The 139,399-nt window shown below is 49.0% G+C and overlaps 5 protein-coding genes and 1 pseudogene across 17 annotated transcripts in view; 3 read left to right on the top strand and 3 right to left on the bottom strand.

The window, feature by feature from the left end:
* Positions 1-2,074: 2,074 nt before the first annotated feature.
* On the bottom strand, positions 2,075-29,508 carry RBFA (ribosome binding factor A). Of its 4 annotated transcripts, XR_010407503.1 has the most exons (8): positions 29,300-29,507; positions 26,429-26,471; positions 25,800-25,976; positions 24,941-25,053; positions 22,283-22,367; positions 17,958-18,031; positions 13,513-16,808; positions 2,075-12,885 (listed from the first exon to the last, which is right to left on the bottom strand). XR_010407503.1 is itself a non-coding variant. In XM_045886502.3 (7 exons), the coding sequence occupies exons 1-7, from the start codon at positions 29,458-29,460 to the stop codon at positions 16,445-16,447; spliced, it is 1,017 nt and encodes a 338-aa protein (XP_045742458.1). In that variant the 5' UTR covers positions 29,461-29,507; the 3' UTR covers positions 2,075-16,444. The 4 variants fall into 4 exon arrangements, 3 of the variants coding, with proteins under 3 accessions (XP_045742458.1, XP_064434867.1, XP_064434868.1); XM_045886502.3 differs by having other exon boundaries at positions 2,075-16,808; XM_064578797.1 differs by lacking the exon at positions 29,300-29,507 and adding an exon at positions 27,715-28,690 and having other exon boundaries at positions 2,075-16,808.
* Positions 29,509-30,534: 1,026 nt separating this feature from the next.
* LOC123852479 (probable 2-ketogluconate reductase) lies at positions 30,535-58,083 on the bottom strand. Of its 3 annotated transcripts, XM_045886506.3 has the most exons (10): positions 57,998-58,071; positions 45,314-45,443; positions 45,147-45,177; positions 44,816-44,892; positions 42,952-43,048; positions 38,976-39,360; positions 38,021-38,192; positions 36,395-36,573; positions 34,139-34,235; positions 30,535-30,865 (listed from the first exon to the last, which is right to left on the bottom strand). In XM_045886506.3, exons 6-10 carry the CDS (start codon positions 39,355-39,357, stop codon positions 30,709-30,711), a joined length of 987 nt encoding a protein of 328 aa, XP_045742462.1. In that variant the 5' UTR covers positions 39,358-39,360; positions 42,952-43,048; positions 44,816-44,892; positions 45,147-45,177; positions 45,314-45,443; positions 57,998-58,071; the 3' UTR covers positions 30,535-30,708. The 3 variants fall into 3 exon arrangements, with proteins under 3 accessions (XP_045742462.1, XP_064434898.1, XP_045742463.1); XM_064578828.1 differs by lacking the exon at positions 45,147-45,177; XM_045886507.3 differs by lacking the exons at positions 44,816-44,892; positions 45,147-45,177; positions 45,314-45,443 and having other exon boundaries at positions 57,998-58,083.
* LOC123852478 (importin subunit alpha-1-like) lies at positions 53,070-55,387 on the top strand (annotated as a pseudogene).
* Position 58,084: 1 nt separating the features above from the next.
* TXNL4A (thioredoxin like 4A) lies at positions 58,085-71,519 on the top strand. 5 transcript variants are annotated; one of them, XM_045886509.3, is made up of 4 exons: positions 58,085-58,178; positions 58,726-58,911; positions 68,115-68,218; positions 71,108-71,519. In XM_045886509.3, the coding sequence occupies exons 2-4, from the start codon at positions 58,759-58,761 to the stop codon at positions 71,277-71,279; spliced, it is 429 nt and encodes a 142-aa protein (XP_045742465.1). In that variant the 5' UTR covers positions 58,085-58,178; positions 58,726-58,758; the 3' UTR covers positions 71,280-71,519. The 5 variants fall into 5 exon arrangements, with proteins under 5 accessions (XP_045742465.1, XP_045742464.1, XP_045742466.1 ...); XM_045886508.3 differs by having other exon boundaries at positions 58,093-58,178; positions 58,699-58,911; XM_045886510.3 differs by having other exon boundaries at positions 58,101-58,178; positions 58,696-58,911.
* A 5,952-nt stretch (positions 71,520-77,471) lies between these two features.
* Positions 77,472-83,531, bottom strand: HSBP1L1 (heat shock factor binding protein 1 like 1). The gene is made up of 4 exons (XM_045886299.3): positions 82,808-83,531; positions 81,743-81,809; positions 80,385-80,479; positions 77,472-78,991 (listed from the first exon to the last, which is right to left on the bottom strand). The coding sequence occupies exons 1-4, from the start codon at positions 82,856-82,858 to the stop codon at positions 78,986-78,988; spliced, it is 219 nt and encodes a 72-aa protein (XP_045742255.1). The 5' UTR covers positions 82,859-83,531; the 3' UTR covers positions 77,472-78,985.
* Positions 83,532-87,504: 3,973 nt separating this feature from the next.
* SLC66A2 (solute carrier family 66 member 2) overlaps positions 87,505-139,399 on the top strand; it is a 55,390-nt gene continuing 3,495 nt past the window's right edge. The window contains exons 1-6 of one of the 4 annotated variants that reach the window (XM_054510253.2): positions 87,505-87,609; positions 88,072-88,422; positions 95,762-95,895; positions 104,365-104,418; positions 131,608-131,824; positions 131,925-131,995. In XM_054510253.2, coding sequence (XP_054366228.1) covers positions 88,220-88,422; positions 95,762-95,895; positions 104,365-104,418; positions 131,608-131,824; positions 131,925-131,985 — 669 coding nt within the window. In that variant the 5' untranslated portion in view covers positions 87,505-87,609; positions 88,072-88,219 and the 3' untranslated portion in view covers positions 131,986-131,995. The remainder of the gene's footprint in view (positions 87,610-88,071; positions 88,423-95,761; positions 95,896-104,364; positions 104,419-131,607; positions 131,825-131,924; positions 131,996-139,399) is intronic. The other 3 variants (XM_045886515.2, XM_054510251.2, XM_064578765.1) reach the window with 3 other exon arrangements.

A 139,399-nucleotide genomic window follows, 5' to 3' on the forward strand; every position in this document is an offset into this window, starting at 1 on the left:
GGGGGCCGAGGGGGCCGGGGGGCCCGGGGGGCCGGGGGGCCGGGGGGCCCGGGGGGCCGGGGGGGCCGAGGGGCCGGGGGGGCCGGGGGGCCGGGGGGCCGGGGGCGCCGGGGGGCCGGGGGGCCGGGGGGGCCCGGGGGGCCGGGGGGGCCGGGGGCCCGGGGGGGCCGAGGGGCCCGGGGGGCCGGGGGGCCGGGGGGCCGAGGGGCCCGGGGGGCCGGGGGGGCCGAGGGGCCGAGGGGGCCGGGGGTCCGGGGGGCCCGGGGGGGCCGGGGGGGCCGGGGGCGCCGGGGGGCCGGGGGGCCCGGGGGGCCGGGGGGGCCCGGGGGGCCCGGGGGGGCCGGGGGGCCGGGGGCCGGGGGCCCGGGGGGGCCGAGGGGCCCGGGGGGCCGGGGGGCCGGGGGGCCGAGGGGCCCGGGGGGCCGGGGGGGCCGAGGGGCCGAGGGGGCCGGGGGTCCGGGGGGCCCGGGGGGGCCGGGGGGGCCGGGGGCGCCGGGGGGCCGGGGGGCCGAGGGGCCCGGGGGGCCGGGGGGGCCCGGGGGGCCCGGGGGGGCCGGGGGCCGGGGGCCCGGGGGGGCCGGGGGGGCCGGGGGGGCCGAGGGGGCCGAGGGGCCCGGGGGGCCGGGGGGCCGGGGGGCCGGGGGGCCGAGGGGCCCGGGGGGCCCGGGGGGCCGGGGGGCCGGGGGGGCCGGGGGGCCCGGGGGGCCGGGGGGGCCGGGGGGGCCGGGGGGGCCGGGGGCGCCGCGGGGCCGCGGGGCCCGGGGGGACGGGGGGCCCGGGGGGCCGGGGGGGCCGAGGGGGCCGGGGGGCCCGGGGGGCCGGGGGGCCGGGGGGCCCGGGGGGCCGGGGGGGCCGGGGGGCCGGGGGGCCGGGGGCCCGGGGGGCCGGGGGGCCGGGGGGCCGGGGGGCCGGGGCCCCGCGAGCACCGTCCGCCGGCTCTGAGCCAGCGCAGACCTCAGTCGGGACGCCTGCGGTCGGGAAGGAGTCTTCCCAGACCCCGGGCAGTGAGGCAGCGGGAGGGGGCCCTCAGCCCGAATTTCCTTCCTGCGCGGGGCGCGCAGGCGGGTCTGGCGCCGAGGCTCTCGGTAGGAAAACGGCACTAAATGCTCTTCCGCGGGTTGCGGAGCGGAATGTGGAAGTGCGGCTGATAGGAAAGCACGAATTTCTTGCTTCAAGAAAGCAAAGCAAGCGAGCGGATCGTTTTCTCCTGCCTTTCGGAACCGTCAGCAAAGGGGGTGCGGGCCGGAACCCCGGCTGGAAAGCCCGCGGGTGCGAAGCCCCTTGTCTGGGTCTCTGCCTGGGCCGGTATCAACGTCATGCGGGGAACGCGCCACACCACGGGCCAGGGCGGGCTCTTCGGACCTGGAGATGCTAAATCCAGACCACCCACTGTAGCCTCCCCGTCCTGGCTGCCTGACTCCTGAATCCTCTGCAGTGGTCCGGGTCTCCAGCCGAAACCGTGGCTTGTGTTGAGGGGTACCGGCTGCGGATCTTTGCTCTGGGCCGAAGCTGGGTGAGACTGACACCCGGTGGGTGGGGAAATCAGCCCTCACGGACTCGAGTTTCTCCTGAAGCCAGGGCACGTCCACTGCCTGGGGCTGGGGCTGGGGCTGGGACGAGTCCCGCATCCTTCCCTTTAGGCCGCGTCTGAAGGGAAGGGAAGGGTGGTGAGCCCACCCGCAATCAATGTGAAGGCAGGAGAGAGACTGGGGTTCTTACACATTCGCGAGGAAAATGGAAATGAAACCAGATTACAAGACCCTCAGCGCTTTATGGTTGTCCTTAATTAAAGTATTAATTAAAAAAGTATTAATTCCTTGTTTTCCCGTAATAATCAGCAGTAAAACCCTTCTAGGGAAAGACCTTGCGAGGAGGGAGTTTTTGGTTGTCAGCATGAGTCGGGGAGGTTTAGCTGAGCCGGGAGGCCTCTAGGACCACAGCTGAGAAACAGACGGACTCCATCCAGGACGGTCCACGAGAAACGGGCAGGTGCGGTCTTACAGGGTGGGTGCAGGTAACAGGTGGTGAACAGCGGGGAAGGAGTTCGTTGATGCAAAATGAACACACTTTAAGATTTTAAAGAGACAGAAAAAGTTTTATTGGAGCCCAAGTGAGGCCAGCGGCCGGGGACGTACAATCTTCCCAGAGAAGGGAGTGCTGTGGGGAAGGAACTTTTGGCGCTTTTTACATAAAGAGTTCTAAATCATCATGAGGAAGGACATTCCAGAAAGTTACAGACTTACGTTTTCAGTATGTGCAGGGCTGCATGGCTTTAATCTTATGGGAACCAGGGAGGTTTTTTCCTTTTATGTCTGGAATGGACTTTTTGGGTCATTTTTTTTAGTGATGCACATGTACAATGTGTGCTTGGAGCAGAAATACAGCCCATGACACACTGACCGTCACATACTGGAAAGCACCTCAGAGAAAACTTGAGGGCAACAACCTCTTTTGGTAATGAGAAATTTGCTAGAAAGCAGCCTGCTCCTCTGTGGGCCACACGCACACGGGATGCGCGGTTCCCCAGTTCCGGCTACTGCCCAGGCTCCTCCCCTTGTTGGGAGCCCTTTCCCCCTCGCAGGGGGGGCCAGCCCAGTGACCAAGCTCACTCTCCCCTGGCTGTAGGAGGCAGGTGTGTGAGCCATAGCTTCTCCTCGTGAGGGGCCCCTCTGCCCACAGATCAGGGGGCGCAGCAGAGAAGCGAGGACTGCAGGCTGACTCTGCCTCAGTGTCCTCAATTATAAATTTGACAAAGGCACCTGCCTCCCAGGACTAAGTAAATCCCAAGTGCTTCGAGTAATGCCTTAAGCCCCCAGGGAATGTTAGACTTTGTTGTTACTGTTCCTCCCGCCCTACTTTGCTCTCCCAGACGATAGGTGGGTTGTCTGACAGACTCATTACCACTGAGGTATTAACGGCTATGATGAGTTAGCCAACCCGCTTCCTGCCACGTTTGGATTTCAGTTGGGGAATTCTCAGTCCTTGTCAGGATGCTTTTAGACAGATCCTTAAAAGGATTAAGTGAATTTGGTTTAAGACACTCCTCATCTCGGGGCGTCTGGGTGGCTCAGTCGTTAAGCGTCTGCCTTCGGCCCAGGTCATGATCCCGGGGTCCTGGTATCGAGCCCCGCATTGGGCTCCCTGCTCCACGGGAAGCCTGCTTCTCCCTCTCCCACTCCCCCTATTTGCGTTCCCTCTCTCGCTGTGTCTCTCTGTCAAATAAATAAAATCTTTAAAAAAAAAAAAAAAAAAAAAACCACTCCTCATCTCACCCATTAGGAGGAAAGGGGCAGGAGAGTGAAGGAAGTTCATTCTTGGCTCAGACACGCAGTTTCCCACACTGTCTCCCATTTGCCAGGCATGTCTCCAAGCCAGTGTCCAGAGGCAGGAAAGGGGGCCCTCTCCTCTTGCACCCTCACTTCCCATTGGCCAAGTGCCCATCCCTAAACCCAGCGCTGGCAAGAATGGAGCTGCCTTGACGCCTTGGCTTTGAGGAGGGACACATGCTGCCCCAATTGGATTCTGGTTAGCAAGGAAGAAGGTAGGGGACCCCCCCCCCTCCACTTGCTGTAATGCCTCAGCCCCAAGGAATGCATCAGCAACATCAGAGCTACAGTCCTGGCGGACCATCCCAGACCTGCCAGTAGCAGCTCAGAACCTCAGCAGCTTCATCCGTAACATGGGGTTGTTGTGAGGAATACATGAGGTTGTCCGTGGAACGTACAATCTGCATTGTCAAGCCTCAGTCAGTGGTGAATGTCAACTATTATGATTATTACTTCCTTTTTTCCCCAAAGGTCTTCCTCTAGTTGAACTTAGTGTAAATATTTAAGTGCTTAACGTAAATATTAATGTTTTTGGTATAGTGTGCTGTCTCAGACCCTAAGGATTTCAGATAAGGAATTGCAGACCTGTGTATATTTTTCAGAAATGCTATAAATATAAATAAGATGAAATTTTATTTCTTTAATCTTTGTATGAGAGCTATTTATACATTTTTCCCCCATTTTTCTTAAGACTCTTTATTGTGGTAAGACACAACAGAGGGGTGTCTGGGTGGCTCAGTCGTTAAGCGTCTGCCTTTGGCTCAGGTCATAATCCCAGGGTCCTGGGATCGAGCCCCACATCGGGCTCCCTGCTCAGCACGAAGCCTGCTTCTCCCTCTCGCACTCCCCCTGCTTGTGTTCCCTCTCTTGCTGTCTCTGTCAAATAAAATCTTAAAAAAAAAATACACATAACAGAAACTTTACCATCTTAACCATTTTAGCATCCAGTTCAGTGGTATTAAAACACATTGCTATGTGGCTGTCACCATCATCTGTCCCCGTAATTACTTCCATCTTGTAAAACTAAACCTCTATGCCCACTGAACACTAACTGCATTCCCCACTCCCCCCAGGTCCTCGCACGACCATTACTGTCTGTCTCTATGATGGTGACTTCTCTAAGCACCTCATGTAAGTGGAATCCTACAGGATTTGTGTTTTTGTGACTGGCTTATTTCACTTAACATGTCCATATCCTTGCCATACTTGGATTTTTTGTAGTTTTTCAAAAAATTTTTTCAATCTTTATCACGAATATTTAGCAGAAAATATTCCAAATGACCTGAGATCATTTCATCTAAGTACAAGTTTCACATTGTGTATGTCTGTGTGTTTAAACTCTTCCCCCAAGGTGGGGCTCAAACTCACGACCCTGAGATTAAGAGTCACATGCTCTTCCAACTAAGCCAGCCAGGCTTTTTTCTAAATAGTAGCCTCTTTGCTTTTTTCTAAATAGTAGCCACCCTAATGGGCGTGAGGTGGTATCTCACTGTGGCTTTGATTTGCATTTCCCTGATAAGTGATAAGCATCCTTTCATGTGATTATTGGCCCTCTGTATATCAACTTTGGAGAGATTTCTATTCAAGTCCTTTGCCTGTTTTTAAATTGGGTTGTTCATTTGTTGTTGTTGTTGACTTGTAGGCATTCTTTGTATATTTTCAATATTGATTAGTTATTAGATATATGATTTGCAGATATTTTTGCCCATTCTGTGGGTTGCTTTTTTACTGTATGGATAGTATTTTTGTGCAACATTTATAATTTTTCATGAAATCTTTTTGTGTGTGTGCCTTTTGTGTCAGATCTGAGAAATCATTGCCAAATCCAACATCCTAAATCTTTGACCTATATTTTCTCTTAAGAATTTTATAGTGGTTAAGTCTTACATTTAGGGCTTTGATCCATTTTCAGTTACATTCTGTATATGGTGTGAGGTAAGGGTCCAATGTCAGTACATGGCATGAGGTAAGGGCCCAATGTCATTCTTCTGTGTGTGGACATCCCATTTCCCCTGCACCATCTGTTGAGAAGATTCCTTTCCCTGTTGAATGATCTTGGCACCCTTGTCAAGAGTCATTTAACCACATATGCAAGGGTTTATTTCTGGGCTCCTGATTCCATTCTGTTAGCCGATCAGTCTGCTTCTCAGCCAGAACCACAGTGTTTGATTACTGTAGTTTTCTGGTTAGTTCTGAAATCGAGAAGTGTAACTCCTCCAGCGTTTTCTTTCTTTTTCAAAATTGTTTTGGCTTATTCAGGGTTGAGATTCCATATGAGTTTTACGAAGGACTTTCCTATTTCTGTAAAAACATCATTGGGATTTTGATAGGCATTGCATTGAATCTGTACATCATTTTGGGTAATACTGACATTTTAACAATATTAAGTCTTCCCATCGATGAGCACAGGATGTGTTTCCATTTATTAATTTCTTTGAACAGTGTTTTGTAGTTTTCATTGTACAAATCTTCACCTCCTTGATTAATTCCTCAGTATCTTATTCTTTTTAATGCTACTGTAAGTGAAGTTATTGTGTAACTTCCTTTTCAGATCATTGTGTAGAGAAATGCAACTGATTTTGTCTTGACTTTGAATCCTGCTACTTTGCAGAATTCATTAATCAGATCTAACAGTTTTTTGTGGGGTCTTTAGGATTTTCTACATAGAAGATCAAATCATCTGCAAACAGATATAATATTACTTGTTCATTTCCAATTTGAAGGCCTTTTCTTTTTCCTGCTTAATTGCTCTGGCTAGAACTTCCCATACTATGTTAAATAGAAGTGGTAAAAGCAGCCATCCTTGACTTGTTCCTGATCTTCCAGGAAGAGCTTTCTTTCACCATTGTCTGCTGTGTTTTTTCACATACTGCTTTTGTTAAGGTAGTTTCCTTCTATTCCTATTTTGTTGAGTGTTTTTTTTTTTTCATGAAAGGGTGTTGAATTTTGTCAAATGCTTTTCCTGCATCAAGGTGATTTTTTTTCCCATTTTGATGTGGTATATCACATTTATCAATTTTTGTGTTGAATCATCCTTGCATTCCAAAAAAAAAAAAAAAATGCCTCTTGGTCATGGTGTATAATTGCTTTAATATGCTGAATTTTTTGCTAGTATTTTATTGAAGATTTCTAGATCAATGATCATAAGGGATCTTGGTCTGTAATTTTGGTGACATAGTCTTGGCAGGTTTAGTCTCGCTAGGAATTTGTCCATTTCATCTAGGTTATCCAATTGTTGGTGTACAAATGCTCACAGTACTCTTATAATCCATTTTATTTCTGTAGAATTGATAATTTCTCCATTTTCATTTCTGATTTCAGTAATTTCAATGTTCATCTAAAGTTTTGCTGATTTTGTTCATCATTTTGAAGAACTAACATTTTAGTTTATTGATATTCTCTACTGATTTCCTGTTCTCGACTTCCTCTGTCACAGTTCTAATCTTTATTTCCTTCCTTCTGCTAGTTTTGGGTTAGGGTTAGTTCTTCTGCATTTCCTTAAAGTTAGGTTGTTGCTTTGAGATCTTCTTGGTTTTTTAATGTAAGCATTTGTAACTATAAATGTCCCTTTAGCACTGCTTTTGCTGCATCCTGTAAGTTTTGATGTGCTGTTTTCATTTTCATTCATCTCTAAGTATTTTCTAATCTCCCTGTGATTTCTTTTTTGACCTATTGGTTATTTAAGAGTGTGTTGATTTAACTTCCACAAACTTGTGAATTTTCCAATTTTGTTACTGATTTCAAATTTCATACCACTGTGGTCCAAGATTGTAGAACAGCTGTTTTTAAATTGAGACTTAATTTGTGGCATAACATATGATCTATCCTGGAAAACGTCCCACGTGCACTTGAGAGCACTGTGTGTGCTCTTGCTGGGTAGAGTGTCCTGATGTGTTAGATTTAAAGTCCTCTCTTTCCCTACTTCTGTCTGGGTTTTGTATCCATTATTAGGAGAAGGAAATTCAAGTCTCCAAGTATTATTTTAAAACTCTTTCTCCCTTCAGTTGTGTCAAATTTTGCTTCATATATTTCAATGGCCTGTCATTAGACAAGTAAATGTTTGTAACTATGTATCTTGTTTTATGGAAATTTTTATTAATATACAGTGCCCTCCCCTATCTCTTGTAATTTTTTAAAATTTAAACTCATTTTTGTCTGGTATTATTGTAGCCACTCCTGCTATCATTGGTTATTATTTGCAGCGAACATCTTTTTACATCCTCTCACCTTTCAATCTACTTATGTCTTTGGATCTAGAGTCTCTTGAAGACAGCATGTAGTTGGAAGATGGTTTTTATCCATTCTGCCAATCTCTGTCATTTCCCTGGAGAGTTTAATCCATTTATATTTAAGGTAATTACAGATAAGGGAGGACTTCTGTCACTTTGCTATTTGTTATGTGCCTTACAGCTTCTTTTTGTCACTCATTTCCTGCATTACCCTTTTGTGGGTTTTTTGTTTTTTGGTACTGAAACATTTAAACTTTCTCATTTCCTTTTGTGTATATTCTATAGCTATTTTCTTTGTGGTTACCGTGGGGATTACATTTAACATCCTGAAACTGTAACACTCTAATCTGAACTTATACCAGCTTAATTTCAATAACACACAAAAACTCTGCTCAACATCTCTGTCCCCAGCCCTTTTAGTTGTTGATGCCACAAAACATAAATTAACATTTCTGTTAAATGCGCTCTCTTAAATTATGTAGAAAACAAAATGTGGAGTTATAAATTGTTGTTACTAGTTTTTATAATTGGCCATTTATTTTTCTTTACTGAGATCTTCATTTCTCCACACAGCTTCAAGTTACTGTCTACTGTCCTTCATTTCACCCTGCAGGACTCCTTCAAATATTTCTTGAAGGGCAGGTCTAGTGGTGAAGCACTCCCTCAGCTTTTATTTACTAATGTCTTAATTTCTCCCTCACTTCTGAAGGACATTTTGCTGAATATAGAATTCTTGGTTGAACGTTTTTCTTTTAGCACTTTGCATATATCAACCCACTGCCTCCTGACCTCCCGTTTCTGATGGAAATCTATTAACCTTACTTGGGATAGCCTTGTATGTAATTACCTCTCTCTTGCTGCTTCAAGATTATTTGGCTTTTGTGTTTCTTAGTGTGGGTCTCTGAGTTCATCTTAACTTGGAGTTCATTGAGCTTCCTGGATGTTTCCTCAAACTTGGGAAACTTTCAGCCATTATTTCTTCAAATACTTGTCTACCTCTTTCTCTCTCTTCTCCTTCTGGGACCCCCACAATGCATAGGTTTCTCTGCTTGGTGGAATCCCACAGGTCCCTTAGGTGCCATTAACTTTTATTCTTTTTTTTTCCTTTCTGTTCCTCAAACTCAACTTCCTTTGTCTGATGTTACAATCCACTGTTTCTTTCTTGTGCTTAAAACCTGCCTCTGAATTCCTCTAGTGAGTATTTCATTTCCATTATTGTACTTTCCAGCTTCAGAATTTCTTCAGTTTCTTTTTGCTTTCTCTTTTTGGATGGTTCCATTTTGTTCTCACATTGTTTTGTTGATTTCCTCCACATCTTTTGTCAGCTGAGGGTCAAGACAGTTGCTTTGAAGTCTTTACCTAGTAGATCTGCCATCAGGTCTTTTTCAGGGACAGTTTTTTGTTTTTTTTTTTTAACGGGCACACTTTCCTGTAAGAGGAGGGATGTTGTGACCCAGGGATCAGGGTAGACTCCAGACCCAACTTGTTACCACAGATCTTGGGGAGACGGGGGTGTCTAGACATTGCTGTGCATCAGAACATTTTCAACATTTCATTACAGAAAAGGGTTAGAAGGCTCCAGGGTGTTTCTACCCAAAAAAGTACAGCTTTTTAACAGTATAGGACATGATCTTCAAATCCTGCCTCTTCCCTAATCTTGATGGCTCTGAGACCTCTTGAAATGGAGCCAAAACTACAGGACAAATGTCAGTGGCAATGGCCAGATGGCCCTGTTATGAATGTTGTGCCTTAAGACCTCACAGCCTGGGACACCTGGGATGGAGTCCCACATCAGGCTCCTGCTCCGCGTGGAGTCTGCTTCTCCCTCTCCCTCTCCCTCCCGCTCCCCCGCCCCCGCTCCTTTCTTTCTCTCAAATATATTTTTTTTGAAGCACTCCTAGCCTAATGGCTTGTGAATCGGCACTCACACATACACGCACTTGCACACACGCAAACAGAACCACACACACAGGCATTCACACATGGGCACACTCACACATGCACACACACACTTTAGTCGACTGCTCTAAGGCTGTATGTGACACACTTCCAGGATCTGCTGGTTTCTATCAACAGAATTCAGGCAAGAACCTGCCCCAGATCTCCTGTCATTTCTCAGTGACATTTCTAATGATTCTTCCTCTGCTTTTCTCCTGGTAACTAAAATACATGCAATTATTCTTGGCTTTGTGACCCAAGATTAACAAACTCTAATAAAACCTGCTTTGAAGACCCAGTAGCTGAGCATGGGAGGATGAGGGCAACTGACTCCTCACAAACCTTCTTAATCCTGTAATGATGTGTGATGCAGGAACGCAGCCCATGTACCAATTTGCACGTCTCAGGCCTAACCAGGAACCAACATCAGGAATTCAAAACAGAACCCACAAGGAAGGTCCAGCCCACACAACATGGATACCACCATCCTGTCAGTCACTCTGGTGTGCTGGCTCGTTTCTACAGAGCCTGCATCAAGCACCAGTGTGCGAACTGCCTGCATACAGAATGGTGGCACAGAAGGGAATTTTATGTTTGGGGCTGAGTCAAGAGGGTTTACTGGGCATCCGAGAGTTTCTTGTACACATGTTCTTCCCAGAACAGCATACTTTAAAAGGTGGTGCCTAATCTCATGGTTCATGTTGAGAGGTGCTATCATTAGTGAATTTGAAAATACACAGAAAATGGTGTTACAGGGACATGCATTCTAGAATACTTGGAAGTGTTATCCAGATCTAAACTAAATATTGCAGGCAACAATGTTTTGTTCTGCCTTCAGTTGCTGAAAACCTACTTTAAAAAACAGATGGACGCCTGGGTGGCTCAGTCAGTGAACGTCTGCCTTTGGCCCAGTCCTGCATCAGGCTCCCTGCTCAGTGGGGAGTCTGCTCCTCCCTCTGCCTCTGCCCCTTCCTCACTCGTTATTTTTCTCTCAGATAGATAAATGAAAACTTTTTAAAAAATTGGATGGAAACTGGACTGCTCCCCTCTGTAGCAGATACTCTGGGTTTGATCTCAGTGGCATCTGTGCAATGACTGGGTGTCACCTCAGCTTATTGGGTGTGACGCGGGCCATGTCCATCTTCCAGTGCAGATTGCTCCGAGCTAGAGAGGAAGTAGGTTTCCTAACACCGTCTGGCACCCATGTGCACCACAGACAGGAGCAGAGTGAGACACTGGAGGCTGTGAGCCACACATCTGCCATGTGGTCATCCTAGCAGGTGCCTGGGCGGCAGAACTTGGGCTTTTCCAGGGAAAGAAGCTGCATGGAGGCTGCTGCTTTTAAGTTTCATGGGACAGGTCCAGGGGAAGCGGGTGCACCCATGCCCGAGGGGAGCAGTGGTGTCTCCATTTGTCCTCTGTGCCTCGCAGACAGAAAATCACTCCTGACATCTTGATTTTGGGCAGCAAACAGGCCTATTTGTACGGTTCCTGTTCTAAGAGGGGAAAAGCAAGATCCCAGCACTTGTCTCACCCAGATTCAAAGTTCCAGAAACCAAGGCTCAGTGGCAGGAAGGCCATCAAGGCTCCTGCACAAACCACACAGAACTGGCAGGGGGCGGGGGACTGGAAAGGGAGGCTGCCCTGAGATGCAGAAAAGCTGGAACTGTGCAAGTCTGCTAGTCCTGGCCAGTCCGGGGCTGACCAGGACTGCTGCAGAGGAGGGGCTCCTCCCAGTGGAAGTGGCAAAGACCCAGCTCTCCTTCATCACGAACACTACTCAGAGGGTGAGTGTGTGAGTGTTGGTTTCAGCCTGGCAAGACACAGAAAACACCCAGCAAGCACCTGAAAGACAAGTTGTATCTGAGCATGTGGAGGCCTAAGGAACACGATGAGAACTGCTGGGAACTGGGAAAGGAAACAGACAGGTTTTCTGTGCAACACTTTATGGGCCTCTTCCTCTCCTCCAGGCTGCCTCTGTGGGAGGCCTGCGTGCTGTCTCCTCCTGGGGGCCTTGCCCAGGTGAGCCTGTGGCCACTGCCAAACCATCCCCACGCAGGAGGTTACCGAGGTCTGCGCCTGACCATCATTTTAAGCTTCACGTCTTGGCATGAAAACAACTTGTCAGTATTCAGCTTCCCCTTCAGGTTTTGTTCAAGGCTAGAGCTCTACGGTATTCAAATTAACACTAAAAAGCCACACAGGTGTGTGCTCACGTTCTCCAAGATAAAGGTGAGGCTGGAACACTCTGCTTCTGCTCTCACAACAGGATTTATTGTAGGATCCGGAGGAATGTTTGCAGCTGTAAGGCTCTGTGTTTACTGCTGGCACTTTGGGTTCTGACAGGCACATCTGACTTCCAATAGGGCGGACTCTGGTCTCCTATGATCTTGGCATGTCACAAGGACATGAAAACCCAGCCACTTCTGTGGGGCCACCCTGCAGAGGGCCACCTCAAACGGGTGCATGTGCACATCCCGCTCTGCACATCCTCATGAGGTAAGCTGTACACATCTCCACCAAACACGGAATGAACCGCTTCCCCCTGATCCCTTTGCTCATTCGGAAACCAAAATCCTCAGCAGCAATGAGAACGAATACGAAGCATGTACCAGGCTCTGGTAGGTGCTCACGCGAGTCAGGACACCCTCACTGGGACCCTGACAGCCGAAGGGCACTGAGAACGGAGGTCACTGGCAGCAGATCTGAGTACTGAACCCAGAGCTGCAGTCTCAGAAGCCAGATGGCTGGAGAGGGCTCCTCTGGAGCATGAGGTCGTCACGTCCACCTCCGTGGTCAGGATCTGAAGCTGCAACACGCCTGTGTTCTCCCCAAATACACGAAACCTGCATCTTGCCTTCTTTCTCTGTTTTACCTCAAAGCCCTGATTTTCTGCTACAATCCCAGTGACAAGTGGCTCTTTTGCAGTCATTTCTGGCCCTATGTTCTGTTTTGCCTCGGCTTTTCTCAGGCCCAGAGTGAAAAGGGGCCTCAGGCTGTGTCTTCGTTTGCTGCTCATGTTCCCCTGAGCCAGCAAGATCACTTGCCCCTGACCTCGGAGCAGACCCCAACAGTCCATTAGTCAGTCAATCAACACTTGCTACACTCTGGCCTGGGAAACCCTGTGTGAGAGGCAGGCAAGAGGCTGAGCAGTCCATGCAGTGAGATCTCAGCTAAGGGAATGTAGGGGGCCGCAACCAAGACTTGGGGGTTCACAGAAGGCTCCCCAAAGGAGGTGGCCCCAGGTGAGGCAGAAAGGGGAAGAGAATGTGCCAAGAAGAAGTCACAGCAACAGGTAAGGCACCAAGTAAGGCCGTAGCACCAGCATCACCATCAGGGTCCCGAGAGACGCTGCCTGGGAGGCTGCTGCAGATCGGGGGCTGGACTCACATCTGAAAGGGGAAAGGGGTGAGCGTGAAAGGTGAATGATTAACAAGGACCCTTTGACTCGAAGAGAAGGAACATCCCAAGGCAAACCTGCGGAGGCAAACCCACGGAGGCAAAGCTGACTCTGACCTGGGGGGGCCCAGGCTGGGAGTTCAGGGTTGGTAACGCTTTGGATCTGCCCTGTACTTGGCATCTGCGGCCAGTTCCAGCCGCGGATCGCTGCTACTGTGGAGAACCCTTGCTGCTTCAGGGACCCTGACTCTGCCTCCCCCATGAACCCTTCCCAGGGCGACCTTTTCTACTACCAAAGTCCTCTTTAACCACAGTTCCACAAACTGAACATCAGGCGCACCCCTGCACCACCTCCCACCCTCGGCAGCCACACCTGCCCCAGGCTCCGCTTAGGACACATGCTGCAACCACCAGACTTGCCACTGGAGCTGCCATGCTGTAGTTCAAGAATTAATATTTAAACTCCAATTACGGGAATTTACACGGATCCCTCTTAAACTTCATTTGGCTGGTTTGGGTTCTTTATCTCAACCTACTGAAAGTGAGTTCTATTTTGTCATATAACATATTGTTCCCAGGGCTACACTTCACGTAATTCCTCAATTAAGAAATGAACAAACCTTGGGACACGGGATTTCAGAACCAGGTCTCCACACCTCGACAGGCTGGTGCAGAATATAAGTAGGGCCTGGGGTGGCACAGGCTTTTCCCAATCCTTTGGGATTATATGGAGTAATTAGATCCTTTATTTCACTCTAGAGCTTATATGCATCATAGATTTAACTGTGGAGTTTTGAATATGCTTTATGACAAATACTTTTATAAAATTGCATGTATCACGAACTGCTGAACAGAGAAGATGCCATAAAAAAGCGGGAGATATTTTGAACTTTCCTGATAGGACCTAGAAGGCCAAGATGTCAGACGGAGACTTGAGAGAGGAAGTCCTTCTGAAGAACATGGAGTTTTCAAAGACTGAAACAAAGCTGTCTTCTGTGGCACTCCTCCCATGGAAGCCTGTAAAGTTTTCTTTCCTATTAGGTATTTCAGTTGCTTAATGTTTATTTTCAGTTCCACTCTCTGGCTACTCAGTCCGTTCTAGGATTTCCACTCAGTCATCAGCAGGTGGAAGGGCCAAAGCCCCCGTGTAGATTGCCAGCTTATTAAGAGAAAATAACCTGGACCAGCCAGAGGAAGGGGTGGGGAGGGCGCAGAGCCGCCAGGCCCACTCCCCAAAGCTCCACACACACACCAACCCAGAAACTCTCTGACTGCACGTCAAGTAACTGAAATTCCAAGTCCTTTTAACAAAATCAGAGGTGAGAGGCGCCTGGGGGGCTCGGTCGTTAGGCATCTGCCTTCGGCTCAGGTCATGATCCTGGGATCCTGGGATTGAGCCCCACGTCGGGCTCCCTCCTCAGCGGGGAGCCTGCTTCTCCCTCTGCCTCTGCTCTTGCTCTCGCGCTCTCTCTTGCTCTCCCTCTCTCAAATAAGTAAAATCTTAAAAAAAAAAGTGTGCACAGTGCTGCATGCCAGTGGCGAACACGGACACTGTTCATGTCTCTTTTCACCCCGTAAGCCTGGTCCACACCCCACACGGCACCTGGCAGGAAACGCAGAGGTGATCACGTGGTCGTGCTCCCTGTCCCTCGAGAACACAACTGGTACTGCAGCGTGAGGGCCTGTCCGTGGAGGATGCCAGCGGGATCGACCGCACCACAGGCTTCTCCTGACGGGAAGCTCTGTTCCTCCCGTCTCCACTATAGCCCTCGCCCCCCAACCCCTTGCTTACACTGTACTTACAGGAGACAAGCGGAGAGTATGGAGCACAGCTTCCCAGGTCTGGAAACACACCTTGTTCCAGCCATTTGTTGACTTTCAACAAACAGAGCCCCAAGCACAAGCGGGAAGAGAAGAAGAGCCAGCACCCCGGCCTCCCCCCCAGTCCCCAGTCCTGTGACGCAGTGATGGGCACAGTTTGTGCGACACAGTTCACGGCCTCACAATCCAGGAGCCTTGTCCCTGCTGCTCTGCATTTGGGGTCTGGGCACCTCCTGAGGTGTGGAAGGGCCAAAGCCCCCGTGTAGATTGCCAGCTTATTAAGAGAAAATAACCTGGACCAGCCAGAGGAAGGGGTGGGGAGGGCGCAGAGCCGCCAGGCCCACTCCCCAAAGCTCCACACACACACCAACCCAGAAACTCTCTGACAGCCCCACATTGGGCTCCCTGCTAAGGGAACAGGAAGCAGGCTGCTTGGCGCTACAGGGTCCCGTATTAGTCATGTTTCTTATGTTCTGTGTTTACGATGTTTTAACATCTTGGGGGCCTTGTTGGCCTGGGAGAGGCTACCCCTCCCAGGGCTAACTCCTAAAGACAGCAAATAGTTGCCCTGTGAGCTCACCTTTTATGAGCAAACCCAGAACCCACACTCCAACTGCCTCCTTTACCTGGTTCTTACACACCAGCGAGCACTTCCTCTGCTCCCTGTCCCCCAGAGCCTACTGAAATTGCACTACCCAGCCCATTCATTCCTGCAGAAGCCACACCTTCTCTGCCTCCTGACCGAGCCTGGTGCCTCCCTGAGTGGCCCTGTGCAGCGAGGCATGTCTCTGCCTCCCGGGAACACTGAAGAGCAAATGCTCCTTTCCGGGCAGCCGTCTCAAGGTCTGTCACCTACCACACCTGATTAGAACCAACCACACGTATTCTCAGACAGGTACAGCCTTCCTCTGGACATTTCTTCTCTGGTCAGAAGAGGCGCTTCGTCAGCAAGTGCACTCCCAAGTGAAATGCTCCATACCCACGGCTACCTGTGCCTTCCGGGACAGATGGGATCACGCAAATGCCACGCAGACACCAACGCACCCAGCGCTTCTGACCTGTGATGTGTCCCTTCAACGGGGGCCACTTTGCTGGCAAAGGCAGCACTTCACGGTGCCACCTGCCTGCACACAAAGTGCACGGGGGCGTGCCCGCACGGCTAGGTGACAGCAATGCTTCCTTCCTGAGACTGTTTATAAAAGCACAAGTCATGCGCCCCCAAAAAGCCAAGCCACCAACTTCCTCGCTCCATCTCACGCGTGTCTGATCATGTAAGCTCTGTGGTACCATTTTCATCATCAGGACAGTGACAGTGCTTGGGAAAGGGAGGTACCCCACACCCAGAAGCATGTTTCTCTAGGTCAGACTTGATTAAGGGTTTATTTTATTTCTGACAGGCGCCATAGCTTCTTGCCCTGGGGAAAACTGGACTTGGGGCCATTGTTTAGTAGACCATAAGGATGGCGCTTCAGGCGTGAGCTGAAACCCGCGCAAACAAGACGAAGACGCTCTGCCTTCCTAACCAGGAGCCTGTGCGGCACAGGGCTGTCCACGTCCGAGAAGGGTGTGCAAGTGCCCGAGTCAGGAGGACCGACTGCTGCCATCAAGCAAAAGGCTTTCACATGCTTCCCACGACCACCTCCGTTCTCAGCCCAAGTTCCACGTCCACCAGTGTCCTTGGGCTGCACCGCACGCCTGGAGCCCAGGACCCACCCCCTCCCCGCCCCTTGGTCACCTCCCCCCTTCCTGCCTCCGCTGCTCGCTGCCCCCCGCTCTGCAGCTCGGGCTGCTGTCCGCACCCCAGGTGCCACCCAGGTCAGGGCCGGGGTTGCTGCTCGCCGCCCCCAACAGATGGTTCCTGGGGGAGAGGTCACTATCTGCACAGGGTGCCACCTTTCCCTCTCTCGTTTGCGTTGCCAGATCAGCTGTCAGCCGCGCCTCCTCGGGACTCACGGTCCTTCGCCCTTGCCCTTTCCTCCTCTTGTACTCCAAGATCTGTTTGTTGAGCGCCTCGTGGTCGATCCCACACAGACTTGAGCACGTGGCAGAGGCTGGGGTGCCTTGTGGCTCAGGAGCATCCAGGGCCCCGGGGCCCCTGGAGGGAGAAGAGGCATCCGGTGAAGCACAAAACAGCAGGACAGCGTGGGTCCTGGGCCAGCGCTCCCACTTCCCACCTCCACTTGCCTGTGGGCTGCCCGAGTCCAGGGGAAGCTGGGAGTACGGCACAGGGCTCCCCGGCCCAGCCACTCTGCTGATGCTCCTGGAGCCTGCGCGTGGTGCAGGCCAGCACGGTCCCCGCACAGCCCCTTCCACCAGCTGTGTTTTCCATCTTTTTCCCCAGTTAAACATGGCTAGTGTGCTAGGCCAGTTTCACAGAATTACAGCTGGGGGCTTTTAGATCTATCACTCAGGTTACTTAAGAAACCAAAGGAAAAGATCAGAACTGGTGCAACCCTTTCAGAACCCAAATTCGGCAACTCATGCCTCTAAATCCTTTTCTGCTCAGCTCTGGAAGGTCTCACACCCATGGGCTGGGCTCCCCGTGGCTTGGGGCCTTTGCTCTAGCTCCGCAGGCAGGATGGTGACTGTGGGCCCTGCCAGAGGCCCCGACAGTACCCTGGACACTGAGGCACCCGTCTAAGGAACAGAGGCTGAGCGCCTGCTGGAGCTCTTCCCTTGCCTGCGATGGGGCCTCCACGTACACCCCTCGAGTCCTCATGTCTCTCTCAGACAGTGACAGCCTGATTGAAAACTGCAACGCTGCCCCTACCCTCCCACCCTCCCACCTCCTGATCGGCCAACCAGACCTTCCTGATCTACAATCATCTGTGGCTCCCTGTTGGCCTTGCCCAGCAAAATGCGAGCTCCAAAGACCCCATTGTCTGTTCTGTTCACGTAAGAATCCTAGCTGCTAGAACAGGGATATAGTACGCACTCAAGAAAATTGTGCTGAGTGGATAAAGAGGGTGAGGGAGAGACACCCGTCCTCCCTTGATGAGTCACTGTAGCCTAGACTTCTGGGACGACCACAGGGGCCTTCCCAGTGGCCTTGCTGAGCTGCTGGAGCTGCTGCAGGCTGCCACTGGGACCGGCCACAGGCCACCGCCAGGCTGGGCCCCCGGGCACAATGCCAGGCCTGGCCTGTACACCTAGCTGAGGGTGCAGGACTGTGCAGCTGCCATAGCAACCGGCAATTCCACACCTGGACATCTGCCCAAAGAATCAAAATCACGTCCCCACATACCTGACGTCGTCTTGCACACAGTCTTCTTTTTCATCTGGGGGTCCAAAATCGGCAATGGCCAGTAACCGATCAACCTGAGAAGGACAGACGGGAGGGTAACCTGATAAGCCACACCTCCACCACCGGCATCAGAGCCTGGCTCAAGTGAGCCCGTGTGAAGCCTCGTGGTGCTGGCTCAGATACAGGCCTTCCGACTGCCCAGCCCAGCCCTCTGATGACACCTCCCAGTGAGGACGCTTTCAAACATCTGCTGCTTACAGTCACGTGTCCTCTGATAACCAACTTTTTTAAAAGTACACTTAAAACTTGTAAATGTCAAACTTACGAAGAAACCAGGTAAACGTTAGTTCAAGTAAGTAATTCCTAATGAAATGTAAAATACTTCAATTTTGCCACAGAATTCGTGTTTGGAGAAAGAAAGCCTCCTGGCCTAGCGATAAAGTCACAGTCTGGAGTCCAGCATGTGAATCCAGTTGCACAGTGGCCGAGGGGCCTAACCTGGAAACGAAAGCTCTCCTCGTGGGGGCACCACACAGAGCCCTGCTCCCTGGACACTGAGGGCGGCTCACACCTTCACCCCCCTACCTGCATACCCAGGACATGCACCCGAGACCCCACCCTGCTGTGGGGCGAGCCCAGGAGAGCCAGGGCTAGTCCTTCCCCCACAGCACAAAGCACCATCACAAACCAATGGCATGCCAATAAAACCCACAAATGTAAAAAGCAGCAGGACCAGGAGAAAAACCAGTCTGCAGAGAACAGAAACAGGACAGATGATGCCACAAAATGAGAACTGGACGTCTCCCAGGTTAGCCTGGAGAACACATGTGCTCGCACCTGCCAAGGGACCTGTGCCGGACACACGACCATTCTGCACAATTCCACACTAAGCAAACCTCGCGAGAATGGGCAAAAGACTTGAACAGACCTCACAAAACAAAGAACGGCCAACGGGCACGTGGGAAGATGCTCACAAACATCAGTCGTCAAGCAAATGCACGTGTGAGCACCAGAAGGGCCACCACAAGCACAGCAGGACCGCTGACGTCAGGCGGGAGCTCCCAGCGGTCCAGACCGTCCCATGTGACCAGCAGTTTCTGAAAACCAGACATACCTGCCACTCCCACATACCGACCTCCAACACGCAAAGACGGGTACACAACGGTTCACAACAGCTCTACCCACAGTCACAAAAAAACAGGAAAAGAGACAAATGTTCGCGAGAGGTGAATGGTCACTCGGTGACAAGGTGAACCTCAAAGACAGCGCTGACCAATAAATCCAGATGGGCTTCTGTGCACACAGAATTCCAGAAATCTAACCAGGCAAACTCATTTACAGCAGGTAGGGAGGGTGAGGACTGGGGGGCACGGGCAGGGGCCGCGGCACAAAGGCAGGCCCTCCTCCATCCGGCGCACTGCCTGGAAATCAAGTGTCACTAAAGCTGCTCTTGGAAGCCTTAACCAAGCACTCCATGCAACTGCAACCAGATCCTGACACGTCCACACGGGCTGCGGGGACAGGAGCGGCTCCACGCTGACCTCTGAGAGAAATCAGGCCACTCGGACGCCCTCTCCAGGAAAGACTCAGGATTGACCATACGCGAGCAAGCATCCCACGTGGTTAGGCCTGCTCTGCCTGGCTCCGGCTTCTCAGAAGCCTGGTGGTCGGCCGGAAGACAAGCAATTTGTAATATCGTAATAAATCACAATGCCGGTATCGTAGTTGGTGCGTTTTTTTAGAATTTTACATTTTCCTTCAAAATCATTACGAAAACTAACGTTTTAAAAATCCTCTGATTGAAATGTAACATATGGGGGAGAAATACACAAACCGTTACATGTACAACTCGAGGACATTTCACAAATGCACAGTGTCTGCACCCATGGGTGTCCTGACATTGCGGAGATGAACCCCAGAAGCCTCTTCACGTCCCTCCTGCTCACTCCCTTGTCCAAAGACAGCCATCAGTTTGACTTCCATCCCCAAACATTAGCCACACTTGTCTGAACATTCTATAAACAGAACCACAGGGAACATGGCCTTTCCTCTGGCTCCACGTCAGCTGCGAGGTGAGGGGAGCACATCCACCCACCCACCTGTACCTGGGAGTCTGACGCATACCCGGGAGTCTGATGCATACCCAGGAGTCGGACCTGTACCTGGGAGTCTGGGAGTCTGACACGCACCCAGGCGTATAACCCGTACCCGGGAGTCTCAGGAGTGTGGGAGTCTGACAGGTACCCAGGAGTCTGACCCGTACTTAGAAGTCTGACCTGTACCTAGGACTCTGGGAGTCTGATGCATACCTGGGAGTCTGGGAGTGTGATGCATACCCAGGAATCTGACAGGTACCCGGGAGTCTGACCCGTACCCAGGAGTCTGATGTGTAACCGGGAATCTGACGCATACCCTGGAGTCTGGGAGTCTGACGTGTTACCAGGAGTCAGACCCGTACCTGGGAGTCTGACGCATACCCGGGAGTCTGACTGACGGGTCCCTGCCGCCAGCACTCCGGGCGAGTCTCGTGTGCACACACTCAGTTCAGGTGGCAAGATGTGCGCACCCTCAGCTTCTGCGGCTAGCTGCTTGGCCTGCAGCACAGAGCAGGTCCCCCAGTGTCATTCTGGCCCACTCGGTGTGGTCACTAGTGGAAACCTCTTGGGGGAAGGGCAAGCCCCAGCATCTGTGCAGGCCGAGCACCCCTGTGTGTCTACAGGCACTGATGCCAGCCCTGCTAAACACTACCTGGGGTAGAGCTCATTACTGCTCTTCAAACGTTCAGACCAGTGGACGCTACCCTGAGAATGCCAAGTAAGCTGTTGCAACTACAGCCAGCCCCTGGCATTTCCAACTGCCTGTGACTTTTCAACATGTGCAACCAACATAAAATACAGAAATGAGCGGACAGCTACAAGACTCATAGTTTCATCCATAATCCCCAATTTCAACTGTGTGTGTCTATCCAAACTGCTTTTCTACTGGCTGACTTTAACCCCTATTTCAAAAAAAACACCGCCCTGACTTAGGTGAATCATCTGCCCCAATCAGAGATCCCCCCGGCCCCTCTGCTTGCTTCTGACTACAGGAACACAGACGCCTGAGGACAACGAGATGAGCAGAAGCCCAACCTTCCCTCTGCCCCCAGCACAGGAAGGACACGGGAGGACAGATGCTGGGCAAGCCCAAGTGGCCTCCAGGAGCCCACAGCACCGTCTGGAGACAGAACGGCTCCGAGATGCTTTAAGCCCTACCTGTACCTCCCCCTTTCCAATGACTTTTTCTAGAAAGGAGCCCACAGAGCCAGGTAGGACCTACCTCCCCACAGAGGGACCAGACATGAGGGAGAGGACTCTCCCTTTAGCTGGGTGGTACTTCCCTCTACCAGCTCCGCCAACCGTGCATGGGTGAGTCCCTTGCACGCATCTTCCCAGCACACCCCACAACCTAAATTCTACTTGATTCTCTAAAGCTGGCACTGGTCACATTACTCCGTTTCCTTTTCTAGTGAGGAAAATCATACATGTATCAAGGTAATTATTCATACAATGTTTTCTGTGTTGCTTATATAACAAGTAACAAAAAATGAAAATCTCCAATTAGATTTGTTTTCCTCTGTGGATCTAAATACTACCTAGTCCTGGGGCACCTGAGCATTTGACTCCTGGTTTCGGCTCAGTTCATGATCTTGGGGACATGGGACTGAGCCCCGTGTCAGGCTCCGTGCCCAGTGGGGAATCTGCTTGAGATTCTCTCTCCCGTTGCCCACCGCCCCCCACCCCCACTCATGTGCACCTGCCCTCTCTCTCAAATCTTTAAACTAAATAAAAAAAGAAAAATAAAGAAATACTATCTAGTCCTGTGGTGAATAACAGTCACCTAACTATATTATCATGAATACCACTGACTGGGGTTTTTGTAAACTTTTTTAAAAGTATAACACACCTTAATAACTACTGGGTAACTACCACACAGAAAGAAAATGTATATAAACTTACAGGTTGCAACCTTTATAACTAACTTATAAATAACAGAATGTAACCTCCAGTGTAAAATAATGTAGGTCGAATCTGCAGAGGAAGACAGTCTGTAAGTCGAGAAACCGAGATTTGGTTTCCTGGGTAGAGATTTAGTGGTAAATGTTAAAAGCCAGAGAAAGCAGTTACCTCTAGGGAATCTGGCTGGGACAGGTGCCTGGGAGCCTCACTTTCCATTTATACTCTTGGGGACTGATCACCTCCTTTAACTATACCCATTATCGTTCCAATGTTCGCCCTCTTCCGCTAAGCTTCGGTCACAGGAAGTGTGTGACTTCAGGGCCTCACCTCAGCCAGAGCTGCGTTTCCTCTGTCCCGAATGAACACTATGGGCGGCACATTCCGCAGGGTCTGCTGGGACATCAAAAGGTGCCTGGAGAGAGACAGAGCAAAAAGGAAAACATACAATCATCTCATGCAGAGTAAAACAAGAGATTTGCTGTCACGTTTTTCAAACACGAAAATGTCAGCCCAGGGCATCCTAGCCAACTGCCACATCACACAAGGGATACCAAATACATCATCCCAACTGTTTCTAACTGCCTAAAGGCAACTCTTGAGATCCTTACGAACAACCTGATCTGAGCCTGGAAGCCTCCTGGGCATCGCAGTGGCCGTGGGCCGCGTGGTCTGGGCACCAGCAGCCAGTGGATGTGCCCTGGCAACAAGGCCACAGAAGTGCACCGAGGTCCTGAGGCACGAGTCAGACATGCAGCATCGTCTGCAGAGTCGCTCATGCATGCAGTCGGAGGTGACGCAGCTGTGCAGACGGCCTCTCCAGACAGTGACAACAGATCCTGGGACGCGGTTACAGCAAAGCCTGTATGCTAAACCTCGGCTCATCCCAAGAGCTGGGAAAAGGGATGGTCTGTTCAGCTGATTTTCTGATTACCTAAAACTAATCAGAAAACAATACTTTCTCGCCAACACTTGTTGGAAATCTTTCTTGTTTCTGTTAACAAGAAAAAAATTAACTGAGCACTCTTTGATACGCAATTTAAAAGAGACTCCTAGGGTCTCCTGGGATGGACGTCAGGAGAGCTGAAGCGGATGGTATGTAAAAAACACTGGTTCCACACAGGACTCATCCCCTTCTCCAAAAAATGGAGTATGATAGACAAGGGAGAGGCGAGATGGACAGAGAAGGGAGGGAAGCAGGGAGGAGAGAACCCAGTTCTGAGAGTGCTGGTTGATTAGGTTTCTGCATTTCTTCAAACTGGGGAGGAAACAGAGTTAACTCCTTTACTATCACCCAGCTCGGCAGTTCTCAAAATGTTTGGTCTCAAGACCTCCTTATACTGTTAAAAATCACTGAGAACACCAAGGAGCTTCTGTTAATGTGGGTTATATCTGTCTGTATCTATCGTACTATAAATTAAAACTCAGAATTTGAAAAATATACATTAATTCATTTCAAGTAACGAACTCACTAAGTGTTCACGCATGGATATTTTTAATGAAAAATAATTTTTTTTTAAAGATTTTATTTAGTTACTTATTTGTCAGGGACAGAGAGAGCACAAGCAGGGGGAGTGGCAGAGGGAGAAGCAGACTCCCTGCTGAGCAAGGAGCCCGATGCGGGGCTTGATCCCAGGACCCGTGGATCATGACCCGAGCCAAAGGCAGACACTTAACTGACTGAACCACCCAGGCATCCTGAAAAATAACTACATAAAAAAAAAAAAAATTGAGAGGTGTGGCGTTGTTTAGTTACAAATTTCTTCACTGCCTAGCTTAGTTGGATTCTCATCTCTCCATCTGCATTCGAGCTGTTGTTATTTTGGCTGAAATATAGGAAAATCAGGCCTCACACAGATCCCTAACTGGAAAAGGAGTATGTGAACAGCACCTCAGAAAAGAATGATCTTCTCTGATAACCCACAGAAAGTCCACCAGTGATGATTTATTAAGGGCTGGCTGCACTGTGGAACCTGAAGCCAGGCCAGCGTCACAATTATACTAAAATCCACTGGTCTTCCTGCACTTTGAATCGAGCTTCCCCTACACTTGATTTTGTAGTCTCCTGTTCTGCTCGCTTGGAGACTACGGACTCCCTGAGTTACCCAGGTTTTCCGATGCTTGCACTGTACCACCCAACACTAGTCAGCGTTACCACCGGACTCATCCAGTCTTCAAGTATCGGAACGCTATCAGACTTCTGGTGGTAGACACAGTTTTCTAAAGTCAATTTTCATTTGAAAGCTTGAATTTTGGGGCACCCGGGTGGCTCAGTTGGTTAAGCATCCGACTCCTGGTTTCAGCTCAGGTCGTGATCTCAGGGTTGTGTCGGCAGGGAGTCTGGCTGATGACTCTCTCTCTCCCTGCCTCTCTCCCCCCCCCACCCCCCAGATAAATAACTGTTTTAAAAGAAAAAGGCTTGAATTTTATCACTGGGAACAAGTACAGTCAGTTGTTTTGTGATGTGACAGGTTCACTTTGCTCATTTTAGAGAAAACGTCAAATACCCACATCTGAAAAAGCGCAGCTAGCTCACTTGCTATTTCAGTGAAGGAGCGTCTGCTTCAGCTCACGTCAACTGCACGTTTCCCAAGACGACCGTCCCACGCCAGCAGGGCTAGTTTATGCTTGCTCCCCACCGCACACCGAAATGACATGCACCCAAGGGTCGGGATTTAATAAAATTAGTAACTTCGCTTATTCGTCAAGGATATTCTTGAGGAAAACTGCGCTTCTTCCCATGAGCAGCTGGCATGAGGCTACACCAACCACGGGGACATCCGGATGTCAGGAGCCCCTAGACGTCTAGGACCACGCTTTGAGAACCACTGTCCTAGACTACATCCCGCATGAATATGTAAGTTACATTTTGGAATTTAAGAGTATGCTTCCAAGAGTTTCCTTAAAAGCAGCAAAAACACAGCGAACGAGGGGGAGGTTCAAGACGCAAGCCAAAGCAGGCGGGCTGAGAGAGCAAGGCGCCATCACCTCATGTGGGCAGCACTCCTCTGCAGGATGGCCTCTGTGTGCGCGTTCTGTTCAGCGGAGACCGTGGTCTTCCAGTACGCGCGGCAGGCGGAGAAATCTGGAGTCAGAGAGACCTGAGCCCACCCACCCCAGCCGCGAATCACTTTCAGCTCCCGTGGGTTTCCCGCACACAACACTCAGGAGACAAAAACGAGTGCGTGCGCAGCCTTCAGCTTCAGGCCCCCGCCACCCACAGGCAGGCGCTCCAGCAGGTACCGCCACAGGCCACCGTCTCCTGCCGCTCACTCACAAGGGAGGAAGCTGGGCTCCGAATCCAAAACCTTAACGTCCCTGACCCCGATCCCACAGCGCACATCAGAAATGCCTGACCTGGGGCGCCTGGGGGGCTCAGTTGTTAAGCGTCTGCCTTCGGCTCAGGTCATGGTCCCAGGGTCCTGGGATCGAGCCCTGCATCGGGCTCCCTGCTTGGCGGGAGGCCTGTTTCTCCCTCTCCCACTCCCCCTGCTTGTGTTCCCTCCCTCACTGTGTCTCTCTCTGTCAAATAAATAAAATCTTTGAAAAAAAAAGAAATGCCTGACCTGCTACTCCTTCCCCTCCGTACGTCCCTCTGGCTAAACTCAAGTCTAGGGTGACACAGACTGCAGGAAGACCCATCCGCCCCACACACGTCCTGGGCACCTGACAACGCCATCGGTGTCTGCACACCACAGACGTACACATGCACCCCATCTGTACTACTTAGATGGTCATGCTTAACCTGGCTTCTGAACTCAAAGACCTCGAGAACAACGTGGGGCCTCCTTCCTAGCCACTAGGCTGCCGGCCTCCCCCGTTCCTCCCGCTCTGCCCCCGAGTCTACCTTGGAGAGCTGCACATTCAGGTCACAGATCTCTTGGCTCACTTCAGCGGTGCACAGCAAATCCATCAGCGCTTTGTAGAGGAGGCCGTTCAGTGCCCTCAGGCGCACGTGGTCGTCCCTTGTGGTCTTCTTTGAGGTGCTCTTCATTAGGAATTCCAACTGGGATGGCTTGTAAATCTCCATCCAGAAGAACAGACAAAAAGGCCAACATTACAATTGTACATTAAACTTGCTCCTGGGGCGCCTGGGTGGCTCAGTCGTTAAGCGTCTGCCTTCGGCTCAGGTCATGATCCCAGGGTCCTGGGATCGAGCCCCGCATCGGGCTCCCTGCTCCGCGGGAAGCCTGCTTCTCCCTCTCCCACTCCCCCTGCTTGTGTTCCCTCTCTCGCTGTCTCTCTCTCTCTCTCTGTCAAATAAATAAATAAAATCTTAAAAAAAAATTAATTAAAATAAAATAAAATAAATAAAACCTAAGAATTCACACTACCAATGTCTCTAGTCCCACTCCTGCAGACCTTGTGTTCTCAAATATGGAAATGGAACGACGGCCAGGCTGGAGCTCTGCCGACTTCTGGAGCCTTATGCCCACCAGAGTCTAAAGCAGCTCCTTATGGCTGCTCTGTACTTACCAAGTGAGAGCCCAAGGAAGGACCTTCATACCAAAACTTCTTTCTATGGGGAGAAAATAAGAACTATGATACTGGTGGCAAATTAAAAAAAAAAAATCATACACACCAACTCAACACTACAATACCACAATCCTTCCTAAGGGGCTAAACTTGGGCACAGAAATGTTGTTACTGGAGAACTAAGAAATTCAGAATTCTAATCAACAACATGGTGTAGGGGAGACAGAGACAGTTTAATTCAACCTGCTAACATTTACTTAAGGTCTACAATTCCAATCCTGAAGATGGAGAAAGAGAACCTCAAAAGAAGGCCTACCAAACTGCACGTGAGCACTGTACCCAGGGTATGCAACCACGCATTTGCTGGACTGGACGAGAAAAACCGGTGGTGATGGGGGAGGGTTCACTGCTTCGGTGGGAGATTACAGAAAGCAAGGAAAGCTTCCTGGATGAGCCATGTGGTGGTGGACTGGAGCTGGACATCAGTATGGACTCAAGTGACCCTGACTATCAACACGGTGGTCACACAGAGATGTTTACAGGCAAGTGTACATGCAGGGGTTAACAAAAATGTATTTTCTGCTTTGTCAGCTGAAAAGGCCTGAGGGACAGACACCCCAGCTCTCAGATTATCATCTCTGATGTCGTCCTGCAATAACAGAGCTTCTTGGAGAAATGACTGACTCCAGGGCTGAGAAAGGAAGTACTAAAAAAATGTTTTTAGGGGCCCCTGGGTGGCTCAGTCAGTAAAGCATCTGCCTTTGGCTCAGGTCATGATCTCAGGATCCTGGGATCAAGCCCCATGTCGGGCTCCCTGCTCAGTGGGGAGTCTGCTTCTCCCTCTGCCCCTCACCCACCGCTCATGCTCACTCACTCTCTCTCAAATAAATCTTAAGAATAAAAAGTTTTTAGGGGCGCCTGGGTGGCTCAGTCATTAAGTGTTTGCCTTCGGCTTGGGTCGTGATCCCAGGGTCCTGGGATTGAGCCCCACATCGGGCTCTCTGCTCTGCGGGAAGCCTGCTTCTCCCTCTCCCACTCCCCCTGCTTGTGTTTCTGCTCTCGCTATCTCTCTATCAAATAAATAAAATCTTCAAAAAAAAAAAGTTTTTAAACTTAAAAGCTGCCACAAAATCCCACAATGGTGAGTGTGCCAAAGAATAAAGGAGCTAAATTAAAAGCTCCCAATGGTCAAAGATAAAACAATCTGAGAAAAATAAAGTAGTATTAGGCGAACACCCCGAAGTCCACGCTGATATAAATTAGTAAGTGCAGGACAAGACACACACCTCATGGAGAAGTGCAAACATTCAAGAGCACGACTCCCCACCCCTCAGGTGTGCCTGCCCACGGTGAAATCCCCTAAAGAAGACAGGACACAATGGGGGGTGGGTAAACGTGACAGACATGACCTCAGTCAGTCATCAGGGCCAACAGCGACTGTGACAAACAGCCCTCTGTAGCCCTCCTCCCAAGCTCCCGTAATGCCAGCATAAGGGCGACAAGAAAACAAATCCCAACCGTGGGGCACCCTAGGAAACGTCTAACCAGAGCGCCTCAAAACCATCAAGGCCATCAAACACGGACAGAGATGGCCAGTCAAGAGGGGCCTGAGAAGGTGATTCAATGTAAGGTGGTCTCTGGATGGGTTCCTGGGGCAGAAAAAGAACTTTAGGTTAGAACTAAGGAAACAGCAATAAGGCGCACGCTTCAGTCAACAATCACGTACGAACCCTGGTTCATTCCCGGGACGAGCATGCCACACTAACCCGTCACAGAGCAGACACTGCGGGTATCTGGAACTCTGCACTCTCCACCAACTTCGCTGTAAATCTAGAAATGTTTCCAAAATCTAGTCTATTAAAACGGACGTATACCTATCACAGAGTTAAAAGTGTGGTACGGAAATCAACGTATTTTATTACAGACCTCTCACCAAAGAAAACTTCTCAAATAAAGCCCACAAAAAAACATCCAAGTGGACAGAAACGCTCACACATCTTTCCCTCTCTGATGAACCTACTCCCAAAACTCCTGCTGGTAACAACAATCAACAGAAATGGTCCTGACATACTGTTAGGGTTTCGTAAACTTAAAATTGTGTTACCTCAACTGTAAATAAAGAGAAAAGGCTGAGCGGGAAACCGAGCAAATGTTAAATAGTGACGAGCGGGATTCCTGGCAATTCTGCAATAACCCTAAACCTAACGAGCAAGAGCTACGCTTGCTGACCAGGTGCTGAGACAGGGCTCCAGCGGGGGCCCCAGAAACCCCGTCCCCGCCGCCCCCGGGGACGCCCTCCCCTTAACCCGTGGACCCCGTCCCCGCCCCGGGGACGCCCTCCCCTTGTCCCGCCGACCCCGTCCCCGCCCCGTGGGCACAGCCCCCGCCCCGTTGGCTCCGCCCCCATCCCGTAGCCCCGCCCCTCGGCCCGTGGACGCCCTCCCCCTGCCCCGTGGGCACCGCCCCCCGGCCCGTGGACCCCCCCCTCTCCTTGCCCCGTGGGCACAGCCCCCGCCCCGTTGGCTCCGCCCCCATCCCGTAGCCCCGCCCCTCGCCCCGTGGACGCCCTCCCCTTGCCCCGTGGGCTCCGCCCCCACCTTGTAGCCCCTCCCCCTGCCCCGTGGGCACTACCGCCCCGTGGACTCCGCCCCCGCCCTGTTGCCCCTCCCCCCTTGCCCCGTGGGCACCAACCCCGCCCCGTGGACACCCTCCCCTTGCCCCGTGGGCCGCCCCCCTCTCGTGAACAGATCCCCCGAACCTGCGTCCTGCCCCATGGACACTGCCCCTGCCCCCTACCCGAGTTAGTCGCCCTCTGCCACAAGAGCACTGCCCCCATGCCCAGCGCCCCCACCCGGACGAAGTGCGCATTACTTGGTTTTCGAAGCAAATTTCTTGAGTAGATTCTTGCCGCAACAGACCGGCGAGCCATTCAGGCCTCGCGCACCACCCGGAAGGAGAGCCGCGTGGCGACCACGGAGTAACGCCGGGAGCCCCTCGAGAAGCCCCGACGGTCGGAGAGTTACCGCCCACATGGCTGCTGCAAGAGCGCCGGGGCGGGGCGACGTGAGGCGACGCGGGGCGACGTGAGGCGACGCGGGGCGACGTGAGGGGACGCGGGGCGGGGCCGGCGCGGGGCGGGGCCGGCGCGGGGCGGGGCCGGCGCGGGGCGGGGCCGGCGCGGGGCGGGGCCGGCGCGGGGCGGGGCCGGCGCGGGGCGGGGCCGGCGCGGGGCGGGGCCGGCGCGGGGCGGGGCCGGCGCGGGGCGGGGCCGGCGCGGGGCGGGGCCGACGGACTAGGCGGAAGCACGCGGAACGAGGTGAATTCGGAGGCGCAGTGTACTCTGAGGCGGGGCGACCTGCGTACGGAGCGACGTAGGGGCGTGGCGACGTACCTTCAGGGCGCCGTGTGGTACGCGGTGTGCGTACAGAGCGGGGCGGGCTCTAGAGGCCGGGGCGCTGCGGGGCGACGTCGGGGGGCGGGGCCTGCAGGCCAGGTGGCAGGCGTGGGCGGGGGGGTGGGGGAGTGCGGTGGGGACTGCGGTCCGGCCGGTGCGCGAAGTGGGGAGGTGCGCCTAGCAGCGCCCGCGCCACCCGGCTGAAGATGAGAGCGGGGGGTGAGGTGCGGACGACCCGGGGCTCCTGAGGCGGAGCCCCTGCCGCCTCAGCAGCCTCCCGTGCGCTCCAGAAGGAGGCAGGCCCGTGCCTGGGGGTCCGCCCGGCTCGACGCCCCGCGCCCCTCCTGCCCGCACGACCGGGGCCGCAGTCCTCGCGGGAACTTGGCGCACGGACGCTGTCGCTGGAGGGTCAGGTTGTCAGGGACACTAACGCACGGCAGGAGGGAAGGCGGCAGGGCCCCCGGGGAGATGCAGACCCAGCCCGGGGCTCACTCCAAAGGCAGGTGTCTGCCTGCTGTTGAGGGGGGACGCCAGCAGCTCTGTGCTGGGCTTCACTAGGCAACAGGACAGCTGCCCTCCGAGCTGCCCGGAGGAGGGAGTGCGAGAGGACGCCAAGCGCTGAGCAAGCTCTCAGTGGACAGCATTACTGCTCTCAAGGTTTTTTGGCCAGAAGAATATTAAACATTGTTTTAAATGTATTTATTTACCTGATCTCCACTCCCTAGGTGGGGCCTCAAACAGGACCCTGACATCTTCCGACTGAGCCAGCCAGGCCCCCTTTGGCCAAAAGAATATTAAACCAATCTATATAATGGACTCTAGTAAAACACAAAATAAGATTTTTTCCCCATTTAATCTGTCATCGCACTGACCAGCCCACATACGATCATTTAAGTAGCACTTCGTTAGGAATGGGAAGGCCATTGAGAGAAGCCAGGATGCTTTCCACCAGATTCTCCATCATCTGTCGTCTGGCTTGGTGAGTAGCACTTCCAATGTGAGGTGTCAGAGTGATGTTCCTCAACTTCAATAAAGGATGATCTCTGAAATGCAGATTAATTGATGAAAACTGTTCAGCATGGTTTGGTGTCTCTAATTTCACATTCTGGTTTGATACCCTCATGCCGAGAAGGGGAGGCTGTGGGTAGCCTTACAGCATGACCCCACTCATCTAATGCCAGTAAGTGGGGGGCAGCATTTTGGGGGGCGAAACAAGTATCCTAGTCACACCCAGACCATTAGCACACAATGCCATGACATGGGGTGGATTAAACAACACTGGCCCCCAAAACAGAAGAGGCCCTTGGGGATCTGGATGCTAGTCTAGGCATCATGGGACAGGCTGAATGTGCCTTTAATGAGTAGTGGCATTCAGAGGGGAAAGATTAACTGGAGGGGGAGTTCTCTTCCCCAAAGAAGGCAGAGGATGGGAGTCAGCTGGAAAAAGAAGGAAGTGTTAGTGAAGGGGGTCAGGGGGACTCACACAATGATGGTAACCCCAGCAACCAGCACTAGGAAAGGGCAGTGACCTGACCCGGCAGGGCCTCTTGACTGTTTTAATACAAAAGCCAAAGTAAGCATGCAGCAATAAGCCTTCATCCTTTGGGAATATTATGGACCCCAAATCTGTGGAAATTCTCTGGGGGCACTTGTAATTTATATCAATGCACTATGACTGTCCTTGCCCCCAGGGCTGATCAAAGTGAAGACAGAGCCTATAATACCGTTAGCAGGGCAGAAACTACTCAAAAAAACACTTCTGTCCTCCTGCTAGGAAGGAGGTGGGCCCTACTATCTAACAGCACACGCCGGACACCAGTCTCAGTATGAGGTTGTCCCCACGACTCAGAACTCAGAAAAACAGAGTCGTGGCCAATTGTAACAACACCTGTCCAGAGTATTTGGCGTACAGGCAAGACCTGATTTGTTCTGTCATGAAACTGAATTGTACCAGCACAACATTGCAGCACTGGCATTGCTGAGATTTAAGTCACAGGATAACACTGACAAGCTTTGGGAGAGACCCCTGTCCTTGCCCTGTGACTTGTTAGTGAAGCTACCAAAAAGCTCATTCAGCAGACTCGGCAACAGGTGAGCCGTAAGCTTCTAGGTTTCTGAATAAATTGACAACTGTCTAGAATGCTCATGCTTCTTAATTGATACTGACATTCTTTTGTTCTACATTAGTGGTTCTCAAACATTGGGTCTCAGGTACACTCTTCAGGTCAGTATTTTTTTGTTGTTAATTTTTTTTTTTTTTAAGTAGGCTCCACCCCCAATGTGGGGCTTGAATTCACAACCCTGAGGTCAAGAGTCGCGCTCTCTACCAACAGCCAGCCATGCACCCCAGGACCTCTTTACACTCTTTTAAAAAATTTTTAAGATTTTATTTATTTGAGTGAGAGAGAGAGTGCAAGTGAGAGGCAGAGGGAGAAGCAGACTCCCCGCTGAGCAGGGAGCCCCATGCGGGGCTCGATCCCAGAACCCTGGGATCACACCCTGAGCTGAAGACAGACACTTAACCGACTGAGCCACCCAGGTGCCCCTCTTTACACTCTTAAAATTGAGAATCACAAAAAGCATTTGTTTTTATGGGTTGTATCTGTCAACATTTATTGTATTAGAGATTAAAACTAAAAAAAGATTAATACAATAACAGAAGCACACCTTTCATTAGTTGTCAGAGTGATGATGTCATCAGTCTGTACTGAAACATCAGTGAAAAATTATGACTGTACAGACCCCTCAAAGCGTCTCCAGACCACATTCTGAGAAACTATTCTAAATAAACTTGTTTGTGTTTTTTTTTTTTTTTTTTTTTTCAGAAATGTAAGTTCTATGGTCAGTCTTGATAAACTTAAGATACTAAATTTGGTTGTAATATCAAACATCCAGCTGACAGTAATTTGCTTACTAGACAGAAATCAAAGCTGGAGGAATCAAACCTGGCTTAATGAATGACACCAAGATTCAAAATAAATGACAGAATCAAGACTCCAGTCCCAACAGGCTGGATCAATGGGTCAAAACACAAGCATGGAGGGCGCCTGGGTGGCTCAGCTGGTTAAGCGACTGCCTTCGGCTCAGGTCATGATCCTGGAGTCCCTGGATCGAGTCCCACATCGGGCTCCCTGCTCGGCAGGGAGCCTGCTTCTGCCTCTGACCCTCCCCCCTCTCATGTGCTCTCTCTCTCTCATTCTCTCTGTCTCAAATAAATAAATAAATAAAATCTTCAAAACACAAGCATGGAGCGCCTAGGTGGCTCAGTCAGTGGAGTGTCCAACTCTTGATGGAGACCCTGGAGTTGGGGCTCAGCAGGGCATCTATGTGAGACTCTCCCTCACCCTCTGCCCCCCCATGCATGCATGCATGCATGCTCCATGCACCCTCTCTCTCTCTCTCTCAAAAAATACACAGGGGTGCCTGGGTGGCTCAGTCGGTTAAGCGTCTGCCTTCAGCTCAGGTCGTGATCCCAGGGTCCTGGGATTGAGCCCCGCATCGGGCTCCCTGCTCCGCGGGAAGCCTGCTTCTCCCTCTCCCTCTGCATGCCGCTGCCCCTGCTTGTGCTCTCTCTGACAAATAACTAAAATCTTTTAAATAAAAATAAAATGTCCTTAAGACACAGAAGCAAATTACATTAAATAGAAATAAATGTAAAATTCCACGCATATATTTAAAAGACAATTGAGGGAATAATTTCAATTTTTGCTGACTAAAAATGGAATGAACTAAGAATGCAATAGGCCTGCTAGGAATACACACTGCGAAACCAACCTGCGTGGTCAGACCCCAACATGAAGGCTGTGTTCAGGTCTTGAGAGCACATTATCAAAGGACCTCAAAAACTAAAGTGCTAGAAGCATTAATGATGACAAGGTGTCTGGAAATGCTACCATTTCAGCTGTGATCGGGGGACCTGAAGATACTTAACCTCAGACACATGGCGGTTGTTGGACAATACACAAGGTTTGTAAAGAGGACAATGGTCAGGGACTCTGATGCCCCAAGGGCAAATCAGGGTCATTGGCTAAGGCAAGGACTGTTCTGGTTGGATAGGAGCAAGACTGTCCAGTGCAGTCTCCACCCATGGGGGCTGCTGCCCGAAAGCTCAGAGCTCCCTCTGCACGGAGGTGTTGAAACAGACGTCTGGCCATCTGCAGAACCGGACAGGTCACCAGAGGCCTGCTCAGACCCCTCCACGGCTGAGACCCTGCCGGTTTGTGACTTAACACGGCTGCAAAAGCCAAAAACAGTGACTGCTGGAGGAGTGCCCTCCGTGCCTCGAGAGAGATGGCAGTTCTGTCCGGCTTCCTTACCTGGGCAGGGGCTCCGGGTACGTCACATCCAGCGCTGCCCCTTTGATGACCCCAGTCTGAAGAGCCTCCATCAGCGCGTCCTGATCGACTAACAGACCTGAGTCAACGAGACAAGGCCTCTGCGTTACTATGGTCAGGCAGGACCTGGGAAGGACGCTGTTCCAAACACGTCTTGGTCCTGTCAAACGTCTGACAAAGAATGTGTGAGCTTCATTCTGCCAATTCATTATTAGACGTGGCAAGCCTGCCACGTGCCAGGCAGTGCGCTAAGCCCCGCACACACGCTATCTCACTGAATCCTCCAAGAACCTGGCAAAGTCAGCATTCGTTTTACACGTGAGGAACTGAGGTCTGACCCCAGCTCACACAGCTCCTAACAGAGCAACCCAGATCTGAGCTCAGGTTTGTTTAAGCTCTGGCCTGGGCCTCTCACTTTACACACCACCTCCCCAGGTTACAGACACAGCCCCCAGACATTGCAAACACACTTTAAAAACTAAACCACAAGCACAATCCACAACTGTCATTTCAAATACAGAAGAGCAGAAGCTGAGAAGAAAACCCCTTCCTTGAGGCAGAGACTGGCAAGGAGCCGAACTCCAGCATCCTTTCCGCTGACTGATGGAGGGGCGGCCTGCTGGTCAGGACACAGAGCGCCCCTGGTGTGTGGGGGGCTGCTGCTGGAGATGCCTCGTCCCACGCCCTTTCCTGGGCAGGTTTTCCAGAATCTTGAGTATGTTCACCAGCCTCTGACATTACTGAAACTACCTAAGGCACTGGTCCTTCCAGCTCGCCTACAGGGCCTGAATTTTCAGAGAACTCTCAAGCATGTTAGCTCAGCCCTGTGCGGTTTTCTGCTCTTCCGACACCAACTCTTTTTGGGTTCCCGAACCCAATTCCAACATGGGGGGGGACCTCCTCCAAGACCAAGCAATTCTTGGGATAGCAGCAAGGTGTCTGAGACTTCAACTCCATTCTGACACTGTCTGCCTTGGAAATAGCATCTGATCTCACAGGTTAAGGGCTCAGTCCTATAAGACTGCCTCCTGCCCCCGAATTCAGACACCAGTCGGAAATCCCAGGATGTGACTTGTGCTTCTGACCAACTGGCTGCAGATTGGAGGTTCCAGTGACCTCCTCCGTAATTTGCTGCAGCGGCCCACAGAACTCAGGGAAACACGTTTACCTGTTTGTTAAAGGGTATGACAAAGAGTAAGAATCAAGAGCCAGATGAAGAGGTGCACAGGGAGCGGTCTGGGGAAAGGGTGTGGAGCTTCCATGCCCTCTCCCGACAGCCACTCTTCCCAGTCTCCAGGTGTTCACCAATCCGGAAAATTCCGAACCCAGCCCTTTTGGGTTTTTAGGGAGGCTTCTTCGCATAGCCACGATTGATTAAATCATTGACCATTGGCTGACTGAACCTCCAGGCCCTTTCCCCTCCCCAGAGGTCAGGCGTGGGGCCAAAAGTTCCAGCCCTCTGATCACATGGTTGGACCTCCTGGCAGCTTGAGTGAGTGGGTTCCAGAAGTCGCCTTCATTAACAAAAGACACCTTTAGCACTCTCAACACTTGGGAAACGTTGAGGGTTTGGGGAGCAGAGAGCCAGGCACTGTGGATGAAGACCACAGCCGAATGACCAAACCTGTATTTCTTACAAATTACAATCTCAGGTGGCAAGCACTGTTTTCCTCGTTTTACAGATGAGACACATGTGCTGTTGGTAGCCCCAGGTGTCACCGTCCTCTGGCTCTGAACCCCACAAAGGTGCATGGCCTGGATGTTTGACAGCAAGCAGCACTGATCCTCAGATTCTTTATAAATGCCACACCAACCAACCCACAACACATGCAACTACGTCCTGTATATAAACACAAAGCACTACAAAAATAAGTTACTTACTTTTTAAAGTGAAGGCTCAGAAAATTCATCCCCATAAATTTTGCTTAATTACACCTGGAAGACCAAACTATAATGCCCCTACCCCAAGTAGATGCCCAAATTGGGCTGTGAAAGCCCCATATTGTAACATTCTCATCCTTTTTGTTATTAATTTGAGTTTCAAAGTGATGTGAAAACAAAAATCAGAAGTATCTCTAAACAGGAAGTAGACTCCCTCGAACTCAGCATCCCCATCTCAGTGGACTTTTGGACGCCACAGCCATTGGGAGAAAGGCAGATCAGAGGAGCTGCATGGCCGGGGCGTTTCCTCCCGCATGACTGTCCAGCCCCCGGGCCCACACTCCGTGGAGACAGTACCTCTGCCGATGTTGATGAGAATGGCCGTGGGCTTCATCAGACTCAGCTCCCTCTTCCCAATCAGCCTCTGGGTCTGGGGTGTCAGGCTCACAGCCAACAGCACGAAGTCTGATCGCTGAAGCAGGTCATCCAGACTCTCACAGTAAGTGGCACCAACAGCTTCCTCCTCCTCTAATTTCCTATGAAGGAACAAGGAAGAAAAACCACGTTCTCCAATCAGAAATTCATCACATTGCCCCAGGAAGGAGGTTCTGAGGGGAGCCAAGGGCGTGGTCTGTCACCACTGGCTCCAGGACCCATGGGAACCCCGTGGGCACCTCTGGGTTCTCGGAGGGGAGGCCTCAGGGTCTGTGGGAGTTCACACCAGACTGAGGCTCCTTGAGGCCAGGAGCTTCTTGTCACTTGAACCCCCAGAGCCTGGTACAAGTCCGACAGTGCACCAGACATACGCTCAGCGACCACAGAACATTACTGAAAGGAAGTAGGTTCCACTCAAGTCACAGCACGAGCATGTACTTCTGTGACCACAGAGCATCACTAATGTGGGCAAACACATCCAGGTTTCCAGAAAACACACAAACAGAACAGGAAAGGGCCTAGGAATGCTGCTTATCACGCAGAAACCAAGGATCCCAGAGTCTGAAGCAGGCAGACTTTTGTGTTTTGTTTTGGTTCAATCCTAATTCCTGCTTGGGCCACCCCAAACAGCTGGTTATTCAGCAGAGGTTCCAAGATCCTAGAGGTCACAGCATCCTAGGCAGCCGCCACGGCTCTACAAATATGGAATTCCAAATTACACAAATTCTCTCCTAACATGTGTTTGGGTCAGTGGACAGCCCCGAGGAAGGACGAACACCGTGCCCACATCACACACTTTGTCCTGCAAGAAGCCTGGCCTCTGTGTGTGTGTGTGTTCATCACAAGGAAAGTTGTCACACCTAAGTCTCTTCACTGTCCATAGTGCAAACACTGACTGAAAAGACAATCTCCCAGCTCACCATGTCTCCAAGAGTTCCTCACCAGCTGGGAATGTGGTCCACAGGCAGTGGGAGGCCCCTGAAAGGCTGTAAACAATGGCCATCATCTGGCTGGTTTGCAAGGAGGGCTGGAGGTTCAAGAGCAGAAGTGAGCAGTCCCGTAGGAGAAATATGTATTTCAGGTGAGAAAGGACGGGGCCTGAGCCAGTGGCATAGATGAAGTGAGAGAGAATAGGCAGGTCTGAAGGCTGTTTGGAGACGGAGCCAACAAGCCTGGGCACTGGGCTGAGGGAGAGCCTGCACACTTAAGGACGCGGGTCCCTCGCTGAGAGCCAACACGTCCGTCAGTATTAAAGGGACCAGTCAAGTTGCTCAGTGGGTATGGACAGCTTCTCCCTTTCACTTTAGAAATTTAAAAAATACAATTGTGAGTTAAAATCTCTTCTGGTGAATGTTTTTAATAAAAAAAGTCTCAGCCACATTCCTAGGTAATCACCATCGCTTTCTTGACCATCATCCTTATTTTTTGGAGAGAAAGAGCAGGGGAGTCTTATGAAAAACGGGGGGATCCTATATCCAAGCCATATTGAAGGCCGTAACGGTACGAGTTCTGCTCAGTTAATTTCAGGTCCATTTTCTGAATGTTTACCTGCGTCTCCTGTTGTGATACAGAACCTTCATTTCGAATGCTTTGGCTCTCTGAGCAATCTTATAACCAATGCTGCCCATGCCAATGAGTCCCAGAGTGGCCCCCGTCACCTCTTGACCCATCCAATTTGTAGAAAATTTCTCTGTATCTGGTGCACTGGCCAACATATGACCTAAAATATAAAAGGTACAGAGTGAGTGGTGGGGATGGCACCACACACAGAAGCCCACACCCTCCCTGGGGCCTTCTGACTCCACAGCGCTCACACCTCTCTGACCACAGACAAAGGTTTCTGTAAGGGCTGAAGGGGGGGACAAACGGCAATTTCCTCGTAACAAAACCAGAGCATCCTGGTAGAAAGCTTTAAAACACCAGCTTCTTTTACATTAAGGAAGGCCTTCTGGTTAAAATTTGTTGGTGTTGTTATGTGTGTGTGCATGCACATGAACCACAGCCAGACCAGAAAGAGCCTGGTTCTCGCTTCCCCTTTCCTCAGGTGTCTTCGTACCCAAGTCCACCGGGAGGGAGAGGGAAGGGCTGAACTGCTCCGCTGCCCTTCAGGGGGCCCTCCCAGAGATGTCCAGGGTGTGCAGAGGTCCTGCCTTCTTACTCGGAGGCCTTCACCCCAGCAGAGACTGCTGACTAACCAAGGAATGACCCCCAGGGCATTTCCATGGAGATGCTGAAATTACTTCCACCGTCAAGGGAATGAGTGGAAGCTGGTGGGGGGCGGACAGGGCTGCCGTCAGACAGACTGCAGGCCGCCATGTGCCAGGGAGCTGGGCTCGGGCCCTCAATGGGCCCAATTCCCAAGTGCAACAAAGTCCTGGATACAGTGTGAAGAAGTCAGGGCCCAGGAAAGACTTGTTGTTTGAAAACAAAATTACGTTATCATCTCTGCTATCCTCTGTCATCTGCTCTCTTTGGAAAACCAGCATCTCCAATGGCTGTTTACCTTCCACGACCCTGCGAGCGGCCGCCAGCAGTAAAGCCATCCCCATGTCGGCTGTGGGGCTGGACACGGCCTGTGGTGTGTTGGCTACCTTCACACCAAAGCTGGCGATGAGCTTCAGGTCCAGGTGATCGAGACCTACTCCTGCGCTGGCAATTATCTTCAAGGAGGGCAGGCTCCCCAGGAGCTCCTGGTCAATAGCTGGCCTTCCTCCCCAGATATATACAGCTTGGATCTTTGGGCCAAATTGCATTTTATTTTCCAAAAATTCTTGCAAGGTAATGAGATTAAAGTGTTTCTGCAGATCTCCAACATGATCTTCACATATACCATAAGATCCCTCCAATCCAGACACCAACACGCCAGGTAAGTCCTGATCCCCCATGGCCTGCAGGAAGACAAGCACGATTTCTGCTGTCAAAACGTCTTTAAAAGAACAATCAATATGATCCTGTAGCTCCCTGCTACTCCGCCTGTGCTCTTTTAGGGTTCTGAGCACCCGATTTCCAACATGGGGGATCCCCCACTCACAACTCCAAGCAATTCTCAGGATACCAGCTGAGTGTCCCAGTGTCCGAGAATTCAACTCAATTCTGACACTATCTACCCAAAGATAGCATCAGATCCCACACGTTAAGGGCTGAGTCCTCTAAGACTGCCCACCCCACCTTCCGACACCAGTCACAGGCACCAGGCTGCTCCCTGTGCTTCTGACCCACTGGCAGATTGGAGTTTCCAACCACCTCCTCCTTAGGTTCTTCGAACTCGCCAGAGCAGCTCACAGACCTCGGGGGCACTGCCTCGTGCTTCCCAGTTCCTTCAAGGATACGATAAAGGACACGAAGAGTGAGGTGCCAGACAACTGAGTTTCTGTTGTCATGGAGCTTGGGGCCGGCTCATCGTAGAAGAGTTGTTTCCCTAAGCGTGGAAGGTCTCCAGAAAGGACCAAAAAGCTGACCTCTTGGGTTTTTATGGAGGCTTCATTGCGTAGCCAGGATTAATGAAATCATTGGCCACTGGCGGAGTCAACCTGCATCCTCTCCCCAGAGGTCAGGGATGGGGCTGAAACTTCCAACCTCTGATCACAAGGTTGGTCCTCCTGGCAGCCCTCCCCGCCCTGGGGTGGGGTCCCAAAGTCACCTTCATTAAGACCATGTCACCTTTCTGGCTCAGAAGCATTTCCAGGAACCGGATAAAGACCAAATACATCAGGTATATTTTGATCATCTGAACAACCAAATACATATTTCTCATAAATCACTGCAGTTACTCTTTAGATTTTCTAAATTACATCAACACTGGAATTCATTTTATTTCTTGGACAAATCCCTATAATACCTGAGGGCAACAGACCCACCCCTCTGAAGTCACCAATGTCTCCATCACGCCCACTTTCCTCCCTATCCTACTTGGGTCTTTATTTCTACCTTTCAGCAGTGGTGGCAGCCTCTCAGACGGCCTCCAAAGATCTCCCTCCTGCCAACCACATCTTTGCGTGACCCCAACCCTGGTGCTTCAGGTAAAGAGAAGACAGCAGAAGCAATGGGAGGTCACCATGTGGGCTCTCTTTCTCCCATTCCTGGGGGAGGCCAGGGCCATGCTGGGAGACATCCCTGTGCAGACGCCCATGTGAGTGAACTTGGAAGCAGATCTAAGAGGCCTGCCAACAGCCTGGTGAGCAGGGAGGTGACCACAGCCCTGGCCAACCCTCCATTAATGTTTCATAAGATCGTGGGCCAGAACCACCTGGGTAAGCCACTCCTGGATTCCTGACCCAAAAACCTGGGAGGTCATAGAGTTTGTTTTTACAGCCACTGAAATTTAGGTAATTTGTTATATATGCAGCAGTAACTAATTAGACCATTTTTTACTGTGAAAATAAAAGATAGGTTATTATCTGCCAAATGGATTAAATAAAGTTTTATGATCCTTGTTCCTTTTTTTTATTTTTTATTTTATTTATTTATTTATTTATTTGAGAGAGAGAGAGCGAGAGAGAAACAGCATGAGAGGGGATAGGATCAGAGGGAGAAGCAGGCTCCCCGCTGAGCCGGGAGCCCGATGTGGGACTCGATCCCAGGACTCCGGGATCATGACCTGAGCCGAAGGCAGTCGCTTAACCAACTGAGCCACCCAGGCGCCCTATGATCCTTGTTCCTAACTAAAGATATTTTTAATATTTTATAACTTTCCTCCACAAGGAAAACAAAGCAGGATTAGGTCTAGACAAGTTGGGCTCTGGGTTCAGACCAACCGCTCTGCTGGGCTGGGCTTTTCTCTGAAACTCACTTTCCTCAAACATAAAAGGAGGGCAACACACAGCCTTGCTGGTGGCCCCAACCACGAGAGAACATGTAGAGCCTGGAGAATCAACTGTAAGCTTTCAACAAACGGAAGTTACTAACATTTCAACCTGAACAATGTAGACATTTACCCAAGTCTCTAAAAATTAACAGACTACACCAAAAAGGGAGATTGAATTCATAAAACACAGCATAATTTCTTTTTTTTTAATAAGATTTTTAAAAAATTTTATTTGAGAGAGAGCACGCACAAGCAGGGGAGAGGGGCAGAGGGAAAGTGAGAAGCAAACTCCCCACTGAGCAGGGAGCTCAATGAGGGGCTTGATCCCAGGACCCTGGGATCATGACCTGAGCCGAAGGCAGATGCTTAACCAACTGAGCTACCCAGGCACCCCCACAGTAGAATTTCTTAAAATCCTATTTTCTCATGTATCTTTCTCCCTTAACATTGGACAGATGGGCCCAATACCCCCCAAATTGTCCTCACTTCCCCAATGTGCAAGATTCGCCTCAAATCCACACCGCCAGCTTTGATCTTCTCTACAACCCCTGTCAAAGCCCATTGTCTCGCTACCAGCAGTCCTGCTCCCTCCATGAGTCCAAAACCAAAGTCGTTTGTTCTCGGTCCCCCACACAGACCATGGGCCCAGATTCTGCACAAAAGAGGCTCAGGAAAAAAAAAAAGAGTCTCAGAAAATAGGCTGAAAAACAAGAATTCTCCTTAATGAGGGGTAGGTGGGAATGATCTAATCAGCACTTGACTAGATAAGGGACCTAAAAGGTTAGAATATGCCAAAGGGTTGCCGGATTCCTTGACAATGTTTGGGGTTCAGGGTTACTGAAAACAGCACCATTTTCACCTTTTACGTGTCCTTTCTCCAGTCACCAGGTATCAGCAAATCCAATATAACTTAAAACCAATACTATCGTCTCAAGTACTAGCAAAAACAGGTGCTTTGAGAAATGGCCTGTCAGGGAACGCCTGGGTGGCTCAGTCGGTGAAGCGTCTGCCTTCCGCTCAGGTCATGATCCCAGAGCCTGCTTCTCCCTCTGGCCCTGCCACCCCCCCTGCTTGTGCTCGCACATTCTCTTTCTCTCTGACAAATAAATACAATCTTAAAAAGAGAGAGAGAGAAATGGCCTGGCAGGGCTTGCTAAACACTGAAGAAAAAACTGAATTCATGTAAGGGAGTAAATTATACTAAAATCTGATATGGGTAGCTGAATCTTATCTACTTAAAGCTTAATCTGCCATTACGGGGTGCCTGGGTGGCTCAGTCAGTTAAGCTTCTCCCTCTCCCTGCTACTCCACCTGCTCCTGATCTCTCTCTCTCTCTGTCAAATAAATAAATAAAATGTTTAAAAAATATAAATAAAATAAGGCTTACTCTGCCATTGCCTAGAGCTTAGAAAAATAGTAAATCCCTGTCCAAGTTGATCTTTAGATTCTGGCAGAGTCCCTGAAGCTGCCTTAAGTCCTCTCTCTCCAGGAGGCAGGTATAAATGAGGTCGATTTTCCTTGCTAAATCTTTAGGATTGAGCAATGCAGGTCTGGATGGGTATTAGAATTCTACTTGGCCCACCTGTTCCAAGTAACGCCCAAGGTCACAGCCACACCCATGTCGCAGAGCTTGATTTAGTCGCTGGCCCAGGCGACACCCCTGGGGCACATTTACCTTTTCAAAAGACCGCCGGGGCGCCTCGCTGGCTCAGTGGGTAGTGCAAGCGACTCGATCTCAGGTCAGTTCAAGCCCCAGGTGGGCGTGGAGCATACTTTAAAAAAAAAAAAAAGATAAAAACACCCTAGCCTCCGGAGCACCTACTTCACAGTAAACACCAGGGGTCACGGAGCGCAGCAATCACGCACCTGCTCTCCGCCCCGCCCCAGGCCCCGCCCCAGGCCCGCCCCAGGCCCCGCCCCGGCTCCACCTTCCGAAGGCCCCGCCCACAGGCCCCACCCTCAACCCACCCTTCACTCGGCTCCCAGGATGCCAGACCCACCCCTGAGGCCGCCCGGCCATGCCCTCAGCACAGCAAAAACGGCTTTTTTGGAAGGAATTGAAACTGAAGACAAACAAGCTATGGCAAAAACCATACGCTGGTCCAACAAATTAGGAGAAAGTTGGACAAAGTCCCTTAGACAAAAGCAAGAGTTCAGGGTGACGACAGTTTGCCATCACTTGGGTTGCAGGAAAAGCTGATTTCATCTTTTCCTGCTGGAGCCTGTAACTGATGATTCTTCAGGTTGAGTTCTTCCGTTAGGGTCTCTAATTGACAATTCTTCCTGTAATTGACCTTCCATGGGGGGCGGGGGAGCACCCCCTTCTGGCCTTCCTACTCCATTTTAGTGAAGTTTCCCTTTATTAATTTTCACATTTCTTAGTCAAAAATACTATCTCGGGAGATGTCTGGGCTAATTATGTTTTTTTTAAATAGACTAAATGGTACTAGTAAGACAGGTAATGGGTCGCTTAAAGCCGCGTCTTTAGGAAACTGTCATTGGGTCCTGGCTTCACTTGCCACCTCTACTGTGATGGTTCTCCAGTTTTTACGCCCTCTCTCACGGAACTCTGGAAGCTGCCTAACTACCCTCTCCTCATGGACTCCCTTTGCTATCTTTTTCCCCATACATGGCAGCCTAGGTGATTGAAAAATACATAAAGCTGGTATGTTCACTGCCAGCTAAAGCCCCTTGGCAGCTCACCTTGCTCATATGGTCAAGTCCAAAATCCTGAGCACAGCCTCCGAGGCCCCCATTCCCTGGCCTGCCCACCTCTGCAAACCCCTTGAGTGTTCCTATCGTCAGCTGCATATCTTCTGCCAGGTGCCCCAAACTGCCAGGCTGCTGGCCCTGGACTTGTTCCCAGGTTGCCTGGACCCAAACCCAGCCCTTCCTCTAGTCCTCATTCATCGGGCAGGTCATCCCTTGGGGGGAAGGCTTTTCCGAACTCCCTGCTGAATGTGCTCACCCTGGACTCGCCCCCATAGGACTCCGTCATGGATCCAAGTTAAATGTATGATTTTCTGGTAAGATCAGGCCTTCTGCTAGACCCCGCTCCATGAGGGCAGGGACTCAGACATGTTGAAGTCCATTTCAAGCATTCCTGTCCAGCACACGTATGTGCTCAATAAAGATTTGCTGAATAACTATGGAATGAATGCTATGTGAAGGAAGGAAAGTTTCCCAAAACAGAACTGCCCAGAATGTACAGGCTGAAAGAGGACATGGAGTTTTACTATTTTCCTTTTTCTTTTTTTTTTTTTAAGATTTTATTTATTTGACAGAGAGAGACACAGCGAGAGAGGGAACACAAGCAGGGGGAGTGGGAGAGGGAGAAGCAGGCTTCCTGCAGAGCAGGGAGCCTGATGCAGGGCTCAATCCTAAGACCCTGGGATCATGACCCAAGCCGAAGGCAGATGCTTAACAACTGAGCCACCCAGGCACCTGGAGTTTTACTATTTCTATCTCAAGATCATAACAAAGCTCTTAAGCCAGGATTGACTTGCAAAAAATGAAATTACCAGTATCCAAATACCCACCCTAAATGCTCTATCAACTTCAGTCCAGCAAGAATCCAAACTGCCCCACAATCCCTGCTGTGTTCAGTTGGAAGTCACTATAGTAAAAAAAAAAAATAAGAATTTGATAAAACCGGCTTTAACTTTATTACTAAATGCACACAAGAGTATTTATAACATGTGTGAGTTATAAAAATAGTAATAAAATGAACCCGTTATGTGTTATATATATGTATATATTCCTTAGTATATTAAGAAATATACCATTCCCGTTACTTTTGAAGTTTTTTGTGTCACTCCCCGTGGCTCCAGAGGTAACCCCTACTTTGAATTTAGTGATATACAGGCATACCTCGGAGATACTGCGGGTTTGGTTCCAAGCCCTGCAATAAAGCAAGTATCACAATAAAGCAAGTCAAGTGATTTTTTTTGTTTCCTAGTGCATATAAAAATTATGTTTACACCATACTGTAGTCTATTAACTATGCAAGAGCATTGTGTGTAAAAAAATGTACATACCTTAATTTTAAAATACTTTATTCCAAAAAATGTTAACCACCACCTGGGCTGTGAGTTGTAATCTTTTTGCTGGTGGAGGGTCTTGCCCCGATGTTGGTGGCTGCTGAAGGCTGGGTGGCCATGGCAATTTCTTAAAACAAGACAACAATGAAGTTTGCCACATCAATTGGCTATTCCTTTCACAAACAATTTCTTTGTGGCACTCGAAGCTATTTGATAGCATTTTACCCACAGCAGAACTTCTTTCAAAATTGGAGTCAACCCTCTCAAACCCTACAGTCTTATCAACTAAACGTATGTAATATTCTAAATCCTTTGTTGTCATTTCAACAATTTTCACAGCATCTTCACCAGGAGTAGATTCCATCTCGAAAAACCCATTTCTTTGCTCATCTATAAGAAGCAACTTCCTGGAGTGCCTGGGTGGCTTTCGGTTAAGCATCCAACTCTTGATTTCGACTCAGGCCATGATCTGGGGTTGGTGGATGGAGCCCCACACTGGGCTCTGCACTCAGTGCTCTCTCTCCCTCTGCCCCTGCTCCTCTCCCCTACTGCTCATGGGTGTGTGCTCTCTCCCTAAAAAAGAAAAAAGCAGCAGCAACTCCCCACCCATTCAAGTTTTATCATGAGACCGCAATTCAGTCCCATCTTCAGGCTCACTTCTAACTCTAGTTCTCTTGCTATTTACACCACATCTGCAGTGACTTCCTCCACTGACGTCCTGAACTCCTCAAACTCAACCATGAGGGCTGGAATCAACATCTTCAAAACTCCTGTTAATGTTGATATTTTGACCTCTTCCCTAAATTTTAATTCCAGGGCTGTCTGGGTGGCTCAGTCGGTTAAGCCACCAACTCTTGGTTTTGGCTGAGGCCATGATCCCAAGGTCATGAGATCAAGCCGCACATCGGGCTCCTCACTCAGCAGGGAGATGGCTTGAGATTCTCTCCCTCCCTCCTTCTATATGCTTCCCCCCACCCAGCAAGCACACGCACTCTCTCTCTAAAAATAAATATATATATATTTAAAAATGTTAATTCCACTATAGTTAGCATACAGTGTTAGTTTCAGGTGTACAATATAGTGATCTCAACAGTTCTTTATATTACTCAGCACTCATCAAGTGTACTCTTGATCCCCATCACCTATTTCACCCATCCCCCACCCACCTCCCCTCTGGTGACCATCAGTGTGTTCTCTATAGTTAAGAATGTTTTGGGAATGGGGCACCCGGGTGGCTCAGTCATTAAGCATCTGCCTTCGGCTCAGGTCATAATCCCAGGGTCCTGGGATCGAGCCCCACATCGGGCTCCCTGCTCAGCAGGAAGCCTGCTTCTCCCTCTCCCACTCACCCTGCTTGTGTTCCTGTTCTCGCTCTCTCTCTGTCAAATAAATAAATAAAATCTTAAAAAAAAAAAAAGAATGTTTTGGGGCTCCTGACTGGCTCAGTTGGAAGAGCATGTGACTCTTGACCTCCAGGTTATAACTTTGAGCCTCACGTTGGGTATAGAGATTACTTAAATAAATGAACTTAAAAAAAAAAAAAAGAGCATTTTTTGGGTTGTCTCTTCCCCCCCCTTTTTTTTTTAAGATTTTATTTATTTGAGAGAGAATGAGAGAGACAGAGAGAGCACGAGCAGGGGGAGGGACAGAAGCAGACTCCCCACTAAGCAAGGAGCCTGATGCGGAGCCCAATCCCAGGACCCCAGGACCCCTGAGCCGAAGGCAGATGCCCAACTGACTGAGCCACCCAGGTGCCCTACCCCCTTTGTTTCTTATGTTCTACATATGAGTGAAGTTATACGGTATTTGTCTTTCTCTGGTTTATTTCACTTAGCATCATACTCTCTAGATCCATCCATGTTGTTGCAAATGGCAATATTTTAATGGCTTTTTAATGGCTGAATAACATTCCATTGTGTATATATCACATCTTCTTTATCTATTCACCTATTAATGGACACTGGGCTGCTTCTGTAGTTTGGCTATTATAGATAATGCTGCAATAAACATAAGAGTGCATATATCCCTTTGAATTTGTTTTCATATTCTTTGGGTAAATACCCAGTAGTGTGATTCCTAGATCATTGAGTATTTCTATTTTTAATTTCTTGAGAAACCTCCATACTGTCTTACAGAGTGGCTACACCAGTTTGCATTCCCACCAACAGTACATGAGGGTTCCTCTTTCTCCACATCCTTGTCAACACTTGCTGTTCTTTGTCTTCCTGAGTTTAGCCATTCTGACAGGTGTGAGGTAACATCTCATTGTGGTTTTGATTTGCATTTCCCTGATGATGAGTGATACTGAGTATCTGTTCATGTGTCTGTTGGCCCTCTGTTTGTCTTCTTTGGAGAAATGTCTGTTCATGTCTTCTGCCCATTTTTAAATTGGATTATTTGGGTTTTCTTGGTATTGAGTTATATAAGTTCTTTACGTATTTTGGATACTAACCCTTTGTTGGATATGTCATTTGCAAATATTTTCTCCCATTCAATAGGTTGCCTTTTAGTTTCGTTGGTCATTTCCTTTGCTGTGCAGCTTTTTATTTTATTTAAATTCAATTACTTAACATATAGTCTATTATTAGTTTCAGGGGTAGAGTTCAGTGATTCATCAGTTGCATATGACACCCAGTGCTCACTACATCATGTGCCCTCCTTAATGCCCATCCCTCCAGCAATCCTCAATTTGTTCCCTATAGTTAAGAGTCTCTTATGGTTTGTCTCCTCTCTAATTTCATCTTATTTTTTCCCCCTCTGTTCCCCTATGATCCTCTGTTTTGTTTCTGAAGTTTTTTATTTTTATGTAGTCCCAATAGTTTATTTTTGCTTGTGTTTCTCTTGCCTCAGGAGACATATCTAGAAAGATGTTGCTATGACCAATACAGAAATTACTGTCTGTGCTCTCTTCTAGGATTTTTATAGTTTCAGGTCTCACATTTAGGTCCTTAATCCATTTTGAGTTTATTTTTGTGTATGGTGGTCCAGTTTTCCCAACACCATTTTTTGAAGAGACTGTCTTTTTCCCATTGCATAGTCTTTCCTCCTTTGTTGAAGATTAATTGACCTTGTAAGTATGGGTTTATTTCTGGACTTTATTCTGTTCCATTGATCTATGTGTCTATTTTTGTGCCAGTAACATACTGTTTTGATTACTACAGTTTTGTAACATAACTTGAAGTCTGGAATTGTGATATCTCTGGTTTTGTTTTTGTTTTTCTTTTTCTTTTTTTTAAGATTTTATTTATTTATTTGAGAGAGAGAATGAGAGAGAGAGAGCATGAGGGGGGGAGGGTCAGAGGGAGAAGCAGACTCCCCACTGAGCAGGGAGCCCGATGTGGGACTCGATCCTGGGCCTCCAGGATCATGACCTGAGCTGAAGGCAGTCGCTTAACCAACTGAGCCACCCAGGCGCCCCTCGTTTTTCTTTTTCAAGACTGCTTTGGTTATTTGGGGTCTTTTGTGGTTCCAAACAAATTTTAGGATTGTTTGTTCTAGTTCTGTGAAAAATGCTGTTGGTAGTTTGATAGGGATTGCATTAAATCTGTAGATTGCCTTGGGTAGTATAGACATTTAGTAATATTTTTTCTTCCAATCCATGAGCATGGAATATCTTTCCATTTTTGTGTATCATCTTCAATTTCTTTTACTAAGGTTTTATAGTTTTCAGAGTACAGGTCTTTTGAGAAACCTCCTAGGTTTTTTATTTCTAGGTATTTTACTATTTTCGGGAATCACAAATGATCTTAATGGCATCTAGAATAGTGAATCCTTGGAGCGCCTGGGTGGCTCATTCAGTTGAGTGTCCGACTTGGTTTTTGCTCAGGTCATGATCTCAGGGTCATGCGATTGAGCCCTACACCAGGCTCTGTGCTTGGCACGGAGTCTGCTTGAGATTCTTTCCCTCTCCATCTCGCTCCCCCTCTGTTCCTCCCCCAGCTTGTGCTCTCTCTCTAAAATTAATTTAAAAAAAAATTTTTTTTTTTTAGATTTTATTTATTTGACAGAGAGAGACACAGCGAGAGAGGGAACACAAGCAGGGGGAGTGGGAGAGGGAGAAGCAGGCTTCCCGCTGAGCAGGGAGCCCGATGCGGGGCTCGATCCCAGGACCCTGGGATCATGACCTGAGCTGAAGGCAGACGCTTAACGACTGAGCCACCCAGGCGCCCCTAAAATAAATAAAATCTTTAGAATACTGAATCCTTTCCAGAAGATTTTCTTTTTTTTTTCTTAAGAGTTTAAATTTTTTTTTTTAAGATTTTATTTATTTATTTGAGACAGAGAGAATGAGAGACAGAGAGCATGAGAGGGAGAAGTAGACTCCCTGCCGAGCAGGGAGCCTGACGTGGGACTCGATCCCGGGACTCCAGGATCATGACCTGAGCCGAAGGCAGTCGCTTAACCAGCTGAGCCACCCAGGCGCCCTCCAGAAGATTTTCAATTTCCTTTGCCCACATCCATCAGGAGAATCACTATCTATGGCAGATATAGCCCTACAAAATGTATTTAATAAGATCTGAAAGTTGAAATCACTCCTTGATCTCTGGTCTACAGAATGGATGTTGTGTTAACAGTCATGAAAATAACACTAATCTCGTTGCACATATCCATCCGAGCTCTTGGGTGATCAGGGGTACTGTCAATGAGCAACAACATTTTAAAAGGAATCTTTTTTTTCTGAGGGGTAGGTTTCAACAGTGGGTTTAAAATATTCGGTAAACCATGTTGTAAACAGATGTGCTGTTATCCAGGCTTTGTTATTGCATTTCTAGAGCATAGGCCCAGTAGATCTAGCTTAAGGGCCCTAGGATTTTCAGAATGGTCATTGGCTCCAACTTAAGGTCACCAGGTACTTGAGCCCCTAACCAGAGAGTCAGCCTGTCCTTTGAAGCTTTCAAGTCAGGTACTGACTTCTCTTTTCTAGCTGAGAAAGTCCTAGAGATGGCATCCACTTCCAATAGAACACTGCTTCATCTACATTGAAAATCTGTTGGTTAGTTGTCTCAGCTGGATCTTCTGGAGAACTTTCTGCAGCTTCTACATCAGCACTTACTGCTTCATCTTATACTTGTATGCTATGGAGATGACTTCTCTCCTGAAACCTCATGATCCGACCTCTGCCAGCTTCAGATTTTTCTTCTGCAGCTCCTCACCTCTCTCAGCCTTCATAGAATTGAAGAGAGTTAGGGCCTGGCTCTGGTTTAGGCTTTGGCTTAAGAGAATGCTGTGGCTGGTTTCATTTTCTGTCCAGACCAAACTTTCTCTATATCAGCAATAAAGCTATTTTGCTTTCTTATTGTTTGTGCATTCACTGGAGTAGATCTTTTTAATTTCCTTCAAGAACTTTCCTTTGCATTCACAACTAGGCTGTTTGGTACAAAGAGGCCTAGCTTTTGGCCTATCTCAGCTTTCACCATGCCTTTCTTACTAAGCTTAATCATTTCTAACTTTTTTAATAAAGATTTTAATTATTTACTTGACGGCGAGAGAGCCAGAGAGCAGAAGCAGGGGAAATGGCAGAGGCAGAGGGAGAAACAGGCTTCCTGCTGAGTAGGGAGCCCGATATGGGACTCAATCCCAGGACCCCAGGATCATGACCTGAGCCCAAGGAAGACAGTTAACCAACTGAGCCCCCATTTCTAACTTTTGATTTAAAGTGAGAGTTGTGTGACTCTTCCTTTCCGTTGAACACTTAGAGGCCATTGTGGGTTATTAATTGGCCTAATTTCAATATTGTCTCAGGGAATAGGGAGGCCTGAGGAGAGGGAGAGAAATGGGGAATGGCCAGTGGGTAGAACAGTCAGAATACAGACATTTACATATTAAGTTCACCATCTTACATTGTAACGGAACCCAAGTTCGTCAGTCCAATGAGCAGCAGACAATCACTGAGATATCAAGTATGCAGCAAGGAGAGAGTTTATTTGCGAGGCAGCCAAACAAGGAGATAGGAGGAAAACCCTCCCATCCACCTCCCCAGAGGAGGAGAGTCAGAGAAATTTACACATAAAAACGGTCTGGGTAAAAGTCCACCTGTGGGGCGCCTGGGTGGCTCAGTTGGTTAAGCGACTGCCTTCGGCTCAGGTCATGATCCTGGAGTCCCAGGATCAAGTCCCACATCGGGCTCCCTGCTTGGCGGGGGGTCTGCTTCTCCTTCTGACCCTCTCCCTCTCGTGCTCTCTGTCTCATTCTCTCTCTCTCAAATAAAAAATAAAAAAAAAAGTCCACCTGTGTTTAATCATCTACACCTGCGATTAGTCTCACTGACCCTTGGTTACTGCTTTCAATATGAGCACAGTCGTGGTACCTCAACACGATTACGAAAGTAACATCAGAGATCACTAGTCACAGATCACCATAACAAATATAATAATGAAAACATCTGGAATAGTGCGAGAACTACCAAAATATAAGAGACAGGAAGTGAGCAAATGCTGTTGGAAAAATTGCCACAAACCTTCAACTTCTAAAAAATGCAGTATCTGTGAAGTGCAATAAAATGAGGTGTGCCTACAGATAAAGGATAGAGGTAGAATTAGCCTAAACAATATATGGTTTGGTTTGACATAGTTTTGAATTTTATGTTCAGGAATTATACCTTATGTAGTCTTTGGTGACCTGTTTTTTTCCTAAGCTCATCACTATGTGGAGGCTCAGTCATTCATCTACATAGTGTCAACAAGTACATCTCAGTTTATCTATTTCTCTGCAGTTGGATAATTGCATTTCTCTTAGTATAAATAAGGTTGAGCATTGGCCATGTTCACAGAGAACATGCTCTATATATTTGAGGGTTTCTCCCAAGAGTTCAGCTCTGGTCCCTTTAGCAGGCCTGGACATAGGGATTTCTGCAGCTAAGCAAACTTAGTCCTGGGTGATAGGTTCTTTCCCTTCCTGACCATACCCCACCCAGAGGGAGGGGTCCTTTCGGAACTCCTTTGCTTGGCTTGAGGTGGGGTGGAAACACCCCTTTCCTCTCCAAAGGGAAGAAAATGAAAATGGAAATACACAGCACTCCACAATTTCCTCCAAAGAAATGATGTCACATTGTTCCCCAACATATTTCTTCACCTCCTCTTATATATCCTTAAGATCAACGGACAAAGAATGTGTAAACTATTCTTTCCTCTGCAAAATCTGGAGGAAGCTGCTCTGGTTTCTTGCTTTGAAACATGTAAGCATTTTATTTTTTACTTTTATTTTTATTTATTTATTTATTCATTTATTTATTTTTAAAGATTTTATTTATTTATTTGAGAGAGAGAATGAGAGAGACAGAGAGCACATGAGAGGGGGGAAGGTCAGAGGGAGAAACAGACGCCCCGCTGAGCAGGGAGCCCGATGCGGGACTCGATCCCGAGACTCCAGGATCATGACCTGAGCCGAAGGCAGTCGCTTAACCAACTGAGCCACCCAGGCGCCCTACTTTTATTTTTTTTTAAGATTTATTTATTTGAGAGAAAGAGAGCAGGTGCGCACGTGAGCAGGGGGAGGGACAAAGGGAGAGGGAGAGAGAACCTCAAGCAGACTCCCCACTAAGCATGGAGCCCCACTTGGGGCTCAATCTCACAACCCTAAGATCATGACCTGAGCTGAAATCAAGAGTCAGGCACTTAACCGACTGAGCCCCCCAAGCACCTCTCTCTTGCCACTTCTATTCAATATTGTACTGCATGTCTTAGCCAGGGCAGCTAGGCAAGAAAATAATGAAAAGTATCCAGATTAGAAAAGAAGTAAAACTGTCCCGGGGAAATTTAAATCGCGCCGGCCGGCTGCACGAGCCACACCGTCTTTGGGGTGATCCGTGGTGGACGTTTTGAGGGCAGCTGTCCCGCAGCCTGCGCACCCCGGACCGCCTCCTGTGGAAGCCTGAGCCGGCCGTGTAGCTTTCTCCCTTTGTCTCATAACCATGTCCACCAACGAGAATGCTAATTCACCAGCTGCCCGCCTTAACAGATTCAAGAACAAGGGGAAAGACAGTACAGAAATGAGGCGGCGCCGAATAGAAGTTAATGTGGAGATGAGGAAAGCTAAGAAGGATGACCAGATGCTGAAAAGGAGAAACGTAAGCTCATTTCCTGATGAGGCTACCTCTCCACTGCAGGAAAACCACAACAACCAGGGCACTGTAAATTGGTCTGTTGATGACATTGTCAAAGGCATAAATAGCAACAATTTGGAAAGCCAGCTCCAGGCTACTCAAGCTGCTAGGAAACTGCTTTCTAGGGAAAAACAGCCCCCCATAGACAACATAATCCGGGCTGGTTTGATTCCAAAGTTTGTGTCCTTCTTGGGCAGAACTGGATTGTAGTCCCATTCAGTTTGAATCTGCCTGGGCTCTCACTAACATTGCTTCTGGGACGTCAGAACAGACCAAGGCTGTGGTAGATGGAGGTGCTATCCCAGCATTCATTTCTCTGTTGGCATCTTCCCATGCCCACATCAGTGAACAAGCTGTATGGGCTCTAGGAAACATTACAGGTGATGGGTCAGTTTTATGAGACTTGGTTATCAAGGACAATGCAGGTGACCCACTATTGGCTCTCCTTGCAGTTCCTGATATGTCATCTTTAGCATGTGGTTACTTACGTAACCTTACCTGGACACTTTCAAAGCTTTGTCCCAACAAGAATCCTGCACCCCCATTAGATGCTGTTGAGCAGATTCTTCCTACCTTAGTTTGTCTCCTGCATCATGATGATCCAGAAGTACCGGCAGATACCTGCTGGGCCATTTCCTACCTTACTGATGGTCCAAATGAATGGATTGAAATGGTGTGAAAACAGGAGTTGTGCCCCAGCTTGTGAAGCTTCTAGGAGCTACTGAATTGCCCATTGTGACTCCTGCGCTAAGAGCCATAGGAAATATTGTCACTGAGACAGATGAACAGACTCAGGTTGTAATAGATGCAGGAGCACCTGCTGTTTTTCCCAGCTTCCTAACGAACCCCAAAACTCATATTCAGAAGGAAGCTACGTGGACAATGTCAAACATCACAGCTGGTCGCCAGGACCAGATACAGCAAGTTGTGAATCATGGATTAGTCCCATTCCTCATTGGTGTTCTCTCTAAGGCAGACTTTAAGACACAAAAGGAAGCTGTCTGGGCTGTGACCAACTATACAAGTGGTGGGACAGCTGACCAGATTGTATACCTCGTTCATTGTGGCATAATAGAACCATTGATGAACCTCTTAAAAGCAAAAGACACCAAAATTATTCTGGTTATTCTGGATGCCATTTCAAACATCTTTCAGGCTGCTGAGAAACTAGGTGAAACTGAGAAACTTAGTATAATGATTGAAGAACGTGGAGGTTTGGACAAAATTGAAGCTCTACAAAACCATGAAAATGAGTCTGTGTACAAAGCTTCATTAAACTTGATTGAGAAGTATTTCTCTGTAGAGGAAGAGGAAGATCAGAATGTCGTGCCAGAAACTACCTCTGAAGGCTATACGTTCCAAGTTCAGGGTGGCACTCCCGAGACCTTTAACTTTTAGATTGTACAGCTGAGGCAGAAAGTTGTTTGTTGTGTACTCTGTTTGGTAGAAGTTTGTCTTACTATTTCTCTACTAAGAACCCTTTTTAAATGTGTTTTGTTATTGTAGCACTTTTTACAACGAAACTACTTGACCAGTTCCAAACTGTACAACCTCTATGAAGCTCCTCCTCTCAATGGGTTTCTTATTTCTATGTGGAATCTCCTCTCTTGCAGTGTCCTGTAAATAAAGATTAAATTCCACTCTTTTCTTTAAAAAAAAGTAAAACTGTCCCTATTTGCACATGACATGATCTTGTACATAGAGAATCCTAGGGAGCCTGGGTGGCTCAGTTGGTTGAGCAGCTGTCTTCAGCTCAGGTCATGATCCTGGGGTCCTGGGATGGAGTCCAGCATTGGGCTCCCTGCTTGGTGGGGAGCCTGCTTCTCTCTCTCCCTCTGCCCCTCACCCTGCATGTGCACTCGCTCTCTTTCTCTCTCTCTGACAAATAAATAAATGGATTCTTAAAAAAAAAAAAAAGAATAAAATACTTAGGAATAAATTTAATCTCCTCCCCTAAAAAAAGTGCAAGATGTGAACCCTGGAAAATATAAAAGTTATAGAAATAAAGAAGACCTAAGTAAAGGGAAAGACATCCTATGCCCATAGAAGACTTAACATTAAGATGGCAATACAGTGCTCTCTAAATTGATGTATAGAGTCAGCACAATCCCTATCAAAATCCCAGCTGCCCTTTTTGCAGAAACTGACAAGCTAATCCTAAAGTTCATATGGAAACGCAAGAGACCCAGAATAGCCAAACCAATCATGAAAAGAAATAAAGTTGGGGGACTCGTACTTCCTAATTTCAAGACTTACTACAAAGCTACAATGATCAAGACAGTGTGGTACTGACATAAGGTTAGACATACAAATCAATGGAATAGAATTGACAATCCAGAAATAAATCCTTATATTTGAAGTCCACTGATTTCCAACAAAAGTGCCAAGACAACTTGACAGGGAAAGAATAATCTTCCCAACAAATGGTGCCAGAACAGTGGATATCCACATGGAAAAGAATGAAGTTGGACACCTAACACCAACATACACAAAAGTTAACCCAAAGTGATCATAGACCTAAATGTAAAAGTTAATGGGGGCACCTGGCTGGCTCAGCCCGTGGAGCATGCAACGCTTGATCTCCAGGTCATGAGTTCAAGTGCCACGCTGAGCCTAGAGCTTACTTAAAAAAAAAAAAAAAAAAAGGAGTTAAAACTATAAAACTCTTAGAAGAAAGCAGAAGTAAATATTCACAACCTTGAGTTAGGCAATGCTTTCTTAGATATGACACCAAACGCACAAGCAACAAAAGGAAAAATAAACAGGAACTAATGAAAATTTAAAACTTTTGTGCTGCAAATGATACCAATAAAAAGTGAAAAGTCAATCAACAGAATGGAAAAAATATTTTAAAAACATGTATCTGATGAAAACTCTTAAAACTCAATAATAAAGATAACTAATCCAATTTTTTAAATGGGCAAAGGATATGAACAGACATTTCTCCAAATGGAGAATAAGTATATGAAAAGATGCTCTATAGACCATTATGAAAATACAAGTCAATTATGGAAATACAAGTCAAAATGACAGTTATCACTCCACATCAACCACGAGGCCGTAATAAAAAATACGCAAATAACAAGTAGGCAAAGATGTGGAGAAATCAAACCCCTCACACTTTGCTGTTGGGAATGTTAAAAGGTGCAGCCTAGGGGCACCTGGGGGGCTCAGTAGGTGAAGCGTCTGCTTCTCCCTCTCCTTCTGCCCCTCCCCCTCCACTTGTGCTCTCCCTGGCTCACTCTCTCAAATACATAAAATCTAAAAAAAAAAAAAAAAAAAGTGCAGCCACTTTTAAAAACAGTTTGGCAATTCCACAAAATGTTAAACACAGTTATCATAAGACCCAGGCATTCCACACATATATACCCAGAAAAATGAAAACTTAAATCCATACAAAAACTTACACAGATGTTCGCAGCAGCATTATGCATAATGGTCAGAAAGTGGAAACAGCCAAATGTCAATTAGCTGATGGATAAATAAAATGCATATATCCATATAATGGAATATTAACCAGCAATAAAAAGGACTAAATCCTGATGCCCACTACACTATGAGCTTTAAGATGCTGCTGAAAGAAAGAAGTCGGTCACAGAAGACTCCATCATGTATGCTTCCACTTAGATGAAATGTCTAGTTAGTGGTTACCAGAGGATGAAGGGAAGAAGGGAACTGGGAATTTTTCCAGGATGATGAAAACTTTCTGAAATTAGATTGTAGTGGTGGTTCTGCAACTCTTAAGAAAACCACCTTCACTTAAAGGAGTGAATCTTACAGTATGTACATGATCCTCAAATAAGCTTGTTAACAAAAAAGATGCATCTGGAGGTGGATACGGGTGATGGTTGAATAATAACTTCTATATTATATGTATTTTATACAATAACTTATGCCTTAGCTTGGAGACCCCTTCTGTTGACGAACTGGTTTGACAAGTAAATCAACTGTATACATGTCTGGAAAGCATGATTGCCATGATTAATTTCAGGGGACTTGGTGTGGAGTAAACAGGACAAGTCCTTCTTCATTGATGTCATCCTCTCTGCCCAGCGGTCTTCTGTCCCCAGGTCACAGGGGTCCTCTGTCTCCAGTCCCCCCAATCCCAGGGGTCCTGTGTCCAGTCCCCCTTCCCCCCCAATCCCAGGAATCCTGTGTCCAGTCCCCCCTCTCCCCCAGTCCCAGGGACCCTCTCTGTCCAGTCTCCCCCAGTCCCAGGGACCCTCTCTGTCCAGTCTCCCCCAGTCCCAGGGACCCTCTCTGTCCAGTCTCCCCCAGTCCCAGGGGTCCTCTCTGTCCAGTGTCCCCCTCCGACCCAGCCACAGGGGTCCTCTCTGTCCAGTCCCCCCTCCCCCCCAGTCACAGGGGTCCTCTCCGTCCGGATCCGAACCCCGCCTCGTTGGTCCGCTCAGCCAGCTGCCCCCTCCGCACCCCCGGGTCGCCGTGGCGCCGCGGTGAAGCTGGGTCTCTCCGACGGCCCTGACCGGGACGGACAACAAGTCCGGTAAGGCCGGGCCCCTGGTGACCGCGGCGGCACCTCGGAACACCTACCCCCCCGGGTCCGCGCGGAGACCACCTACCCGCACGCGCACCGCCCCCGCGCTGCCTGGAGCCCAGCCCCTCTGGCGTCACGCCCCTCCCAGCGCCGAGCGCGCTTCCCACGTCGGCGGACACGCGCACGCTTTCGTCGGCGCGCACGCAGCGTCCGGCACGCGTACACGCCTGGAAGGACCGCAGCGCGGGACGCTGTAGTCCGCAGAGGTGCGAGCGAAGGCCGGTGGGGGGCGGGGGGGCAAGGGGGCTGGGGAGGGAGGGAGGGGCGGGAGCCGAAGGAGGCGGGAGGCGATCACCAGGGGTCTCCGCGCCGGGGCTGGGGTCTGCGGGCCTGCTCTCAGTCCCGTCCCCCTTCCTGGGGTAGCGCCCGGGGGTCGGGCTGGGGGGGGTGGCGAGATCCCCGTGGCCCCGGCCCCGCCCCTCCGTGGGACCGAGGGGCGCGGGCGGGGCCTGCGGGCGTGCTCTCAGTCCCGTCCCCCTTCCTGGGGTAGCGCCCGGGGGTCGGGCTGGGGGGGGTGGCGAGATCCCCGTGGCCCCGGCCCCGCCCCTCCGTGGGACCGAGGGGCGCGGGCGGGGCCTGCGGGCGTGCTCTCAGTCCCGTCCCCCTTCCTGGGGTAGCGCCCGGGGGTCGGGCTGGGGGGGGTGGCGAGATCCCCGTGGCCCCGGCCCCGCCCCTCCGTGCGGAGGGGCGCGGGCGGGGTGACGCTCGGCCGCCCTTGCCCAGCAGTCCGCGGGAAGGAGCGGGTGCCCGCAGTTCTCCTCGCAGCCCCCCGGACCCGCCTCCGAGATGTCGTATATGCTCCCGCACTTGCACAACGGCTGGCAGGTGGATCAGGCCATCCTTTCGGAGGAGGACCGCGTGGTGGTCATTCGCTTTGGGCACGACTGGGACCCCACCTGCATGAAGATGGACGAGGTGCTCTACAGTATAGCCGAGAAGGTAACGCAGCCCGGCCGCTGCGCGTGGCATTCCGGGGTCAGCCTCGGTGGCGGTCTGTTCCCTCCGCCTGGCCTGTGGGCAGTTGCAGACTGAGGTCCCACGTGCGTCCCCGCTCCTCGTTCAGCCTTCCTTTCTAACGCGCAGCCCGTTCAGCACAGACCTGTACGCATTAGCTTCTGCCCTCTTCTGGGCGAGGTTCCGTCGACTTTCCGGTTTTAAAGAGGTTCATGACTCCTCTGCAGTGCCCTGAGCAGAACGCACGTAGAGACTTTGGCAAGAACGATGGAGTTTGCTTAAACTGCTTAGTTTAAGAGGATTGTCCACTTTGGCTACATTGTTTCTTGTGTTCGTGAAGCAGAACATTCCTGGGAAGCGGACGGTAAACCCTGTTACTTTTCTTCTGGTCTTTTCCCCTGCATACTCTTTGTAAGTCGCTTGATTTGTAGCTTCCAGTGATTCAGTTGCAGGAGATGTTAGGAGAAAAGAGAATCGTGCTCCCGATTTTTAATGTTAGTACTGTAGCTTGTCCTGCTGCTTGTTTGCTGATAAGGGAAGTGCCGTCCTTGGCACTGTTATGTAACCAGGGCTTAGTGCTTTTCTGTAGTTTCTTCATGGTGATTTGAAGATAACTTTAATTTGGAGTTTTGCAGTTGTAGCAATAGGACAAAGAGCAAATACATAATGGTGTTAATAAAATATCTAACATTGACATTCCATAGATAATTTGAGAGGTCACTTTAATGAAGAGTAAAAGTAATGGAAACATTGAAGCCATGTTTTCTTTCAGAGGAATAAGGGGTTAAAATAACTTGGTAGATAGTAGCAGATGTAAGGATATATCTTGTATTTAGGAAAGGAAAATTTGACCTTCTGGGACATCTGGGGGGCTCAGTCAGTAGAGCGTGATGAGTTCGAGCCCCACATTGGGGTTAGTTTACTTAAAAAACAAACAACTAACCTTTCATTGCTAGTTTTTACTCTGTCCTATTTGGTAGAAGAGGCAAAGTGCGGCATGGGTGGTGGCATTGGGAACACTAGAGACCGTTCTTCTGTGTCAGTCATCATGAGTATCACTTGGAATACTTGTGAAGTGCATTTCAGAGGTTCTGATTCTATTGGTCTGGGGTGAGGTCCAGAAACAACCCTTTTAAGAAGCTGCCCTGGGAATTCTGATATGACTTTGAAAAACCCCTCGACAGAGGTCGGGATCAGAGTAGGCATGCTGTGGTTACCAGCCATTCCCTTCCTCTTCCTCAAGGAGCTTGAGGAGGTGCCTGGGGAACTCAGGAGAGCAGCAGTTTCCTGACACTGGGAATCCTCCCACTTGGGGTCAGAAGTCGTAAATGAAGTGGTGCCAGGAAATCATTTACGCCCTGCTTAGGTTATAGTGGTCAAGGGCAGATACTGCCGAGGTCAGTGAGGAACTGCCCACAAGCACTTTTCTGAGAAGCACACTGCTGCTCTGTTCACTTTGAAATAACTTAGGGTGTGTGTTCTGAATTCTACATTGCAGGTGGTGGTATAAACATCAGGTGATGACCAGCTCCCCCTGCCCTCAGCGCAAGGTCAGGATGCTTAGAGATGAGATGGTCATTTGGCTCCTCACATCTGAGCAAAACCAGCAAAATGCTCTTAGCTAGGAGACAGATTTTGTGTGTTAACATAAGCTTTTAGGGACTTTTATAGGAGTCTTTTCTCATCCCTTTATGTCGTTATAGACTGAATCTCTGTATCATTGGTGGACGCACTCTTTTTTGGTATTGACTCTATTGATAAGAACAGCTTAACTGGGCTCACTTTGAGTATTTTTCTTTTTTTTTTTAAGGTACTTTTCCTTTTGTCCAAAAATTTTGATAAACTTTTAATAAAATATTATTACAGTACAGTTATTAAAAATGCAAACTTGAAACGCATCACAAGTTTATTGCTTTATTTTCTTCTTAGTATAAAGGCAAAATAAGAGTTTATAATTCTGGAAGCCCTTTTTGGGGAAGCTCAAGAGGAATTTTTGAAATTTAAGGTTTTAGTATAAAGAACAACTTAACTCTATTTAAAAATCTCCCTCTGCAGAAATGGCAGATGGTGGGGGATCTTCCTCATCTTGTTACGAGCCCTGTTTGGATACCCCAGCTGTTTTAAAGTGAGTAAAAGTTCCACTGTTTAGGCTGGTCTTGATTCGATTGTTTCTCCTGGAATGTGGTGTGTTGACTTAATGCTTTGGCAGTGCCAGCCTCCAGACCCCCACCTCATGCTGGGTTAGTTTTGAGCTGCACTGAAAACGTAAGAGATCTACGAGACAATTTTATAGATGTCTGGAATTTGGTAGAGTGATAATAACAAAGTTTCCTGTTCAGCAGCTGATTTTATGCACAGCTTCAAAGAGAGACTGTTTTGTGTACCTCTGAGCTGTCTTGCCATTTTGTAGGAACAGTTTGTCACAGCTCATCCCATGATGGGAAGGAATAAATGGGACATTTAATTTTTGTGTGTTAAAAAAAACCCATACAGATAGAGTTTAAAATATGCAAAACCTCAATGATATCGTTGACTCGTGATCATACATTCTAATAAAGTTGTATATAAGACAACTATATGTATGGAACTTTTGGAAATGATTTTAAGGGATCATTCTTAAGCGTTGCATAAAGTAAATCGAACCTTATTGGAAGTTGACGTATAGTCAAATGAGGTATTTCATAAGGGCCAAGAAAATGCGTATGTTTGCTATGGATTTGTGTTTCTGGGTATGACAGCCTTGGAGCTAGCAGCAAGCTATGAGGGACAGGATGGAGTGCTGGCTAAGAGTAGGGACCAAGCTAGCTCCTGCTCCTTACTCCCATATGATCTTAAGTAACTTGTCTCTGTGCCTCATTTTACTCATCTGTAAGAAAAGGACAATAGTGCCTAACCCATACGGTAGTCATGAGGAGAGAATTAATAGAACAGACTTCTGGAACACTTCTGTCACATAGCAAGTAACATATTCCGTAATCATTAGCCACTGTTATCAGCATCATCATTCACATCACAAAATTTGCAGGAGTTATTGTGATAGAGCTAATCGGGCAAATAGTTTGGGAAAATAAAGTTACCATGCAGTTTTTTGATGGCTTTGACATGAATCACCTAAAAAATGGCTCTTCGGAAATAAAATACATAGTGGCAATTGACAGTCCAGAACATGTTTTTCCAGCATTTTATGTGGGTTCTTGGCTGGAGGAGGAGCTCTATTTAGAAGGTTGGAATGGTGGTTGGTATACTGTGCTGGCCTTCAGTCTTAGTGATTCGCATGAGTTACTTTCACTTGGAGACAGGTCATGTAGAAGGACTGCTGAACAGCTTAATCAGTGACCTGCTGAAGAAAAAGGAGTGTGCTTATAAAATGTGTAGGCAACAGGGCTGGAAAGGATGTTTACTATTATAAATGATCAGCAACTTGATAATAGAAACAAAATTTGTACATAGAGTTCCTGGTTTTTAAAAAATACTAGTAACAACCAATTAAAATTACTGCAAACATAGTAGGTAAAATATTATTTTAGATATAGAAGACATATGCAAATAAGTTTAAAGCACCATTTCAAAAGATGACTCCCATGGGTAGAGAGGCAAAGAACTTAAAAAAGAGGAAATTCTAATGGTTAAGTAAACTTCAGAGCCATACACATTAAAATAGTGTACTATTGTTTCTTAGATATATCAGAGATAAAAAAGGTACTTATTGTGGTGTGGAGAAAGTTAATCCTGATATCTTTTTGGAAAGCAGTTTGGCATTGTATGAAAAGCCTTAAGGACTCAGTCACCCTCCCTCTTCAGTAGGCAAACTTGTATGCTCTACAAGACTTCTGCTATAATTTCTAGCAAACTGGAAGCACCGACAATCAGTGTCTGATGGTAGGAGAGCATGGTGATGACTGTAATCTCTAGTTTTTGAGCATTTAGACCAGTTACCTTGCCAGGTAGGACACAGACCCCTGACCGTGGTCCCCATGACGACTCCTGAGGTAGGGATGCCAAGTAATTTGTCCAGACTCGGAGATGGACAGTTGGGATTTGAACTGGGAATGTCCTCGGCACTGGATGGAATATTATTTGGCCATTAAAAATTATTTTCTAAGCTTTTTAAATACCATGGGCATTTGTTAATGATGTCGCTGGAGAAAGCAGAATGTATGTGATTTCCTCACGAGTGAACATGTGGGTCTGGGGAAAGGGAAACACTTTTCACTGTAAGACACTCATTCTATTAATTTTATTTGACTGTCATATATTTTTAAATTATATAACTTGTTTAAAAAATACTGGGCTGGAGCATCTGGTTGGCTCAGTCAGAAGAGCATGCAACTCTCGATCTTGGGGCCTTGAGTTCAAGCTCCATGTTGGGAGTAGAGTTTACTTAACAACAAAAAATTCTGGGCTGGACACATGGCAGTGGTTTTTCCATTCCATTTCTATATTTTCAAAGTGAACATTTTTTAAATGGAGAAAATATAGTAGATACCTAGCTTCATTTCAGTTTTATAAAAAATACACAGGGTTATAGTTAAGCACAGATTCCTTAATGCAAGTGAAATGTTCAGGCAAAATAGTTCAGACCGTGTGGAAGGCATCACGGCAGAAGCCATGTAGCCCGTGTTAGGAGAAGCTTTGACATATGGAGGCTTTTCCAGAGGAAAAAGACTGGCAGGGAGGCACAGAGTTGGAGGAAGTCCACTCGGTGCTGCCTGGCTGGATGCACGATCCCTTTCTCTGCAAGTCCGTGAGAACCTCTGTCCAGAAGAAGTGGCACCATCTCTGAAGGCTGGTCTCTTTGAACTCTGAACTCAGGATTACATAATTAAGCTCATGCTGCCCAAAAACACATTTTTAGTGACAATAATGTGTTTCTTGCATTTCAAAATACAAGTCTATTGTTAAAGTTCATTCAATAAATATTTACTAGTACTGTGTGAGTCAGGTACTGTTTGGCTCTGAGGACACATCGGTAAAGACACAGACATGGTTCTGAGCCTCACATTTATCTGCAGGACCATAATGTAATTCATATAGGGGGGAAGAAAATTAAGTACTGGGGTGTCACTTGGTGGTTTACTTCTTTTTTTTAGAGAGAGCAAGAGAGTGAGCAGTAGGAGGGGCAGAAGGAGGGGGAGAGACATTCTCAAGCAGATTCCCCACTGAGCATGGAGCCCGACATGGGGCTTGATCGCAGGACCCTGAGATCACAACCTGAGCTGAAACCAAGAGTTGGATGCTCAACCTGACTGTGCCACCAAGGTGCCCCTGTTCATTTTACTCCTGACTGAGCTAGAGTTTTCTTACTCACCGTTGGAAGCAAAAGGAAATAGGGCCTGCTCTTAAAGTCTCACTATAAAAACCAGCATTTATAGTGTGAAAATTACGTGATATCATTGAGTTGGGGTAGTTGAATGTCCTCATGAATAAAATAGATGAGATACATTTTGATCACTTTTAAGAGGATGTGGTTTCGTGTGTCAATTTCTGCTTTAACTTGGGAAATTTGGAGGTTCTAGGAACCAGAACCAGTTGGCTAAATAATTCACATTGAGTCAGAAAGGCATCTCGGGCTTCCGTTGGATTGGCAGCTTATGCTTTAGGAGGCAAATGTACGTCTGTATGTCTGGTTATACTATAATGTTAATATCTTCATTTTAAATTATGGTATCTTTGTTTTATATGTAAAAAGTAATAATGTATCTCTGCTTAGTGAAATTCAGGTGTAGGCAGAAGGTTAAGAACTCACAGGGTCACTTTGGCCGGTACAGCTGTGCAGAGGAGCGTGCTGCTATCCTGAGGGATGTGGAAGGAACATTTTGCACAGAGGCTCTTTGGACCAGTGGTGCACAGTGCACATCACCACCCAGCCACCTTCTCTTCTTGCACAAAAGAGGGAGTTGGGGGTGGCCGGGGGAAACCCTATCTCTCTACACCTGAGACCCTCAGTGACTTCCCTCTTTTCATAGCCAGGCTCCTTGCAGGGCCTGTCCATACTTAATGCCTTGTGTGGGTCTTGCACGGTCACTGATGACCTTCCAGTAGCCAGAATCACAGATGCCCACAGCCTTCATCTGACATGAGCTCTCCGGTACTTGACCCAGCTCCCGCCGTGGATGGGTCCCTTGACTTGGTTTGTGAGTGTGCCTCCCTGGCCACCCCTGTCCTTTCCTTGGCTCTCCAGTGGGCTGGCTGGACCAGCCACTGCTGGATGCAGACGGCAGTGGTGTCCTTGGCAGAGCCATCCCAGAATTACTTGTAAGACCTTCTCTCTAGATGCTCCTTAGTTTTCTTAAGTCCCCAACCCACTCCTTACTTGGAAACAAACAAGTAATAACCTGAACTTCTTGGGCCTAGAAGGGCCCTTGTCTGCATTTCCAGGCTCATGTTCCACCTCTGACCCCATGTCCCAGCTGCTGCCTCTGCCCTTTCTTTGTTCTCTCCTGGCATCTTTATCTTGCACAGGCAGCCCTCCTAGCCTGGCACATTCCCCACTCCCCCAGGACCTCCTGCCCTCTTCGGGCAGGCTAATTCTTTCAAGACTTGGGTAGGGAATCCCATCCAGAGGTTGGGCTTTGGAGCCAGATTTGGTGAGTCTCAGCTTTGCTGCTTGCTTCCCTGTGCAGCTTAGAGTCGCTTTGTCTTTCTGAGCCTTAATTTCATTGTACACAAAACATTAATAATGTCTCTATTTGGGGGTGTTAAAAGAATTAGAAATAAGGCGTGTCTTGCACAGAGTGGGCTCTCAGTCTGTGGTGAGGAAAGAGCACGTTCCAGGTTTGGGGGTAAGTGAACTTGACGTGATACTTTGCTTCCCGCTAGAATTCAGAGTGGGGGTTAGATAGACCAGATAGAACAAGAAGGCAAAGGAGATGTAGACTTGTATCTTTAAACAAGTTACTTTTATTCAATTGCCTCCTGATTATGAAATGTCTATTGAATTGAGTCCTTATGTTATCTAAAATTTTTTTCATACAGTAAAAAGGACAAAAGTTGTGATTTTACTTTTTTTCTAAAGTACGTAATTTATAGTCCTGCCCACTGATTTTTAGTCTAATTGAATATTTACATGGTGATTCCATAAGTTAATATTTAATATAATAATTGTTATTGGTGTTTATTTTGTGCATTAGCCAACAGAGCAAGGCATTGAAGGGATAAAAATGAGTCAGGGTTCCTACCTGACCATTTTGTGTATATTTATACACACTGACCATTTTATGGTCTTAACTTCTGTGCTGCAGTTTCTGTTTTATTTTTAAATAAAATCAGAATACAATTGATGAGTTAACCCCTGAAAATAAAACTGGGTTCTGGTGCCCTGACCAGCACATTCTCGCTGTTGGCACAGGAAACCAGGATTTCAGAGATGGGTATCAACAATATAAAGGCGCTGCATTAAGGCTTTTTGGAAACGGTGTGTAGACAGCGGGCACATGGTGGTGTCAGAGCCCTCACGCAGAGAGCTGCTGCTTAAGGGTTTTTTAGGCTTTCTCCTGACCAGTGCTGTGGGGCAAAAGGAGTCCTCGTTAGATGTAAACTTTTTTTGGTGATGGTGGCTTAAGTTTCTCTGTTAAGTATTTTTTAATAGTCCCCAAAGCAGAGAGGAGCATACCCCTCTGACCCTATTGCTCAGGTTCAGCAGTTCCCAATACTTTGTCAGTCTTGTGTCACCTGACCCCTGACATTTTTCATGCTGCAGTATGTGAAGCAAATCCCAGAAACCACATTATTTCATCTGCAAATTATATTCAGAATTTTAGAATTAGTTTTGTATGCATTTCCTGGGGCTGCAGTAACAAAGCCTCGCAAACTGGGCAGAGGAAACAACAGAAGTCTGTCCTCTCACATTCTGGGGGCCGAGAGTCCCAAACCGAGGCGTCCGCAGGGCCATGCAGCCTCTGAAACCTTCTAGGGAGAATGCCTCCGCACATCCTCCATGCTCTGGAGTCGTCCGCCATCTTTGGTGCTCTTGGCTTGTAGATGTCTTGCTCTCTAAAAGTCATCCATGGCCACTTCTCTAAAGGACACCATCCGGAATGGCCGGTCCCATCATAGCTGATGACATCTGCAAGGACCCTCTTCCAAATAAGGCCACATTAAGGCCACATTCTGAGGACTGGGGGTTAGGACTCCAGCGCATCTCTTTGTGTGGGGGACACAACTCAGCCCGTAACGTACAGATTGGTATAAGCTGCCCGGAAGGCACTGAGACAGCATTTATAAGGGCTTTTAAAATGTCACGTCCTTTGTTATATTCTATTTTAGGAATTTATCTTTGGAAATAATGAAATATGTACACAAATTAAGGGTAAGAATGTTCATAGGTGAATAATTGGTATTAATGAAAAATCTGAATTATTTTCATGAAAAATCAGAAAATAATGGAAGAATGGTAAAATAATGACATAACCATTTGATAAAGTATTATGTAGCCATAAATATTGTGTTTGGGGAAAGTATATAATTTGTATAAGAGAATGTCCATAATTAAAGCAGGATATAAAATACTGTGGTATGATCACATTTTATTTAAATAGTATAGACAGATTTATATGTCTGTGTATGTGTGTGTGTGTATAACAGAAAAAAATGGGAAAGAATTTACTAAAAATATTTGTAGCAGTTAACTCTGGGTGTTGGGATTGGAGGTGATTCTGTTTTATTAATAGTTTTCTGAGTTTTCTAAATCCTGTCTGATGAACTTGGAATTAGTGAAAAAAAATGAAAGAATATTTGTTATATGCAATGTTTTTTGGAGTACTAGTCTACTCATATTTGTAGGTGTTCAAACCTAAGTGGGAGAAACATATGGCTGAATTCTAAAGGCATGTCTTAAAGCAGTTGTTGATTATGTGCAATAAAGTATTTGGAAAAGTACAAATTTAGAAAAGTTCATATAGATTATTACTAGATCAGCATGAATAATGTATCTGTGGACATTTTCTGCAGGAGTCCCATAACTTGGTATTCTGAAAATGTTAAAGCAAGGTTAACAGCCAGTTGTCAGGACCCTGAACGTGTTGCATTATCTTCCTGTGTGTTAGTGCTCCTGGGAAAAAAGTGTTGGGGAGTTGGTTTGAAAATTGTCCTCTATACACAAATTCTTGTGTTTGTTTTTTAATGTGCTTTTACAGAATAAGAAATTGATGTGTTATTTTATAGGGTTTTTTTCAATCTCTTACTTTTAGGTTAAAAATTTTGCAGTTATTTATCTTGTGGATATTACAGAAGTGCCTGACTTCAACAAAATGTATGAGTTATACGATCCGTGTACTGTCATGTTTTTCTTCAGGTATGTTCTCTTAAAGTTAACACTTCACTTGAACGTTGTTGGTCTGGAAGTTTGCTGTAATCAAGATATCTTTACATTTGATGGTATTTATGTAATAAAGTTGAGTAACATCATGAGTCAAAAAAAGTTGTGGAGATTTAATTCGGAAAGAAATCACCATTTGGCATTGTTTTTACTTGTCAAATTTTCTGTTTATTGTTATTACAAAAGTTGACAAATAGCAGTATTAAGCATTAGACATACCCCGTTCCTAACTGGTAGGGAATGTCTGGGTGGATTGTATAGGGTGTGTATTGGCTTTATGTTCTGTGTAACAAATGAGCTCAATGTTCTGTTGCTCAAGTTCAGGCAGGCTCAGTGGGTTTCCTCTCAGGGTCTCACGAGGCCCCGGTCACGGGCTGGGCCCTTATCGGCGCTGTCAGTCGGGGAAGAAGCCACTGGCTCATTGGGTTGTTGGCTGAATGCAGTTCCCTGTGGTCATGGGCCTGAGGTCGCTGACTCCTTGCTGGCTGTATGCTGGGCCCTCCCTGCTCCTGGAGGCCCTTCCATCTCCACAGCCTGCACCATCTCTGCAATTTCCTGTTCTGCTTCTACGAGCATGTGAATGGAATAGACTCACCCAAATAATCCAGGATTATCTCCTTACTTTAAAGTCAGTTGACTAGTAACCTTCGAGACATCTGCCAGACTCCGTTTGTCTGTAACATCACTGATGGTTGGCATCTCATCACATCACAGTCCCAGGGATGAGGGCAGGAACTTCATGGGGTTGAATTTAGGATTTTGTCTACCATGGTCTGCCCTCTGGCTCCAAAGATTCACGTCCTTCCCATATGCAAAATCAGGTATGGATGAGGCTTCTTAGGCTCCTGGACACCCCTTATCTGTGGCCCCAGCTCTCCCAGTACACAGTGTGGGACAGCATAGGAAATAGGTCTGGTTTCTCAAGGGGACGTGAGAAAGAAGGGGCTGACACCCCAGCCCTGGGAGGGTTCTGCCTGGGCTTTCCTGCCTTTTCCAGGAAAGGTGTGTGCAGCTGGGCCATTTTTCAGCCTACTGCAGCCAGTAGCATTTTGGGGTTCTGTCATCTCCCTTTCACTGCACCGCCGGTCCCCTGCAGCCCAAGTCCCTGTCCTGGGCATCTGCAAAGATCCGGGAGGTGCACCGTTCCTCACTTCGGAGCTTTCCTGGGCTTCTGCTCAAGGTCGTGTGGCCTCTTCCATGTCTCTGCCATTTCTGCATTGCAGCCTATTCTGCCATCTGGAGGGGCTGGGACTTCATTCTTTCTGTTAGCGGTTCTTACACCACGTTGTCTGTCCACAGCAGGGAGAAAGCAGGCAGCCCCTTCAGGACTTGGCTGTTTCCTCAGGTGCACATCCAGGTGCATCCTTACGACTTCTGCTTTCCCCAGAAGCAGGCCAGTGGCCCTGATGTCCTGCCCCCACGTAACAAGGGCCCCTTCCCTCCATCCCCAGCAGTGCGTTCCTTCCTTCCTTTGGAGCCCATCAGCCATGCTCCCCAAGTCCGTGTTTCTACGAACAGGCTCTCCAAAGCAGTCTAGGTCCTTTCGGCCATGCTGCTCAAAATTCTCCCCAAACCCTTCAGGTGCGACTGGTGAGGGCCGTCTTGGGTCCAGCCTCCCGCTGCCTGTGGCCAGCCTGACCTAGGCACGGTGGACGCTGGGGTGGAGGAGGCTGCAGAAAGAAGGCGCTGGATGCTGGTGTGTTAGGTCTGGCGCTGCTCTCAGAAGAGAAGACGAACCTCCTTCCACTCTTTCTAAGACAAGGCGCATCAGTACTTAAGTTAATTTTCTCACCAAATGCGTATATTGAGTCCTGCCAGGTTTTGTGGTCTAGCGACAGGACATTAAGTCAGATTAAGACAGGGTTCCTGCCATCACCGAACTGCACGGATTGGCAACAGCTGAGTAAATGAGCAAAGGGAAACAGGTGCCAGAGGACGGGTATTTATAGAGACAGAAGTACTGAGTCAGCGTGGCGGGAGCTGAAGGACATTTGGAGGAAGTTTAGAATGAGCTCGTGCATTCCAGGGGGCGGGCACACGGGCATGAAAAGTCAGGCCATATCAGGGGAACCTGTAAGAACGTGGTGGCTGACAGGTGATGGAGGGAGGAACAGGGTCCAGACCCCCAGATTCCTGGGCCCGAGTGAGGATGTGGAATGTTATCCTGAAAGTAAATGTTTGCAGCAGAGAAGAAACATCAAATTTGCCTTTTGGATGCTCAGTCTGGTTGGAAGGCGGCCAGACTGGAGACTTCAGGGTGGAGTACTTCATTCTTGTAGAAGTGAAAAGTTAAATAAATGAAAATTAATCTTCAACAAACTTGGAAGAATTAGTGCACCAAGGACAACAAGGGTTAATATCTTTGTAAAGTACACATATAAATTCATTTTTTAAAGTAGCCTCTTAAAAAATAAATTTGTAAAGTATCATCTACTTCCCTAATTGTAGAATTGCAAAATATACTGACTTCACAATTAGGACTTTATTATTAATAAAGTGGTACACTAGGTGCTCACAAGAGCACCATGAAAAACTCATATTGTATTTCCTAGGTAAATTAGTAACAGTCCTCTGGAAAACAGTTTCACTTTCCAAGTGACTGAAACTGTCCTGTAGGGTGTTTGTCCTAAGGGAGTAGCTAAACAGAAGGCTTGCAAGCAAGCCTTTTTTAAAGGCGAGCGTTTTTAAAATAGGATTTAGGTTGTTTCCATCTTCTAAATCGTGGTGGATCCTCTTGACTGTGTGTGTTCTTAACTAATGTTAAACAAGAGCTTGTGATGGTGGGAAACAGAAGGCATTTTTTTTCACAGAACTCTTTTTTAGAAGGATTTTTGTGAGCATTGACCCCCTGTCTCCTCTTTGCAGGAACAAGCACATCATGATTGACCTGGGTACTGGTAACAACAACAAGATCAACTGGGCCATGGAAGACAAACAGGAAATGATAGACATCATCGAGACTGTGTACCGGGGTGCCCGGAAAGGTCGCGGCCTGGTCGTGTCTCCAAAGGACTACTCCACGAAGTACAGATACTGAGCTCAGCCCAGCCTCCATGCACAGAAATGGTGTGCAGTCGTTTTCATGTGGAAATATTGGAAACTATTTAAAGACTTAGAGAAAGCGTTTGGAAGAGAATACGAAGATGAAGGGGTTGGAAGGTCTTTGCAATAAGGGTTGCATGGCCTCAACTCTCCGCCTGCCTGGCCGTCGTATTTTTATATTAGCAAATATCTGTAAATATCTAGCTGAAATAAATAAAATATGCAATGATGGAAAGTCATAATTGCTTGTTTTTTAAGAAACTTGCCATACAGATTACGGATTTTGGCAGTCCGAAATTACTTGTCATCTTTCCCATTGGAGTGGAATTCAGGTGTATGTCCTATGGGGCCACTGTGTTTGGTTCGCCCGGCGCTGGGGATCTATGTGAGCTTCCCAGGGCTGCCGTAACAAAGAGGCCCAGACTGGGTGACAACAGACATGAGCTGTGTTGCAAATCTGAAGGCAAGAACTCCAGATCCAGGGGTGGTCAGGGTGGTTCCTTTGGGGCTGTAATGGAGAATCTCTGCTCCCTACCCCTCTCCCAGATTCTGCTAGTTTCTGGCAATCTTTGGCATCCTTTGGCTTGGTGCTTCACCCCAATCCTGGCCTTCGTCTTCACATGGCCTTCTCCCTGTGTGTCTGTGTCCAAATTTCCTCTTCTTATAAGGACACTGGTCATTGGAGAGGGTCACCCTGCAGCAGCATGACCTCACCTTAACTAACTACATCTGTGATGACCCTTTCTCCAAATAAGGCACATTGTACTGGGGATTACAACTCCCGACATAGTGGGGCGCCTGGGTGGCTCAGTCGGTGAAGTGTCTGCCTTCGGCTCAGGTCACGATCCCAAGGTCCTGGGATCGAGCCCTGTGTTGGGCTCCCTGCTCAGCGGGGAGTCTGTTTCTCCCTCTGCTGCTCCCCCTGCTTGTGCTCACTCTCTGTCAAATAAATAAAATCTTAAAAAAAAAAAACAAAAACCTCCTGACATAGGAATATACGGGGTTGAGGGGGCACAGTTCAACCCACAAAAGAATCCAAAGGCTTGAGTTCAGAAAGAATATACACTTGGGGAAAAAAGTGTCTTTTATTCTGGTTATAAAACCAGTGCAATAAAATAATGATTCTTGGAGTTTTTTTTTTTAAGATTTTATTTATTTATTAGAGAGAGAGCACATGAGAGGGGGGAGGGTCAGAGGGAGAAGCAGACTCCCTGCTGAGCAGGGAGCCCAATGTGGGACTCGATCCTGGAACTCCAGGACCATGACCTGAGCCGAAGGCAGTTGCTCAACCAACTGAGCCACCCAGGCGCCCTTGGAGTTTTCTTTTTAAATATAAAGAGTAAGGGTTGTCTCTTATTCCTCCTAAGATTGTATTTAATCTACTGAAGCGGACTGTATTTTCTGTAGAAACCATGACCCTTCGGTACATGCAGTTAGTTTCCTTGTCACAGTCTTGAGTTTCTCTTGCCCCAGCAGCACGTTGGTGGGTGGGTGGTCGGGAACTTCCCAGGCACATCTTGTGCACACAGGCTCTGTTGTGAAAACTCCGTCTTCTCTCAAGTGAGGAGGGGTGGTGTCTGCTATCCCATGTGTGTCTTAGAGCAGTGCCTGGTGGCCCTTGGTGGTGTAAAAGCACTCTGCCATGGCCAGACTGGCCGACTGGCTGAAACACAAGTACAGACCAGCAAGAACAAACGAGGTGTGCTTTAAGTGGATTTAAAATTCAAATGTAAATCCTCAGCTTTGTTGCTCCAGCCTTAATTTTCCCATTTACAAAATTTCCCATATCAAATGAGGGGCTAGTGGAAAAATCTCGGTGACCCCAAGTACCTGGCATATAATAGACATTCAGTATTCTACTTCTGGCTTTTCTCCAAGATAGAACAAACAGCCAAGGATCACATGAAAAACTCACTAGTATTACTCATCAAGCAAATGCAAATCAAAGCCTGGAGATGCCAGTTCACACCCGCTGGGGTGGGTGTGCATAGATCCAGAGGGTCCGATTATTACAAGTGTCAAGGGCATGGAGTATTGTTAGCCTCATACACTGCTGGTGGAGAGGTAGAACGGGGAACCCTCTGGAAAACAGTTTGGCGGTTCCTCAAAAAATAAAATAGGGAACTACCATTTGACCCAGCAATGTCAGTCCTAAGTACATACCCAGGAGAACTAAACACGTCTGTCCACACGAACTTGGACAGAACATTGGTGGCAGCATTATTCATAATAGCTGAAATGAGGCGACAGCTCGCATGTCCATCAACTGCAGAATGGATAAACAAAATGTGGTCCATCCATACAATGGAATATTATTTGGCCATAAGAAATGAAGTATGGATGTAGGCTACAGCATGGTGAACCTTGAAAACATGAGCATAAGTGAAAGAGCCTAGGCAGTACATACTGTATGATTCCATTTTTATGAAATACCGGAATAAGCAAATTCATAGAGACAGAAAGTAGATTAGTAGTTGCTTAAAACTAGGGGGAGGGGGAAAGAGGGAGGCAATTGCTATGGGTATGGGGTTTCTTCTGGAGATAATTAAAATGTCCTAAGACTGATTATGGTTATGGTTGTACACATCTGTGGATATACCAAAAACCATTGAACTGTATGTGTTAATTGGGTGAATTGTATAGCATGTGAATTTTATCTTATTGATAAAGCTTTATTAGCTGTTAAAAAAACAAGCAAAAAATTACACTCCACATTTGTAAACTTACCCTGTAGTTACCATAAATTTGTTGTATTTATAAATTTATATCTTATTATGTACCTACTGTCTACCTCACCCTGAACTTAGTGATTTACAAGCCATTTTCTCAAATCCTTCCAACCACCTGCCAGGTAGTTTGCAGAGAAGGGAACTAAAGCTTAGTTTGCCCAGAGTTACAACTCATTCAGAGGACATGAATTCAAACCTAGATCTGCATGGCTACCAAACCTTGCCTCATTGCTGCACCATGTTGCTTTATTCAAGCTGAAATTAACTAGTGCAGAAAGTATACCAATACCCCTGGTTCTCTGAGCACTGAATGATTTGTTTCCCATCCTCTCCAGGATGGTTTTCGTGCAAAGTCCAGGAATTAGTCTTGGCAGCTGACACAGAGACAACAAGCCTAGGAGGTACAGAATATATTCAGGGATGCATTAAGTAATCAAGTACCCTAAGGAAACTGACACAGAGGAGACAGGCAAGAGTGTTTATTGCAGGATTACTTGGAAACAATTATTAGTCAAGGGGAAAACAAAATTCAAAGGGTTATTACACAGTTGCTAGTGACTGAAGTGGAGCTACGCACATCAACATAGATGAATTTCAAACTACTAAATGGAGAAGCTAGGTACAGAAAGATACCATGGCAGGATGTCATTTACTTACAGTTTTCAGACGTTCAAAACAAAGATCTGAAACATTAAAACGACCAGCAACCTTGTGTGTTTGCAGTAGATTGTTATGTGTGGGTCCCTGCGGTAGACTACCTCTTTCCTACTGTTCTGAGCCCATGCAGAGAAGAAACGAGGAGTTCCGGGCACTGACAGAATCAAAGCTACAACTACCCTAAAAACCACTCACTGATGTTAACAAAACTACACCCAAAGTTTGGTCCTTCAGGTACTCAGTTAAAATATAGGATATGTTCATGTCCTCACCAGGTTTCTTATCTGAAAGTTGAGGTGCTAGTTGGGAAAGTTTGATGTCTTGAAAATCATAATGGGGAACTTTGGGAGGACTCACTTTATATGGGTGCCATTTTGAATCGTTTTCTCTACATTATTTTTATTAATGGCTTTTAAAATACATCTGGTTTTAGTACTCTTTTGTGGCATTTTTACATTTATCGTCAAAAGCTATAAAAAGAACACCAACAGTGTCTTAGTGAGATTTGTATTGCCTTGCACATGGTATTGGGGCAACATCCCACTAGTCTTCCCCAGCCACTGCGATAGCTCACGTCCTCCATCTGGCCTTTGATTCTCTTGTTCGGTGAAGTGGTTAAGCTCTCACATCTCCATGGACAAAAAGCACCATATAAAAGATTGCAAAGTATTTTGAAACTCTTGAAATTCATTAATTAATTTACTTAAAAAAAAAGTTTGAGTAGCTCCTGGGCCCCAGAGCTGAGCAAAATCAATCTGGTTTCTGGCTGCCCTGTGGAGATAACCAAATGATCACATAAAAAGTGAACTTACTGGTTAAGCGACTGCCTTCGGCTCAGGTCATGATCCTGGAGTCCCTGGATCGAGTCCCGCATCGGGCTCCCTGCTCAGCGGGGAGTCTGCTTCTCCCTCTGACCCTCCCCACTCTCATGCTCTCTCTATCTCATTCTCTCTCTCAAACAAATAAATAAAATCTTTAAAAAAAAATGTTAAAAAAAAAAAAAAGTGAACTTACAATGGTGGTAGTCAATAGGTAGAGTACTAGAAGATCATATAAAAAGTAGATCTGACCCAGATGGGGATTCAGGAAAACACCTCTGAGGAATTTATTTTCAAGTTGAGATGAGATATTAAAAAGCTAACTAAGTGGGTGTAGGGGTAATTGCAGTCCAGAAGGGGACCTGCAGGATCAAAGGCCCGTGGTGGGAGGGAGGTGGGCTTGTCTGAGAACGGGGGCGTGGTTGGGTAGAGTGGGCACAGGTTGCAGTGGGCACAGATGGGAGGCTTTGCCTTGGGAACCGGGTGTAACATGACCAAATTTTAGTTCTGAGAAGATCTTTCTGTCCCCTTGGAGGAGCTAAAAGGGGGTTTGGAAAGCCTATGGTGATAGATCAGGCAAGAGACCACGGTTGTAAAGAAAGGAGATTACATGTGAGAATTTAAAACTTCAGACAATTGCATCCAGAACTGCTGACTTACAAATTAAGCCCTTTATTATTAAACTTGATGTTTTCGTAAGTTCCCAAATTTTGAGTTAAATGAGTTTTAAGTTACAAGTATATGAATGTAGCATTTGATATTGAATTCACAACATTTTACTTAAGTATTCTATGAGTAAACTGCTTGCTACTAAAGTTTCATAAAAATTTAGTTTATATTAGAATAAGTATGTTTAAGCACATGTAAATCCATCTACTACTTTCCCCTTTTTCCTTATGGAAGCATTTTGATCTTTTAAATATATGTGACAGGATACTGGAAAATAGCAATCCTTTATAAAAATGGTAGGAAGATGTTAAAACAGGTATGATATTATAAAACGCCAAATAACCTCTACAGGTAGGCGTCTGTGGTTTGAGTGAATAAGTGAGATGTTAAATGTCAGACTATGAAAAGGGACCAGCTTGGAACTTTCTTTAGAAAGAAGTTAGTACTTTTTTTGGCAGCATAAATGTTTTTATTTCATCTTTTAAGTAGGTTCCACACCCAATGTGGGGCTTGAACTCATGACTCTGAGATCAAGAATCGCATGCTCTACCAACTGAGCCAGCCAGGCACCCCTAATATTTTTATTTTAGTTAATAACGAATAGAAGCTTTCTCCACCCCCCCACCCCGCTTTTTAAAAAAGATTTTATTTGTTTATTTTGAGAGAGAGTGCGAGCAGGGGGAGGGGCAGGGGGAGAGGGAGAGAGAAATCTCAAGCAGACTTCCCTCTGAGTGCAGAGTCCGTCGCGGAGCTCGATCCCACCACCCTGAGATCACGACCTGAGCCCACTGAGCCACCCAGGTACCTAGAAGCTTTCTTTTCTACTTAATTTCTTAAAAATCCTGGATTTTAAATTGAGATCTATGTTTTGTGTTTTTTTTTTTTTAAAGATTTTATTTATTTATTTGACAGAGAGAGACACAGCGAGAGGGGAACACAAGCAGGGGGAGTGGGAGAGGGAGAAGCAGGCTTCCTGCGGAGCAGGGAGCCCGATGTGGGGCTCGATCCCAGGACCCTGGGATCATGACCTGAGCTGAAGGCAGACGCTTAACGACTGAGCCACCCAGGCGCCCCTAATTGAGATCTATGTTATTAATGAGGACTCAAATCTGTTTGGTTTACTTCAATTCAAATATCCACTTTAGTTTCTGCTGAAATTATAATAGCAGCTAAGATGCTTTGAGATTTTTTTGGAGGGGTGCCTGGGTGACTCAGTCAGTTGAGCATCTGCCTTCAGCTCAGGTCATGGTCCCAGGGTCCTGGGATCGAGCCCCATTGAGTCCCCACTCTGCAGGAAGCCTGCTTCTCCCTCTCCCACTTCCCCTGCTTATGTTCCCTCTCTCACTCTCTCTGTCAAATAAATAAAATCTTAAAAAAAAAAAAGAAAAGAAAAGATGCTTTGAGATTTTTCACATAATCCAATGGAACTACCATGGTTTTAAATCTCCAAGAATACTGAATTTAAATGATGCCATTTTAAAACTTTGGATTAAAAAAAGAAAGACACGGGGTACCTGGGTGGCTTAGTCGGTTAAGCGTCTGCCTTCAACTCAGGTCATGATCCCAGGGTCCTGGGATTGAGCCCCGCATCGGGCTCCCTACTCAGCGGGGAGCCTGCTTCTCCCTCTCCCTCTGCCTGCCGATCCCCCTGCTTGTGCTCTCTCTCTCTCTCTCTCAGATAAATAAATAAAATCTTTAAAAAATAAAAATAAAATAAAAAAAGAAAGACATGCACCACTGTTGGGAGTACAAAATGACACTTCCTTTCTTAGATGCATTTGACTAAATGTACTTGGCCTTCAGTCACACTTCTGACCCTAATGAAATGTGCACAGAATTCATGGTAACAATGCTCCTTACAGCATTATTTATAATAGCAAGAAAGTGGGAAGTAGCCTCAATGTCCAAGGGATAGTTATGGGAAAGTTTAAATTATTACAGCCATATGATAGAATAGTAGTCAGCCATTAAAAAAAAAAAGTATGAAAAGTGTATGAAATTTTCACATGGAAAAAATGTTTATGATATGAAAAGGGAACAGGATATGAGATTATAAACAACATGATCACCCATATATAAAATTGTATGCACAGTGGTTAATTCTAAATTGTAGAATTCTGGGTGATTTTGACTTTTGTATGAAGAGTAAGATTTATCTCATATGCAGGAATGTTATTTTTTACAACGAGAGCCTATTACCAACCCCTTTTTAGATGATCATAGCTCTGTTTTACTTTGGCTTAGAGAGGTAAATTGGACAATTATTTGATTGTCTCTATATAACCTACAAAATAAACTAAGTGTATCTTTGTGCTTCTCTTAGGTAACAACCTCTATAGGAGCGGAGTGGGTGAGGTTGACCTCCGAACTGAACACTGGGCGCCTGGATACACTGTTTTCTTGGGTTTCGTTTGGTTTGGAGAACATTGCTATCCAAATCTGTTTGAACTAGACAGATTAAAATGAGTCTTCCCAAACACTCTGTGACTGGAAAAGCTGGGTTGGAATGCAGTTATTTAAAAAGCAATATCAATCAGAAAACAGCTTATGATGTTTTTTAAAAAGATCTATATAAAACTTAATTCAGGGGAAAAAAATGCTTTTCTCCCATGACTTATATATACAAGGTATGCCTTGAAAAATTTTACAACCATCTTTGTTAATCACTTTCTGAATTACGTTCTTATTGGATTGTTTGTTCTTTTAATCTTTCATTTTATTAGAATGAATTTTTAAATTAAGTAGTAAAAATCAGAACTCATGCAGATTATTATTTAAAAAGTACAGTTTTGATTTTACCACATTTTCAAGTGACCAGTCTACCGTCCTCAGGTCTGTAAGAAAAAAATTTGAAAGAGGTAATGGTTGATTTATATACCAATTGATGTACAGTTAAATAAACTGGAATCCAAAGCTTTTAATAAAAATACCTTAATTTCCTATACTTATTAAAACATTCGTGGATAGGAAAAATTCAGTACATAGAAGAACATAAGTGTTAAATGCTTTTCCTTTTCCACAGATGGAGTCAGTGTGGATTCACAACCGGAGGTGACTACACAGTGTGGACTCGAGACAACAAAACACTGCTTCTGCATCAGTATTCCATCGCTGTGACTAACCATCCCGAGTATCTGGGAGAGAACACCCATGACAATACGCCGCCTCTCTGCATGGAATTAACTGCAGGAAAGGGGCCACGGTGTCATTTAATGGGGACACGGGCAAATTTAGAACGTTTTCAACATTTTGGGAGTCACCGACTCTGCCTCCTCCCCCTCTCCCTCCCCACAACAGGAACACGGGTTTTAGGGGTGTGCAGAATCCCCTCAAGTCCCCGGCACAAGCCCTCTGTGAACCCTGACCTAGTGCAACCAACCAACACAGGTTTATCCAAACATCTCAATTTATTTAGGTCTTTCTATTCATTTAAAAGGCAGTACCCCTTTTAAACAAACTTGGATATCTGACTTCTCATGCTGCATGCGCATCAAACGGTGAGGTTTCCACATCTACTTAATCATTTAACTTGATGCCGAATATTTCGTGGTTTTAACCGAATTTAAAACAGCAGCTGGATCTGGGTGATGAAGGGAAGGGCCCAGGTTCCTGGGCTGCCAACCCCAGCCTGCAGTGGGCAGTGTCTGCCCTCAGGCTCCCCTCTTATCACCAAATCAGCCCTGCGGGAGTAGGGCTTGGCTAGGAGGCTGGGGAGGCTGAGGCCTCAGGGCAGGTGGGACCGGAAGCACCCCGAACGCACCCTAGAGACAGAGTGCCCCCTGCAGTGTTTTGCAGCTCCTAAGCATCAGGGCATGGCTTCCCATTACCTTTTTCAGCAGAATACCAGATGTAGATATTTAGAAGTCGCTGAGAGGTGAACCGGCCCTGATTTAGCAGGTTAAGTATGGATCATTTGCCCGCTGACTTAGGATAACAATTGTAAAAGAAAATGGGAAAACAAAGGCACCTAAGTATTCACTCAAAATATGCTTATATAATCAGAATATTATGGAAATAAAATATGGGTAAGTATCTTCATAGGAGTGTCCCAGTTAGTCTACTTAGAAAAGAGCATTGTAAATGTCTTATTATTCCTGAAGGTTTTCCATGTAGTACAAAGGCAGTAATCCCCACAGTGAACAAATATGGGATTGTATTTTTCAAGATGAAAGCAATCAAAAGATATGCAAAAGGCAAATACATTTAGTTTCCTAATGATGACCTTACCGTTTGTTCTTTAATAGAATTTTCAATCCCAGCTTGCACCATTAGGTCATTTACATTCTTCTGTAAATCCTCAATGCGATTTCCCATTTCTTCCAGTACAACGTTAAGGAGAACTGTACATGGGGTCCAGAGCACCAGCCAGAAGGCCCTGAAGGCCCTGAAAGACCCTACTTCAAACTGCACCTACTCATCAAGGCGACGGATAAAAATGCCCCAGCAGTGCAACTTTTAAAACAAGGGGGTCAAACACTGCATGTACTAACACCTTCCGGTCAGTGCAAATTAACTATTTCCCTGAGGTTTTTGCAGTGTGTCTTTAACCTCTGAGCTGTGAGCTCAGTCCTGAAAACTTGGCTCCCCTTGTGTATATACACACACAGGGACATGAGATGGTCTGGTATGTTTATGTTTTAACCAAACTCTATAATGAGTATGTATATATAATGGAACTTAATTCTGTTTAAAACCAACTTTCCTACAGTTTAATTTTATCATGTTTAAGAATATTTTTTTTCGGGGCGCCTGGGTGGCTCAGTCGTTAAGCGTCTGCCTTCGGTTCAGGTCATGATCCCAGGGTCCTGGGATCGAGCCCCCCATCGGGCTCCCTGCTCGGCAGGAAGCCTGCTTCTCCCTCTCCCTCTCCCCCTGCTTGTGTTCCCTCTCTCGCTGTGTCTCTCTCTGTCAAATAAATAAATAAAATCTTTAAAAAAAAAAAAAAAAGAATATTTTTTTTCCCTATGGGAACCCATCTACAGAATCAAAATTTGAAGTAAATGGTTCCATATGCAAATACTTTGCATATATTTTCTATGGAATGAATTTAATTGTGTAAAGTAAGCTCTAGCTCGCCAAGTCTTAGGGCAGATGTTACCATTATCTGGCTTTGCTTGAAGTGGAAACAAACTTTCTACTCTAATTCTGTTTGAAATCATGTCTTAACAAAATGGTGAGAGGCTAAAGTTGCAAAACAAAACAAAGGTCGGGAGAGCCATTTATAGTACCCTATATATATATACCCTATATTGCAAGTTTTGGATTGCTTGGTAGAGTATAAATGTTATTCAGCAGACTACCCAGATTTATTTAGGGCTTGGTGGAAATGCCCCACAGGGTAGTATTGTGCATTGTGTCCTTGTATTTTATCATTGTCATACAAAATGCCCTCTATTGCTGGCCACGGGGGAAGTAAGTACCTGTGAATGGTAATGGCTACATCAGGGTACCATGAAGGGCACAAATGTAAGCACCAGGAAATCCTAGGTCAACAATTATCCACTAGTAGCAGACAAAAAGGTATTCCAGGATAATTTCAGAGTTCAAAAGCATCACAGTATTTGTTATAGGATAGAAAAGGATATTTCTGAGGTTTAATGTTGCAGTCAGAGCTTGAAAATGTTCTTGAAGTTCCTGAAATAGATTTTCTGCCTGAAAAAATAAACCATAGGACACCTGAACGTAGTATTTACTTTTTTGGGGTCTCTTGATGTCTCAAATTTAATTAAATTGGATCTATCGCCTTCCTGGGTTTGTTTGTTTGTTTTTAATATTTACTCTTGATGTAGGGCATTTTAGCATCATGGAATGGAATCATCCTCATTTAGGTGGTTAGATTTTTGACAGGTGCCAAGGCTTTTCAAGTCAAAGGGTAAGGAAACTCTCTTCAAACGGTGCTGAACAGTAAGACAGCCAAGCACAGGCCTGACCCCTACCTCACACCGTGCACAAAAATTAACTCAAAACGACCACACACCCCGACGTCGGCACTGAGACTGCCGAATGCCCAGGAGGTGACACGGGAGAATGTCCCTCCGAGAACCCTGGGGAGCGCCGACGCAGCCCCGCAGCCCCTGCCCCCCGCCCTCCGCTGTGGGCTGCTTAGCAGCGGGGGTGGGGGTCGCAGACGCTGAGGAACGGCCCTAGAAGCGCCGGTATTGTTGCTGGCCGCAGACCCACGTCTGCGCGGCCCTCCTCGCGCCGCGTCTACGGCTCGCTGCTCGCTCCCGTCCGCGTACATCTCCGCTGGAGAGACGGCAAGGCAGGGCGGGCGTCAACCCGAATCTGCTTTCACCCACGAAGAGGCTGCGGCGCCTTCCGTCACCAGGTTTCCCTCGGAGGGTTTCTTCTGCCTTTAACGGTTGTCAGGAACACGCGCAGTCCGGTGCGCACAACACCTAACAAATTCTTCTCCGGAAGCCAAACCCACCAGCCCTTCGCCGCGGCTTCCGGGCCCGCAGCGTCCGCGTCTGGTGCGCAAGCCCCGGCGGCAAACGGGGAGCGCGAAGGGCCTGCGGGGGCGGGGGGCCGCCGAGTCCCCAGCCACGCCCACCCACCCTGGCCACGCCCACCGCCGACCCGCCCTCAGCCCCCGAGGCGGCGCGGGTGCGGAGGGACACGGGGGGGGCGGGGGAGGGGACCCCACTCACCGCGTCGCGCAGCGCGTCCCCGCCGGGGGCTTTGGGTCCCCGCGCGTCCATGTCGAATGGGTCCCAGTGCGCCGGGTGGTTCCGGGTGGGCCCGGGGGGTCCCGTGGGCCCGGGTGGTTCCCGGTGGGCCCGGTGGGTCCCGTGGGCCCGGGTGGTTCCCGGTGGGTCCGGTGGGCCCCGGGGGGTCCCGTCGGCCGGGTGGTCCCAGGGGGCCGGGTGGTTCCGGGTAGTCCCGTGCGCCCGGGTGGTTCCCGGTGGGCCCGGTGGGTCCCGTGGGCCCGGGTGGGTCCCGGTGGGTCCGGTGGGCCCGGGGGGTCCCGTGGGCCCGGGTGGTTCCCGGTGGGTCCGGTGGGCCCGGGGGGTCCCGTCGGCCGGGTGGTCCCAGGGGGCCGGGTGGTTCCGGGTAGTCCCGTGCGCCCGGGTGGTTCCCGGTGGGCCCGGTGGTTCCCGGTGGGCCTGGTGGTTCCGGGTGCGCCTCTTGGGTCCCGTGGGCCCAGGTGGTTCCCGGTGGGCCCGGTGGTTCCCGGTGGGTCCGGTGGGCCCGGGGGGTCCCGTCGGCCGGGTGGTCCCAGGGGGCCGGGTGGTTCCGGGTGCGCCCGGTGGCTCCCGGGCGTCAGCTGCGCTGCACCCGGACAGGTCCCGGCAGCGGCGGCAGGGCTGCTTCGGCGGCCGGTCGCGGAGATGCTCAGGCTGCAGAGGGGAATACTGGAGGAGCCTCGATGTGGGGAAGAGCGCAGCAGCTTAGGTCCCCAGAAGTGAATTCCCGGGCAGGGCGCGGCTGCCGGTGCCGGGGACAGGCAAACAAAACCCTCAGGCAGGTCGGGGGAGGAGGCCCGGGGAGGTGAGGGCTCCCTGAGGGTGGCTCCTCCAGGTGTGATGGTCCTTTCCGGGGGAGGGAGAGGCGACCCTGTGCAGGGACAAGGTAGCTGGTCCTGTTGGGCAGCTCACCCTGCACAAGACTGGTTTGCTTTGTTTTCATTGCATCAGAGATGAAAGAGGTAGGCAGAGTGAGCTCATCTTCTTCTCCTTATGGTAAAATATACACAATATAAAATTTACCATCTTAACCAGGTCTGACTAGGTATATGGTGCAGCGGCAGTGGGCACATTCTTGTCAAATTGTTGTGCGGGGTCCCCACAGCTCACCCGCAGAACCCCTTCACCTTCCCAAACTGAAACTCTGCACCCCTTACTGGTGAACTCCCCCTCCCCAGCCCCTGGCACCCACCATCCCCCCTTCTGTCTTTGCGTTCCCTGGGTTTTCATGTGTGTTGTCACCTCTCTAAGGAGATGGTGCACACGCCCGCGTGTACCCCACCCGTAGCCCACACACAGCCCAAGTGTGCACCCCGGCCTGCGCCCATAATCCCCCTCCAGCGGATGGCCATCTCTTTACATCTCTGCCATTTCCATGGTCAACCTTAAAACTAAGAACATGACCAAGTCCTGGCACACAGCGGCGCTGGCATCCCTATTTCCATTTTACGGAAGGTCTGGAAGGAAGATCTTCGACCCAGTCCCTCCTTCCAGTGCCCTTCCGGCCTGTCTGGACTGTGGCTTGTGGGTCACTTCATGGGTGACCCCCCAGGACCCTGTTTTTAGCAGGTACTGTCTGGGTCACCCCCGTGTCCCATGGACCCGGCCAGGCAACAACAGGTGGATAGCTGGGTTGTTGAATGTGCGTGAAACACGGCCACGCATGCAAAGATACCCATCATCTTTAATCATCAGGAGAATGCACATCAAGCTGCAGTGAGATCCCACTTTACGCCCACTATGAAGGCTAGAATCAAAACACAGACAAGGACAGGTGTTGGCGAGGATGTGGCAAAGTTCGAGTTCTTACAGGTTGCGGGTGGGATGCAGCCAGTGTGGAGACTGGCTGTTTAAACATAAAGTTACCATATAACCTGAATTCTACCTCCAGATACATACACAAGAGGAAGGGCAACAACTATGTAACGCAAACGTTCACAGCAGCGATATCAACAGTAGTTAAAAAGTGGAAACCGGGGCTCCTGGCTGGCTCAGTCAGGGGAGCATGGGACTCTTGATCTTGGGGTCGTGAGTTCAAGCCCCGCGTTGCCTGAAGCATTTCTGGAGCATATTAATTATCCTTTAAAAAGTAGCCCACCCAGGAAGGCCAGTAGGAAGGAGGATCTCTAAAGGCCTGGAGCTGAGCTTCTACTGGGCAGAGAATGAATGTCCTGCCCCTCTGCTTCCTAAAGTTTTAGTGTTAGCATGAGGCCAGTGGAAGAAACCAGATACACAAGGTCCCTCATTGTAGGACTCCATGTATAGGATATATCCAGAATAGGTAAATCCCTTAAAACAGAGAGTAGATCGGTGTTTTCCAGGGGCTGGAGGGAGGGGAGCAGGGGAGGCGTGTGGTTTTATTCTGGGGTGAAGAAATGTTTGGGAGCCAGACAGGAAAGGAGTTGGCATAGCATTGTGAATGTACCAAATGTCATCGAATTGTTCACTTTAACAGTGCTTAATTTATGTTGTATGAATTTTGCCTCAATTTAAATATATAAGAAAAGGGGGAGGTTCATAAGCAAAAGTGTGCATTTCTGGAGACAGAGAGCCCTGTATGTGCGTGATCTGAATCAGCCAGGAGCCCTACTTTTTTTTTTTTTTTTTTTTAAGATTTTATTTATTTGAGAGAGAGAGAACACATGAGAGGGGGGAGGGTCAGAGGGAGAAGCAGACCCCCCGCTGAGCAAGGAGCCCGATATGGGACTCGATCCCGGGACTCCAGGATCATGACCTGAGCCGAAGGCAGTCGCTTAACCAACTGAGCCACCCAGGCGCCCTTTTTTTTTTTTTTTTTTTTAATAAGGTAACATTCACAGGTCCTGGGGATTAGGATGATACATTTGGGGGCTATTCGCTGGCCTAGCATAGCTTGGCTGGCTTCTTTTGTTTGGGAATGCAGGAAGCCACGTAACAGATGCAGCATCTCAGATGAGCTTTCCTCTCCTCTGCTTGACTGACCGATGGTTCTAGACCAGTGAGTGCACTCTGATCCCAGACAGTTGGTGTTTAAAAGGACTATAAGCTAACTCTCCAGTCATCAGCCTGCCTTACTGGAGACCTTTGTGGGGTAAAATCCTGGACCAAGAATGCAGGATTGTATCCACTTAGCTGGGCTCTGCAGATGCTGTCCTGTGTGGACGCTCATCTGATACACTCTGATGGATCCAGAATGGCAGGTGGCTATGGGCTGGTGACCAATTTGCCTGTACATGCCAGGATGAACAGATGAGCAGCTGTGACTCCAGATGCTCCAGTGGGAGTCAGGAGGGACGCCTATAGCCTTACTCCAACCTCCAGAACAGAGTGAAACATTCTAGGGTCTTTAGAGCTCCAGGGAGGAGGTGGCTAAGTAGGAACACCCACTTTTTCCTCCTAGCCCTGCCACGGTTTCCTTGTCTGTGTTCCATTCCTGATGCTTGCTTCCTGGGGATACTCTGAGTAGCCATGACTCAGAAATACCTACATCAGCCTCAGAGATTGGAGGGGATTGAGAATGAGCCTGTGTTTTATTGAGGCCCTGCTCATCACACCAGGCTTGTCTGGGAGTTAGTCTCCGTGAGGTTGGAGCTCTTCCCATGATTTCTCATGAAACCTACCTGGTAGGAAGCAGGAGGGCAGGCCACATCTGGGAGTGGGGAAGCTGGCCAGCCAGGTGTGTGGCCCCAGGGCCACCCTTTCTCATCCACCAGGCCTTCCTTTTTGGAGTGTTTCAGGTCTGCCCTTGTTGAGATGGGAGCCCTGAGGGGAGCTCCCCTGCAGACAGAATCCTGGGGCCCTGCAGTTGGTCTCCTCTGCCCTGAGTCCCACCTGCAAGGGTGCTGGGCACACGGGGCTGGCTGGCTTCTCACAAGGGTCCTCACTGACCCCCCCATCCCACTTGGGCCGTGGGCTTCCTGCACGCCCAGCCCACCAGCATCTATGTCCAGAGCACCTGCACGAGGGCCCCCGGGGGCTCACCTTGGTCAGGGAACTCTGGAATTCCTATTTCTTTATCTGTCAGTGGGCACGCTATGGATTCACCTCCCAGAACTGTGCGCTTGAGGTAAAGCCGTGAACCACTTAGCAAGTTACAGAGTGGAGTAACTCTGCGACTGATAAACTCGCGCCCTGAGCCGGTGGTGCTGGCTGCCGCCCTAAGTGACCCCCTGGGCCTGGTTCCCCAGAAGAGCCGCCCCTCCGCCTCACCCGAGACCAGGTTAGCCTCTGACACCTGCTGCTCAGGGCTCGGCCTGCGTCAGGATGGGGACCCCCCCCAACTCCTCAGAATATGCAGCCGTGGAAGGATCACCTGGGGGCGCTCAGGCACGACCTGCTGGCCTCAGACGCTGCCCGGGTCCCCACGAGAGGGAGTCCCCACAAGAGGGGGGCCCCGGGCCTCGCGCAGACCTCCGCCAGAGACAGGACCGGGTCCTCCGCTCTCGGGGGCGCGCCGCGTCCACACGGCCTCTTGCCCGGGCACAGGTGCGGACGCGTCCACGTGGGCCCCTGGCTCTGCAGGAGCGGCCTCGCCAGGCAGGTACTTGCTAACCCGGGCCCGGCGTGAGGGCAGAGCAACGTGGCCACCGAGCCCCCAACCCCGACCCCTCCCTGGGCGCCCGGTGCGCTCTAGGACCCAGCGCCGGTCGGTCCGCCGCCCGGGTGGGCGGGGCTCCTGCGCTGTGACGTCACGCAGAGGCGGGGCTACGGCGCTGGGACGGACAGACGGACGGAGGACGCAGGACAGACCGGGCGGGGCCGGCGCGGGCGCGGGCGTGGGCGCGGCGGTAAGGGCTGGGGCTCGGATCCGCAGGCCGCGTGTGGGCGCGGACGGAACGCGGGGCTCGGGCCTCGGGATGCGGCGCGGGCGGCGGGTCCCAGGGCCGAGCCCCTCGGAGCCCCCGGCCGTGCGTCCCACCCCCGAGCAGCCAACCTCCCTTCGCGCTGAGCGCGCTCTCCCCGGACTGAGCATGCTCGCCCCGGACTGAGCGCGCTCCGCCCCATCCCGGCCGAGTACTCCCTCCCGGGCCGAGCCCCCCGTAGCATGAGCGTGCCCCGGGCCCGCCTCCCGCGTCCCCAGCCGCGCGCCCCGCACCTCTGTTCCCCCGCGGGTGCCGGCTCGCGCGCGGAGGGCTCCCTGGGGCGCCAGTGTCCCAGCCGTGAGCCCCCGCGGAGCCCCGGGTGCGCGACCCTCGCTGTGCCGCGAGGCCCCTGCTGCGGAGCTCTTACCTGTTCTCCTCTCCCGCCAGGCTCAGGCTCCGACGGTGGAGGGTCGCCCCGGGAGGCAGCGGCAATGTGGGGGTGACCGCCAGCGCGCGTTCGAGGAGCCCGTGAGAGCACAGGGGACCTGGGCCAGGTGGACGTCTGTCGGCTGGCAGGGCGACACAGGTGTTCGGAATGGAAGCGGAAGGCTTGGATTGGCTTTTGGTCCCCTTGCACCAGCTGGTTTCCTGGGGGGCAGCTGGGGCCATGGTCTTCGGAGGGGTGGTGCCGTATATCCCCCAGTACAGGGACATCCGGAGGACTCAGAATGCAGAGGGCTTCTCTACCTACGTGTGTCTGGTGCTCCTGGTGGCTAATATTTTACGGATCCTCTTCTGGTAAGTTGGGGGCTTTCTATGGGGTGCTTCCAGAAAGAGAAAGAGATGGCTTTCTCTTTGGGGTTTCGGAGTGGGGTGGTGGTGGCGGCAGGAGGTGGTGAACGCATGAGATTATTTCCCAGGGAAAATGGGATTGGAGTGGAGACTCTTACCTGTAATCTTCATTTCATGTCACTCATACATCATCACATATTTTCCCACAGACGTCTGGGTGCTGGGCAAGGTCCTTGGACTGGGTCCCTGCCCTCAGAATTTGCATGGGAGCAGGAGAGAGAAAACAGAGACTGGAGAAGTAATTAAGAGTAAGAGAAAATGATGAGCTGTAGGAAGGGCATGCTGCTGACCACTGAGCCCCTTAGGAGGGGACATCAGGCAGGAAAGAGTGTTCAGGAGCCCTGTGCAGGGAAGGCTGTCCCCTCAGCCTTCTCTGGTGTGTGTACAGTTTTGTTTTGTTTAAATAGGAAAGTCAACTTTCTGGATAATACTTAAGAGACTATTTTGTCTTGCCACTCCCAGCCCAGCTTCCTCTTATTATCATTTGCATTCTGGTAAGGAAGTTGAAATTAATTTTAATAGTTCTAAAGCCAGGCATGTTTGGGAGGGGGCATTTTTAGAGGAAATGAAATGATGTCTTATAACCTCATTCTTTCTTTCTTTTTTTTTTTTTTTTTTAGAGAGAGGGAGAGGAGGGGGGTGGAGGGAGAATCTTAAGCAGTCTCCATGCCCAGCGCAGAACCCGATGTGGGGTTTGATCTCACAACCCTGAGATCATGACCTGAGCTCAGTCAGATGCTTAACAGACTGAGCCACCCAGGCGCCCCATTATAGCCTCATTCTGAGACCAAAGAGGTCTGGAACTTTCCTTTCTTCTTGACGGTCCCAGATCCTCTGTCAGCACAGGTAGTGAGGAAGGTTGCTTGGGAGGGCAGCTGAGTGCAGAGGTGGGACAAGGGCTCCAGGCAGCTGGTGTCCACAGCTCTGCTTCTGGCTCCTCCTTTTGGCGTTTTGGTCACTGACTAACCATGTTTTTTGCTAATTCGTTTTTAAGTTAACCTTATTGAGGTATGGTTTACATTAAATGAAATTGCCCATCGTAAGTGCACAGTTTGATGAGTTTTGACAGTGTCCCCTTGCCATCACCATCACAACTGAGATAGGAATTTTCTGAGCCCAGAAGTTTGCTCTGCTCTTTGTGTTCCATCCAGTGGTGCCAGGCCCTGGGCAACCTTTGATTTATTTTCGCTGTGTGGTAGGTTTGCCCTTGTCTGGGGCTTTTAAAAGGTGAGCTGGTAAGTCAGCCCCTCCCAGGGGAATTTGTCACATCACCAGGTTTGTCTCCGGGCTAGGCTACTTTGGAAGGAGGGGTCAGGGGGCTTATTTGTTTCTTTGGTGCAAGTTGAAAACCCACATTTTGAAGATCCGTCCTTTTCCTTTGGCTGGGGGCAGAGATCACTCGCTTCAGGGTGACGTATGGCTTCTTTCTCTAAAATGGCTTTAATCAAATCTAAGGTTGAACAGAAGCAGGTCCTGAAATATAATTGTATCTGACACCGTTGTTAGTTCTGAGTGGACTGGAGGGGCGTTCCGGGGTCTCCCAGGCTTGGGCTGTGGAATAAGTTTTCTCTCACAGTGGAGGGGAGGTGCCTGACATTGGCTCGCCTTATGGGAAAAAAGATCAGTTGAGAGGTCTCTTCCTTAAGTATGCTTATCCTTCACAATCGCAAAAAGTGGCTAGGATAGCTAATCTACATCCAAATATCTGCTTTGGTGAAGTCAGAAATTAAACTAATTTCTTGAATGTCAAGTCTCAGGGCCTCTGGATTTAACTGGCGTTTGCACTAGGAGTCCTCTCTTCACTGCAGGGCCTGAGACTTTGAGAAAGAGTCTGGAGCTTTCTCCTAATGCAGCACAGAGTGGCCTTTTGTGGGATTCTAAACTTCATCCATTGGCGAGTCCATTTCTATACATCCAGTTTGTCCTTTCCCAGAGTCAGCACCCTGAGCTGTCCTGGGTCACTTGAGGGGTTCTGTGGCGACTTTAGCCAGTATTCCAGGAGACTGCAGCAATGTGTGGGATGAAGGGAGGGCTGGCAGAGGGCCCTGGTCCCTCCTCGAGAGTCTCTCTGGCCTAGAGGTGTGCTTTTCCTGCATTTCACACAGGGTAGTTACTTGGGGTTCACATGTGAAGCCCAGCAGACAGGCTGAGCTCCGTCTAGGACTTTAATGTGTGCCTCTCTGCCCACCTAGTCCTGGGGTCCACTCCTCTGAGGGTGATGCAGATCCACCCTTTTATTTCTTTTTTTTTTTTTTTTTTAAGATTTTATTTATTTATTCATAAGAGACAGAGAGAGAGAGAGGCAGAGGGAGAAGCAGGCTCCCCGCTGAGCAGGGAGCCCGATGTGGGACTCGATCCCAGGACCCTGGGATCATGACCTGAGCCGAAGGCAGACGTTTACCATCTGAGCCACCCAGGCGCCCCCTCCCTTTTATTTCTTATCTGGAGCCTCTTAAGCCCCCACTCCTGTGTCCTCCTCCAGACTTCATGGGTTAGCAGCCCATGTGATTTAATAGGTTTTTGAGGGTTTCCCATGTTCCAGACACTGGTCTAGATGCTGTGGGGTTTACACTTTAGCAGAAGCATTGTATGGAATGTGCCATCTACACATATATGGGTTATGGCAGGCTCCAGGTGAGATGGAAGGTGGGTCTACACTAGAACAGTGGTGGAGTTACAACTGAAGAGTGTGTTTCCCAAAGCTGGCTGAGACCACAGTCTTCAGAGCTCCAGTCTGGGAAGCCCTTTGTGGATTTGTGGTATGAGGCTTGTGAGTGGCTCTGCAGTTCTGTAGGAGGGGCCAACTGAGCTGTGTAAACCCTGGGTTTCTAATAACTTGTGGAACTCTAATGCCTTTATTTAAAAAAAATTTTTTTTTAAATTTAGGGGCGCCTGGGTGGGTCAGTCAGTTAAGCGTCTCCCGTCGGCTCAAGTCATGATCCTGGGGTCCTGGGATCGAGCCCCATGTCCAGCTCCCTGCTCAGTGGAGAGCCTGCTTCTCCCTCTCCCTCTGCCTGCCACTCTGTGTACTTGTGCTCTCTCTCTCTCAAAGAATAAATAAAATCTTTAAAAAATAAAAAACAAAAAAATAAAAATTTAAAAACTTTAAAACTTTTTTAAAAAGATTGTATTTATTTGTCAGAGAGAGAGCGAGCACAAGCAGGGGCAGCAGCAGGCAGAGGGAGAAGCAGGCTCCCCACTGAGCAGGGAGCCTGATGTGGGACTCGATCCTAGGACCCTGAGATCATGACCTGAGCCGAAGGCAGATGCTTAACCAGCTGAGCCACCCAGGCGCCCCTCTAGTGCCTTTATTTCTTAAAATTCTTATCATCCTTTTGCAAAACTAGCATTCAGCAGATTCTGTAAAGTGCTGATGGATAGTATTTTGCCTCAGAAGAGTGGCGTCAGGAGAAGCCAGGAGAAGGGCTGAATGATGCCTCGTAACTAATAATTGCAGACTTGTGATTTTGTAGAGAAGGGGAAGGACGAGGCCAGGGTGCACAGATGGTATTGCAAGACCTTCCAGCTGAGAGCCTTGTGCATTCGTAGAGATGGTTCTCAAGCTCCATTAGTGTTGGATGAAAACACTGTATCAGAGAGATGGTAATGTTGTATGCGGTGTTTAATAGCATTGTATCAGAGATGCAGTGACATCGTATCAGAAATAAGGGAACACTATCAGATGTGGCAACACCATGTCAGAGGTGTAGTAACACCGTATCAGATATGGTAACAGATCAGAGATACAGTGTCATCCGATCAGAGCTCTAGTAAGCATTATTTTTTTTTATTATTTTATTTTTTATTTTTTTAAAGATTTTATTTATTTATTTGAGAGAGAGAGAATGAGAGAGAGCAAGCACATGAGAGGGGGGAGGGTCAGAGGGAGAAGCAGACTCCCCGCCGAGCAGGGAGCCCGATGCGGGACTCAGTCCAGGGACTCCAGGATCATGACGTGAGCCGAAGGCAGTCGCTTAACTGACTGAGCCACCCAGGCGCCCATCTAGTAAGCATTATAACTGAGATGTGCTCACATTGTATGGATGTAACACTGCTGGGCACATAATAACATTCAGCTAAGGGTGTAGAAGTCAGTGTGACACAGGGAAGTAGATACACAACTTCTTTCTATTTGAGCTTTTCTGTTACTTTGAAGACATGAAAAGGTGTTGCCTGTAGAAACTTTTGCTCAAACTTGGTGAAACATTGCATAGCCTCTGCAATGTGTATCTTCCTAGGGGGAAAGACGGGCCCTTTTAGACCGGCTTGTCTGCACAGCAGGCCCTTCACTTGTCTGGTGGGCTGTCCCATCGTTTGCCTTAAGAAGAGGTTGTGCCAACGCACATTCTCAGGGACAGGAGAGAGAAAATGCTGACTTCTCTGTCAGTTTAGATGATTAGCTTTAAAAGAAGAAAAAGCTTAACCAATTTGGTAAGTAAAAAATGGTATCTTTCTATTTAATTAGCTTTTAAAAGTTACGGATGACATTGAACCTTGTTTCATATTTACTTTGTCTCTTGTTTATTGTTTGTGGAAAGTGTTGCTTTTTGAAATTTTGTATGTCGCTTAGCCTGTCTTTCTAAAATCAGTTAAATATTCACCTCTGCTCCCTCTCACTTCAGTTTAAATGGTCTTGTTTTTACTGTAAATATTGAGTTCATCTGGATTCAGTTTTGGGGGTATGGTTTAAGGGGACGTGCAAACCTTGATTTCTTTGCCCACAGTTTTTCTAGTCACTGTTTCTGTTGAGAATTTAAAAAACCAAAGTGGCCTTTCTCACCTAATGGCCGCAATTGCACATCTTCAGCCTAATAACTGGAAATGAGCTGGTGTGAGGAGCCCCAGAGTACCTTATTTTATTGTGATTCTTCCCGGCCTGCTCAGGAAGGAAGCATTTCCAGTCTCGTTAGGCTGACATTGAACTTTTGCTGTCCCCTTGTCTGACCCTCACCTCTAGAAGAGTTGACCCCTGGGGACAGCTAGGTAACCAGTGGGATCCAGTTCCTAGAAATGACTGGCAATGTCCTTAAATAGCCTTCAGGGTTCTAGCTGCACTTTACAGAAGAGAGGAGGCCCAGAGGCGGTGGGTCACAGGTGCGAGGGCCCTGGAGCCAGCCTGTGGCAGAGTCCGTAAGCACCCCCAGTCTGTGCCGCTGACTCAGAAAGCCCCAGGGCACCATCACCTCTTTCTTGCTGCACCTTCTGTTCACACAAATCTGGCTCATCAGCCCTTTCTTGTTCCAACCATTTAGCATTTCAGCTCCTCTCCTGAAGGAGAGGCCCAGATGAAGCAGCAGGATCCCAGGTGAGCCCAGGTGACATTTCCTGGGGAAGCAGGAAGAATCTGGTGGTCATGGAGCTGTCTGCTGTCTGTGTCCTGGTCCTTCTGCCCTTCCTGGGCCCAAGTGGCATGGGCCTGAGCCTCTGTGACCTCAGGTCTGCTCTGTTCTTTGCTCAGAGGACACAGGCTGGGCCTTGACCTCGGAAGCCAATGCAGAACACTGGTCCTGGAACTGGTCTTGGTCCCCCACTCCCCAGGGAGTATCTGGCTTTTCTGGTTGCTTGACCTTCTGTGGGATCCTCACCTGGATGCGACTCCCCTCCAGGTGGCACATTCTCACCTGCTGGGCCAGCTCACCCTGGCCAGGGCAAACCCTCGTCATAGGTGCTGTTACTGCTGCCCAGCGGATGTGCGGAGTTCTCTGGAGAGGCTCAGGTTGGTTAGAACTCCGGCAGGGCGGTGCGTTCACAAACTCAGGGTGCTGGAGCAGTTGTGAGCGTCATTTTTCTCTGTGAAGGAACATCATTTTTTCTTTACCGTGTAGGTAGATTTTCTTACTGTGTAGGGACACCTTTCAAAGACATGCTCCTTGGCTGGGAGAGCAGGCCGCATCTAATCTTGTCCTTCACAACAAAGCCTGGCTGCTGAGTTTTTGTCTTGATTTCTCATTGATTTGGTGTTGGCAGGTGCTGGGTGCCCAGGCCCACACCGCATCGGGAGCTCTGCCGCAGCTCGGTGTCGTGGGTGTGCTCCTGCCGAGCTTCAGTGGTCAGCTCTCAGTGACCGGAGTCCCTCTGTGGGGGCGAGCAGGGTGGAGACTCAGGCCAGAGTGGGTGAGAGGGAGGTGGGGAGGGGGGCCGGGTGGTTTTCTCTGTATCTTCTTTTCAGGAGCAGCTGGGAAATCCGACTGCCATGCAGGGTCTCTTGACTTGATGCATTGACTACCAGCTCAAGTTTTGGAGATACCCTTCGGGCCACATTGCAGCCAAACCTAGTGGGATTCCTGCTCCACAGTAGCCAGGCTAGAATCGGGATTGGGGCTTTAAAGGGTGCCATGTCCAGGCCTAGCCTTAGAGATGGGCCTGGGTCAGCAGTGATTCTCGTGGCCATGGCAGAGACCCCTGGCTGGTGCGTGAAGGGCGGTGCTACTCTTCTCAGCCCCTGGGGTTTGGGCTCTGCTGCTGGGCCCCGCTTGTGCTGGTCACTAGATTGTGGTTGTCACCTCCAGGAGCTTATGGCTCAGTTGGTGAGACACTGCACCACCAGAAAAACATCAACAGGAAGGGCATGAGTGCTGGGCAGGGTTGGGGGCTTAGAGAAGAGAGTGGGCAGCAAGGCCTGGGTGGGGAGGGAGATCGACAGCAGGCAGAGAGGCCTGGGCTGGGGTCAGGGCCTCAGGTTGGGAGTGGGAGGTTGTGCTCTCAGCTGCCTTCTCCTCTTCGCTGGTGGGGGGTGCCCTGGCCCCCCGCTGGTCTGCTCACGCCGTGGGCTGGTCTGGCCCACTGACCCCACTCAGCCCAGGCAGGAAGCAGGATGTCCTGTCATTCCTGGACTCTGGTGTGAGTCTTCCCAGGGAATTGGGTGATCTAGAAACTGTGGGCTTCTTGTCTGGTGGTGGCTGGGGCCTCTGTCGGCAGGGCGCCTGGCTGTGCGGTGGCGGAACGCGGGAGGCCCACTCCACCCCATCCGCAGTTCCTGGGAAGGGGAGTGTGGCTTTTGAGAAGCCCTGCATGTGATTCTAGAGGTGTCCCTGCAGAGGGGGTGTTGTGGCCCCTGGTCCTGCTGTCCTAGAGTGCTCCCAGCCCCTGCCCACCCAGCTCTGTCTCGCTGCAGAGCCTGGAGGCCCAGGCGCTCAGGGCCTAGCCTGTGATGGATGTGAGAGACTATCTGGGGCCACTCAGGAGGTGGCCATGGGGGTCTTGGTTGGGACCTGGGTAGGGAGAGGCGGTGAGGCCCCTGGTGCCCGGGGGCCCTCCTGATGCCGTGGTCTCTTTACCTCCCCAGGTTTGGAAGGCATTTTGAGTCACCGCTCCTCTGGCAGAGCATAGTCATGATCTTGACCATGTTACTGATGTTGAAGCTCTGCACTGAAGTCCGCGTGACAAATGAGCTGAACGTAAAACGCCGTTTCTTTGCAGGTTGGTGATCTGCAACTTTGGGAATAAAGCCCTCAGTCAACAAGCAAAACTCCTCCTGTGTTCATGGGTGAAGTAAGAGCCGCTTTGGTGTTACCTGAGTAGCTCTCGTTTCACCAAATGCACGGTTATGTGTAACTGACGTGTTTCCAGTGTGCTGAGTGTTTATTTAAAATGGGATAATCTCTTCCCTGAAATTTGGGCAAGTTATGAACTTAATGTGTTCCTGTCCACTGTGATTGTTACGCGGGGAATCTGAATTGGGGTAGGAGGTGTGTGTCTGTTGTCGGTGTCTTTTTCGGCACGATCAGGTCAGAGAAGGATTTGCCCAAGAAGGCAGTTTTCTCTGTGTGTGTGGCTGGTACATAAAACATTCCCTTTCAGTTACCATTTAGCTGAGGCTGAGTTAACTGGGATCTTCCTCATGTACCTTGTTACACATTCACCTGAGGTCATGCTCTTGTGGGGCCGGTGGGTTGTCACCTGGAGCGGGCCTGCAGGGTCTGCCCGCTTGGGCGGGACGAATTACATGCTCAGCCGTGCTGCTCCGTGACTTTGTGGCTCAGAAAATAGAAAATACTTCTTGTTTTTGCCTTTTCCTCTGAAAAAGCTCCTTCTGGGCTGATGTTTGTGTTTGAACACACAGGAGGGTTAATGCCTTACTTCTGGTTTTCTTCTAGTTACTAAATAGAAGCCAGCTCTCACTTTGATTTTGTCTGAAGTGGTGTGTGTGATCTCAGCTGTCGCTTAGAGAAGCGTTTTTGCTGGAGTGTGTTTAGTTCTGGGGCTCCTGTGGACTTGAGGTCTCGCTCCTGTATTTTCATTCCTGGTGGTTATTTTCTTTCCGTTGGAGCAGATCCTTTCCCCTGTGTAGCTTCTGTTTTTAGAGATGAAGGTATGCCGGTTTCAGTCTTTGTAGAAAATAGGTCAGCCTCCAGCTCTAGTGGGTGGCCTGGGCCAGTTCATGTCACTTTCGGTCAAGTGACCACCGTGGTCTGCTTCTGTTGCAGTTTTGTTCTTTCTCCCCCATTAATCCCTCCTCTGAGACCCGTTCTCCTATCTCGCTGCTGACGGTGCTGGTCTTACTGCTGGTCTCGCCTTGAGAGCAGGGCTTCTCCGCCCGCCCAGCCCTTAGGAGGTGAGGGGCTGGCACGGCTTCTGCCGCTTCGCTCTGTGATCTGCGAACCTCACCTTCAGTGTGGCTCAGGGTCTGCGCCCGCTGCGGCGGGGGTGGTGTGGGGCTTGGTCAGTAGTGTTTCTGCCCCCCCAGGGAAGGATGAAAGTCAGGAGAAGACGACACTTGGTGCCCACGGTTGCTTGGTGTTCCTCTGCCTCAGGCTCTGAAACATGAGACCAGGTGTCATGATCTTGCTGGAAATAGTATGAGGCTCGCTGAGGGGGTGCCAGATACAGCGGGGGTGTGGGCCTCCAGGCCAGGAGGCCGTCCTAGAGTCTAACCTTTCTGTGACCTGGTTGAAAGACAGGCCATCCGCTGCCCGCACCTGCTGTCTGCCTTCCTGGAGCCTCACCGGCAGGTCTCCAGGAGGCACAGGTGAGCGTGAGGGCAGGGGCAGACCTCAGGTGAGCGTGAGGGCGGGGGCAGACCCCGTGAGCAGGGAGCGGGGCCTCTTCCGGCAGCTCTTGGCACCGCAGGTCTCTCTCGTTCCATCTTGACTGCCGGTGTTGTATACAGATTCTTCCACAAGGACTGTTTCTAATTCTGGTTAACTAAGATGGATTGAATTAAAGTAGTGAATCCCAATTTCCAGGGATAGGGCTGCAATCTGAATGTTAACAGGGGACCCTCTCTTCGATGAGCAAATGAACGGAGCCCCCATACATCCACACCTGGGAACCCGTGAGGGGCCACATCACGTGGTATGGGGCCTGCAGCCGTGAGGAGCGCTGAGGCCTCCAGTGGGGGTTGTGCCGGACTGTCTGGGTGGACCCGATGTCGGCAAAGGCCCTTAGAGTAGAAGAGGAGACAGGAGACGGCCAGGGATGGACTTGAGGAAGAAGTGGTTCTGGCTTTGGACGTGGGGGAAGGGGCAGGAAGCAGAAGCACAGCAGGCTCTTGAGGCTGGAACGGCCCTCATCTTCCAGCCGGGAAGGACACGGGGACATACAGAAAACAGAAGTGAAACAACAGACACAAATCCAAACACATCAAAATGGCATTAAATGTGAATGAATTAAACAACCCAAATCAGAGGGCATAATTGCCAGAATGAATCTTTTTAAGGTCCACTATATGCTGTCTAGAGGAAACACCCGCTCAGGTCGTGATGCCGGGGTCCTGGGATCCAGCCCTGCATCGGGCTCCCTGCTCGGCGGGCAGCCTGCCGCTCCCTCTGCCCCTGCCCCCCCCCCCCCCCAGGGCTGCGGTGGGCTTTGACCTTGCCTCTTGGAACAGCAGCCCCCTGGACCTGTCCCTGCCTGGCTGGCCTGCTCTCTGCAGTATGGCTCTGGTGGGGGTTGGAGGACTGTGCCTCATGACCCCTGGGCTCCTTGCTGGGCCCCCAGACAGCCTCAGATGGAGAACCCACCCCTAAACTCCGCCTGCCGGAACACAGCTAGATGTGTTGGAGAATTCTTGAGATTCATACTTAATTCTTGAATCCATTTAGATTTACATATTTTTGTGTCTCCTACATATGAGATACACAGCATACTCCGAAGGGAAGCTTTTTAATGAAACGTGTTTTTTTTTCCTGTCCTCTGCTAGAAGTGGGAGGGTGAGGGATGAAAACTGACCAGTTCCAGCTGGAAGCTCTGAGGTCACGTGACTGTGGTGCCCTGGGCCTCCCTGTGGAAGGCGGGCGGCCCCCACTTCCTGGCGGTTTTCTGCTGGGGTGTTGGGAGGTTGCCTGGGGCAGGCTGACCACGCATACTTTCAAGTACTTTATGAAGGAAATCTTTAATAGTCATATTTCAGCGTTCTCATAGGATAGTCAGCCTAAAAAAATGATAAAAGCTTAAATGTTTTACAACTGTCTTTTATAGAGGTTTTTAATTTTGAAGGTACCAGTTCAGCTTAGAAGTTAAGATTAAAGAAATAAATGGAATCAAAGGAGAAAAAGCAGGTTACTTACAAAATTCAATGTGTAATTTCTTATCTGATTATAAAGAGCCGTACATGCTCGTTGTCGACATTTTGGGGAAGAGAGAGGAATATAAAGTAAAAGCAAATAGCTTTTCATCCTCCCTTCCAGAGGTGATGTCTGTGAACGCTGGGGACACTTTTGCAGTCTGTCTCCTGTTGCAAAATTGGGATTATTTCAAAATGAGGCTCAAATTTAAAAAATGTCTCCTTCCACTGGGGGCTCTTTCTGTGCCCTTGTTCATACACGGTGTAGGTTGGGCTTGGGGTGTGGGTCCCAGAGGTGGCTTCTGCCTCTAAGGACGGCCCGGCTCACGTGTTCCAGGAAGAAATCTTCTGGAGAAGCTAATGTGTACCCACCGTGTAACTACCAAGTGGCAGTGGAGTTTGATGTGTCTTGTGTGTGCTGTGTTTTTCCTTTTCCTTTGTCACGTTTTATTGTGGAGAACTTAACATATACGGAATCGGGGAGAGTATGTATGAGCTCCCTGTGTAATCATGCCCACCTCCATCTGCTCCCCTAGATCCTGGTCACACTGCCTGCCTGCAGTTTTTGAAGCAAATTCCAGATATACTCTGTTTGTAAATAGTTCATAATGTATCTCTAAAAGAGAAGGACTTTATCAGCCATAAAAAATGAGTTCCTTAATTATCAAATACGCAGTTTATGTGTAAGTTTGTAGCCGCCTCATCACTTCCTCATTTCTGGCTGCTTTATCTCCTCGAGCCAGGGTCCCGTTACAGGCTGCACAGTGTGATCAGCTGATTGTGGGTTTTTTTTTTTATTTGTTTGAGAGAGAGCAGTGGGGGGTGGGCGGCAGAGGGAGAGGGACAAGCAGGCTCGATGCGGGGCTCGATCCCAGGACCCTGGGATCATGACCTGAGCCAAAGAAAGCAGACGCTTAGCGACTGAGCCACCCGGCACCTGCTGGTTGTCTTTTAATCTGCAGAATCTCCCCAGCTCCCCTTGTCTGTGGAGCTCGTCTGCCCTTACAACGGGCAGCCCGCTCTGCGCATCTGTGTGTGAGGCACACCCAGCGCTCTGTTGGTGGCGAACAGCCAGGAGCGTGCAGGGAGCACAGAGTCGAGACCTCAGCCACATCTGCATGGGGACAAGATCCCTGCTACTGCAGGGGACATTTGAGAAGCCCTTTACGGAGGTGGTCCCGGCCCGGCTTCTGCTGGCCACACCCCGTGGTGGTCTGTCACGTCTTCCTATCCGTGGTGTGCCCCTGTGTAAGAACATTGGAGGGCGCCTGGGTGGCTCAGTTGGTTGAGCGACTGCCTTTGGCTCAGGTCATGGTCCTGGAGTCCCGGGATCGAGTCCCGCATCGGGCTCCCTGCTCGGCGGGAAGCCTGCTTCTCCCTCTCCCACTCCCCTGCTGTGTTCCTGCTCTCTCTGTGCCTCTCTCTGTCATATAAATAAATAAAATCTTTAAAAATAAAAAAATTTTTAAAAATTTAAAAATTTAAATTTAAATTAAAAAAAAATAAAAATCGGGCGCCTGGGTGGCTCAGTTGGTTAAGCGACTGCCTTCGGCTCAGGTCATGGTCCTGGAGTCACAGGATCGAGTCCCGCATCGGGCTCCCTGCTCAGCGGGGGGTCTGCTTCTCCCTCTGATCCTCCCCCCTCTCATGTGCTCTCTCTCTCTCTCTCATTCTGTCTCAAATAAATAAATAAAATCTTTAAAAAAAAAAAAAAGAACATTGGAAAAAGATCAGTGGATCCAGATGTCTGGTCAGATGTAGGTTTGGTTCTCTTTATTTTTTGCTGGACTGTTGTATTCTTCCCCAAGGATGCCCGAATTGTTGGCTTGTCTCTTTCTGGATGTTAGTGGTGGTGGGTGCCCAGTGCCTAGACCCATTAGTTGTGAGACTGCATTGATATTCTTTCTGTCTTTGCTCACCTGTTGGCTGGAGGGCTTCTCTGAAGAGAAACTTCCCCTGTAAATGCTATTCAGTTATCCAGTGGTATAATTTATAAATTAAAGGCAGATAATTGCTTCTTTCTCTTTATTTGCCGGTCTTCAAAATTGGTTCCCTGGCATCTTGCAACAGTGATCATGTTGTTTTTCTATTGTGAGTATATGGATTTATTTGATGTGTTTCTCTTGGTTGCCATTATTGTATTTGTTGAAGGCCCCGGTGACTCCTGTCTGCCAGTGGGAGCCTCTTCAGTTGGCTCCTGACTTTTTGGCATAGACGAGTGGCCCCTAGGCCCCTGATCTTGGTGTGACAAGATTGTCTTCTATTTCCGCCCCAGACCTGGAGTTGGCCATTTCTCCAAGGAGCCCTTGTGGTATGTGGGTGTGGCGTTTGGAGACCACACTCTGGTCACTGGGACAGCTGTGGGATTGGGGGTTGTGTTTGGCGTTTTCAGTGGATGGGAGATTTTGTGGCCAATGAAATAGTTCAGGTGTGCTCACACCTCTAGCTGACTCTACAGACCCTTCAGTCGCGTCTCGGATCTTCCACGGGCTTCTCAAGGACCCAAGAATGAAAGAATGTCAGGACTTGCTTCCCCCTCTGCTCGCAGTGGTCTCCGTAAGGAGCCTCCTGGAACACTTTTCTTGGGGGTCCTAGGACGATCCATTCTTACCATCGATGACTTTGTTCAGAGTCACTGGGAATAGTGGCTCCTTATGGGTAGGCACTCACAGCGGACTTATTTGTTCCTTTTTATTCAAGAAACAACATTGTCTGTGACTCAAAGTCAGGTGGTTGCCTTCATTTGACTTTGCCCCAAATCTCAGCACTCCAAGCTCCAGCATGGAATTGGCTGTGGAGGTGGGTGGGGGAATGGGGAGTGCCTGCTAATGGGGCAGGGTTTCTGTGTAGGTGATGAAAGTGTTCTAAAATTAGACTGCGGCTGCGTTTGTGCAACTCTGGGAACATGCTACAGACCAGTCACTTCACGGGTGAACTTTTATTACAAGCAGTTCTGTCTCGATAAAACTGAAAAATGTTGGACGGGGAGAGTCACATACCATCCCAAGAATGAAAGCTGAGGACCCCCCCCACACACCCCACCCTGGAAGATGTTTATCTATAAACCATTCTGCATTTTTAAGGGTTAATTAGTGTCCTTGGACACCGGTTACGAATCCTGTATCTGCCCTGCCCACAGCCCTCACTCTGATGTCGGTCTTGTGTCTGTTTTCCCTGGACCTCCCCTTGGCCCCCTGGTCTCCGGGTCGTCCTGTATGTGTAACCATCGCCCCTTCACGTCCCTCACTCTCTGTTCCTCCCAGCTGGTCTCTCCACGTGCCTACAGCAGTGGATCTCACACGGTGACGAGGACCAGAAGCCCTGGAAACTGCTGATGGTCTGGCTCTTGTCAGCTCCCCAGCCTTCCCTCCTGCTGTCCCTGAGCTGTCCTCTGGCATTCAGGACGGCCAGTTCTCCTGTCTGAGCTCATGCCAGAACTTCTGTCATGCTCTGTCCAGTCTCTGTGGCTGCTCGACAAGTAACCCCAAAACTTGGTGCCTTGGGTCTCTTTCACTCTCCCTCCTTTCCTCTCACTTGCTCACGTGTCTGGGGAGTCTGCTGGGACAGCCTCACGTGGCCTCCTCACATGGCCTAAGCTTCCTTACGGCATCCAGGTTTCAAGGGGTGCATCTGAGAGAGAACCAGGTGGGAGCTGTGTCTTTCTTATGATCTGGTCTTGGGGATCATGCAGCATCACCTCTGCAGACCGGAGTGGTCACAGTCCCTGGGAATCAAGGGGCGAGAACACGGAGCCATGTCCAGTGGGGAGCGGTGAGGCTCGGACGTGAATGTGGACATGTGGCTGAGGCTGGTTCTAAACCTCAGTGCCTAGCCTGGACCACGTGTTCAGCATGGACGTGTGTTCCTAACTGGGCTCTCAGCTTCTCACCCCCAGTCTGTCCTGCGCAGAGAAGTTTCTCTGCTTTCCAGCAGGAAACCTTAGGTGGCTTGACACTGTCCTTGGGAAAGGGTCCGACAGGGACTTGGGTCTCCTCACCCTGACCCACGCCTCCCTACCGGCTGCTGCTTTTCCTTCCCCCACTGTGCTGCCCGGAGAGCCCCATGGGCCACGTTCTCTCACTCTGGGGCCTCACCCTGGCCTCGCCCTGCTACCTGGCGTGCTTCCAAGCTCTGTTCGTCTGCTGGGCATGATCAGGCCTGAGACGAGAGGGGAGACGGTGTATGGGACGTCTGACCTGCTCCTGGAGCCACACTGAGCAGTCTGTCCTGCGAGCAGTCTGTCCTGCATCCCCTTCGTCCCCTCCCCCTTCCACTTTGGGACCTGATCTTTAGCAGACGTGTCAGTGAGTGGTGAAATTGGTCCCAAGCAAGAAATAGAAGCAAAAAGCTGCGGAAATCCGGCTGAGCCTGGGTATTCAAGCCCAGTGGGTTCAGGAGGGGGAGCTGGGGAGGGGCTGGGTGAGGAGATGAGGCCTTGCTGCTCGCTCGCTGGTGCTGCTGGCTCAGGGAGCCCTCACGTGGGCCGGGCAGCCACTCCTCGTAAGCAGGGTCTGTGGGCATCTGCTGTCCCCAAGCATGGAGCCAATCTGGTGTTTTTGTTGAGCTGTTTCCTTGCAATCGGTCCTTTTATAGGTGGAGCCTCATTACCTGGGGCAGATGACATGGAACTGAGTCCAGTGACTCTTCCATCCGTCTTCCACACTCCATCCTGGGCTCCGGCCTGGGGGCATGCTGGCTGTATCTTCACGGGCCGTGGGCTGCCATCCTGGACAGCACAGAGTAGGGGGGTCTTGGGTGGGGCTGGGCTGCTGAAGGAGCAAGGTGCCCCGGGGAGGGAGTCATCTTGGGCTCTGTCAGGGGCTGCTGCATGGGCCAGGGACACGTGCTCCCTGGCGGGACAGAACGTGGCATTGTCTGTGGGCCCCTTGCTTGTCAGGGTCACACGTTGAACGCTTTCCACGTTGCCAGCGGGCATTTCATTGAGCGTGCTCTGAAAACAGCTCTATGCGGTGGCCTTCTGACGAGTTTGACCCTGGGACAACTCTATTGCAAGCAAAGCTCGCATGTGGATGAGTTTTTAGGGGAAAATAGAAGTAGCATCTGCTTTCTCTTTCTCTCAGCATAGTGGACGTGCGATGGGCTTTATGCCACCTCTGACCTTAGAAATTAAGTGAAAATGCAGTGACGTTTCATTGTTCACCCAAGATTTCCTCCTCATGCCCCAGCAGTTCTACTGGAAGAGGGTAGGTTTGGGGGAAAATAGTTCAGAAAACAAATGTCCTAATACACAGAAACCAAGATCTTGTGCTTCTGTTTTTAAAAGGCATGCAAAGAGGGCTGGGAGCCACTGCTGCTTACGAGTGTTAAAACCCGTCTGTTTCTGTTTCTTCCTCCTTCCTGTTTCTCTCTTTCTTTAAATGTAGCTGCAGATAATAAGGATGAAGAAATCAAGGTCCCCCCCAGGCGGTCGTATCTGGGTACGTACCACACCGCTCAAGGCTGCCCGCTGGACCCTTCGCTTCATTCATTCTGTGCGTCTCTGTCCCCGCTCAGCCTCACTGTCATGCTTCTCCGTGTGTGTGACTCATTTTACTAAGCACGGCCGTGTCGCCAGCCAACTAACCAATCCATAGCCTGCTATTTTTAAGCATGAACTAGTTCCTAGAAACCTGCCCGTTTGTGTGTGTGTGTGTGAGAGAGAGAGAGGGAGAGAGAGAGAAAGGGGGAGGGAGGGAGGGCGGGAGGGAGGGAGACAGGTGGAAACATGATCAGAGTACAAGTTTTGGAGTGCTTTTGTTAAATTTATTACAAAGTGCTCTATTCTTCTTGATGCTATGGTAAATGGAATTGTTTTCGTAATTTCATTTTGGATTGTTCATTGCTGTCTTGTAGAAATAAAATTGATTTTCACATGTTGATCTTGTATCCTGCAACTTTGCTGATCTCATTCATTAGTTCTAATAGCTTTTTAGTGTAGTCTTTAGGATTTCTCTGTAGGAGATTATGTCATCTGCAAATAGAGTTAGTTTTACTTTTTCCTTTCCAGTCTGGATGCTTTTTCTTTTTCTTGTCTATTTACCCTAGAATTAGAAATGGCTAGAACGGTGGGCGCCTGGGTGGCTCAGTCGTTAAGTGTCTGCCTTCGGCTCAGGTCATGATCCCAGGGTACTGGGATCGAGTCCCACATCGGGCTCCCTGCTCGGCGGGGAGCCTGCTTCTTCCTCTCCCGCTCCCCCTGCTTGTGTTCCTGCTCTCGCTGTCTCTCTCTCTGTCAAATAAATAAATAAAATCTTTAAAAAAAAAAAAAAAGAAATGGCTAGAACGGTGAGCATAGATAGTGCTTGTCTTGTTCTGGCCTTAATGAAAAGGCATTCTGTCACCATCAAGCATGATGTTAGCTGTGGAGTTTACATAGATGCCTCATATTAGATGAAGCAAGAACCTTTCTATTCTGAGTTTGTTGCATATTTCTTTTTATCATGAAATGATGTTGAAGTTTGTCTAGTGCTTTTCTGTGTCTCTTGAGATGATCATGTGGTTTTGTCCTTTATTCTACATTGATTTTTGTATGTTGCACCAACATTGAGTTCTTGGGATAAATCCCATCTGATTGTGATGTGTAATCCTTTTTATAAGTTGCTGGATTCTGTTTGCTAGTATTATGTTAAGGATTTTTATGTCCATATTCACAAGAGGTATTGGTCTGCTGTTTTTTTTTTAATTCTTGTGATGACTTTGGTTTTAGCATCAGGATAGTACTGGTCTTCTGAGTCAGGCTGGGAATGGGAAGTGTTCCCTCCTCTTCTATTTTGTTTTAAGTTTGTGAAGGATGGGTATCAATTCCTTATTAATTAAAAAAATTTTTTGAGGTGTAACTGACATATAACATCAGCTTCAAATATATAGTAAGTCTAGTTAACATTGTTAACATCAGTCATTTTACATGGTTGCAAAAAAGTTTTTTTTATGATGACGACTTTTAAGATCTACTCTTGCTAAGCAACTTTCAAATGTGCAACACAGTCTTGTCAACTGCAGTCACCATGCTGTACCTTACCTCCCTGTGACTTACTTATTTTGGAACTGAAAGCTTGTACCTTTGACCACCATCACCCATTTTACGCAGCCTGAATCCCCCACCTCTGGTAACCACCTATCTGTTCTCTGTATCTATGGGCTTGTTTTGTTTCTTTAAATTCCATATATAAATGCAATCATACAGTATTTGTGTTTTTCTGTCTGACTTATTTCACTTAGTTTAATGCCCTCAGGTTCCATTCATGTCGAAAATGGCAGGACTTTTTTCTTTTTTATGCTGAATAATATTCCATTGTGTATATATATACCACATGTTCTTTATCCATTCATCAATGGATGGACACTTGGGCTGCTTCCAGATCTTGGTTATTGTAAATAATGCTGCTATAAATATAGGGGTGCATATATCTTTTTGAATTAGTGTTTTTGTTTTCTTCGGATAAATACCTAGTAGTGGAGTTGCTGGTAATTCTACTTTTAATGTTTTAAGGAACCTCCACACTGTTTTCCAGAGTGGCTGCACCAGTGTGCATTCCCACCAACAGTGCACGAGGGGTCCTTTTCCTCCACATCTTCACCAACACTTGCTATCTGTTGTCTTTTTGATAATAGTCACTCGTGTGCTTTGATTGTGCTTTGATGGTGTTCTTTGCTGTGCAGAAGCTTTTTAGTTTGATGTGGTCCCACTTGTTTATTTTTGCTTTTGTTTCCTTTGCTTTTGGAGTTAGATCCAGACCAGTGTCACAGAGCTTACTGCCTATGTTTCTTTCTAGGAGGCTTTTTTTTTTAATTGAAATATATTTGACATACAACATTGTGGAAATTTAAGGTGTACAGCATGTCACTTTGATACATTTATATATTGTTTTTATTTGTTTTTGTTTTTTTAATACATTTATATATTGTAATATGATTGCCATTGTAGTGATAATTAGCACCTCTATCATATTACATAGCTATTATTTCTTTGTTGTGGTTAGAATAATTACATTTTAGTCTCAGCAAGTGAGATGGTTATGGTACAGTGTTGTCTGTATTCACTGTACTGTGCACTAGATCTCTAGGGCTTGTTTACTTCTTGTCACAAGTTTATTGATTCTTCAAATGTTTGGTAGAATTATCCAGTGAAGCTTTCTGGGCCTGGACTTTTCTTTGTGGAAAGTTTTAAAATTACCAGGTCATTCTCTTCTTATAAGTCTGTTCAGATTTTCTATTTCTTCCCTGAGTTACTTTTCATAGTTTCTTGGAATTTGTCCACTTAATCTAATTTGCTGATACACATTTTTGTCTTATTTTTGTTTCTGTGCAGGTGGTTCCTCTTTCATCCTTGACTTGAGTAGTGAGTCCCCTTCTTTTTCTCTCCTTTTTCTCTTGGTCATTCTAGCTAAAGGTTTGTCAATGTTACTGATTTTTTTCCCCAAAGAACCAACTTTTGGTTTTGTTGATTTTCTCTGTTATTTTTCTATTCTCTACTATGTTTATTTAATTCTAGTATTTATTTCTTTCCTTCTGCTTACTTTCGGTTTAGTTTGCTTTTTCTAGTTTCCTAAGGGTGGAAGGTTAGATTGTTGATTTGAGGTATTTTTTCTTTTTTAACATGGCATTTATAGCCATAAATTTCTTCTAATAAATGCTTTCAGTAAATCCTGGAAGTTTTGGCATGTTGTGTTTTCATTTTCATTGGTCTTAAATATTTTCTAACTTCCTTTGAGATTACTTCTTTGACCCATTTTTTTATTTATGTATGTTGTTTCATTTGCACATGTGAAATCCCCAAATTTCTGTCTGTTACTGACTTCTAACTTAATCCATTGTAGTTGGAGAATATACTTCCAGTCATTTTATTTTTATTTATTTATTTATTTATTTTTTAAGATTTTATTTATTTATTTGACAGAGAGAGACATAGTGAGAGCAGGAACACAAGCAGGGGGAGTGGGAGAGGGAGAAGCAGGCCTCCCGCGGAGCAGGGAGCCCGATGCGGGGCTCGATCCCAGGACCCTGGGATCATGACCCGAGCCGAAGGCAGACGCTTAACGACTGAGCCACCCAGGCGCCCAGTATTTTGACCTTCCAGTCATTTTAAATTGAGGCTTGTTCCGTGGCTTCCCGGAAGGTCCGTCCTGGAAATGTCCCATGTGCACAGCACTGTTGCTGGTTGGAAGTGGAGAGAATCTTAGTCTCATAGAGTTCAAATCTTTCCTTAGTGCTCTTTGTGGTGATTATACCCATGACTAAGAGCATGTATTGCAATCTCCCACTGTTTTTGAATTATTGTTTTTTTTCCACTTCTGTCAGGTTTTGCCTCCTCTGTTTTGGGGGACTGTTGTTAGGTGCATCTGTGTTTATATGTTTATAGTTTTATCTGACTGATGGATTGGCCCTTTACTGTTATAAATTGTCCCCCTATTTCTAGTAATTTTGTTTTGTTTTGTTTTTAGAGTCTCTTTTTTTCTGATACTAGTTTGGCTACTGTAGACCTCCTGTGGTTGTTGTATGATGTATTTTTTCCCATTCTTTTACTTTTTTTTTTTTTTTTAAGATTTTATTTGTTTATTTGAGAGAGAGAGGAAGCATACATCATACATGAGTGGGGTAAGGGGCAGAGGGAGAGGGAGAAGCAGACTCCCTGCTGAGCAGGGAGCCTGACTTGGGGCTTGATCCGGGGACCCTGAGATCATGACCTGAGCTGAAGGCAGATGCCCAACTGACTGAGCCACCCAGGCGCCCCCTTTTAGTGATCTTTTAAACTATATATGAATTTTATTTTCTTAGTGGTTGCTTTAAGGCTTATAATATGCTTCTTGCCAGTATCTATTTTTACTAACTTAATTTATACTAATTAATTTTTAATCAGTTAAGAGAGTAAAGCAGAAGAAATACGCATTTTTACTGTCTTTTATAATTACCTACATAATTACCCTTACTTACACTCTTTCTTTTTTTTCATGTAGATCAGCATTACTATCTGATGTCACTTGCTTTCAACATGAAGAACTTATTTTTAGTATTTCCTGTAAGATGGGCCTGCTAACAACAAATTCTCTCAGTTCTTATTTATCTGGGAATGTCTTTATTTTACTTTTGTTGTGAAAAAAAAGTTTTGCTAGATGTAAGGATCTTCGTTGACAGTTTTTTTCTTTTCAGTGTTTCACTTTTTTCTTGTTGATTTCAGGATTTTACCTTTTTCAACATTTAGACTACTACATGTAAGGATGTGGATGTCTTTGTATTTATCCTACTTGGAGTTTGTTGAGCTTCTTGGGTGTGTAGATGAATATTTTCATAAAATTTGGGATGTTTTCAGTAATTGCTTCTTTGAATATTTTTCTTGCTCCCTTCTTTCTCTCCTCACCTTCAGTACACCCATTTTGTATATGTTGGTATGCTTAATATTTCACATTTCTCTGAGGGTCTGTTCATTTTTCTTAATTCTATTTTCTCATTGTTCTTTAGATTGCATAATCTTTATTGATCTATCTTCAAGTTCACTGTTCTTTCTTTTTTTTTTTTTTAAAGATTTTATTTATTTTTGTGAGAGAGAGAGAGCACAAGCAGGGGGAGTGGCAGGCAGAGGGAGAGGGAGAAGCAGGCTTCCCGCTGAGCAGGGACCCTGATGTGGGACTCGATCCCAGGACCCCGGGATCATGACCTGAGCTGAAGGCAGACGCTTCACCGACTGAGCCACCCAGGCACCCTTCACTGATCCTTCTGCCAGCTCAAATCTAGTGTTGAGCCTCTGTAGTGAAATTTTTATTTTAGTTCTTGTACTTTTCAATTTCTGAATTTTCATTTGGTTCTTTTTTACAATTTTTATCTTTCTACTGATTTTCTGTATGATGAGACATTGTCATTATGCCCTCCTTTACTTCTTTATGATTTCCTTTAGTTCTTTGACCATATTTATAGTAACTTTTGGGTCATTTCTGCTAGGTCTAATGGCTGTGCCTCTTCAAAAACAATTTTGTTTCCTTTTACTTTTCTTCTGTGTATGGGCCACTTTCCCACTTCTTTGCATTTCTCAAATATTTTGTTGAAAACTGCATATTGTAAAATATTGTGGCAACTCTGGGTCCTGGATCCCCCACCCTTGTTTGGGGGGGGTGGCTTGTTTGCTTATGTGTTGAGTGAGTTGGCTTGACCAGTGCAGTCTCTGAACCTCTTCTCCCCCAGACAAGGCTGTGGATCTAGCTTTCTGACTCTCCCTGGTCCCCCTGTTAAGCTTCTGGGTGGTCTGCCTCCGTTGGAGTCACACTCCCCTTAGCCTACACAAATGGCTAGTAGATGGCTCTGTTGGTTTTGATCACACCCTGGGGCATGCACTGCTTTTAGGTCCGATCCAGCAAAACCAGGCAGGGGGATCTTGAGGGCAGTCTTGACAGTTGCTGGGTCCCCAGGAGGGCTCTCCCTGGCTGTTTTTGTCTGATAAACTTTGAGCACGTCTGCTGTTGCACTTGGTGCTCTGTTGGAATGGCCGGCTTCCTCTTAATTGCTCCACCACCAAGCCCCCCGCTGTTTTTGTCAGTGCCTTAAGCTTGAACCTGCTCATGTCCTGTTGTAAGCAGAGTTACTCCTTTTAGGGAGAGTGTGCCCCACTTCTAGGACAGAACCTCTGAACCCCTGCTCCGGAGCTGGTGCCTGGGGCAGCATTGGCTTTTGTGGGGTGATGCCCCCCGCCCCGCTGTAAGTGCGTGCACTGAGGGCATTGTAGTCCCAGGTCTTCTCCGTTGGCCCCTCCCAGTGCGGGACTTCTGTCCTCTGAGCAGATTGAGGTAGGACAGTATTCTCTGCTTGCTGCGCCTGCGGGTGGAGCCTCTGTTGTGAGTGGGGGCTGGGGGAGGGGGCAGAGTGCCCTGATTTCTCTGCCCTTCTTGCCTGGAGTAGACTAGGAGCTGAGCTGGGGGGTGAGAAGTGCTGGGGGCCTGCTGCTTATGGGGAGAAACCATGGCCCTCTGCCAGGAACTGTGTGGTGGGGGTTTCTTGGCCGGCCCACCTGGAGTAGTGCCAGGAGTTGTGGGGACAGCAGGCCGTGTCTCAAACACTTTCTTCGGTAGATGTTTCTCCATTGCTGCATAGCCTTAGGACACTTTACAGAGATGTTACATGGTTGGTTTTTAGAAGACACAGCAGTTGTGTTGTTTTGCTGGGAGAAGGACCGTCCCATTCACAGTTTTAACTGATGGGATCCCTGGTGGCCAGAGGAAGTTTCAGGCTGGGAGAGCAAGTAGCTTTTCTGGTTTTATTTATAGCTGCCTGAAGGGTGGACTTGGGGCTGTGCCTGTTCATGGCTGGTTTAGTGTTCAGGGGGTGATAGGACGTTCACCTGAATAGGTCATGTCCTCCATTCAGTTTTCAGAAGTAGCCTTAAAACTTGAACTGCAGGTGCTGCTTTGATTTGGGGAAGAACTGTTTCCCAGTGCATCTGGGTCTGAGGCTTTCTGGTGCTCTTTCTTCTGAGTCCAGCCAGGGTACTTGTGTCCTGAGTCAGCATTGCTCAGGCACCTGTCTGCAGTTCTGTGGGCCCGACTGAGCAGCCTGCTTGTGGATGGGCAGTGCAGGGGCCTCAGACTGTGCCCTCCCGATGTCCAGTGTAGGGTGCCCCACTGAGCAGAAGTTATCAGCAAAAAAAGGCCCAGAAATCCAATAGAATAAAAGGAAAAGGCTCCTGCAATTTAGGGTGCCAAAGGCCAACCCATCACAGAGCCCAGGATGGGCTTACCTCTGGTGGGGGGTCAGCCTCGGGGGCATGGTGGGCTCCCTCAGTGACAGCATTTTTTAACAAGGGCTGGTGTTCCTGCTCACTGGTTAGTCATACTCAGCTCCCCGGGGTGCAGTGGGGCCTTTGGATCCCTGGGTCTCTCCCATCATAGCAGTGGCCTGCTGGTCTGCTGGCCTGCCTGGCAAGGGTGGTGGTGTGGGTGGACAGGGAAAGGGGTCAGTATGGTGAACCCTGGCTCTGAAGGCTGAGAAGGGCGTTTACAGTCCCTCAGCCAGATCACATTGCTGTCTTTGCTAACCCGCTGTGTCCCTGTCAGGGCAGAGTTAAAGCTGGAGTGGCCATGGAGGGTTGGGCAGAGGGGCCATACCCCACCTTCGAGGGCTGGCTGCCTCCCGACCAGCCCCTCCCTCACACCAGGAGCCCTGCAGGCCCCTGCCCTGGGCTTTCTCTGGTGGCCCCCGAGGCACCACGTGCTCCCCCATGGGGCCTGGCATCCCTGTCTGCCTCGTTGGAGTGTGAGCCCTGGGACGCGGGGTCGGAGATCAGGGCCGTGTCCCCAGATTGAGCGGGCACTTAGCAGAGTCACATAAATGAGCAGACGTGTCTGGGGTTTGTGTGTGGGGACGGGTGGGATGGAGTGGCCAGAGCAGCCGTGTTGACAAGAGCCGGGTTTTAGTTTGAGCCAGGGTTTTGAAGGAAGGAGTGAGGGTTGTTTCGTTTTCATGGAGAGTTGATCTTTAAACATTTAAAATTTTTTTGAAAGACCACAAAGTTTTTTCTTGAGCTATTTGAGAATAAATTGCTGACTTGCTGCTTGGTGACACCCAAGTCCTCCAGTGTTGCCTCTGGAAAGCGGAATTTGAGCCTCCACAGCCACACTGCGGTGTCCCGATCAGACCAGCCTGGCACCTCTCACCTGTTTGCACGGAGGTGCAGGACGGAGTCCCTTCAGATCGCCCGTGCGGTCAGCCGTCCCAGGCTGCTCCTGTCGGGAGCCATTCCTTGTCCTGTGCTCGCAGGGGTCGGTTCCAGACCTTTGTCCTGGGGGCCCTGGGGGCCCTGGGGCGGCTCGTCTCATGGTCCCCTGTGCTTCCGGTGCCTCTGCCAGGCGCCACGTAGCACCATATTCCTGGGTGTTGCACCAGCCCCCACGCCTCTGCCTGTGGTTTGTACCTATTTCTGGGGGATGCTTTGAAAGGATGTGAAGATCCTGTTCCTCCTCAGACTTTCATTGCATTCCTGTGTTTGATGATAACGGCAGGGATGCATGGCTTCCTGCCTCTTTCAGTGACTAAACCCCGCATCTGGTTGGCCTGCTGGTGGGTCCCTGCGTCCTGCCGTGATTCTTGGGTCCTGCCACCTCGGGATGGTCCAGGTGCATCTGGTGCAGCATCTGCCCCAGCAGCCTGGACCCTGCCCCTGGGGAAGGGGGTGCTTTTGCAGATGGAACCCCCCGGCTGGGCGTGAGCTGGGACCTGAGTAGAGGGGAGGAGCCTGGCTGGTCCCCGAGCCCCGTTGGGTCTGGTTCTCAGATGGTGCAGGTCCACTGCTGGGCTCAGGGGCTGGTGGGCTTCTTAGGAAGCAGCATGGCGAGACTGTCACTGATGGAGCTAACATGTGGAGTCCAGCTACGGGGTGGGCAGGGAACAAATGGACGTGCTCCCCTAGCCACATGGATTTCGTTCGGTTGACATAGCTGACACTGAGCGCTCAGTACATGCTACACACTGTTTTAAGTCTTTTACGTGAAATTAGTTAATTTGCATGCTGGCCCATGTGGAGCATACTGAGATTCCCCCCATTTTATAGGTACGGAGACAGGCACAGAGAGGCTGGGTCGTTGGGCAGGAAGCCACTCAGCAGTAAGAGGCAGGCTGGGCCCTCCGATGGGTAGACTCACCACAGGCCAGGCCGTGTCCCCCTCTCTCCCCGTCTTCTCCCATGAGGACCCCAGCCTGTGGGAGCATCTGAGCCTCCCAGCCAACCTGTCAGCCGTGGGGCCTGGGGCTGACCACCAGATGTTAGGCTTGCTGCCCCTACCTGGCCCCCACACCTGGGGCAGAAGCTGCGCAGCAGGAGCCCAAGCCTGCGTGCGGGATGAGGAGCTGTTGGCCCAGGCGGTGGGGGCGCCCATTGGGACAGGCAGCGTGAGGGGCCGCAGTGTGACGGAAGCCAGCGGGGTGCCCGGCTTCCGGTGCAGGGGTGGGGCCTCCCTCTCTGCTCACAGCTGTTTGGTCCTGTTGCTGATGCTCTGGCCATGGCCACCACATGGCCACCACGTGAGGCATGATGTCGCCGTGGTGCTGTGGGAAGCCCTCTTGGAACCTGGGGAGTGGCCGGGCCTCAGCAGGGGCTGCCTGCCACGTGGAGTCTGGGGCTCCCGTCCTGCAGGACAGAGCTAGCAGGCCTAATCCTGAGACAGCCCCAGCTCATCTGACAGCTCGGCCCTGGCTGTGCCCACATCACGTGGCACTGTGTGCGTCGTGGACCCTGAGCCCCTCCATCTTCTGGAGGGCAGCCCTCAGTTCACAGCTTCCCCCCCGGCTTCTGGGGACCTGGGGGCAGGGCTGGCAGAGGCCAGGAGCTGCGGTCCAGCACCGACAGCTTCTGAGGGGCCGGGACAGCCGTGGTCCCCAGCACTCTCTGTGCTTCTTGGCACGGGGAGAGCCCGTGGCTGTGTGGTGAGCCACGGGGTTCACCCTGCTTTCTCCAGCAGCTTCTGGTTGTCATTGTGACCACAGGGGTAGGGAACACAGCCGGCCCTCCGCCCTCCGCCTGCAGGGCGCCGGCCTGGACCATGGGCGGCATTCTCTGGCAGCTTCTTTCCAGCAGGAAGGACTTGGCCTGAACTGGCGGGAATGGGCCACACGGGGGTGCTCGCGGGCTTCGAGGGCTGGGAGTTGGGTGTAACTTGCAGGAGCAGAAACAGCCCCAGGTTATGTAACTGTTGCATCCTTAATGGGGTCTGCAGTGTAGCCCTGATAAGGATGCGCCAGCAAGTGACCTGTGAGGTTCAGGGTCTCCCCCTCGGGGAGGGCCAGGGTCTCCGTTGCTCTTGCTCCTGGAGTGGAACGTGGACTGGTCCTTTTTAGCGGCCACCTGCCGCCGCTGATCTAGGGGTCAGGCTGCCGAGCTGGGGGGCTGCCATTCCCCCCGCAGCGGCTGGGGCAGAGCTGGGGCTGGACTTGGCCTCGCTCTCTGCCCAACCAGGCCCTCTGCAGCCCCACGATGCCCGAGGGGTGTGTGGAGAGGTTTGCAGGCCCCCCGGGGGGCACCTGGCCTTCCTCAGCTCCCCACAAAGAGATGCCAAGTGAAACCAAGTCAGTAGAACCCTGTGACAACAACAGGGCCTTCCAGTCCCTCAGCCCTTCGGAGGCCACCATCTCCCCCCGCCTCGGGGGGGCTGCGCTGGGGGGGTCCTGCCGTCTCCCCCTGCGCCGGGGGGGCGGAGCTGGGGGGTCCTGCCATCTCCCCCTGCCCCGGGGGTGGGGCTTGGGTGGGGGTCCTGCCGACTCCCTCCGCCCCAGGGGGGCTGGGCTGGGGGGGTCCTGCTGTCTCCTCCTGCCCTGGGGCGGAGTTGGGGGGGTCCTGCCGTCTCCCCCTGCCCAGGGGGTGGGGCTCGGGGGGTCCTGCCGTCTCCCCCAGATTGGTCTGGAACTCTCCATGGCAGTTGCCAACAAACACCTTTTCTCTTTGAAATGTGACTTCATGATCTGAGAGTATGAAGAAGTTAATACATGGAGATTGATGGGGGCTGTTTTTTTTTTTAAAGATTTATTTATTTGAGAGAACGTGCGGGTGCAAGGGCAGGGGGAGAGAGAATCTCCAGCAGACTCCTTGCTGAGTGTGGAGCCCCATACAGGGGGCTCGATCCCACCACCCTGAGATCATGACCTGAGCTGACCGACTGCGCGCCCCCAGGCACCCTGGGACTGTTTTTAAAAAACAGCTGTATGGACATACAGTTTATCTGCAACAAAATGCACCATTTTAGGTGGGCATGCTCTTTGAGGGTAGTGACTGGGGGCGCACTGGGGGTGCCTGCTCCTCACGTGTGATCCGGTCCCCTCTTGGGGAGTGGAGACCGGGAAGCGCCAAGCCAGGGGCGCAGCTTGAAGATTCCCTGCAGGTATATTTGGGGTATCTGCGTGAGAGTGCTGGCGTTCCCTCGTTAAGAAAAGCATCAGGGCGGCTCCTCTTTCTTATCTGCCAGTGAAGAGTTGGGATTCGAGGTTCTTGGGGTCCTGTCCAGTGTGAGGGACTGTAATGCCCACGTGGCGGGCCAGAAGGCCCCAGGCAGGAAGACTTACAGCCTGGACAGTGGCCGTCTTCCTTGCAGAGGCTCAGGCACGGACCGCCCTCCTCATCCTTGTCTGGGACCCTCTGGACCCTGTGGTAAGGGACATCCGCCTGTGCTGCACCCGCCCAGCGCCCAGGGGCCCCCCAGATGGTGGGCCAGTCTGCTGCCTGGTAGCTGGGTGCCGTGTGCGCGTCTGCTCGGAGAGGCAGGTGTGTGGGCGCGAACCCACAGTTCACCATGAGGCCTGGGTCGGCTGCGCTTGGTCTGTTCCCACGGTTGACCTTCACGGGGCCTGTGGGGGCGGCATGGGCACTGTCAGCCTGAGGCTCAGGGAGGCTCCCACAGCTGGGGTGGTGGCGCTGTCCACCGGACTCCAAGCCGCAGTGTCTCATCCTTGGACCTGTGGAGGCAGCACTGCACGATGGTCTGGGTTCAGATCTTGTGCCTCGCGTCCAGCCCATGGCTCTGTCTCAGTACCCCCAGTATTTGGGTTGATGGGTTGGGTGCTGACATAAAGAGCTCTCTGAAGAGGGAGGCATCTACAGATGAGCCTCCTGGACACAGGGAGAGAGGTGAGGGGCTCCAGCCGAGAGAGGTGGGGCAAGGGGGCTGCAGGTCACCAGACGCGGCCCCAGCCCCTGGTCGACCAGTGGGATGATTGAGAGCCCTCGTGGGCATGAGGCCGTCCTGGGTCTCGGCACCCCAAGGGGCATCAGGCATAGTCAGCCCTGCTGCGGGGCCTGTTTGTCCTTTAGAACGAAGGTGGTCAGTGATGATCCCCAGATGACACCATGGTGTGTGGGGGGCCCCCTCTCTCCCTTGGGAAAGGGGGTACCCCATCTGATGGGGCATGGAGGAGCATGGGGTCAACGCCTGTCAGGGACTGGCCATGACCCCAGCAGCAGGAGCTTCTTCCCAGACCACCTGTTCACGTGGGGCTGGCTCGGGGGGACCCTGGCTGTCCCCTGGGGGCATGGCCATGTCTGTGGGTCTGCGGAGTCTATGGTGAGGAGAGGGCACAGGTGAACAGGACTTCCCTGTGGGGAAGGGGTTAGGAAGACAGTAGAAAGGACTAGAGTTTGCTGTTTGGAAAACCTCATGGGTTCAAGAGTCAGCAGAAGGAAAAAGGAGCCTAGGGGTTTCCTTCTACCTTTTAGATCCTCAGCGGTGGGAGCGGCCACCTCACAGGGCAGGTTCCTGCAGTGACTCTGGGCCAGTTCTGGTTACCAGTGTGCTTCCATCGTCCACGTGACCATCTGAGCTTTGGAGGGGTCTGTTCCTTCAGTTGGACAGAACTGGCCCTGATTCCAGAGCCCTCAGAAAATAGCTCTGTGCCTTCGCCATGCTTGATGGATGGTGGTTAGAGTCAGTCCCCGAGAACCCTTCTCTAACCAGACCTCCTGCCTCAGAGAAATGGGGTTGGGGGACAGAGAGGGGGCTGGGAGACAGAGGGGGTCTGGGGGACAGGGCTTGCTGGGGATGGGGTGGCTGGGGGACAGAGAGGGACGGGACCAGGGGACAGAGAAGGGATTGGGGGGCAGAGAGAGGGCTGGGGTCGGGGGAAGGGAAGAGAGGAGTGGGGAGACAGGTGGTGGTGGGGGCTCACCCTGGGTGAGGATGGGGAGGTGGTCTGGAGTGGCTGAAGCATGTAGTTTATGGGGGATGTGGGGTGGGGGTGAGGCTAGACAGTTAAGGAGAAGGTTTACCACTCAGCGTACAGACCTGTTTTGCAGGTGGGGTGCCCTAGTGTCCTCATGGCCCCTTCGGGCTCTGTTCTCCCGTCTCCCAGGCTGAGTGCCCGATTGGGGGTGCGGCTGTGTGTTCACGTCTGAAGCCAGCATTATGATGTTCTTGCTGCTCCTGACTCATAAACTCCCTCAAAGTCCCTGCTCTTTTCACATGCGGCTGCTCAGCATCCTCTTAGAAGGACCAAATCTCTTATAGACCCTTTGGAGCATAAAAGTGCCATCTGATCAGAAATTGGGTCTTTCTTGCCCACTGGGGGACAGTCTCCTGGTGCAGATTCCCTGTGCACATTCCCCAGATGGTAAAATCGCTTCTTAATCCAAGAGGCAGTGGACTGAGTATGAGGTCTTGGGGGGCTGGTGGCAACGGAAGGAGTTTTCAAATCCAGGGAAGCCAGTGCCTTCTGACAAGTAGGGATTTCGGGATGTAAATGATGAGGAAGCTGAAGGGATTGCTCCTAGCGGCCCGTTCTCCTCTAAGAGGCGATTAAAGAGCAGGAAGAGCTGAAAGTGGCCGGGAGGGGTCTGGTCATTCCCCCCAGTGCTGGAAACATCTGTTCAGAACTAAATGCCTCGTTTTCAAGTCTTTTTTTTTTTTAAAAAAGATTTTATTTATTTGACAGAGAGAGACACAGGGAGAAGCAGGCTTCCTGCTGAGCAGGGAGCCTGATGCAGGACTTGATCCCAGGACTCTGGGATCATGGCCTGAGCCGAAGGCAGACGCTTAACGACTGAGCCACCCAGGCGCCCTCATTTTCAAGTCTTGTCTGGAAAACACACCACGTCTGAGTTTGGTGGGCGGGTTGTGAAAATCCTGAGGAGATGCAAGTTCGGTTGACACTGTAGCTAATCTCGGGCGTCCCTCCTGTGTCCTCACCCTTCTGTTCCTGGAGCGTCACCTCCTTACACACCCAGCTGCACCTCTCCGGGGCACTGCCTGGGGGGGCAGGTGTCACCCAGGCGCTCCTGAGGAGTGGGGGTCCCTTCCCCGTGCCTGGGTATAGCGCCAGTGTTTCTGGGAGGGAAGCCAGACTCTCTGGTCTCCTAGTGTATTTTAAAAATATTTAATGAAAAATCTTCTGACATAGGAATCTCTCAGAAGCATAGAAGAAGTTTGTTTCTATCTGACGCCGATCAGAAATCTGTACTTTTTATTAAGCGTCTTCTGTGGCCTTTTTCTGACTAAACTGCAAATCTCATTTCATGCCTTCTGTATTTATCCAGTATTATCCTCAGCTGGCATTTTTCCATATATAATTCCCACTTTTCTTTCCCTATTGCTTTATTTAATACTTTTTTTTAAAAGATTTTATATATTTATTTGACAGAGAGAGAGAGATCACAAGCATGGGGAGTGGCAGGCAGAGGGAGAAGCAGGCTCCCTGCAGAGCAAGGAGCCCGAGGCGGGGCTCGATCCCAGGACCCTGGAATCATGGCCTGAGCTGAAGGCAGCGGCTTAACCAACTGAGCCACCCAGGCGCCCCTCCCTACTGCTTAATTTAATGCAGCGTATCAGAACAGATGATGGGTGGATGGGTTGCTGGATTTATTTTAAATTGCCCAGGAAAGAAATGACAGCACCTTATACTTGAAGTTTAAGAGAAGCATTTTTAACTTCATCATTAGAAAGTAGACTTATTAAAGTGGGTATTTATGTCTGTATCTCTCTCTGTAAAACATCATATACATTGAAACTATTTTGTTGTATTACATATTAAATTTGTTTTTTGAGATGAAATTCACATACCATAAAATTTATCCTTGATATCTTTTTGAGATAAAATTTGCATCAAATTCACCATTTTAATCACCTTATATAGTTCAGTGGTTTTTAGTATATTCACAATGTTGTATAATCATCACCACTATCCAATTACAGAACACTATCCAATTATTTCTTGGGGCGCCTTGCTGGCTTAGTCAGAAGAGCATGAGACTCTTGGGGTCATGAGTTCAAGCCCCATGTTAGGTGTAGAGATTATTTACATTAAAAAATGTTTAATTACAGAACATTTCCATCTCCCCAAAAAGAAACCCTATACCTCCCAGTTTCTCCATTACCCCAACCCTGGGAAACGACTTATCTATGTTCTGTCTCTGGCTTTGCTTATTCTGGACATTTCCATAAGGGAGTAATCAGTATGTGGCTTCTTCCACTCAGCATAGTGTTTTCCAGATTTATCTGTGCTGTGGTGGCCGTCAGTGCCTTATTCCTTTCCAAGGCCACATGATCCTCCATGATATGGATATACCACGTTTTGCTTATCCCTTTATCCATCGATGGACATTTGGAATGTTTCTACCTTCATGAATAATATAGCTGTGAATATTCGTGTACAAGTATTTATACGACATATGTTTTCAGTTCTTTAGGGACATATGTGGGAGTGGGATCGCTGGTCGTATAGTAACTCCACGTAAACATTGAGGCACTCCAGACTGTTTTCCAAAGTGCACCATTCTGCATCCCTACCAGCTGCACATCCAGTTTCCAATTTCTCCACATCCTCACCCAACTTTTTATTGTCTTTTTGCTCACCATAATAGTAGCTGCGAAGTGGGATCTCAGTGTGGTTGTGATTTGCATTTCCCTAATGACTGGTAATGTTGAGCATCTTTTCATGTGCTTCTTGGTCATTTGTGTGTCTTTGGAAAAGTGTCTGTTCAGGTTCCTTGCCTATTTTTTAATCGGGTTGTCATTTTATTGTAAATCATATATATTCAAAAGGAATATTGCTTCTTCAACTGTCCCAGGGATTCTAAATGATGCTTATTTTGTGGATTATTAAAAGTTAATGTTTAGTTTCTCTTGGCACTGTGTGTTAGGAGAGGGACCTGGACGTGTGTCTTTTTCCCTGCAGTGGCCTCAGGATAACTGCCTCAGGACTGGCTTGGTGTGGGGAGGAGTCAGGTGGTGGAGACCAACCAAGTCCGTGGGACCCCTAACGGGCCACTCTCTGGGGTCCCCTGATTCTGGCCATCACATTGAGGAGGTGCTGAGGACATGTCCCCAGGGGTGGGGGGGTTGCTTGACTTCTGGAGTGCAGAAGGCAGAGGCAGTGGAGGAGGGGACCTGGAGGGTCTGACCTCAGGTCCCTCATTGGGGAGCTGGGCCCAGGGGCCTGTGAGCTCCAGAGCTTGGCACGCTGGTGCATGCCCACTTCTTTGCACTTTGCTGAGCTTCAGCCCAGGAGGGGCTGACGCTGTGGCAGCCTGACTTTTGGCTTGGCACTGCGGGGCTGTGTCCTGTGCCCACGATCGTGGCCCACGTGGGGCAGCTCCTTACCACTGTGCAGTTTGTGGGTTTGCAGGGCACGAGGCTGTGATGAGAAGCTAGTCCTGGCCTTGGGCTGGGCAGGCTTGTCCTGCAGGTGGTGGGGAGGTCAGGTTGGAGTGTGCGCACTGTGCAGGGAATGCTGGGTTTTGAGGCAGACTGCACAGGTTTGCGGGGTGCAGTCCTCATCACCCTGCTCTCCTCATCACCGCTTCCCTTTGTGCAATTTTTAGGATTCTTCCAGGCTTGATCTGTTTGTTTTTTCAATGACATTCAAAAGAATATTTGTCATATATTCTTGGGTAAAATACTGTCCTTGGGTTGCTTCTGTCATGGACGGAAGTTAGATCCTTTCTTCCCTTTAGGTGGTGACCTCCCCCGGGCAAAGTAAAGCAATCCTGTTGGGGGGGGGTATAAATCTGGGAAAGTTGGACTCAGAGGAGCTGAGGATGGGCTGAACTCTGTGAAAACCTTCAGAGCTGCAGTTCTGTTTAGAATTGGGACTTTATGGAAATCCAGCCTTAATTTACCAACAGGAGACTGCTAGGTCACTAATGTGTTGATGTTTTCCTGGTTAAAAACATCCATTCTTGGGAGAATCCAGGATGAATCCGTAGTATTTGGTGTTCTGCGCTGATGTACAGCCCAGGTGCTGTTTGCAGAGACTTGTCACTGGTGAGGATTGTCCCGTAGGGTCCCTCTGTCCATGTGCCCCTGTGGACCCCGGGAGCGAACACTTCTCTGCTTCTCCATGTGGGACAGTCACTTCCTACACCGGGAAAGGACATGGGCAGTTACGAGTGGAGGCCTCCCCTCCAGAATTTCTTGTCGGGAAAGAATAGGAAGAAGGGTGCTAGGCAGGCACAGGGAGTTTGGTGGTGGGCATGGTGTCACAGGTGGTGGTGTCCTCGGGGCCAGGGGCCACATGTGGCTTCTGCTCAGGTGTCCCTGTTGGCGTGGTCTGTGGACACGCTTTTCACAGTGTTGTGCCCCGCCCCGGACCCCGCAGAGGTCTGTGTCGCTTGGAGGACCTCCCGCCTTATCAAAGGGGACGTGAGTTCGGCCATGGAGCTCCCCCCAATAACTTCAGAGACTCAGGAAACGGAAGTAGCATCTCCCCACCGGAAAGATGGGGTCCCCAGTATGCGGGAGGACAAGGAATGTGTGAGCCGAGGGGGTCTGACGAGGGTTGTGTCCCACAGGAATGGGTGTCTGTCCTGTGGTCTGGGGAGTGTGGGCTCCTGAGAGCCTGGGGTGGTGAGAGAGCAGCAAACGTGCCCTCATGGTGGGAACAGGGCTCTGGGGCAGACCTGGAGCTCGGCAGCTCCCGAGGCCGGACCAGGAGAGTGGGGAAGCTCACGTGATGGGGTGCGTGTGGGGTGTGTGGGGGTGATGGCCAACCCAGACAGAGCGCCCACGGGCTCCGCTGCAGGGGGAGGCATGTCCCTCCAGCCACCCGAGGGGGTCAGGCCCCGGAACCTGGTTCTCAGCTGGGAGGGGGCTCTTGTCTGCTTTTGGGGAAGCTTCAGGTACAACTGCCATCCTGTGTAGTCGACCCCAGACACAGCTCGGGAACCTGCAGTCTGGTGGTGTGGATGGTGCCCGAGGTGGCTCCCGAGCACTGGGGGGCCCTTCTCCCCACTGTGTGGCTCCGTCACTCCCTGGTCCCTTCGGGCCGCACAACGTTATTGAGACAGAATCATCACGCCGCGAGCACGTGTTCAAGTGTGCTTAGGTTTAGATAAGTTTTGATGTGTGCACCGTGAAACCTCCCCCCGTGCAACCTGAGACCCCGAACATGCCTGTCCCCTCCATGGGTTCCCTCTGCCACCCCAACCTGCCTCCCCCAGCAGGCACCCACTAATCCGCTTTCCATCTGCACGTCCATTTGCATTTACTAGACTTCGGCGCAAACGGAATCGTACAGTGTGTCCTCTGTTTCGTCTGCTTCTTCCACGCAGCAGAATCGTTTTGACGTGTCCGAGTTGTAGCATGAATCAGTGGTCCGTTCCGTGTTGGTGTGGGGTGGTATTGCATCACACAGCTGTACCACAGTTTTTGCTTGTTTGCTGGTGGATGGACATTCGGGTACAGATAAAGCTGCTCTGAACGTTTGTGTGCAGGTCTTCATAAGAACGTATGCTTTCTTTTCCCGAGTGTATACGTAGGAGTGGACTGCCTGGATCCGATGGTAAGTGTGTTCGACTTCCTCAGCGTCCGCTGTCTCTCCGAGTGCCGTTCCACAGCGCATCCCCCGGCCGCGTGCGGGTTCCTGGTTCCGCACCCTCCTCCACACCGTGTCTGACATTTCTTTGTTTGTAGTCATTTGAGGTATGTGGTGTTCATCTCACTAGTGATGATGTTGAGCACCTTCTCCTGTGCCCATCTGTCCCCTGTGTATCTTCATTGGTGCAGTGTCCAAATCTGGCAGTTTGAACATTTTTCTTACTGAGTTTTGAGGGTTTGTTTTTTAACATTTTGGATATAGGTTGTATATCAGGTGTGTGATTGGCAATATTTTCTCCCTGTTTGTGGTTTGTCTTTTTATTCCCTTAAAATTATCTTTTGACAAGCAGAGTTTTTAATTTTTATGAAGTCCACTTTATCGATTTGTTCTTTTATGTGTTATGCTTTTGATGTCATATCAGAAATCTTCGTATAACTGTAGTTTTTATGTTTTATGTTTAGATCTGTGATCCATTTTGAGTTGCTTTTTGTTGATGATGTGAGGTATGGATACAACTTTGTTTTTGCATAGGGTTGTCCAAAGGTTGTCTTTTCTCCACTAAATTGCCTTTGTGTGCTTATCAAAGATCAGCGTCTGGCAGGGGTGGGGGACGGACTCTGTTCTCTTGCCTTGATTTCTCCATCCCTGGGCTAGCCCCACACTGTCATGGTGACTGTAGCTTGGTAATAAGTCTTGGAATCAGGTTGTGTCAGTCTTCCTACTTTGTTCTAGATTCTGTGCATTTCTATATGAATTTTAGAATCAGCCTGTCAGTTTCTACAAAAAAACATGCTAGGATTTTGATTGGGATCATCTTGAATCTTAGATTGATTTGGGGAAAATCGACATCTTCGTAATTACTCAGAAAGTGTTCACACAGCAGGCTTGTAACTGTGGTGCTCAGAAAGCCCCACTTGCAAAGTTGGCCCCAGGCTGGCATCTGGGATTTTTAGGAGACTTGCCTCCTTCCTGTAATGGGGAAAGTGGCTCTCTGTACCTAGACTGTGGGTATGACGTGGTAGGTGCTGGACACCTGCTTCCTTTCTGGAAGTTTGGAATTTTGATATGTGCCAGGCAGAGTGTCTGCGTGACCTGGTCCCAATAAAAACTCTGGGCTTTGAGTCTCTAATGAGCTTCCTTGGTTGAGAACATGTCACATGTTGTCAGTAATTTGTTGCTGGAGGAATTAAGTCCTTCTAGAAAAATCATCAGACCCGGGGGTGGTCTGGGAACTCCTACACAAACCGTCGAGACTTCAGGCACATGAGCACCATGTGTGTCTTCCTCAGTTTCCCTGTGTGCTGGTCTTGCACGTTGTCAGATTTATCCCTAAGTGTTTCCTACTCTGTGATGGTATCCTACATGGTATTGCCTTTTGATTTCACTTTCTGATTGGTCATCGCTAGTATGTAAAAATGCAACTGATTTTTGTATATTGATCTTACAGTCTGCAACCTTGCTGAACTAATGGGTTTTAGTGGATTCCTTCAGTATTTTATAAATACGATCGTGATCCGTGTCACCTGCAGACAGAGATAGCTCTCCTTCTTCCTTCCCAGACAGGATGTCTTTCATTCTTTTCTCTTGCTTAGTTGCCATGATGAACGTCTGGTGTGGTGTTGAGCCGAAGGCGGCTAGCACACTTGCCGTGTCCCTGAGCCCAGGGAAGAGCATTGAGTGCATCACCATGAGCATGGTGTTAGCCGCAGGGTTTTTTGTTATCTTTTTTCCTCAGGTTGGGGAAGTTGCCTTTTATTCTTCAGCTGTTAATCAGGACTGCATGTTGAATTTTGTCAATGCTTTTTCTTCATCTGTTGAGATGACCATATGTTTTTCTTTTTTAGTTTAATATGATAGAGTGCATTACATTGATCGATTTATGGACGTTAACACAGCGTTGCGCTCCTGGGATAAACCCTGCTTGGCTATGATGTACTCACCCGTTTATATGTTGTGGGATTTTATTTGCTGCAGCGTGTTCGGAGTTTTTACATCTGTGTTCATGCGTGCTGTAGGTCTGTAGTTTGCTTGTAATGCCTTTATTTGGTTTTGGTGTCAGAGTAATGCTGGCTTCATGGAGTGAGTTGGGAATTACTCCATATTTTTCAATGTACTAGATGAGTTTGGGGGGAATTGTTATTTCTTCCTCGAATATTTGTTAGTGTTCCCCAGTGAAGCTGTCTGTTCCTGGAGTTATCTTTGTGGGAAGTTTTTAATTCACATTCACCTTCTTGATGGATATATGCTTATTTGTTTTATCTATTTCATCTTGAGTCATTTACAGCTTCTCTTTTTTCCTAATCATTCTGGCTAGAGATGGTTGATCTAGCTTTGGTTTCATTGATTTTCTCTTTTTTTCTGTTTTCTGTATATTGGTTTCTGTTATCCTTCTTACTTCCTTTTATCTATTTACTTGGGGTTTAAAGATTGATTGATTTTTTTTTTAGAAAGAGCGTGAGTGGGAGGGACAGAGGGAGAGAGAATCTCAAGCAGAGTCCCTGCTGAGTGCAGAGCCTGACGCGGGGCTTGATCGCAGGACCCTGGGATCACGACCCGAGCCGAAACCAAGAGTCGGACGCTCCCCTGCCTGAGCCGTCCCAGTGTCCCTTTACTGTGCGTTTAACTTGTTCTTCCCCTCACGCCCGGCACGCTTGCTTCTAGCGCAGACGTCGCGGGGTAGGCTGCAAGTCTTCCCACAGTGGTGCATTTGGCTTGTATGTTGCTTTTTTGTTTCATTCGGTTCAAAATACTTTCTAATTTCTTTGCTAATTTTAATTTTTCTTTTTCTGTATCCATTCATGGGCATTTGCTGTGGGGTTTACAGTGGTCGTCTTTCCCCTCGTCCGCCCTCAGGGGACGTCCGGCCACCTGTGTGTGCCAGGGGTGGGTCCGCTCACCCCTCCTGTCTCAGCGATTGATCGATCGTTTGGCACATGCAGCTTTGCATATGCTGAACGCCTACTGTTTTGTTCTTATTTTGGTCTGACAGTCACTTATTAAAGAGATTTAAATTATAAGAAAAAAATCGTATACATTTTCCCACTTAGTTACCATATCTTAGCCAAAGATGTTAGATCCGTATTTCCATCTGGTTCCTGAAGGACTTCCTTTAACATTTCTGGCAGCACGAGTCTCTGGTGATGGATTTTTTAAGCTTTGAAATGTAAAAAAAGTCTTTATCACCCACCTTCATGTTGGAAGATACTTTCACGAGGTGTAAATTCTAAGCTGACAGGTTTTCTTCCGGTCCGTTCGAGATACTGCTCCCATGCTGCCTGGGCTGCCCTTGGTGAGCAGCCTGACGTCACTGCTCTTTGTTCCTCTGCACATAATCTCTCTTTTTTTCTTGCCGCCTTTCTCATTTTCTTTTTTTTTTTTTTAAGATTTTATTTATTTATTTGACAGAGAGAGACACAGCGAGAGAGGTAACACGAGCAGGGGAAGTGGGAGAAGGAGAAGCAGGCTCCCCGGCTGAGCAGGGAGCCTGATGCGGGGTCGATCCCAGGACCCTGGGATCACGACCTGAGCTGAAGGCAGACGCTTAATGACTGAGCCACCCAGGCGCTCCTCATTTTCTTTTTATTACTAGTTTTGAGAAGTGTGATTATGATGTGCCCTGATGTGGTTTTCTTCATGTTTCTTGTGCTTGGGGTCCATTGTGCTTCTTACATTTATGACTTAAAGTTTTTGTAAAACTTCGGAAAATTTTGGCCCTTCTTTTCTTCAACAATCTTGGCCCTTTTTTTCTGCCCTCCCCCACCCCAAAATTCAGGGACTCCAAACCACACATATATGCCCTTTGAAGTTGTCCCACAGCTTACTAATGCTCTGTTGATTAAAAAAATTCTCTTTTCTACCGTATCTTGCAGCTTCTCTTCCTCTGTCTTCAGGTTTCCTAGTCTTTTCTTCTTTGTCTAATCTGATGTTAATCCCATCCATATATATTTCATCTCAGGTGTTGTAATTTTTATCCCCAGATGGGTTTTTTTTGGCAGGGGGGTAGGTCTTTTTTTTTTTTATAAAGATTTTATTTATTTATTTGACAGAAAGAGACACAGCGAGAGAGGGAACACAAGCAGGGGGAGTGGGAGAGGGAGAAGCAGGCTTCCTACAGAGCAGGGAACCCGATGCGGGGCTTGATCCCAGGACCCCGGGATCATGACCTGAGCCAGAGGCAGATGCCCAACGACTGAGCCACCCAGGCGCCCCTTACTTTTTTTTTTTTTTTTTAACATTTAAGATCTACTCTCTTTACACCTTTCTTTTTTTTTTTTTTTTAAAGTAAACTCTGTACCCAAAGTGGGGCCTGAACTCACAAGCCCAAGATCAAGAGCCGCACGCTCCATGAACTGAGCCAGCCAGGTGCCCCAGCCACTTCCAAGTGTATAACATAGCACTGTTAATTATAGTTCCCATTCTGTACATTAGATCCCAGAACTTATTCATCATACGGCTGGAAGTTGGTGCCCGACACCTCCCCCACCCCCAGTCCTGGCAACCACCATTCTACTCTTGTTTCTGTAAGTTTGTCATTTTGGATTCCACATAGAAGTGAGAACATACAGTACTTGTCCTTCTCTGACTGATTTTACTTAGCATAACGTCCTCAAGATCCATCTGTATTGGCATAAAAGGCACGATTTCTGTCCCCACCCCCCTTTTTAATGGCTGAACATTGTGTTATATACAGCAAGTTTTCTTTATCCATCCGTCTCTCGATGGTCACTTAGGCTGTTTCCATGTCTTGGCTATTGTGAGTAATGCTGCAGTGAGCATGGGGTGCAGATACCACTTCAAGATAGTGATTTCATTTCCTTCGGCTATATTCTAGAAGTGGAATTGCTAGATCATGTGGTAGCTCTATTTTTAATTTTTTGAGGAACCTCCATGCTGTTTTCCATAATGGCTGCACCCGTTTGCATTCCCACCAACAGCACTCAAGGTTCTCTTTCTCCACGTCCTCGTCAACACTTGCTGTTTCTTGTCCTCTTGAGTTTAGCCATTCTGACAGGTGTGAGGTGACATCTCATCGTGGTTTTGATCTGCATTTCCCTGATGATGATGAGTGATGTTGAGCATCTTCTCATGTGTCTGTTGGCCGTTTGTATGTCTGCTTTGGAAAAAGACCTAATCTAGTCCTGTGACCATTTTTTAATTCGATTGGCTTTTTTTGCCTTTGAGTTGTATGAATTTCATATATATTTTGGATATAAACCTGTAGTAAGAGTGACAGTTTGCAAATGTTTTCTCCCACTCCGTAAGTCTCCTTTTCATTTTGCTGGTTGTTTTTGCTGTGCAGATGCCTTTCAGTTTGATGTAATTCCAATCATTTATTTTTGCTTTGGTTGCTTGCACTTTTGGTGTCATATCCAAAAAATTGTTGCCAAGACCAATAATGTCAAAGAGCTTTTTTTCCCTAGGAACACAGAAGTTTAAAATTTTGATGTCATCCAATTTATCTATTTTTCCTTTTGTTGCCTTGCTTTTGTTGTCACACCTAAGAAACCATTGACAAATCCAACATCCTGAAGCTTTTTCCCTCTATATTTTCTCCTAAGAGTTTTATCTCTCATGTTTAGGTCTTTGATCCATTTTGAATTAATTTTTGTATATGCTAAGGTAAGGGTTTAGCCTCAGTCTTTTCTCAGAAACTTTTGGTAAGGGTTTTCTTTTAGTCATTTGTTAATTGACTTGCTCCTTGAGAACCTAAAATAGAAAGGCTTCCGACAGATTGACCTTGGGCCTTGTTTCCTAAGGCCCCCTGGACCCTCACCTGGTATCCTCAGCTCATCCCCGTCCTGGCCCAAGTTCTCAGCTCTGACCATGTTCTCTCCCCTCCTCAGGCACAAAGGCAGGAACTTCAGCCAGGTCTGAGATTCGTTCCCTCGCTGTATCCTTTCATGATTACATGTTCTCTGTAAGGAATACCTCAGTGTTTGCCCCCAGCTCTGTGTGCCGGGCTCCCCTGCACATTCAGGCACCACCATGTTGCAGCTGGGGTTTGTTCATGAAGCACAGCTGGCTCATACCCTGCCCTGCTGTGGGAAGTGTTGTCATGCCTGCAGAATGTGTTCATCCCTCCTCTGGCCCTCCTGCCTGCATTCCCCCTTTCTGGCTCAGACTTTGGGCTGTGTTCTCATATGGAGTGAGGGAGTGGAGCTAGAAGGGAGGGCCCAGGGCTGGGAGGACAGGCACATGTGTGCAGGTTGAATATTCCCCTTAGGGTACTTCCCGGCCCCTGGATGGCCAGCCCCCCCACCCCACACCGTTGCCCATGCCTGCAGCCCTGGCGGGGTGCCCTGGCTCCAGACCCTGCCAGTCTAAGGGCCAGGCCAGTCTTGGGGCATATCATGCCCCCTCATGTTCTCTCTGTATTTGTCCCCATTTTCCTGACCTTCCCTGAAGCCACTTCTGTCCCCAGGACCTCCCTTGTTTATCTGCCAAAGCCCAGGAACTTCATATAGTTTGCTGATTCGTGAGTGCTTAGAGTTTGGTTTCCACAGGACACATCTGTCGAGCAAACGATAACGTTCCATCAACAAAGTGTGTAGTGATGATAAGTACATACCTTTATTGGGCCCTTATTATGGGCTGGGCACTTTATAGGGTTCATAAGATTAACTCGTGTAACTATTACAACAACCGTAGGAGGTAGGTTATGTTATTCCTCTTTTATATCCAAAGAAATGGAGACACGTGGTTAACTAATGCAGTTGTGGAGGGAAGGAGTGAGGATTCTACCCAGAAAAGAGATTTCAGAGGCTCCAGTACAATCCCTGCACTGTATCATAGTGGATTTAATGATTTTAGCATCTCTACATTGAATCCGTATCTGTATCAAGGTTCCCTCACAAGTGCCTTTGTCAAGAGCATATGGAGCCCCACAGCCCATATCTATCTTCTGCATATTGACCTTGACCTCCTCACTCAGTTCACCTTCTCTCCTCATGCTGACCTTGACCTCCTCACTCAGTTCACATTCTCTCCTCACACTGACCTTGACTTTCTTTCTTTTCTTTTTTTTTTAAAGATTTTATTTATTTATTTGTCAGAAAGAGACAGCGAGAGAGGGAACACAATAGGGGGAGTGGGAGAGGGAGAAGCAGGCTTCCCGCCGAGCAGGGAGCCCAATGCGGGGCTTGATCCCAGGACCCTGGGATTGTGACCTGAGCCGAAGGCAGACACTTAACGACTGAGCCACCCAGGCGCCCCCCAACCTTGACTTTCTAACTCAGTTTTCATCTCTCCTCATGCTGACCCTCACCTCAGTTCACATCCTCTCTCCTCATGCTGACCTTGACCTCCTCACTCAGTTCACTTTCTCTCCTCATGCTGACCTTGACCTCCTCACTCAGTTCACCTTCTCTCCTCATGCTGACCTTGACCTCCTCACTCAGTTCACCTTCTCTCCTCATGCTGACCTTGACCTCCTCACTCAGTTCACCTTCTCTCCTCATGCTGACCTTGACCTCCTCACTCAGTTCACATTCTCTCCTCACACTGACCTTGACTTTCTTTCTTTTCTTTTTTTTTTTAAAGATTTTATTTATTTATTTGTCAGAAAGAGACAGCGAGAGAGGGAACACAATAGGGGGAGTGGGAGAGGGAGAAGCAGGCTTTCCGCTGAGCAGGGAGCCCGATGCGGGGCTTGATCCCAGGACCCTGGGATCGTGACCTGAGCCGAAGGCAGACACTTAACGACTGAGCCACCCAGGCGCCCCCCAACCTTGACTTTCTAACTCAGTTTTCATCTCTCCTCATGCTGACCCTCACCTCAGTTCACATCCTCTCTCCTCATGCTGACCTTGACCTCCTCACTCAGTTCACTTTCTCTCCTCATGCTGACCTTGACCTCCTCACTCAGTTCACCTTCTCTCCTCATTCTGACCTTGACCTCCTCACTCAGTTCACCTTCTCTCCTCATGCTGACCTTGACCTCCTCACTCAGTTCACCTTCTCTCCTCATGCTGACCTTGACCTCCTCACTCAGTTCACCTTCTCTCCTCACGCTGACCTTGACTTTCTTTCTTTCTTTTTTTTTTTTTTAAAGATTTTATTTATTTATTTGTCAGAAAGAGACAGCGAGAGAGGGACCACAAGCAGGGGGAGTGGGAGAGGGAGAAGCAGGCTCCCCACCGAGCAGGGAGCCCGATGTGTGGCTCGATCCCAGGACCCTGGGATCATGACCTGAGCCGAAGGCAGACACTTAACGACTGAGCCACCCAGGCGCCCCCCGACCTTGACTTTCTAACTCAGTTTTCATCTCTCCTCATGCTGACCCTCACCTCAGTTCACATCCTCTCTCCTCATGATGACCTTGACCTGTATGCCTAGTTTACATTTCTCTCTCCCTCTCGCCCTAGACTTTGACCCTCACCACTTCTGGCACTGGAGCAGCTTTGGGGACTACGTGCAGTGTGTCCTGGCCTTCACGGGCGTGGCGGGCTACGTCACATACCTGTCCATCGACTCAGTCCTGTTTGTGGAGACCCTGGGCTTCCTGGCTGTGCTGACCGAGGCCACACTGGGTATTCCCCAGCTCTACCGCAACTACCTCCACCAGTCCACTGAGGGGATGAGGTAGGCAGCACGTGTTGCTCTCCCCATACCTGTGGGTACCAGTGTGCCCACGTGTTTGGTAAAAATCAAATGTGTACAAACCTGGCTGCTGTATTTTCAGTTACATTTGCAGAACTGCCAGGGAAAGAGCAGATGTGTTGATGCATGAGCAGATGTGTTAGCATGGAACAGGTAAGGGGATGCTGAGACCGTCTTGTGAAGCAGATACACGGTACGGGGTCTTTCAGGACGAACCTGAAGCATCGTAGTGGGAGGGATGTGCCGAGCATAGGAGAGGGGATAAGAAGGGAGAAGGCTCTGCCCACAGAGCGTAGACGTGTGCAGAGGTGGCCCTGGCGAGCAGTGGTAGAGGCTATGTCATGGGATTACCTCTGGGTGGTAGCTGTGTGTCACAGCAGAGCTAATGTGCTGTTGCCATCCATGTCTTCAGATGTCCTCCAAGTCACAGGAGGCCAGTATGGAACGGGTCTCAAAGGCCTTGGGTGGAGCCCTCCACGTCCTGTCCTGGCCCCGTGACAGTCACCTGTGGCATTGGAACAGGGTGTCCACTGGAATTCCAGGGGTCCCCTTGGGTGGGATTGCTCAAAATCTTTGTCATTCCTGCCAGGTGTTCCTCTAGCACTTGCTTGCTTCCTGTGATGGGGAGCTTCCTCCCCACGTGTGAGTACACCTGCGCAGGGCTCTGTTAAAGGCTCCATGGTAGTAGCTGAACCTCTCATGCCTTCTTCCCTGAGATCCATGCAGACCCTCAGCCCCTCCCAGGATGGTCCTGTGTGTGTGAAGGCAGCATCATGACCCCACCTCCCTGGGGGCCTCTTCTCTGTGCTGATCCCCCTCAGGTCCACTGGCCGTCCCTCCTGTGATACGGCTTATAGCCCCTTCCTTACCCAATTCTCCCTGGATGGGTCTATTCAAGTGAAGCATGACAGAAGAAGACTAGTGTGCACCTTCAGATCTGAATGTGCTGTGGGGGGCCTGTCCAGTGGCTGGGGCAGGGTATCCCCTCCTTGGGGACCCTTGGCACCTGCAGACTCACTGAGGCTAACCACATGATTTGTGGCCACAGCATGCTCACAGTGGGCTCACATTGCTCTGGTACCTGCTGCTTCCAAGCCCACCTGTGTGTTTGGCTGCACCTGGGCTGTCACCGTTTACTGGTTAGATCCTGTAGGCAGCTCTTAGTATATCCAGCATACAGGGGAAAACCTGGCAGCTGAATCCCACATGGTCTCAATTTTCCAAGTCCAAGCTTTTGTGATGGGAAAGGACTGTCAGTGGGTCAGAGGCAGGCCAGAGTAGAGACTACTGCTGCCTATGGCTGGAGGCTATGATCCATGGACAGGAAGCTGAGTTCACAGACATCTCTAGAAGGCAGAGATTCAAGCTGCTGCTTCTTTTTTTAAAGATTTATTTATTTATTTAGAGAGAGAGTAGGAGGGGAGGGGCAGAGGGAGAAGGAGAGAGAGAATCTCAAGCAGATGCCCCACTGAGCACAGAGCCCGACACGGGGCTCAATCCCACGACTCTGAGAATATGACCTGAACCTAAATCAAGAGTTGGATGCTCAACCGACTAAGCCACCCCAGGCACCCCAAGATTCAAGCTTCTTAATGTAGGAAATGACACAACAGCTTAATCCCCCAATGCGACCAAGAGCAGGTTGCAGGGCACTCAGGAAATTACAAAAACAGTTCTATTTATGATAATATGAAAAGCATAAATACTTAGTAATTAACCAAGGAGGTAAAAGACTTATACAATGAAAACTACAAAACACTGGTGAAAGAAATTGAAGACATAAGTAAATGGGAAGACACCCCATGTTCATGGACTGAAAGACTCAGTATTGTTAAAATGTCAATACTACCCAAAGCAATCTCAGATTTAGTGGAATCCCTGTCAAAATCCTTCTGGTTTTTTTGCAGAAATAGAAAAACCAGTCCTAAAATTCATATGGAATATTGAGGGACCCCAGAAAGTCAAAACAATCTCAAGAACAATACTAGAGGACTCACACTTTCAGATTTCAAAAATAACTGCAAAGGTACAGTAATCAAGACAGTGTGTTATTGGCATAAAGACAAATAGACCACTGGAATAGAGCAGAGAGCCCAGAAATAACCCTTACATATATGGTTAAATGATTTTCAGCAAGAGTGCCAAGATCATTCAATGGAGAAAGGACAGTCTTCTCAACAAATGGTTCTGGGGAAATGGGATATCCGCATGCAAAAGAATGAAGTTAGACCCTTACCTGGCACCATATATAAAAATTAACTCAAAATGGATGAAAGACTTAAATGTGACACCTAAAACCTTAGAAGAAAACATAGGAGAAAAGCATCATGACATTGGATTTGGCAGTGATTTCTTGGATGTGACACCAAAGGCACAGGAAAAAACAAAAAGGCAAATTAGACTTTATAAAATCAAAAAGTTTTATGCATCAAAAGACTATCCACAGAGTAAAAAGGCAACCTATAGAATGGGAGAAAATATGTGCAAATCATCTATCCAATTAGGGATTAATATTAAGACTGTAGTTCGGCTCGGGTCATGATCCCAGGGTCCTGGGATCGAACCCCGCATCAGGCTCCCTGCTCGGCGGGGAGCCTGCCTCTCTCTCTGCCTTTGCCCCTGCTCATGCTCTCTCTCTGTGTCAAATAAATAAATAAATTAAAAAAAAAAAAAAGACTATAGAAAGGGCTTCTAAAACTCAATGACAAAAAAACAAACAACCCAATTAAAAATGAACAAAAGACTGGAAAAATATTTTTCCAAGGCAGATGTATAAGTGGCCAATAAGCACAAGAAAAGATGCTCGGCTTCCCTAATCATCAGGGAAATGCAAATCAAACTACACTGAGGTCCCACCTCATACTGAGTAGGACGGCTGCTCTCAGAAAAAGAAAACCAGCAAGTGTTGGCGAGGGTGTGGAGAAAGAGGCACCTTCACACACTGTTGGTGGGAGTGCACACCGGTGCAGGCCCTGTGGAAAACAGTATGGAGGTTCCTTAAAAAATAAAAAATAGAATCACCATATGATCCAGCAGTTCTACTTATGGGTATCTGCCTGGAAGGGTTGAAAGCAGGGTCCTGAGATACTTGTATGCACACATTCTAGCTGCACTATTCACAACAGCTAAAATGTGGGAGCAACTCAAGTGTCCATTGATGGATGAATGGATCAGCAAAATTTGATATATAAATTGCAATATAATGATTTATAAGAAACATCTATGTGGTAATTCAGATGATCTCTTCAGAGAGCTTCAGGTGGTGAAGACGTGCAGATTTGGGGAGATGGGTGCACCTGGAGAAGGCATGGGAGCTAGAGGGGTTCCATTACCCATCTCAAGTATACAGTTGGAGGGATTTTAGTCTATCCACAGAGTTGTGCAACCACCACCACTGTCTAATGTTAGAACATTTTCATCACCCCAAAAAGGAACCTTGTACCTGCTGGTAATCACTCCTCATTCGCTCCCGACCTCCTTCACCTCCTGCCCTCGGCAGCCGCTGATCTGCTGTCTCTAAGGACACTTCACATAAATGGAGTCATGTAAAACCTGACAGCATTCCCAGGCTCCTCCATGTACAACATATCCGTGCTCCACTCCTGAGGCTGGACCATAATATTTCACTGTATGGATATACCAAATTTGTTCTTCAGTCAGTGGACATTTGGGTTGTTCAACATCTTTTTGGCTATTACAAATAATGCTGCTTTGAAATTCATGTACAAGTTTCTTTGTGGACATTTGTTTTCATTTCTCTTGGAATAGACCGGCAGTGGAATTGTTGAGTCAGATGGTAGATCTGTGTTTAATTATTTGAGGAGCTGCCATGCTGTGTCTACAGTGGCGTGTGAGGGTTCTGATCCTTACGCATCTTCACCAACACTTGTTACTATGTGGCCTTTTGATTCTAGCCATCCTAGTGGGTGTCACCTGGGATCTCAGTGTGGTTTTGATTTGCATTTCCCTGATGACTAATGATGTTGAGCATCTTGTCATGTGCTTTTTGGCCATCTGTGTATCTTCTTTGGCCAGTCCTCTGCCCATTTTTAAATGTGGTTGTTTGTCTTTTTATTACTGAGTTATAGAGTTCCTTATATGCAGTGGATACTAGAACCTTATCAGGCATATGATTTTCAGTTTTTTTCTCCCATCTGGTGGGTTGTCTTTTCACTTTCGTTTTCAGCACAAAAGATTTTAAATTTGCTGAAGTCTAATGTATTTGTGGGTGGGTGGGTGGGTGTTGCTTATGCTTTTGTTGTCATACCCAAGAAACCACTGTCTAACCCAAGGTCACAAAAACCTACTCCTTTGGGATGTGTTTTGGATGGATTTGGAATTACAGGAGAGCTTTTGAAAGGTGGAAAGGGGAAGGTCTGGGTCTAGGCTGGGGGGTGGGAGTGAGGGGAGGGCTGGGGAGGCCATAGGAGTTGGCATGCCTGAGTTGGGCTCTGGAAGAAGCTGGGCAGGCAAGGAAGTCTAGCCATCACCTCTTGGGCACCAACTGGGAAGAGGCTTTCTGGACTGCTGGACAGGGCAAGGATGAGGTGAGAGGAATTTTAGGAATAGTTTGGGAGGAAAAATGCAGGAGCCAAGAATGAGGTAATAGGAGCCTGGATTAAAATAGTAGAAGGGGGCGGGGGCGGTCAGGTGCAGGAGGCAGCAGCTGGAGTTGGTGATGGGCAGAGGAATCCAGCTCCTAGGCTACCAGCCTGAGCAGGAAGGACGCGGCCTGGGGCCTGGGAAGTGACAGTCTGGGCTTCCTGCATTGTTGGAGCTCTGGGCTGGTTGAGTTTCCTCCATCCAAGGAAGGGGGTCTCCAGGACATACATCCCTGGCACGTTGTAGGGTGATAGCCCAACTTCTGGGGTTCGTCCCTTCCTCCCATAGTTGTTGTGGGTGATGGGAATTCACAGCTCATTGAAGGTCCTGGGAGGCGTGGGGTCAGGGCATCTCAGGGTCTTGGGGTGACAGTGTGAGCTTCTCCATCCAGAGCCCTTGTTCCCTGCACAAGGGTGTTCCTTCCTGATGAGCAGACCACTCAGGGCGGTGCTTGTCCAAATACCTGAATAGTATTTGACCTGACTGGTGCCCCTGCCCCACCCTGAGCCCCCCACTGAGGCGGCTGGTGTGGGGCCTCAATAAGGCTGTCGCATTCCTGACCCCGAGCCATGCTGGCCCAAGGGCCACGGCTGGGTGAGGCATCTGTGCAGCTAAGAATGGTCCTTACATCAGTCAGAGCCCCCCCCGGAACAGTGACCTCACATCTCCACTGGCGGGGGTAGAAAGTGCACCTGTGTGTTCAGGGCCCGGGGGCTCTGACGGGGCACCGGGCGGGGGTCCTGGGCCTGGCTCCAGCTGCACCTTCTGCCTGCCCCACAGGGAGCGTGCTGCGGTCCTTTGTGTGGAGTCCCGCCTCGCTTGGGGCCACCAGTGAATGGAGGGGCCAGCTCCCTGCAAGGTGGCCATCTCAAGGGGGCCGGGAGCTCCCTCACCCCAGGAGCGGCCCAGTCCTGAGGAGCCTTTCCAGGCTGGTGTCACTCTAGGCCCGGCTGCTCCCTGGGGAGCAGGTCCACTTGAGAAGGTTCCAGCCAGGCCCCCTGACGGACCCTGCTGCTTGGCCTAGAACCATCTCTGTGGCTCGTTAGGTTTTATTGTGCTTTGAGGGAGGTCTTTCCGTCTCCTACTAAAGTGTGGCTATTTCTGGGGAAGACTGTGCCTTGAGCTCTTAATTCTGGAATAAGGAACTGGACTCCTTTGCTGAGCCCTGTTGCTTCTCTCCTTGTCCTCACGGCCTTTTGCAGAAACATGGGTTGCTCTTGGAGGTTCTCCTTGAAATGCTTGCTCTGTGGGTGTGGGTTTTCCTTGGAAAAGCGCAGGGGTGTGAGCGTGGGAGCTGAGAGCAGCCCCGCCCGGGCAGGCCGGCCCCTCCTTGGTGCAGTTCAGACGGTACATCTCAGCTCTGGTCGGCCAGGTGCCTGCAGCCTCCTGGTGGGCCCAGCCCAGGCCTGCGGGACTCAGCTCTGTCCCGTGGTTGACCTGCTTCCCTCCCTCCGCTCATCGCTCCGGTGTGTCCTCACCTCCGCTGTCCCCACCAGTGCTAAGTGTGCAGTTGGCTGAGCTCCTGGTGCTCCACCTGCCGCTCCAGCCCCCTGGAGGGCCCTTCTGTCGCACACCGAGATCCCCAGCTGGTGCTCCAGACCAGGACCATCCGGACTGAGCTAGAGGCACAGCTTGGGAAGTGCAGGGTGTGGGAACCGTCCCGGCAGCAGGCACCGTTCCTCCTGCTCCTCGGCCACCTCGTCCGGGGTGGACCAGGCCAGTTGTCTACAGGGACCAGTCGGGGAACGTGGCCAGTGGCGGAACACCGACCTGAACCACCAGTCTCAGATCTTTTGCATGGGGCTACCGGAGGTTAGCCCATCTCTCCCCTTGAGTGCAGCTGAGAGCCTGGACAGAAGGCGCGGAGCAGCTCTGGGGACTCCGGCGGTCAGTGGGAGTAGGCAGGGTGGGGGAAGGAAACCCCATGAGTGACTGGCATGGGCCGCTCTGTTCTCCCTTCCATATTTGCCAGCCTGGAGTTCAGCACAGCCTGGAGCTCAGGACTTGCCCTGGGCCGGGCAGGAAGTGCTCCCAGTGGAGCCTCTGTGCTCTGAGTGTGGGAAAGGGTGAGCAAGAGCCGGGGCTGCTGGTGTTTTGGCCTTGCTCTTACCCCGGGGCCCCAGGCAGGCCCCAGTCCAGAAGCGGCGGTCTTCAAAGCTGGAGGCAGCCCTGGGGCAGCAGCGGAAGAAGATCCTGAGAGCGGAGGGGAATCCCATGGCTCTTTCCCTCTACCTTCCCACCTCATGCACCTGGAGGCAGATCAGCCATGGGAGGTGCACAGCAGGGCCACGAGACTTAAGCGCTGGCTTTCTAGCCAGAGGACATGGGAGAAGAGTGTCCTCGAGGCACAGAGTCAGGGAGATGGAGGAGTGGTCGCATCTTGGGACAGGGATCCTGTGCAGTTGTATGTGAACTCCTGGGCTCACCACCAAGCTATACATGCATGGATTTGGCCCTAACCTACATCCGAAAGGCGTTGAGAACTGAATCGTGGGGTAGACCACTGCCCACGTCCCAGACCAGCCACTGAGTGCTGCCCACAAAGCACAGACCCAGATGGCACTGCAGGGGCTTTGAAAATGGAGCTGAATTGAATTGCAGCCCACCTGCAGCTTGAACTTGACCATGCCAGTTGCCTGTTAGAACAGAAAACCTGACAATCTCCATAGGATTTAATAAGACTTGGAGTCTCATTATATAATGTTAAAAATGTCCAGGATACAAACCAAAATTACTCAGCATAGGAAGCATCAGGAACATCTCAACAGCTTTCCAAGGAGAAGACAACCAGTAGGCAACACAATCAACCAAGGGGATTGGTCGGGAATGGCTTGGGAACGGTCACTGGGAAACTGGTCCAGAGAGAAGAGCAAACACTCTTGAATGGAAAATGGGACATCTCAGCAAAGAAATGGAAGCTATAAAAAAGAACCAAACAGAACATTTTAAATTAAA

Source organism: Mirounga angustirostris, unplaced genomic scaffold, assembly GCF_029215605.1.
Source record: "Mirounga angustirostris isolate CCGP_5_RB_7025 unplaced genomic scaffold, mMirAng1.0.hap1 SCAF_14, whole genome shotgun sequence".
Lineage (NCBI taxonomy): Eukaryota > Metazoa > Chordata > Mammalia > Carnivora > Phocidae > Mirounga > Mirounga angustirostris.

Coding starts and splice junctions, on each gene's coding strand:
- LOC123852479 (XM_045886507.3), bottom strand. CDS start 39,357: ATGGGGGATCAGGACTTACCTGGCGTGTTGGTGTCTGGATTGGAGGGA. Junction 38,193..38,975: donor CGCTCGCAGGGTCGTGGAAG/GTAAACAGCCAT, acceptor TTTATATTTTAG/GTCATATGTTGGCCAGTGCA. Junction 36,574..38,020: donor TATCACAACAGGAGACGCAG/GTAAACATTCAG, acceptor GTTCCTTCATAG/GAAATTAGAGGAGGAGGAAG.
- HSBP1L1 (XM_045886299.3), bottom strand. CDS start 82,858: ATGGACGCGCGGGGACCCAAAGCCCCCGGCGGGGACGCGCTGCGCGAC. Junction 81,810..82,807: donor GGGACGCGCTGCGCGACGCG/GTGAGTGGGGTC, acceptor TTATTTTTTCAG/GCAGAAAATCTATTTCAGGA. Junction 80,480..81,742: donor TGCAACATTAAACCTCAGAA/ATATCCTTTTCT, acceptor TTAACGTTGTAC/TGGAAGAAATGGGAAATCGC.
- RBFA (XM_045886502.3), bottom strand. CDS start 29,460: ATGTGGGCGGTAACTCTCCGACCGTCGGGGCTTCTCGAGGGGCTCCCG. Junction 26,472..29,299: donor AAATTTGCTTCGAAAACCAA/GTAATGCGCACT, acceptor TTCTCCCCATAG/AAAGAAGTTTTGGTATGAAG. Junction 25,054..25,799: donor TGAATGTGCAGCTCTCCAAG/GTAGACTCGGGG, acceptor GGGTGGGCTCAG/GTCTCTCTGACTCCAGATTT.
- TXNL4A (XM_045886509.3), top strand. CDS start 58,759: ATGTCGTATATGCTCCCGCACTTGCACAACGGCTGGCAGGTGGATCAG. Junction 58,912..68,114: donor TCTACAGTATAGCCGAGAAG/GTAACGCAGCCC, acceptor TCTTACTTTTAG/GTTAAAAATTTTGCAGTTAT. Junction 68,219..71,107: donor ACTGTCATGTTTTTCTTCAG/GTATGTTCTCTT, acceptor TCCTCTTTGCAG/GAACAAGCACATCATGATTG.